This window comes from Lissotriton vulgaris, chromosome 5 (genome assembly GCF_964263255.1).
Source record: "Lissotriton vulgaris chromosome 5, aLisVul1.2, whole genome shotgun sequence".
Lineage (NCBI taxonomy): Eukaryota > Metazoa > Chordata > Amphibia > Caudata > Salamandridae > Lissotriton > Lissotriton vulgaris.
The window spans coordinates 1,992,732,342-1,992,876,520 of record NC_141693.1 but is presented as its reverse complement, the minus strand read 5'-3'; the positions used below and the strand labels follow the sequence as shown (position 1 = coordinate 1,992,876,520).

Below are 144,179 nucleotides of genomic sequence, written 5' to 3'. Positions count from 1 at the left end.
CCTGCAACCTCTGCTCATCCTCGCCTCCCTGCAAACAGAGCGCAGAGCCCCACTTACCCAGAAAGCTCCCCAGTGCCTCAGGTGCTGCTGCTGGCCCCCACTGCAAAACTGGACCTCTGGCATGATTGTGTGAGGTAAGCCTCCGGAGGACAATGTCAGGGCAGGCGGAGGTCGGGGCAGCCGGGGGACGGGGCGGACGGGGGCCCGGGCTGATGGCCAATGTCGGGGCAGGCGGGGGTCGGGGAAGCCTGATTGCTCCCGGACAAGGTCGGGACGGGCTGCTAGTATATATATAAAATCATACTGTTGGTTCTATGGGGCCACCTCATGGTTTAAGGTAGCAGCAGGTCAGGGTTCAGTGGTCCACCAGCGGATCGTCAGGAGCATCCCAGATTCGTCTGGAAGCAGGGTGCTGAGGTCGTTGGTTTCTTGTGTGCTACCAAGAGGGGGGGCCAGCTCCAAACAGGCTGTAAAAGGTGATTAACAAGTATGTCCAGGGGACCCTAAATGAGGGATCAGGTCACAAGAGCCTCAGGACTACTGAAGTACAGCGGGTTCGTTATTACCCAGGCTGAACGGGCTGGGTACAGAGCAAATAGGTCACCTGGGCTCTGTGCGTCAAGATGGTCTTGGTGGTCAGGGGCAGGCAGGTTGCAGGGACGATTTCGAGACAGCTGGCCAACTCACAGAGTAGGTCTCAGGGGTCCCGATGTCCCTCAACGAGTGCTTGCTTCCTGGGTAGTTGGAGCCCGGATTGGACTCTTTATCTCAGTGTTGGTTGCAGGTGGTCTGGTACCTCAGGTACTTCTACAGCATGGCTCTGTTATGTCCTGGTATCCTCTCACTTAGTGGGGGCACAGACCTGACTCTTGGGAGCTGGTGTACCACTTCTGGTTCAGTTGATTCTTTGGCATCTCTAGGAACTGGCAAGTAGGTAAGTCAGACTCTGCAAGTTCGGCGCCTCTGTCTGCACGGGAATAGTTCCTCTACTCCAAGGGAGTTCCCTGGTGATTGTTGAAGGGCTGGAGCTGCTCCAGGATTTCGGAGGCCTCACAGCAGCAGGACGAGTCAGCACGCCACGATCATCGAGTCCTGTGAAGCAGCAGGCAGCGTTTTGTGCCAAAAATCTTCCGCACGTACTCCATTCTCAGGTCAGCAGTTCTTCTTTGTCCATTTTCCTTTTAGGTCCATCGAATCTAAAGTTCAGGGTCCAGGGATGATACCTAAATACAAAATGTAGGGGGTCTACAGGGAGTATCATGTAGTAGCTAATGGGCTACCTACCTTTAGTGTGTCTACACCCTCTATGTGACCCCTTTCTTTGGTGAGTGGGTACAACCCTCCCCTGATTGGCTAATTCCCTCTCCAACAAGATGGAGGAACTGAATAATGGGGTCCATATCACCTGCCCCACCTGAGGGGTGAATCTGGCTGAATGTGGGCCCACCTCCTAATCTAACTAACTTTCCATCTGTCCTCCCACTTAATGTGGAGCAGGACAGGGGGTTGGCATCCTCCAATATCTGGAGATGCGTGGGTTGCATTTCCACTGTGGTATCACCTTTGAAGCGTCCTGCCTTGGCATGCCATTCCAGCCTGGAGGAGGTGTGAAGAACCTGCCCCCGAGCAGGCATTGTTCCTGGCCACTGAGAATGAAGGCTTTCACCCAACGAGGTCAGAAACATGTCTTGCGGTGTCAGGCTGGCTAAGACTAGACCAGTGCTTGGTAGGTTTGCAGGGGATCCTCTAAGACATGGGTACTCACAAACATTTGTCATGGGGCCACAAAGTACGGTTTGTGGTGTGCCCAAGGGTGGCGGAAGGGGGTCTGGGTGGGTCATGGATTGTGTAAGGTGGTTAAAAACATGTTAAATAAACAGGCAATCATTTATTTGCAGGTTAATAAATGCTTCTCCATTTATTTAACATATTTTTCTAAATATAATTGCCAGCAGATAAACAGAAGCTGGTGCTGCTGTTTACCAAGGGGGCCGCATTTAAAGGTCAAGAGGGCTGCAAGCGGCCCCCGGCCCGTACTTTGTGTATCACTGCTCTAAGGTGTCCCCTGTGAGTGTTTATTATTAAATCCAACACTGCCGTCAGTGAGGATTTATTGATGAGAGGCTTTTTACCAAACACCCCTGAGTATAGTGAAGCCATCATGGTGCCGGGTCACCTGTAAGGACGGGTGTCTAGCCCATGTACTCTATACGGCTTCCCTGCTCACTTACATGACCGAAGAATGGACTTAGATATTGTAGGGTCATATCTGCTTAGACAGATATGGCCACGCAGGTGGTATAGTGCACCCTGCCTTAGGGCAATAAGGCCTGCAGTAGGGGGTGACTTACATATTCCTCAAGCATTGTCTGGGGGCACGGTAAACGGGGCTGCGCTAAAGTCAAATTGGAGCCTAATCAGGTTCCAGTATAGGATGCAAAGCTAAGTGAGAAATTCGATAACATAAATTGCAACAGTTTTTTTCATACTTAGTCCATTTTATTGTTTCAGTTTTCATTCCATAACCCATTCTTGGCCAAGCGAGTTCAGTGTTCAAACCATATTCAACGAATGCCTATCCAGACTTCTCAACACAACACGAGGGGATTCCCCCTTCCTCATTGCGTGACAGTGATTCCTTTAAAAACCTAATGCCTTTCAGGCATTGATTGCCCTTCCTTAGGTGTAGCTGCAATAAAACAAATAGCATATAATTGACCAGTGTCCACCCCACTCTGGATTGTGCTGTTATTACACGATGCACGTCTACAGAGATGTGTGCCATGTTGACTCTTCAGTTTTCTCTGCACCAAGACACAGTCTGCAATGACAGTTTGCATGGTCTTGGTGAGGGGTTCCTAGGGTGGCACAATTTGTGCTACATCCCTAGTGGACCCTCTTTAGCCCTAATGCCCTAGGTACCAGGGGGACCATTTACTAAAGACTTACAGGGGTGACTGAATCATGGTGAAGTTTTAGGGCAGAACACTGGCAGTGGGAACGTGGTTCGAGGGACCCAATGCACTTTCATTCATAGTCACATCATGGTCCACGCAAAAAGTGGGGACTGACCATGTCAACTCCGCGGAGTCCCTGCGTAGTTTTCACACATAGTAATCCCCTGATGATGGGCTCCGCCCGAAATGCATTGGGATGTGTGAGAATGAATATATCCTAATTCACTGAACTTTACGTGGATTACATTCACCGCTTCATGTTGTTAACAGAGATACACCTTCAACATGTGTAAATAAATATCGAAATCTGGATATTTCCAACCGGAGTATGAACTATTGATTACTTGATGCTCATTGAATCAGACCATCTGGTCCCCTCCAGGTTGTGCTCAGGGGTGTTCTCTCCCTAGGCGGGGAAGCTATTTCCCAGTTACTCACTTCACACTGCCTGGCCAGACAGTGTTTTCCCCGAGTAGCACACCACAACCCATTACAGTCCTTCAACTTGGATCATATCTGCTGTGCGAGCTCCTTACCCCTTTTTGACATGTCAAAAGAGGCCTTTCCTACAGGGAGGTAGGCCCTTTAATTTTTTTAAGAAGCCACAGTTCTTCTTTTAAAGTGTTACAAGAACATCCCACCCATTCTGCTGGGATCTTCGCCTAAGGAATCTATCCACATGTGGGGCTGACGTACATTCTGTCTGGATCAGCCCAATCTGGTCCAAGCGGTGCTACAGTTGAACCAATCTCCTGCAAGCCATGCTCATCAGAGGTCATGCCCACTGGGATTGGAGGAGCCCACCAAGATTCCATGGTTGCAGATATTCCCATTGGTCAGGATAGAACATAAGTCCTGGCCTCTTTAACCAGTCCTGCTATCCATGATTTGTCATTATCTGAAGAGGACAAGCTACACACCAAGGAAGCTGACAAAGACTGCAGACCAGGGGCCGTATTATGGGATGAGCCCCAGGGGCAGAACGGGCATGTGAGCCATTTGTGTAACAGGGCCCCTAAGCATTTATGATCCTGGTTGCTCGAGCCCGTCTGGACGAGGACTAGGCCTGGGCCTAAGATACAGAAGAGCCGATGGAGTTCTGACCTATAAGGAGGGGACTCACCTGTGTGTCATCAAAAGCCTAGGGGTGTGGCTGGACAAGAACCTCACTTTTAACACCCAGGCCACAAAGCTCTCCGCCACCTGCTTTGGACTCCTTCGGACATTGAAGAAGGTCCTACCCCTGCTCCCAATGGAGGCCAAACAAACAGCTATTCAGGGCATAATACAATCACGCCTGGACTCAAACAACGTCCTTTACCTGGGAGCCCCAGAGTACTCATTAAATAGGTTGCAACTGGTGCAGAACTGTGCGGCCCGCACCCTACTGCAAATTCCACGAAGAACCTCAGTCAGAGAGGCATTGACCAGCCTTCATTGGCTGCCAGTACGAAAAAGAGTGACCTTTAAGGCAATGTGCATTGCCCATCAGGCCTTCTGGGACTCGGGCCCAAAACTCTTGCGCAGCCTAGTCAGCCAATACCACCCTGGCCGTGAACTACGTTCCAGCCAGGCCTTCATGGCAACAATCCCCAGAATCAAAAGATCTAGAGCAGGTGGAAGAATGTTCACCCTCAACGCCTCAAAAACCTGGAACACCCTTCCCCCTCACCTGAGATCTAACCCGAATCTTGCCTCCTTCCGCAAGCAACTAAAAACCCATCTATTCAAATCCCCGTAATCATCTCAGCCCCCCATCTTCCTCCTAGTCTCTGACAGTCTCATTACACCCTTCTTCTGGTTCCCTAGCGCTTGGACGCCTCAGGGCAGCAATCGCGCTGTACAAATGTATTTCATTCATTCATTCATGCTGGACCTCATATTGGAGGAGGAGAACCCACCTGCCAGAGCGCAGCTGCGCAGCTGACTGAGAGGACCTGGCCTAGGACGGTGTCGGCTCCAGGACATGAGGTGGTCAAAGGGCAGGCCCTGGTGTCTGGCAAGACTTCATGGCAGGCGCATTGAAGCCCTGTGAGGACCTGGAACCACTCTTGAACTAAGTCTGCTCCATAAAATGACGTCACCAAAGGGGGAGGGGGTGAAATGACAGGCCCTGGTGCCTGGCATGACTTCATGGCAGGCGCATTGAAACCCTGTGAGGGCCTATAGGAGATGTCCTTAGACTAGGTGTGCTCCAGGAGGTGACGTCCTAATGGAAGAAGGTCCAAGGGCAGACCCTAGTCCATGGGTGTTAGAGGTATAGAGGTCTGAAACTGCATGGATAGGAGAGGTCTGACACTGCATGGATAGGAGAGGTCTGACACTGCATGGATGGAGGGGTCTGACACTGCATGGATGGAGAGGTCTGACACTGCATGGATAGGAAAGGTCTGACACTGCATGGATGGAGACGTCTGACACTGCATGGATGGAGAGGTCTGACACTGCATGGATGGAGAGGTCTGAAACTGCATGGATAGTACAGGTCTGACACTGCATGGATGGAGAGGTCTGACACTGCATGGATGGAGAGGTCTGACACTGCATGGATAGGAGAGGTCTGACACTGCATGGATGGAGAGGTCTGACACTGCATGGATGGAGAGGTCTGACACTGCATGGATGGAGAGGTCTGAAACTGCATGGATAGGAGAGGTCTGACACTGCATTGATGGAGAGGTCTGAAACTGCATGGATGGGACAGGACTGACACTGCATGGATGGAGATGTCTGACACTGCATGGATGGAGAGGTCTGAAACTGCATGGATAGGAGAGGTCTGACACTGCATGGATGGAGAGGTCTGACACTGCATGGATAGGGCAGGACTGGCACTGCATGGATGGAGAGGTCTGACACTGCATGGATGGAGAGGTCTGACACTGCATGGATAGGAGAGGTCTAACACTGCATGGATAGGAAAGGTCTGACACTGCATGGATAGTACAGGTCTGACACTGCATGGATGGAGAGGTCTGACACTGCATGGATGGAGAGGTCTGAAACTGCATGGATAGGAGAGGTCTGACACTGCATGGATGGAGAGGTCTGACACTGCATGGATAGGGCAGGACTGGCACTGCATGGATGGAGAGGTCTGACACTGCATGGATAGGAGAGGTCTGAAACTGCATGGATAGGAGAGGTCTGACACTGCATGGATGGAGAGGTCTGACACTGCATGGATGGAGAGGTCTGACACTGCATGGATAGGAGAGGTCTGACACTGCATGGATAGGAGAGGTCTGACACTGCATGGATAGAAAAGGTCTGGCACTGCATGGATAGGAAAGGTCTGACACTGCATGGATGGAGAAGTCTGACACTGCATGGATGGAGAGGTCTGACACTGCATGGATGGAGAGGTCTGACACTGCATGGATGGAGAGGTCTGAAACTGCATGGATAGGAGAGGTCTGACACTGCATTGATGGAGAGGTCTGAAACTGCATGGATGGGACAGGACTGACACTGCATGGATGGAGATGTCTGACACTGCATGGATGGAGAGGTCTGAAACTGCATGGATAGGAGAGGTCTGACACTGCATGGATGGAGAGGTCTGACACTGCATGGATAGGGCAGGACTGGCACTGCATGGATGGAGAGGTCTGACACTGCATGGATGGAGAGGTCTGACACTGCATGGATAGGAGAGGTCTGACACTGCATGGATAGGAAAGGTCTGACACTGCATGGATAGTACAGGTCTGACACTGCATGGATGGAGAGGTCTGACACTGCATGGATGGAGAGGTCTGACACTGCATGGATAGGAAAGGTCTGACACTGCATGGATGGAGACGTCTGACACTGCATGGATGGAGAGGTCAGACACTGCATGGATAGAGAGGTCTGAAACTGCATGGATAGGAGAGGTCTGACACTGCATTGATGGAGAGGTCTGAAACTGCATGGATGGGACAGGACTGACACTGCATGGATAGTACAGGTCTGACACTGCATGGATGGAGAGGTCTGACACTGCATGGATGGAGAGGTCTGACACTGCATGGATGGAGAGGTCTGACACTGCATGGATAGAGAGGTCTGAAACTGCATGGATAGGAGAGGACCCTCATTCAGTCCGGTTGCTCCCCCACGCTACAGCTGACCCACACGCTGGTATCGCTCTGTTTTTCCTGCATTTCAGCTCCTAACGCTGCATTGTCCTTCATTTATTTAATTGCTAGCGCTGCACTGTCGCTCCATAGCGCTGAAGTGTCGATTTTATTTGTACTGTCTGAATTGCGCTGCACTGTCGCTTTAATTATTTAAATGTGCCGCACTGTCGCCTTATTTATTTAATTAGCAGCGCGACGTCTCTGAGGCAGGAACTCAGACTTTTCAGCTGATTTGTGCGTGTAAGGCTCTTTCCACGCTGTGCATTTGCTGCCCCTGGCTGTGCTCGCCTTTGACCCTCCATATTGTGTTTTTGTTTTTCCCCTGGTCCGCCCCTCCTCCCGCCACCGCCTCCTCCCAGCTGCTGCCCCTCCCACGCTCCGCCCCCTCCACCAACCATTTATGACCAATGCCCTAACGCGCAGCGGTCAAGCGCAGCGGTCGCGCCCAGTTCGCGCCGAAGGTGCGCCAAAGGTAAGCCCGTCTACGCCCGTCCGCGCCTGGACCGCGCCCAGCGCCAGACCCCCTGGTCCTCGTAAAGTCCACCCCTCCCGCATTACTTACGATGCCACCACCCTCCTAGCCCTCAACCCCGGCCGCTCCCTCAACTGCGTCCAAGCTGCTCCTGGACACACCCATGGACCCTTTTCCTGCTACTCCTGCAAGTTCGACGGCACCAAGAACAACTCCACATCTACGAACTCACAACAGATATCCGATCCCAACCACCTACAATGCATCCTGCTCAACACCCGCTCGGTCCACAGACACGCCATTGACCTCTGGAATCTACTCAACACCATCTCTCCGGACGTCGCATTCCAAACAGAAACATGGATGAATGCCTCCTCAGCCCCAGACATACCCATTGCCATCCCGGAAGGCTATAAGATCATTCGCAAGGACCGTACCGGCCACACAGGAGGAGGCATCGCTATCGTCCATAAGAAATCCATCCGCATCTCAACCAGCTCAGACGTCAATCTCGCCAACTCTGAACACCTTCACTTCCAGATCCACATCGACCCCAAGACCACACTCAGAGGCACCCTCCTTTACAGGCCACCAGGACCCCGCGCACAGTTTAGTGAAGACATCACGGACTTCATCACTCCACACGCACTCCCCTCCGAGGACTACATCCTTTTGGGAGACCTCAACTTTCACCTTGAAAAGAACAACGACCGCAACACCACCACCCTTTTGGACAACCTCCCAAACCTCGGACTTAAACAACTTGTCACTACCCCCACCCACATCGCAGGTCACACACTCGACCCTATCTTCACCTCCAGCAAACATGTTTCCTTCAGCCACACCACAGCTCTCCTTTGGACTGACCACAGCTGCGTTCACTTCACCTACAACAAGCCCACATCCAACAACCACCCCCAACCCACTCTGCAAAGAAACTGGAACAAAATCACCATCGACCAGATCTCCTCATCGCTTCTTCAAAACCCCCCAGCCCACTCTTTAAATCCAGACCAAGCAGCCACCAACCTCACCCAATGGTTGTCCAACAGCGCCGACATCCTAGCACCACTGAAAAAACGACAAACCAAACTAGGCAGCAAGAAGGCCTCCTGGTTCAACGATGACCTTAAGAAATCCAAGAAACTCTGTCGCTCCCTCGAGAAGGCCTGGAAAAAAGACCCAACCACCAGCACCAAGGACGCCTTCAAAAACGCCACCCGCATACACCACCAACTAATCCGAAATGCCAAGAAAGCAGCCTTCAAGGACCGTCTAGATAACAACGCCCACAACAGCAAGGAATTATTCAACATCGTCAAGGAATTTACCAACCCCTCAGCCAACTCCAACGACATCACCCCCTCTCAAGCCCTCTGCGACTCCCTAGCCTCATTCTTCCACAACAAAATTGCAGACATCCACAACAGCTTCGACAACCAACCCGGAGACCAAACCACCCAATCCCCTGCAGGACCCCCACCCCCCCTGAACATCCTCAATGACTGGAAGCCAATCTCCACTGAGGACACCATCCGTCTGATGAACTCTATCCACTCAGGATCCCCCACTGACCCTTGCCCTCACCACATCTTTAACAAAGCAGACTCCATTATTGCACCGCACCTCCGAGACGTCATCAACTGCTCCCTCAACTCCGCAACCTTCCCGGAAAGCTGGAAACATGCCGAACTCAGCGCCCTCCTGAAGAAACCCACAGCTGACCCCACCGAACTCAAAAACTACCGCCCTATCTCGCTCCTTCCATTCCCGGCCAAAGTCATCGAGAAAGCTGTCAACAACCAGCTCGCCGCATTCCTCGAAACAAACAAATCCCTCGACTCCTCACAGTCCGGCTTCCGAGCCAAGCACAGCACAGAAACCGCCCTCATCGCAGCAACAGACGACATTCGAACTCTACTGGACAATGGAGACACAGTCGCCCTCATCCTCCTCGACCTCTCCGCAGCCTTCGACACAGTCTGCCATAGCACCCTTCTACAGCGCCTCGAAAACATTGGAATCCAAGGAAAAGCACTGGAATGGATCACCTCGTACCTCTCCGGAAGAACCCAGAGAGTCCGCCTTCCGCCATTCAAGTCAGAGGCTACTGAAGTCATCTGCGGCGTACCTCAAGGGTCCTCACTCAGTCCCACCCTCTTCAACGTTTACATGAGCCCCCTCGCGGCCATCGCACGCCAACATAACCTCAACATCATCTCCTACGCCGACGACACTCAACTGATCCTATCACTCACCAGAGACCCTAACACGGCCAAAACCAACCTACACGAAGGAATGAAAGAAGTAGCCGAATGGATGAAGCACAGCCGTCTGAAACTGAACTCAGACAAAACAGAAGTCCTCATCTTAGGTACCTCCCCCTCCGCCTGGGACTACTCTTGGTGGCCAGAGGCCCTTGGAAAAGCACCCATCCCGACGGACCACGCACGGAACCTGGGCGTCATCCTGGATTCCTCACTCTCGATGAACAGACAAGTCAACGCCGTTTCTTCATCTTGCTTCAACATTCTTGGCATGCTCAAAAAAACATTTCGCTGGATCCCTACCGAAACTAGAAAAACAGTCACCCACGCTCTGGTCACGAGCCGACTGGACTACGGAAACACCCTCTACGCCGGCACCACCGCAAAACTCCAGAAAAAACTACAACGCATCCAGAACGCCTCAGCCAGGCTCATATTAGACATCCCGCGTAAAGAACACATCTCTGATCACCTGAAAAACCTCCACTGGCTCCCCGTCAATAAGAGGATCACTTTCCGGCTCCTTACCCACGCACACAAAGCACTCTACGAAATCGGACCCGAATGCCTCAACACACGACTATCCTTCTACACCCCCTCCCGCCAGCTACGATCCTCCAACCAAGCCCTTGCCACTGTACCTCGCATCAACAAAACCACCATGGGAGGTAGATCCTTCTCCTACCTAGCAGCTAAAACTTGGAACTCACTTCCCACTCACCTTCGCCTTACTCAGAACCACCTTGCATTCAGAAAGCAACTCAAAACATGGATATTCGACAAGTAACTCCCCACCCTTCTTCAAGCGCCTTGAGACCCTCTGGGTATGTAGCGCGCTATACAAATCTTTTGACTTGACTTGACTTGACACTGCATTGATGGAGAGGTCTGAAACTGCATGGGTGGGACAGGACTGACACTGCATGGATGGAGAGGTCTGACACTGCATGGATGGAGAGGTCTGAAACTGCATGGATAGGAGAGGTCTGACACTGCATGGATGGAGAGGTCTGACACTGCATGGATAGGGCAGGACTGGCACTGCATGGATGGAGAGGTCTGACACTGCATGGATAGGAGAGGTCTGAAACTGCATGGATAGGAGAGGTCTGACACTGCATTGATGGAGAGGTCTGACACTGCATTGATGGAGAGGTCTGAAACTGCATGGATGGGACAGGACTGACACTGCATGGATGGAGAGGTCTGACACTGCATGGATGGAGAGGTCTTAAACTGCATGGATGGGACAGGACTGACACTGCATGGATGGAGAGGTCTGACACTGCATGGATGGAGAGGTCTGACACTGCATGGATGGAGAGGTCTGAAACTGCATGGATAGGACAGGACTGACACTGCATGGATGGGGAGGTCTGACACTGCATGGGTGGAGAGGACTGACGCTGCATGGATAGGAGAGGTCTGAAACTGCATGGATAGGACAGGACTGACACTGCATGGATAGGAGAGGTCTGACACTTCATGGATAGGAAAGGTCTGACACTGCATGGATGGAGAGGGCTGACACTGCATGGATGGAGAGGTCTGAAACTGCATGGATAGGACAGGACTGACACTGCATGGATAGGAGAGGTCTGACACTGCATGGATAGGAAAGGTCTGACACTGCATGGATGGAGAGGGCTGACACTGCATGGATGGAGAGGTCTGAAATTGCATGGATAGGACAGGACTGACACTGCATGGATGGGAGAGGTATGACACTGCATGGATAGGAGAGGTATGACACTGCATGGATAGAGAGGTCTGACACTACGTGGATGGAGAGGTCTGAAACTGCATGGATAGGACAGGACTGACACTGCATGGATAGGAGAGGTCTGACACTGCATGGATAGGACAGGTCTGACACTGCATGAATAAGAGAGGTCTGACACTGCATGGATAGTCAAGTCAAGTGATTTATATAGCGCACTACATACCCAGAGGGTCTCAAGGCGCTAGAGTAAGGGTGGAGAATTACTTGTCGAATATCCAGGTTTTAAGCTGTTTTCTGAAGGCTAGGTGGTTTTGAGTAAGGCGGAGGTGAATGGGAATGGAGTTCCAGGTTTTAGCCGCTAAGTAGGAGAAGGATCTTCCCCCCATGGTGGTTTTGTTGATGCGTGGAACAGCAGCGAGGGCTTGGTTGGAAGAGCGTAGCTGGCGGGAGGGGGTGTAGAAGGATAGTCGCGTGTTGAGGCATTCGGGTCCAAGTTCGTATAGGGCTTTGTGTGCGTGGGTGAGGAGGCGGAACGTTATCCTCTTATTGACGGGGAGCCAGTGGAGGTCTTTCAGGTGACCGGAAATGTGGTCTTTGCGCGGAATGTCTAGTATGAGTCTGGCTGAGGCGTTTTGGATGCGTTTGAGTTTTTTCTCAAGTTTTGCGGTGGTACCGGCGTACAGGGTGTTTCCGTAGTCCAGGCGGCTTGTAACCATTGCGTGGGTGACCGTTTTTCTAGTTTCGGTGGGGATCCAGCAAAATGTTTTTTTGAGCATGCGAAGAATGTTGAAGCATGATGATGAAACGGCGTTGACTTGTCTGGTCATCGAGAGTGAGGAGTCCAGGATGGTGCCCAGGTTCCGTGCGTGGTCCGCTGGGATGGGTGCTTTTCCTAGGGCCGCTGGCCACCAAGAGTCGTCCCAGGCGGAAGGGGAAGTACCTAAGATGAGGACTTCTGTCTTGTCCGAGTTCAGTTTTAGACGGCTGTGCTTCATCCATTCGGCTACTTCTTGCATCCCTTCATGTAGGTTGGTTTTGGCGGTGGTAGGGTCTTTGGTGAGTGAGAGGATCAGTTGAGTGTCATCAGCGTAGGAGATGATGTTGAGGTTGTGTTGGCGTGCGATGGCCGCGAGGGGGCTCATGTATACATTGAAGAGGGTAGGACTGAGTGATGATCCTTGTGGCATGCCGCAGATGACTTTGGTGGCCTCTGACTTAAACGGTGGGAGGCGGACTCTCTGAGTTCTTCCGGCAAGGAACGAGGTGATTCAGTCCAGTGGTTTTCCTTGGATTCCGATGTTGTTGAGGCGTTGTATAAGGGTGCTATGACAGACTGTGTCGAAGGCTTAGGAGAGGTCAAGGAGGATGAGGGCGACTGTGTCTCCGTTGTCAAGTAGTGTTCGAATGTCGTCTGTTGCTGCGATGAGGGCGGTTTCGGTGCTGTGTTTGGCTCGGAAGCCGGACTGTGAGGAGTCGAGGGATTTGTTGGTTTCGAGGAAGGTGGCGAGCTGGTTGTTGACGGCTTTCTCATTGACTTTGGCCGGGAATGGTAGGAGCGAGATGGGGCGGTAGTTTTTGAGTTCGGTGGGGTCTGCTGTGGGTTTTTTCAGAAGGGCGCTGAGTTCGGCGTGTTTCCAGCTTTCCGGGAAGGTGGTGGAGTTGAGGGAGCAGTTGATGACGTCTCGGAGGTGGGGTGCGATGATGGAGTCTGCTTTGTTGAAGATGTGGTGGGGACATGGGTCTGTGTGGGATCCTGAGTGGATGGAGTTCATCAGGCGAATGGTGTCCTCAGTGGAGATTGGGTTCCAGTCATAAAGGATGTTCAAGGGGGGTTTAGGTTCGGAGGTAGGTTGGGTGGGTTGGTCTCCGGGTTGGTTGTCGAAGCTGTTATGGATGTCGGCGATTTTGTCGTGGAAGAATGAAGCTAGGGAGTCGCAAAGGATTTGAGAGGTAGTGATGTCGTTGGAGTTGGCAATGGGGTTGGTAAACTCTTTGACGATGTTGAATAGTTCCTTGCTGTTGTGGGCGTTGTTGTCTAGTCGGTCTTTGAATGCGGATTTCTTGGCTGACCGGATCAGTTGGTGGTGTTTACGGGTGGCGTTTTTGAAGGCGTCTCTGGTGCTAGTGTTTGGGTCTTTTTTCCAGGCTTTCTCAAGGGAACGGCAGAGTTTCTTGGATTTCTTAAGGTCATCGTTGAACCAGGGGGCGTTTTTGCTGCCTAGCTTGATTTGACGTTTTTTCAAGGGTGCTAGGTTGTCGGCACTGTGGGTTAGCCATTGTGTGAGGTTGATGGCTGCTTGGTTAGGGTTCGACGAATAGGCAGGGGGGTTTTGAAGAAGCGATGTGGAGATCTGGTCAATGGTGATTTTGTTCCAGTTTCTTCGCAGAGTTGGTTGGGGGTGGTTGTGGATTGTGGTCTTTTTGTAGTTAAAGTGAACGCAGCTGTGGTCCGTCCAATGGAGAGCTGTGGTGTGATTGAAGGAGATGTGCTTGCTGGAGGTGAAGATAGGGTCGAGTGTGTGTCCTGCGTAGTGGGTGGGGGTGTTCACAAGTTGTTTGAGTCCGAGGTTGGCGAGATTGTCCATAAGGGTGGTGGTGTTGCTGTCGTTGCTCTTTTCCAGGTGGAAATTGAGGTCTCCCAGTAGAATGTAGTCCTCGGAGGGGAGGGCGTGTGGGGTGATGAAGTCAGTGATGTCTTCACTGAATTGTGTACGGGGTCCTGGTGGCCTGTAGAGGAGGGTGCCTCTGAGTGTGGTCTTGGGGTCGGTGTGGATCTGGAAGTGAAGATGTTCGGCGATAGCGAGGTTGTCGTCTGAGCTGGTTGAGACGCGGATGGAGTTCTTATGGACGATGGCGATGCCTCCTCCTGTTTGGTTGGTGCGGTCTTTTCGGATGATCTTGTAGCCGTCCGGGATGGCTATGGGAGTGGTCTGACACTGCATGGTTGGAGAGGTCTGACACTGCATGGATAGGAGAGGTCTGACACTGCATGGATAGGAGAGGTCTGACACTGCATGGATAGGAGAGATATGACAATGCATGGATAGAGAGGTCTGACACTACATGGATGGAGAGGTCTGAAACTGCATGGAGAGGACAGGACTGACACTGCATGGATAGGAGAGGTATGACACTGCATGGATGGAGAGGTCTTACACTGCATGGATGGAGAGGTCTGAAACTGCATGGATAGGACAGGACTGACACTGCATGGATAGAAGAGGTCTGACACTGCATGGATAGGAGAGGTCTGACACTGCATGGATAGGAGAGGTCTGACTGCGTGGATGGAGAGGTCTTGCACTGCATGGATGGAGAGGTCTGAAAATGCATGGATAGGACAGGACTGACATTGCATGGATAGGAGAGGTCTGACACTGCATGGATTGGAAATGTCTGACACTGCATGGATGGAGAGGTCTGACACTACATAGATAGGAGAGGTCTGACACTTCATGGATAGGCGAGGTCTGACTGCTTGGATGGAGAGGTCTGACACTGCATGGATGGAGAGGTCTGAAACTGCATGGATAGGAGAGGTCTGACATTGCATGGATAGGAGCGGTCTGACACTGCATGGATAGGAGAGGTCTGACACTGCATGGATGGAGAGGTCTGACACTGCATGGATGGAGAGGTCTGAAACTGCATGGATAGGACAGGACTGACACTGCATGGATAGGACAGAACTGACACTGCATGGATGGAGAGGTCTGACACTGCATGGATGGAGAGGTCTGACACTGCATGGATGGAGAGGTCTGAAACTGCATGGATAGGACAGGACACCCAACTGGTGCTGTCGATATACAACGATGGAATCTCGGTGGCAGCCAATTTCCAAACGGGAATGAAGGCAATAAGCTCCTGGATGTCATCCAACTGTCTTAAACTCAATTCTGATAAGACAGAAGTGATTACATTGGGGAGGCTACAACCCACCTGGTCCCCACAATGGTGGCCCCACCAGATGGGACAACCCCCAGAACCTGTGACGAAGGTACGCAACCTGGGTGTTATCTTCGATAACAAGCTGTCATTCCAGCAACATGCCAATGCCGTGGTTTCCTCTTCCTTCCACATACTAAAAAGGATAAAAAAATTAATTCCATACCTTCCTCCACATGCAGGCAAAACACTGGTCGGTACATTAGTATTCTCCAAAACTGACTACTGCAACGCATTGCTACTCAAAGCACAACAAAAGGTCCTCAATAAACTGCAAACAGTGCAGAATGCAGCAGCCAGGACACTGCTATCCATCCCTAAATTTGCATCGGTCTCCCCCTACATCCGACAGCTACATTGGCTACCGGTGAGGAGCCGTATCAAATTCAAAGCTTTATGCATAGCATATAAGGCTATTCACGATCACGGACCTCTATTCCTAAGAAAAGCCTTTCGACCGCTTGAGCACACAAGAGCCCTACGGTCATCCTCAGCGCATTTACTCACGGTCCCCCGTACAAGAAGGGCCAACTGGGGTGACAAACGCTTCTCCGTGGCCACAGCCAAACTGTGGAACACACTTCCTCTATACATCAAGTGTGCTCCGACCCTTCTCAACTTTAGAAAGAAACTAAAGACATGGCTGTTCCCTGCCTAAACCTCCCTGCCTCCTGAGAGTTCTGCAACTACAGCGCCGAGACACCCTAGGGTATTTGCGCGCTCTAAAAATCGCCAAATAAAATAAAAATAAAATAGGACTGACACTGCATGGATAGGAAAGGTCTGACACTGCATGGATAGGAGAGGTCTGACTGCATGGACGGAGAGGTCTGACACTGCATGGATGGAGAGGTTTGAAAATGCATGGATGGGACAGGACTGACATTGCATGGATAGGAGAGGTCTGACACTGCATGGATAGGAAAGGTCTGACACTGCATGGATGGAGAGGTCTGACACTACATGGATAGGAGAGGTTTGACACTTCATGGATAGGCCAGGTCTGACTGCTTGGATGTAGAGGTCTAACACTGCATGGATGGAGAGGTCTGAAACTGCATCGATGGAAGAGGACTGACACTGCATGGATAGGGGAAGTCTGACACTTCATGGATAGGAGAGGTCTGACACTGCATGGATGGAGAGGTCTGACACTGCATGGATGGAGAGGTGTGAAACTGCATGGATGGAACAGGACTGACACTGCATGGATAGGAGAGGTCTGACACTGCATGGATGGAGAGGTCTGACACTACATGGGTAGGAGAGGTTTGACACTGCATGGATGGAGAGGTCTGACACTGCATGGATGGAGAGGTCTGAAACTGCATGGATAGGACAGGACTGACACTGCATGGATAGGACAGGACTGACACTGCATGGATAGGAGAGGTCTGACACTGCATGGATGGAGAGGTCTGAAATTGCATGGATAGGACAGGACTGACACTGCATGGATAGCAGAGGATTGACACTGCATGGATAGGAGAGGTCTGACACTGCGTGAATGGAGAGGTCTGACACTGCATGGATGAAGAGGTCTGACACTGCATGGATGGAGAGGTCTGAAACTGCATCGATAGGACAGGACTGACACTGCATGGATAGGAGAGGTATGACACTGCATGGATGGAGAGGTCTGACACTGCATGGATGGAGAGGTCTGAAACTGCATGGATAGGACAGGACTGACACTGCATGGATAGGAGAGGTATGACACTGCATGGACGGAGAAGTCTGACACTGCATGGATGGAGAGGTCTGAAACTGCATGGATAGGACAGGACTGACGCTACATGGTTAGGAGAGGTCTGACACTGCATGGATAGGAGAGGTCTGACTGCGTGGATTGAGAGGTCTGACACTGCATGGATGGAGAGGTCTGACACTGCATGGATGGAGAGGTCTGAAACTGCATGGATAGGACAGGACTGACACTGCATGGATAGGAGAGGTCTGACACTGCATGGATAGGAGAGGTCTGACTGCGTGAATTGAGAGGTCTGACACTGCATGGATGGAGAGGTCTGAAACTGCATGGATAGGACAGGACTGACACTGCATTGTTAGGAGAGGTCTGACACTGCATGGATGGAGAGGTCTGAAACTGCATGGATAGGACAGGACTGACACTGCATAGATAGGAGAGGTCTGACACTGCATGGATAGGAGAGGTCTGACACTGCATGGATAGGAAAGGTATGACACTGCATGGATGGTGAGGTCTGACCCTGCGTGGATAGGAGAGGACTGACACTGAATGGATAGGAGAGGTCCAACACAACAGGTATGGGAGAGGTCTGACTCTACCTGGAAGAATAGGTATGACACTGCGTGTATAAGGGAGGTCTGACACTACATATGTAGGAGACGTCTGACACTGCATGGATTGGAGAGGTCTGACACTGCATGGATGGGAGAGGTCTGACACTGCATAGGTAGGAGAGGTCTGACACTGCTTGGATAGGAGAGGTCTGACACTGCATGGATAGGAGAGGTCTGATACTACATAGGTAGGAGAGGTCTGACACTGTTTGGATAGGAGAGGTCTGACACTGCATGGATGGAGGGGTCTGACTCTGCATGAGCTTGGATAGGTCTGAGTCTACCTGGTAGAAGAGGTATGAGACACTGCATGTATTATAAAGGTCTGACACTACATGAGCAGGAGGGGTCTGACTGTCTCTGGTAGGAGAGGTCTGGCACAACATGGATTGGAGAGGTCTGGACGTAAGATGTGTAGGGGATGTATGATGTGCAGTGGATGTCTGATGTGTAGCGGATGTCTGGTGTGTACGGGATGTATGATGTGCAGTGGCTGTCTGGTGTGTACGGGATGTATGATGTGCAGTGGATGTCTGGTGTGTACGGGATGTATGATGTGCAGTGGATGTCTGATGTGTAGCGGATGTCTGGTGTGTTCGGGATGTATGATGTGCAGTGGATGTCTGGTGTGTACGGGATGTATGATGTGCAGTGGATGTCTGGTGTGTACGGGATGTATGATGTGCAGTGGATGCCTGGTGTGTACGGGATGTATGATGTGCAGTGGATGTCTGATGTGCAGTGGATGTCTGATGTGCAGTGGACGTAAGATGTGTAGGGGATGTATGATGTGCAGTGGATGCCTGGTGTGTACAGGAAGAATGATGTGCAGTGGATGTCTGATGTGCAGGGGATGTCTGGTGTGTACGGGATGTATGATGTGCAGTGGATGCCTGGTGTGTACGGGGTGAATGATGTGCAGTGGATGTCTGATGTGTAGCGGATGTCTGGTGTGTACGGGATGTATGATGTGCAGTGGATGTCTGGTGTGTACGGGATGTATGATGTGCAGTGGATGTCTGGTGTGTACGGGATGAATGATGTGCAGTGGATGATGTGCAGTGGCCGTAAAATGTGTAAGGGATGTATGATGTGCAGTGGATGCCTGGTGTGTACGGGATGAATGATGTGCAGTGGATGTCTGATGTGCAGTGGATGTCTGGTGTGTACGGGATGAATGATGTGTAGTGGAAGTCTGGTGTGTACGGGATGAATGATGTGCAGTGGATGTCTGATGTGCAGTGGATGCCTGGTGTGTACGGGATGAATGATGTGTAGTGGAAGTCTGGTGTGTACGGGATGAATGATGTGTAGTGGAAGTCTGGTGTGCAGGAGATGTCTGATGTGCAGTGGATTTCTGAAGTGTAGGGGATGTATGATGTGCAGTGGATGTCTGATGTGCAGTGGAAGTCTGGTGTGCAGGGGATGTCTGATGTGCAGTGGATTTCTGAAGTGTAGGGGATGTGGGGTGCGAGAGGTCTCGTGCTGCGTGGTAGGAGGCGCCTGACACTGCTGAGGTCGCGGAAGTCCGACTTCTGCCTCTTTTCAACATGGAAAATAACTGATTATTTATTAGCGACATATAATTTGCCTCTAGCAGGTCTGTCTGTTCTTGAATTTAAAAGTAAACCATCAGAACCCAATAATATCGATACTTTCTCCATTATAGCCTTCAGGGTTGATGTCTGAGTCCAGAAGTTTGAGGCCCACTGTATGTACAAATTTGTTTTTCCAAAGATCCTCATTGATGCTTATATAAAGGGATTCAGAATGTGCGTAGATTTTTTTTAAAAACACCCCACCAATGGTCATCAATGATTGTGGTGTAATGTTCCGAACAAACTGACTACTCAGACTGGCTACTTTTTACTAACTGTGGGCGGAGAACTCCGCTCCGCTCGCGGAGTGTGCGGACTTTTGCCTACTCTGCGTTCCGTGGAGAACATGGAGTAGGCAAAACCCTGTACACACCGCAGCGGAGCGGAGTTGGTATGCCCCCTCCTCCCACCTGCCCTATTATTAACAATTGCTAAAGTTTTAAAAAATAACTTTAAAGCACTTTACCTTATCTGCGGCGTCCCCGGCGGCCTCCTCCTCTCTTCATCTCGTTCAGGGTGAAAACTGTGCATGCGCGGGTGCCTGCGCATGTGCATTTCTTACGAGAAATGCGCATGCGGGCGTGCCGGCGCATGCACAGGTTTTACCGCAAATGCGATGAAGAGAGTAGGAGGCAAGTTCTGTAAAAACTATAGACCCATTTCGTTGGTCGACATTGATTATAAAATCTTTTCAAAAGCATTAGCTATCAGACTGGACTCCTGACTACCAAATTTATTGGGAAAAGAACAATCTGGCTTCGTTAAAGGTCATTTCATTACAGACAATACCAGACTCCTCTTCAATATACTGTCCAAGTCTTCCCGCCTGCAACATTCCATGGCTGCAATCGCATTAGATGCGGAGAAAGCATTTGATAGAGTTGAATGGATCTAACTTTTTTATACTCTCAAATGGTTTGGCTTTGGTCCTATATTCATTTCTTTAATTTCTCTCCTCTATTCCAATCCCCGGGCTGCAGTTTGCACAAATGGTTTGATCTCCTCCTTTTTTTTGATTTAGGCAGAGGAGTCTGGCAAGGATGCCCCCTTTCCCCCTTCCTGTTCAATTTGGCCTTAGAACCTTTCCCCTCCAAACTAAGCCTGAACCCCAACATACATGGCTTCAAGATGGCTAACTCTCATATCAAACTATCGGCTTACGCTGATGATATCTTACTTTTCGTCTCCGATCCGAATGAATCGATTCCTGCCTTTCGAGCTGAAGTTCAAGCGTACTCTCTTATCTCTGGTTACAAGTTAAACAATGATAAGTGTGAAATCTTACCCGTAACTAAATATACTTTTAAATTAGACTTCAGTGCCTCTCATTTTACATGGAGTTCAAATCATATTAAATACTTAGGACTTCACATTACTTCTAATATTTCTGATACTGTGGCATTATGTATGACTAAATGTATTCAAAATTTAATGGACTTGACCACTAAATGGAATCCTCTTTACCTATCCTGGTGGGACGCTTAGACACCGTTAAATGATGTTGATGCCCATAGTTTTATATACTATATCTAACATACCACTTCCGATTCCTGTTAAATTCTTTAATAAAATCAATTGAATTCTATTCTCCTTTCTATGGAACAACAAAAATTCAGAATGTCTCTGAAAAGACTAAAACGTTCTAAAGAAGAAGGTGGAGTCAACTTTCCAGACTTTCGAATTTATCAGAAAGCATTCCTTTTACGAGCCCACGGATGATGGACCTTTGTGGACTACAGTTGAAAATGTTTTCTTATCCTCCTTCTCATTTCAAGAGTATCTCTCCTTTTCATATAAACCACAGTCCCTTTCCACCCTCTTAATCAAATTGACCTCTAATCTCCTCCAGTTATCATCTCCTCCCTCACAACACACTACACACTCCTTTCTTAACTCCCCCATCTGGCATAATAAAAGTCTGCTTATCCGCAATAAAACTTTTTATTGGAAGACTTGGAGGCATAGAGGACTAATCTGGTTTAATCAACTGTTTTCTCAATCAACCTTTTTATCTTTCTCTTCACTTAGCCAACTGTTTAATTTGCCCACTTCATTTAACACCAAATATATTCTCTTAAAAGATGCTGTGATGGCTACTTACACTCAGCTATTAACTGCACCAGTCATATCAAATGACTCTTCCTCCCTCTCACAACTGAATGCCATCTTAAAACGCTCACCTAGAGCCTCCATTTTGTATAAAATTTTGCAAGGCACAGACATTACAAGACAAAAATCCACAATTGAGGAGGCATGGGAACGGGATTTCCAAACCTCTTGGCCAATCCCTTTATGGAAGAACTTATGGATAAAATTACGCAAATCTTCTAGGGCAGCAAATATAACGCAAACGCTGTTTTTTGCATATAATGGACTTTTATTATCACCACATGTTTTAAGCAAAAGTTTTTCAAATGTTTCAGATGTATGTTGGACATGTCTATCTCCAAACGCCGATTTATTTCACGTGTTGTTTTCTTGTCATTATGTTTGTAAATTCTGGAACCAAGTATGGAATCAAATCAACTCAATTTTTGGTACTAATTTTACTTTTTCCTTCATCAATGTCTTCCTAGGGACCCTCTCACCTGTATGGGAAAATATGACGTTTAATTTTAAAATTATAGATTTGTTATTAGCTGTCGCTTTTCAGCAAATCACTATAAACTGGAAAGTCTTTACAAAAATTTGCTATAGAGCCTGATGGTACAATGTTTGCCATAACCACAGATTAGATACTGCTTTTGTTTACCCTCTAAATTTAGCAACAAAACGTTTGGATTTGTGGTCACCTGTTACAATTTCTTTTGATGTGAGTGCTCAAAGGTCCTCTCAACCACAACCATTACAGCAAGAAGTTCCTAAACCTTCCTGATCCCCTAAATGTTCCCATTTTCTTCTCTACTTCATTAATGCTCAGATTTTAGTTATTACTTATATTTTACTGTACTGTTATTTATGAGTCTGATTCGTAAACTTCAAAATTTGTTTATGCTAGATTTTTCATTATGAGGATATTAAGTTATACCCTGTATTGACACCTTTATATTACACAATAAAGATTTCGTGAACTTAAAAAGAAAAAAAAAGTGGAAAAAAAAGAGAGAGGAGGAGGCCGCCGGGGACGCCGCAAATAAGGTAAGATGCTTTAAAGTTCTTTTTTAAAACTTTAACAATTGTTAATAATAGGGCTGGTGGGAGGCAGGTGGCGTAGCGGAGCTACGCGGAGTGCCACGGATATGGTTACCAACTCTGTGGTGCTCTGCGTAGCCCCGCTACGCCCACTACGCCCAGGCTTACTTTTTATTCAGACTGGCTACTTTTTTTTTTTTTCAGGTATGAGGTTGTGAACTGAAACCTCCATGTTTAGGTTTTGCCTGCACAGCGATTGCGCTGTGCTCATGAAATCTATTGTTTTCAATATTAATCTTAAATGGGGCTTACATTCCACCTCCTGCCGTAGTTTGCATGTCATTGGTTCCTGTGTTTGCCACTTACTTTTCCTCCTTTTCTATTGGCTCTAGCATACCACCACAGAAATTACTTTCATATTTCACTATTCTAATTCACTACTAATCCTTTATGGGTTCCGGAGTACCATACTACGTGCCGAGAAAAGCGCTTAAACACCCCATCAAGGGTAGCAAGCGCTATACAAATGCAAACCTTTTTCCCTCTTCTATCCTTCTCAATCCAAATAACTGACTAACATATCCACCACTTAAATTACTTTCATATTTCACTAGACTAATTCACCACTAATCCATTATGGGGTCCAGAGTAGCGTGCTACTGGCTGAAAAAGCGATTTGCCGCCTCGTCAGGGGTAGTAAGCGCTATAATACAATGCAACTACAATACAACGCAATAAAATAGTGCTTCGGATTGACAGTTTAGCCTGCTTCAAAGCACTGCTGGTTGGTGCACAGACACAAATATGACTGTGTCTAGCCTCCGACCTCTCTGTGGGGGCTCGGACCGCACCCGCTGGAGACCCCCCACCTCCTGGGTCAGACTTCCATCTGCCTGCCTAGTGAGCTAGCGCTCGGAATCGGCACTTTACAAAGCACTAGAGTGTGTGAATGTTTATGTAGGCCCATATTTCCAGGCCGCTCTACTGTTAGTGCCGACCTGCATAAGGTTGCGCCCAGAGGCAGAGGGCAGGTCTCGTCTGTGCGGTTACTCGAGTGAGGCGCTCAGTTGCACAGGCCTGGGAAGTTTTGATAAGCAAATACCGCCAACTCCGCGCCTCGCCATTGGTCGCCAGATTTTGACACAAGTAATCAGATTGAAAAATCAACGGTGGGTAGAAAAACAGAAGTGCATGTAGAGGCCCAGGCAGAGCCGGAGGGAGACAAAGATATCCTGTCAGGGGGGAGCAGCAGGTTCACGGCAGGCCCCTGGACGTGTACCACACCCCAAGACTCGGCACTTCGGCCAATGGTCGCTCACTTCACCCCATGACTGTGAACTTTACGACTGCGCACTTTGGCTAAGGGCTGCTCACTTCACCCCAAGACTCGGCACTTCGGCCAAGGGCTGCTCACTTCACCCCAAGATTCGGCACTTCGGCCAAGGGCTGCTCACTTCACCCCAAGACTCGGCACTTCACGACTGCGCACTTTGGCTAAGGGCTGCTCACTTCACCCCAAGATTCGGCACTTCGGCCGAGGGCTGCTCACTTCACCCCAAAGACTCGGCACTTCGGCCAAGGGCTGCTCACTTCACCCCAAGACTCGGCACTTCGGCCAAGGGCTGCTCACTTCACCCCAAGACTCGGCACTTCGGCCAAGGGCTGCTGACTTCACCCCCAAGACTCGGCACTTCAGCCAATGGTTTCTCACTTCAACCCATGACTGTGCACTTCACGACTGCGCACTTTGGCTAAGGGCTGCTCACTTCACCCCAAGACTCGGCACTTTGGTCAAGGCCTGCTCACTTCACCCCAAAGGCTCGGCACTTCGGCCAAGGGCTGCTCACTTCACCCAAAAGACTCGGCACTTCGGCCAAGGGCTGCTCACTTCACCCCAAGACTCGGCACTTCGGCCAAGAGCTGCTCACTTTACCCCAAGACTCGGCACTTCGGCCAAAGGGTGCTCACTTCACCCCAAGACTCGGCACTTCGGCCAAGGGCTGCTCACTTTACCCCATGAGTGCGCACTTCTTGACTGTACACTACGGCCAACAATTGCACACTTCGGGGAAGGACTGTGCACTTCACCCAGCAACTGTGCACTGCGCCGTCACAAGTGGCACTTCAATCCGGGAGTTGCGCTTCGTCTCACTCCAGTCAGGTTGCGCATTTCACCACCCAGCTGCACAGTCCACACAGTGGCCGCATGCTTCACGACTGCTCTCTTCATCCACGCCTGTTTACTTCACCTCACGGCTACACCGGACTTGTTCTTCACTCCGGGATTTAGGACATTAAGCAAGGACTGCGCACTTCATCCCATAACTGCGCACTCCACCCTCTCAGCTGCGCACTTCAGCCCGTGGCTTGTGCCCGATCGCACGCTGGACGAGGATTGTGTCTTCACAGCACAACTGCACACTTAACAACTGCTCACTTTAGCCCACGACTGAAACCTTAGCCCAACAAGTGTTTGTCTCCTAGGAGTGAGCACTTCGTCCACGGGCTCAGCACTTATGTCCACAACTGTGCAGCAAACCTCTACTACTGCGCACTTCTAGACTGCGCCAGCACTTCGCAATTCAGCCCGGGAGATTCGCAGTCCACGCCGGCACGTCGCGCACTTTACTTCAATATTTGTAGCCCGCCTCGGGACTGCACACTTCAGCCACGGACTGACTGCGCACTTCAGCCCAGGACCAACTGCGCACTTCAGTCCAGGACCGACTGCGCACTTCAGTCCAGAACTGTGCACTTCGCCCCAGAACTGGCACTCAACGACAGCATTGCTCACTTCAGCCCAGGCCGTGCACTTTAACAGGACCAATAACTTTGGCTGAGGTCTGGCACTTCACTCCGTGACAGGGCACTTCATTCCACTATTTCGCACTTCACTCCAGGATTGCACACTTCGCCCCTGACCTTGTACCCCATACCAGGACTGACCACTTAGGCCAAGAACTGCGCACGTCGCCCCAAAACTTGCGCATCAAAGTCAGGGACAACGCACTCAAGGGCGAGGGCCCCGGCTGCGCCGTCCAACCAGGTCTGCATACTCCGTTGAAACACAGCGCACTTCGGGCCAGGCCGGCGTGCACTTCGATGTAAAACAGCGCCCGCCATCGAAGGGCACCGGACTGTGCACTTCAACCCAGGCCTGCTCACTCCACTTAAAGACAGCTCACTTCGGCCCCGAAGTTTGCGCTTCATCCCAGGGCTGTACACGCAACCCAAAGCCACGCATTTCATCACAAGGCGGTGCATTTCACAAGAGGGTAGCTCACTTTGTTGTGAAACGACGCATTTTCCCTAAGCCCTGGACACTCTACCTCAGGACTGGACACTCCACCCCAGGGCTACGCATTTCATCATCCGGCTTGCATTTCACACAAGGGTAGCTCACTTTCTTGTGAAACAACACATTTCCCCTCAGCACTGGACACTCTGCCCCATGGCCACGCCTTTCAGCATAGGGCTGTGGACCTACCACAAGAACAGTTCACTACTGTAAAACGACAGTTTTCCTCAGCACTACAGACTCCACCCCAGGACCACGCATTTCAACATAGCACTGTGCAAGGCCGCGGAGTCTGTTCTAAACGTCCTGTTCATTCGGGACTGAACACTTCCCCTCAGGACTGACTGCTCATTGCACCCCAGCCTGCCTGCTCGGCCACACGTGTGAGCAGCACTGCGCCCCTGGGCCGCTGGCCTCCTCGCCCAGCCCTTGAAACACAGAATACTTGACAGGTGAGTGTTACACGCCTTTATACCGTGCCTTATTTCGTCTGTTATACTTTCCTGTTTCATTTTAGTTTCGAGTTTGTGCGAACCTGGCACAAATGCTTTCACAGGTTCGAATAAGGATGGGCTGACTCAGCCTTTCATCCATCATAGGTTGCTAAGACCAAGTAGGTTAATCGCAATGCCTGTGTTTACAGAGGCCGCCCGACAGTGGAAGCAAGTATGTAGCGCTTTCCAGAAAGTAAGTTATAATTGTAAAACTAAGGTGTGTGTGTGCGCGTGTAGAGGGGGGAGGGGTCGGCCTCTGGTTACGAAACTCAGTCCTCTGGTGTAGAAGAAGAAACATAGCGCTTACATGTTTACATTGAGCCCTAGGAGGTCGTTCACAATTACGAACACAGCTCCTGCAGTGACCCTCAGTGCGCGGGGGGCTGTGGGGTGACCTCTGCCCGGGTCACGGGGGTTGTGGGGTGACCTCTGCCCGGGGGTGGCCTCACGCGCTGGGACTAGACCCCATTCGGGTCACAGACTCCAGAGAAGGAGCGGCGGGTGCCTGCTCACCCCTCGTACAACACCTCAGGTCGCCCCAAACCCAACCAATAACTGATGGGCGAGTCGATTCACTCACACACACAGGGGGTGAGTAAGTTGGCCCATCTTCCATCGCTCGGCAGTTCCCTGAGTTTGATGTTATAACTTTGCATAGCGCTTTTAATCATTTTTATGGCATCAGTGCGCCATCTTCATATTGGCGTTTTTTGCGCTTCACACCCAGAGCCAACCTGTAACTGTGGCTGTTTATTGGCGCGTGGTTGTGTGGTTTTATTTGGGAGTGTGTCCCGTGTTTAGAGGTGATTCTTGAGTGTGAGTGTGATGGGTTGTGTAAGCCCACCTGGAAGTAAAATGAGTTCGATTTAAAATGACTCCTGTTCTATAAAATGACAAAACAACACACTCCAAACCCGAGCTTACATTAACTTCACACCAGGCTCAGACATTGGAATTTTGGGACTCTGGAGTCGTGTGTGTGTATATATATATATATATATATATATATATATATATATATATATATATATATATATATATATATATATATATATATATATATATATATATATATATATATATATATATATATATATATATATATATATATATATATATATATATTTTCATATGTAAGGATGTTTGCCCTCCTCTCCATGCTGTCACGAGCGCACAAATCAACTAGATGACCCCGAGGCACTAATACTGCCACAATCGTGTAACACTGACAGCTGATTTCGTGGTGTGCGCCACACGAGCATCTCGGTCAAGCGCTATATTTTATTAAAGCCCCTTCGAGGCGGGCACAGCCAAGACCCTCGAATAGGGCCGGAGATTGTGAGTCCCAGCAGAGGCCTGTGAAATACAACACCACAACTGTTTTCAGCAGGGCACAGCTTGTTTCCAGTGCTTGCGGGAAATATGCAAATGAGCATGCAAATACGGGTGCCCGATCCCAGGACTGCTGCGCGAGAGAGGCGCTCCCTGGCCCGCCTGAGTGTCCAAGTGTGAGCAGAGTCCGTGCAGAGACGCCGGGGTCCTCTCAGAGGTGGGGGCCACCTCTGTTCTGGAGTGCAGCAGCTGTGCCTGCCAGGATGCCGAGGGCGCCTCCCTGGGAGCTGAGGGGGCCTCCCGCGCCCACATGCCAGGGCCCCAGGGCCCAGACTGTTCACCTGATGTCTGTGACTCTGTCACTTCCTCCTGCAGGTAGAGCGGGGCCATTCTGTATTGGATTGTTCTGCTTTAACCAGGGCCACAGACTTATGCGATCGAATGCGCCGCCACATAATTATAGCTCTGCCACCTTTGCCACATAAACCATCATCTGCTGCTCAATCTGAAGATTTTAACAAAAAGAAAACATTTTTCCAGCTCAAACTGTGCAAAAAGTTAATAACGAACGATGCAAAGGTTGACTGGTCACCTTTCTGTTGCTTATTGCTATACATGGGTATCATGCGTGTGGGTGGTCGGGCATGGACTGTGGACGGATGTGGGCTGGTTGGATTGCAGCTGCAGAGGTGCTCTGTCATAGTGTCTTCAGGGGTGTAAGCTGGTTGGATTGCTGCTGATGGGGTGATCTGGCTTGGCGTGTTTGTGGATAGGAGCTGGTTGGGTTGCTGCTGCTGGGGTGTTATGCCATACTGCCTTCAAAGATGTGACCTTGTTGCCTGGGTTGCTGCTGAGTGGGCGGTCTGTCATGGACTCTGAAATGATGTGAGTTGGCTGGATTGCTGGTGATGGGGTGGTGTGTCCTGGTGTCTTCAAGGATGTGAGCTGGTTGGATTCTTAATAATAGGGAGATGGTTCATGGCGTGTTCGTGGATATGAGCTGTCTGGATTGCTGCTGAGTGGGCGGTCTGTCATGGATGGTTCAAGGATCTGAGGCGGTTGTATCGCTGGTGTCTTAGTGGTGTAAGCTGACTGGATCGCTGCTGAGCAGGTGGTTTCCTCAGAATGTACAAGGATGTGAGCTGGCTGCATTGCTGCTGGTGGGGTGGTGTGTCATGGTGCCTTGAAGGATGTGAGCTGCTAAGATTGCTGCTGGTGGGGTGGTGTGTCATGGTGCCTTGAAGGATGTGAGCTGCTAAGATTGCTGCTGGTGGGGTGGTATGTCATGGTGCCTTGAAGGACGTGAGCTGCTAAGATTGCTGCTGGTGGGGTGGTGTGTCATGGTGCCTTGAAGGACGTGAGCTGCTAAGATTGCTGCTGGTGGGGTGGTGTGTCATGGTGCCTTGAAGGACGTGAGCTGCTAAGATTGCTGCTGGTGGGGTGGTGTGTCATGGTGCCTTGAAGGACGTGAGCTGCTAAGATTGCTGCTGGTGGGGTGGTGTGTCATGGTGCCTTGAAGGGTGTGAGCTGCTTGGATTGCTGCTGATCGGGTGGTGTGTCATGATGTCTTCAAGGATGGGAGCTGGCTGTATTGCTGCTGGTGGGTTGGTGTGTCATGGTGTCTTAAAGGATGTAAGATGGCTGTAATGCTGCTGGTGTGGTGTGTCATGGTGCCTTCAAGAATGTGAGGTGCTAGGATTGCTGCTGATCGGGTTGGTGTGTCTTGGTGCCTTCAATAATGTGATCTGATTGGATTGCTTCTGAGCGCATGGTCTATCATGGAACGTGCAAGGATGTGAGTAGGTTGAATTGATGCTGATTGGGTGGTGTGTCATGGAGCCTTAAAGGATGTAAGCTGGCTGGATTGCTGCTGGTAGGGTGGTGTGTCGTGGTGTCTTCAAAAATGTGAGTTGCTTGGATTGCTACTTGTGCGGCGGTGTGTCATGGTGGCCTAAAGGATGTGAGCTGCTTGGATTGCTGCTGGTAGGGTGGTGTGTCTTGGTGTCTTCAATTATGCAACTGGTTGGATTGCTGCTGAGCAGGGGGTTTCTCCGGTATGTACAAGGATCTGAGTTGGCTGAATCAATGCTGGTAGGGTGGTCTGTCATGGAATGTACAAGGATGTGAGCTGCTTGGATTGCTGCTGGTAGGATGGTGTCATGGTGCCTTGAAGGATGTGAGCTGCTTGGATTGCTGCTGATTGGGTGGTGTGTCTTGGTGTCTTCAATGATGTAAGTTTGCTGGATTGCTTCTGAGCAGGGGGTTTCTACGGTATGTTCAAGGATCTGAGTTGGCTGGATTGCTGCTGGTAGGGTGGTGTGTCATGGTGCCTTGAAGGATGTGAGCTGCTTGGATTGCTGCTGGTAGTGTGGTGTGTCATGGTGCCTTGAAGGATGTGAGCTGCTTGGATTGCTGCTGGTAGGGTGGTGTGTCATGGTACCTTGAAGGATGTGAGCTGCTTGGATTGCTGTGATGGGGTGGTGTGTCATGGTGCCTTGAAGGATGTGAGCTGCTTGGATTGCTGCTGGTAGGATGGTGTCATGGTGCCTTGAAGGACGTGAGCTGCTTGGATTGCTGCTGGTAGGGTGGTGTGTCATGGTGTCTTTAATGATGTAAACTGGCTGGATTGCTTCTGAGCAGGGGGCTTCTCCGGTATGTTCAAGGATCTGAGTTGGCTGGATTGCTGCTGATGGGGTTATCTGTCATGTTGTCCTGAAGGATGCAAGTTAGTTAGCTTGCTGTTGCTGGTGGGGTAGTGTGTCATGGTAACTTCAATGATGTGATCTGCTGCTGCAGAGTTGGTCTGTCATGGTGTCTTAAAGGATTTGAGCTGGTAAGATTGCTGCTGGTAGGGTGGTGTGCCATGGTGCCTTCAAGGCCGAGAGCTGCGTGGATTGCTGCTGATGGGGTGATCAGGCTTGCGGCATTTGTGGAGGTGAGCTGACTGGATTGCTGCTGATTGGATGGTCTCTTATCTCATGTGTATAGATGTGAGCTGGTTGGGTTGCTGGCGCTTGGGTGGTGTGTCATGGTGCCGTCAAGGGTGTGACCTGGTTGGATTGTTGTTGAGTGGGTGGTCTGTTATGGACTGTGCAAACATGTGAGTGGGCTGGAATGCTGGCAATGGGGTGGTGTGTCATGGTGCCTTCAAGGCTGTGAGCTGGTTGGATTCTTACTACTAGGGGGATGGGTCATGGCGTGTTCGTGAATGTGAGATGGCTGTTCAAGTATCTGAGTTTGCTGGATTGCTGCTGGTGGGGTGGTGTGTCTTGGTGCCTTCAAGGATGTGAACTGCTTGAATTGCTGTTGGTGAGGTGATCTGTCATGGTGTCTTCAAGGGTGTAAGCTGGTTGGAGTGCTGCTGAGCAGGTGGTCTATCCTGGTATGTGCAAGGATGTAAGATGACACACCCTGCTTAGACCAGAGACACACCCTGCTTAGACCACCAGGACCAGGAAGACACACCCTGCTTAGACCAGAGACACACCCTGCTTAGACCAGAGACACACCCTGCTTAGGCCAGAGACACACCCTGCTTAGGCCAGAGACACACCCTGCTTAGACCAGAGACACACCCTGCTTAGACCAGAGACACACCCTGCTTAGACCAGAGACGCACCCTGCTTAGACCACCAGGACCAGGGAGACACACTCTGCTTAGACCAGAGACACACCCTGCGTAGACCAGAGACACACCCTGCTTAGACCAGAGACACACCCTGCTTAGGCCAGAGACACACCCTGCTTAGGCCAGAGACACACCCTGCTTAGACCAGCGACACACCCTGCTTAGACCACCAGAAACAGGGGGACACATCCATGAGGGTGGGGACCAGGTTCGAGTCTGGAGGGAGGATGAAACACCCTGTGATTCTGGGTCAATCACTTAATCTCCTAGTGCCTGGACATGAATGTGTCCGTCTGTCATGCAACTGGTGCTCATGTAAAGAGCTCTGACACCTTCCGGTCGAGTTCGCGCCATATAAAACTGAAAAAAAAGAAATCCGCAGCCAAAATATCCCCGACACGGTCACCACACCCCTCATGTGTGTTCCTGAGCACCTTACTGGCTCTGCTATCACCCTGTTAGACCCCGCACGCGCGCTTTGAAAGGACAGGGGCCTTTACCTGGCTTCGCGCCATGGCCTGGATTTTTTGAAAAACCCTGATTTTGCAGGCTTGGCTCGGAGTTTGCTCCTCGGATACCTGGCGGGGAGTCCCGGCCGCCACTTCCTGTTCTGGAGGCGGAACTAGAAAGGGGAAAGGACTTGACGGGGAACTTTTGCTTCACTGCAGATTTCATTCTGTAAAAAAAGAGCGCAGGAGGTGTCTGTCCGCGGCTTCATGTGGGTGAAGGATGCACAGGTGAGGATGGGTGGGCGGGGCGGGGCGGAATCTATTGGATATGAAGGGGGTTAGGCTGGACTGGGCGGGGCCAGGCTGGATCAGGTGAGTATGAAGGGGGTTAGGGGGACTGGGCGGGGCCAGGCTGGATCAGGTGAGTATGAATGGGGTTAGGGTAGACTGGGCGGGGCCAGGTGGAATCAAGTGAGTATGAAGGGGGCTAGGGTGGACTGGGCGGGGCCGGGCTGGATCAAGTGAGTATGAAGGGGGTTAGGGTGGATTGGGCGGGGCCAGGCTGGATCAAGTGAGTATGAAGGGGGTTGGGTGGACTGGGCGGGGCCGGGCTGGATCACGTGAGTATGAAGGGGGTTGGGTGGACTGGGCGGGGCCAGGCTGGTTATAGTAGAGGTGAACAGGGTTAGAAGTGAACAGTGGGGAGGGGTGGAGGTGTGTCAGGCTGGATTTGGTGGATGTGAAGAAGGTTAGGATGGACTGGGCGTGGTCAAGCTGGATCTATTAGAGGCGAATGGGGTCAGAGGGGAGTGGGCGGGGCACGGCCACGCTATTTCAAGTGGATGTGAATGGGGTTGGAACAAAACTGAGTAGGGTCAAGCTCGCTCAGGTAGAGGCAAATGGGGTTTGAATGGACTACCTAGGGTCAGGCTACCCCTGATAGAGGCAAATGATGCTAGAATGGACATGGCAGAGTCAGGCTAACTCTCGTAGAGGTGAAAGCAATCGATCAATCCGCTGGGATTTGTGGAGCTAGTCTATTTACCAGCTAGGGTGTCCGGGTGCTAGGCTCCTGTGCTAAGGTGGGATAAGTCGAAAAGCCAGGTCTGGAGTTCCTCTGAATTCCGGCAGAGAGCATGAGGTTCGGAGGGGACGGGTGTAGGTCGTTCCAGGACTTGGCGCCGAGGTAGGAGAAGGAGCGTCCTCCACTGTAGCTTTGGCAGAAGCAGTGGAGAGTGAAGGAGGTGGACAGCTGGTGTCTGGAGGGTTGGTGGAAATTCAGGCGGTGGTTGATGTATGCTGGTCCTGGGTTGTTGGTCCTTGGTCATGAAGCGCCTTGTAGGCGTGTATCAGCATCTTGAATTGGCATCTTTTATGAATGGGGAGCCAGTGGAGGTTCTTGAGGTGGGGGTTGATGTGGGTCCTTTCAAGAAGGTGGAGGATAAGTCTGGAGCTGAGTTCTGTATCATCTTGAGTCTCTTCAGGAGGGGATGGTGATTCCTACATAGAGTGCATTGCCGTAGTCCAGCTGGCTGGTGGCTAGAGCTTGAGTGACAGGTTTCCTGGTGTTGATGGATAGCCATCTGAGGATTTTTTGGAGCATGTGATGGGTGTGGAAGCAAGCGGAAGACACTGCATTGATCTGGCTTTTCCTGGTAAATTTGCTGTCCAGAATGAGGCCATGGTTGCTGACGTGATCACTCCGCTGGGATTTGTGGAGCTAGTCTATTTACCAGCTAGGGTGTCCGGGTGCTAGGCTCCTGTGCTAAGGTGGGATAAGTCGAAAAGCCAGGTCTGGAGTTCCTCTGAATTCCGGCAGAGAGCATGAGGTTCGGAGGGGACGGGTGTAGGTCGTTCCAGGACTTGGCGCCGAGGTAGGAGAAGGAGCGTCCTCCACTGTAGCTTTGGCAGAAGCAGTGGAGAGTGAAGGAGGTGGACAGCTGGTGTCTGGAGGGTTGGTGGAAATTCAGGCGGTGGTTGATGTATGCTGGTCCTGGGTTGTTGGTCCTTGGTCATGAAGGGCCTTGTAGGCGTGTATCAGCATCTTGAATTGGCATCTTTTATGAATGGGGAGCCAGTGGAGGTTCTTGAGGTGGGGGTTGATGTGGGTCCTTTCAAGAAGGTGGAGGATAAGTCTGGAGCTGAGTTCTGTATCATCTTGAGTCTCTTCAGGAGGGGATGGTGATTCCTACATAGAGTGCATTGCCGTAGTCCAGCTGGCTGGTGGCTAGAGCTTGAGTGACAGGTTTCCTGGTGTTGATGGATAGCCATCTGAGGATTTTTTGGAGCATGTGATGGGTGTGGAAGCAAGCGGAAGACACTGCATTGATCTGGCTTTTCCTGGTAAATTTGCTGTCCAGAATGAGGCCATGGTTGCTGACGTGATCAATCCGCTGGGATTTGTGGAGCTAGTCTATTTACCAGCTAGGGTGTCCGGGTGCTAGGCTCCTGTGCTAAGGTGGGATAAGTCGAAAAGCCAGGTCTGGAGTTCCTCTGAATTCCGGCAGAGAGCATGAGGTTCGGAGGGGACGGGTGTAGGTCGTTCCAGGACTTGGCGCCGAGGTAGGAGAAGGAGCGTCCTCCACTGTAGCTTTGGCAGAAGCAGTGGAGAGTGAAGGAGGTGGACAGCTGGTGTCTGGAGGGTTGGTGGAAATTCAGGCGGTGTTTGATGTATGCTGGTCCTGGGTTGTTGGTCCTTGGTCATGAAGGGCCTTGTAGGCGTGTATCAGCATCTTGAATTGGCATCTTTTATGAATGGGGAGCCAGTGGAGGTTCTTGAGGTGGGGGTTGATGTGGGTCCTTTCAAGAAGGTGGAGGATAAGTCTGGAGCTGAGTTCTGTATCATCTTGAGTCTCTTCAGGAGGGGATGGTGATTCCTACATAGAGTGCATTGCCGTAGTCCAGCTGGCTGGTGGCTAGAGCTTGAGTGACAGGTTTCCTGGTGTTGATGGATAGCCATCTGAGGATTTTTTGGAGCATGTGATGGGTGTGGAAGCAAGCGGAAGACACTGCATTGATCTGGCTTTTCCTGGTAAATTTGCTGTCCAGAATGAGGCCATGGTTGCTGACGTGATCTGCTGGTGTGGGTCCGAGTTCGGAGGGCCACCAGGTGTCATTCCATGAGGAAGTGTTGTTCACGAAGATCAGCACTTCCGTCTTTGTTGACTTTCAAGCAGTTGGCCTTAGTCCAGTTGGCAACGCTCGTCATGTTATGTTATGTTAATAACATTTCTAGAGCGCAATTGTTACCCTAATGGGTCCTGGTGCTGAGCACTGCCTAATTGGTTCCCGTGGAGTAAAACAACTAAAATGTAAATAACCATGTTTTCAGCCCTCGCCTGAAGGAGAGGAGCTCAGTTTCATTTCTAAGGTGGAATGGTAGATTGTTGCATGCTTTTGCGGTGGAGGCAGTAAAACTCCTGCCACCCTAGCAAGATTTTTCAATTAAGGGAACAATCACCTGTTTTGCTGCCAGAGAGTGCAAGGTTCTTATGGGGACATACCATTTAAACTGTTGTTTCAAGTAGTCAGGACCTTCTCCGTTTTATGCCGTGAAGACTGTGCAAAGGGATTTAAATTGGGCCCGATGTTTCACTGGGAGCCAATGAAGCTGTCTTAGTTCCCTCTTAACAGAGACAAACCTCGGTGTTCCCGTCAGCAGCCTGGCTGCTGCGTTTTGACTACTCGGAGTTTGTTCATATGTCTCTTTTGTGTATTCAAGTAGAGACTATTACAGTAGTCTAAGCGAGACATAATGAGGGCTGTAACTATTGTCCTCAGGCTGTCACCAGAAAGAAGGAACGTTATTTTCCTCAGAATTCTGAGAAGAAAGAGGCAAGAAGAGACAACACCACTTATCTGATCTCCAAAAGTGTGTTTATTGTCCATAATCACCCCCCAAGTTCTTCACTTTCTCCGCTGGTTCTGGAAGTGTTCCCAGTTCTTTCGGCCACCAGTCCGGTGTCCAGATATTCATGTTATTACCAAAAATAATAACCTTAGTCTTCCCAGAATTAAGTCTCAAGCAGTTGGACGCCATCCTTCCTGAGATGGCTTTTATGTAGTTGTGACATTTTATTCTGGGTTCAGATTCATGGCCACGCTGAAGGGACAATACAATGTGCGTGTCATCCGCTATGATGTCAGTTGGAACGAAAGACCTTATCAGGGCTCCCAACAGGGACACGTATACATTAAAAAGTGTAGGGCTTAGGGAGGACCCCTGAGGCGCCCCACAAAGAAGGGAGAAGGGTTTGGACCTAACCTTGTCCAGGTCCACTGTTTGCAATCTGACAGTGAGAAAGGATTTAAGGAGGTTCCAAGCCGTGCCTTAAACCCATAAACGGTCCATCAGAACCCTGTGATGGACCGTATCGTAGGCCGCCGAGAGATCTAACATGATCAAGATTGCGGCGCCTCCTTGATCCAAGGCCTCTCTAACCTCCTCTGTGGACTTGATCAAAGCCAACTCTGTGCTGTGTTCAGCTCTGAATCCTTATTGGGTTTGATCCAGTATATTATTGGTCTGCAAGAACCACCTGAGTTGTATATTCAAGGCTTTCTCGATCATTTTTACCGGTAGTGGGAGGCGGGAAATAGGCCTATAGTTGTTCGTGTCCTTGGGGTCGAGGTTTTGTTTTTTGAGTAGAGGCAGAATGGATGCTGTCTTCCATTTTTTGGGAAAATGACCCAATTTAAGAATGGAGTTGAACAAGGGAGTGAGAGCTGCCCTAACAGTTTCTGGGATTTGTTTGATCACAGAGGCAGGGCATGCAGTTGTGGAAGTTAGTCCTAGTAGTGGAGGAGACTTCTGAACACAAGAGGATTAGCAGAGTGTCACCTGTGTAGGATGTGATGTTGAGGCCATATGTTCTGACTATGTTGACCAGGGGTGTCACGTGCGTGTTAAACAGGGTGGGGCTGAGGCATAAGCCTTCAAGAACAAAAGAGTGATAGGTGGATTCTCTGTTTTTTTCCTGTGAGGCAGGAGGTAATTTATTTGAAGGTGTCTCACTGGATCCCGATTTGATGACGCCTTTTGATAAGGGTGTGGTGGGATACGGTATCAAATGCTGATGAGAGGTCGGAGAGAATCATGGCCATTGTTTCTCCTCAGTCGAGGAAGGTTGTGATGTGGTCGGTGGCAGCAATCAGTGGTGTGGAAACTGGATTTGGAGGTGTCCAGCAGACTGTAGATCTCCAGGTGTTCGGTGAGTTAGCAGTCGATGACCTTCTTGAGGTCTTCAGCGGGGGAGGGGAGTAAAGAGATAGGATGGTAGTTCTTGAGTTTGCTGGGGTCAGCGGAGGGTTTTTTGAGGAGGGGAGGAGTTTGACCTCTTCATGTTTCCATCAATCAGGGACCTAAGATTGAAGAAGTGGTAGCGTAGGCGTCCAGCAGTGCTCTGGAGTGGATGGAGTTCATGATGGCTGTGGTGCTCTGTGTGGTGAACTGTTCCCATGTGGTGAGTGGGTGATTGTGGGTGGCATTAGTTGGAGTGAGGAGGCTGTAGAGTTTGGTGGGTTGGGATTCAAAGTTTCCGTAGATGGTAGATATCTTGTTGTGGAAGTAGTCTGCCAGGGTGTCGGAGAGTTCCTGGGAAGCGGAGATTGTGTTCCAGGTGGCTGAAGGTCAGGAGAACTGAACACCTGTAAGGGGTTAGAAAGGACTAGGTAGAGTCAGGCTAGTTCTGACAGAGGTTAATGGTGTTAGTAATGACTAGGTAGGGTTAGGCTAGTTATGATAAAAGTAAATGGGGTTAGAATGGAATGGGTAGGGTCAGGCTAGTTTAAGTAGAGGTGAATGAAGTTAGAAAGGCCTAGGTAGAGCCTGGCTAGTTCTGACAGAGGTTAATGTGGTTAGAACGGACTAGCTAGGGTTGGGGTAGTTCTGGTAGAGACCAATGGGGTTAGAATTGACTGGCAAGGATCAGGCTAGTTCTGGTAGAGACGAATGGTTTTACTATGGACTGACTAGGATCAGGCTTGTTCTGGTAAAGGGTAGAGGCAAATGAGGGTAGGACTAGGTTGAGTCAGACTTGTTCTGGGAGGGGGTTAGGGTGAACTAGGTTGGGTCAGGCTACTTCTGGTAGAGAAGAATGGGGTTAGAATGGCCTAGGTTGGGTCAGGCTACTTCTGGTAAATGGTAATGGGGTTAGAAGGGACTACGTTGGGCCAGGCTGGTAAAGATGGATGTGAATGAGCTTATAATGAAATGGGTCGAATGGGATTAGAATGGGGTAGGTAGGGTCAGGGTGGACCTGGTCGAAGTGAATGGGAATGGAAAGCACTGGGTAGAGATGGCTACCTTTGGTCGTTTTGAATGTGGGTTAATTCCATTTGGTCAGGCTCTACTAGTTCCGTTAGATGTTAATGTGCTGGATTGTGTTCTGCTGGTTCTGATGCCGTGAATGGGATTAGAATTGACTAGGTAGGGTCAGGCTAGTACTATTAGATGCAAATTACTTTAGGCAGAACTGGATAGGGTCAGGCTAGTTCTGGTAGAGGCAAATTATGTAAAAAAGAACTAGGTATGGTCAAGCTAGTTCTGGTAAAGGTCTATGAGATTAGAATTGACTGGGCAAGGTCAGGCTAGTTCTAGTAGGGATGCATGACCATTTATCAGGTTAAAAATTATTGCAATACACAAATATTGCAACAAAAATATCAGTAACCAAAATATTGAGTTTTCATTCTACAAAAATATTTTTTTGAAATTGTGGACCTGAATACCATCAAAAAATCTAAATGTGTGTGTATGTATATATTGCCAAGAGTAAAAAGTGCATGTACCAGAATTGTAGCGACAGACAATTTATGGAGACTGCAATCAGACAAACCATCATTTTAGGATTTTTGTGTATTTATACACAATATTATGATGTTTTTTTACTAACAAGCATTTATGCATTCATTGTCAGAGTATTTCTTCCATGTCTGTGGTTCACAACAATGTTTTCATGTGATCAAGGCAGGGATCTGCCAAAAAGGTTTTTGTGATGGCGGCTGGTGTTGTGTCTAAATAAATCAAAAAAAGCACCAAACCTGGGTCTACGCTCGTCTTTTCGTGGTTTGAAGAAACTGCTCTGCGAGGTTTGTGGCATATATATATATGTGATCAAGGGCAACTGCCCGAAAAGCGTTGTCTGCTACGCTGCTGAATTTTCTGGAATAAAGAAACCCTTTTGCCATTACTTGGGATTCGCTGGTCTTTTGTCTTGATCGCCGAGGCACTGGAGATTTCAAGCTGATCTTTGAAGTTGATATATATGTGTGTATATATATATATATATATATATATTCAAAAATACTGGTTCTGCACCTCCAACATCGGCGAACAGAAAACCACGGCGAGTCCCATAGATTTCAGGCAAGATGTTTATTTGTTGTCACAGCACAACGGTCTGACGCGTTTCGGGCAGATGCCCTTGCTGACAGATAGTTTAGCCGGTGTGTGCCATTATTTTTAAATGCATTAGTGGACACCATGTGATAATAGATATAGACAACATACTACTCACAATGTCTAGAGTTCTTAAATTTCGAACAGAAGGGTAATAGATGCAAATATAAGCCCATCAAAACAATCTTAGACTGAATGAATTCAGTGATGTCATTTGTTATTTGACAATTTTCATTTAAAACATGTAGAAATATATATATATATATATATATATATATATATATATATATATACATATATATATATATATATATAATGCAAAATCAGCATTTAAATATAAATAAAACATTACAAATTATCTCTTCCTTTTGATAAATAATCTAATATTTATTTAAAAAATATATATATATAAGTTAACAATCATAACTATAAAATAGTAGGTGTTTGAAGGGGTAACATTTACTATTCCTAGTCTAATCACAGAAACCGTAGGGAAATTGTACAGCTTTAGAAGGGTTATATTAGGCATTCTCATTTCAATCTCAGCAACAGTAGAGAAAGTATTGGACTTTAGAGGGGTTAGATATACTACTCCCTCTCCAATTCCAGCAACAGTTGGATTTTGGAAGGGTTAGATTTACTATTTCCTCTCCAAACTCAGCAACAGTAAGGAACATTTTTGGCTTTTGGAGTGGGTCAAATTTACTATCTCCATTCTATCATAAACTAAAACAGGGAAATTGTTGGATTTTGGAGAGGTTCGATTTACTATTCCCACGCCAATCTGAGTGGTGCAAGTGGTGGACTTTGGAGGTGACCAATTTACTAACTTTTTCAAAAACACATTTAAATATAAAAATATAAAAACATGTAAACATATTTAAAATAAAAATATATTCCTTTAAAATAAATTAGATTAAATTAAATTCTAAAAATGCACATTTAATATTAAGAATGAAATAAAAAATCGAATGAAATTATTTAAAATAAATACACTTCACTCTCTAATATCCAAAATAACTGAACACTTAAAATAACGAACTGAATAATACATTATATAAATGAAACATTAATAATATTAAATTAACTTTTAAATAAACCAATCAATAGTAAAATTAATCGATAAAAAGTAATGTACATAATTATATGAATACATAAATACACTAATCAACCATTTTGCAAGTATTTATCAATTAATACATTAATTTACATAAAAATAATTACAAATTTAAAAAACATTTTAAATAACCTCCTACTGCAATCCCCTACAAACCCAACAACCAACTGCTAAATTGAAAACATCTGATTACATTTAGAAAATTTTAAGTTCACACTAAAATGTCCAAGTATGAGATTACGGCGGTCGCATCGTCTATCTCTAACATTGCGGCGGGTGCTGCTGGACACAGCACCCACAAATGTACGAAATGCACTGTTTGCATTTCCCTGCACCACGTGGCAGGCACCACGCGGTGCCTCTCACCTGGTGCAGGGAAATGTAGGGTGGTACCATAGGTGCCCTCCAGTGCACAGCCAAACCCTCCCAGCGCAAGGGGGGCCCCCAACGGGCCCCCAAAGTACATCCAGCCAGCCTTTCCATGGCTATTTCACCCCCATGGTAAGGCTGGCGGGAATGCAGCTTCATTATATGGACTGGGGTTCGGTCAGGCTAGTTCTGGTAAAGGCGAATGGGGTCAGAGTGGGCTTGGTGAACTCAGGTTAGTTCTGGTAGAGATAACTGGGATTTGGATGCACTGGGCAGGGCTGGCTAGTTCTGGTAGAGGTAAAGGGGATTACAATTGACTGGGTCAGGATAGTTCTGCTAGAGGTCAATGGGTTAGAATGGACTGGCTTGGGTTAGCCTAGCTCTGTCAGGCACAAATGGGGTTAGAATTGACTGGGTTGGGTCAGGCTAGTTCTGTCAGAGACGAATGGGGTTAGAATGGACTGGGTTGGGTCAGGCTATCTCTGGTAGACTCAAATAGGGTTAAAATGGACTGGGTTGGGTCAGGCTAGTTCTGTCAGAGACAAATGGGGTTAGAATGGACTGGGTTGGGTCAGGCTATCTCTGGTAGACTCAAATAGGGTTAAAATGGACTGGGTTGGGTCAGGCTAGTTCTGGTTGAGGCGAATGAGGTTAGAATGGTCTTGGTAACCTCAAACTACTTCTGTTAGAGGTGAATGGGGTTAGAATGGGTTTGCAGAGCCAGGCTGTTTCTATTTGATGTGAATGTATTGAGATCGCATTAGGTCAGCCTGGACCAGTTTTGGCGGATGCTACTAGGGTTAGAGTTGCCCGGGCGGAGCTAGCTGGGTCTGATATGCGTAAATACGATTGGACTATATATGGCAGAGGTTAGAAAGTATAGCATTGAGCAGAACGTGGCCTGATTGCATGTGATAAGGAAGGAAAGAGAGATATGTGTTCTGTTGTCAGAGCTCACGCACAAGGAGCTGATCCGACAGTATTGAAAGAGGTTAAAAACCTACCTTTGGGTTCAAGTATGTATTCAGGTTGGAGGAAAGGGCCTCTCCACAGGACCAAAGGTCTCTATCCTCCAATATACATCCCTCCGAAAGGAAAAGGTTAAGAGAGGCTTGCATCCCTTACAAAACTACATCAAAACAATACCTAGACCTACATCTCATGTTATGCACAGAAGAGTACCTAGCCGGCCTCAGTGGTCACCAGGACATCATTAAATCGCCAGGGATTCTGGGTATGACAGACTGTCAGCTCCTGGTGGGCACTGGCCAAGGTTTACACCTAAGTCAGATACCTGGAACAGGTTATAATGAAAGTCAAGAACGTCTTCAAATCTCTGCTGGTGTCATGGATTTCAAGATCACCCGGAGGCACTCTGAAGCATCCCTGGGTTGAAGCACAGCACTGAAAGGAGATCCCATAGAAGCCCCTTCTACGGCAATGCTTTGATGAACACTTTTAATCTATGCGCCCTACACTGTGAAAAGGATGGTAGGTAAAGGCTCATTCTGGTCATCACCGGAGGCCTCTGTAAGCGCAACCCAGACCAAGCCAGCCCAGCCAGCCCAGGCCAACCCAGCCCAGGCAAGCCCAGCCCAACCCAGCCCAGCCCAAGCCAGGCCAGGCCATCCAGCCCAGCCCAGGCCAGCCCAGCCCAAGCCCAACCCAGCCCAACCCAGGCAAGCCCAGCCCAACCCAGCCCAGCCCAAGCCAGGCTAGCCAGCACAAGCCAGCCCAGCCCAGCCCAGGCCAGGCCAGCCCAGCCCAACCCAGCCCAGGCCAGCCCAGCCCAACCCAGGCCAGGCCAGCACAGGTCAGCCCAGCCCAGCCCAAGCCAGGCTAGCCCAACCCAGGCCAGCCCAGCCCAACCCAGCCCAGCCCAAGCCAGGCTAGCCCAACCCAGGCCAGCCCAGCCCAACCCAGCCCAGCCCAAGCCAGGCTAGCCAGTACAAGCCAGCCCAGCCCAGCCCAGGCCAACCCGGCCCAGGCAAGAACAGCCCAACCCAGCCCAGCCCAAGCCAGGTTAGCCAGCCCAAGCCAGCCCAGCCCAACCCAGGCCAGGCCAGCCCAGCCAGCCCAGGCCAGCCCAGGCCAGGCCAGGCCAGCCAGCCCAGGCCAACCCGGCCCAGGCAAGCCCAGCCCAACCCAGCCCAGCCCAAGCCCAACCCAGCCCAAGCCCAACCCAGCCCAACCCAGGCAAGCCCAGCCCAAGCCAGGCTAGCCAGCACAAGCCAGCCCAGCCCAACCCAGGCCAGGCCAGCCCAGCCCAACCCAGCCCAGGCCAGCCCAGCCCAGGCCAGCCCAGCCCAACCCAGGCCAGGCCAGCACAGGTCAGCCCAGCCCAGCCCAAGCCAGGCTAGCCCAACCCAGGCCAGCCCAGCCCAACCCAGCCCAGCCCAAGCCAGGCTAGCCCAACCCAGGCCAGCCCAGCCCAACCCAGCCCAGCCCAAGCCAGGCTAGCCAGTACAAGCCAGCCCAGCCCAGCCCAGGCCAACCCGGCCCAGGCAAGAACAGCCCAACCCAGCCCATCCCAAGCCAGGTTAGCCAGCCCAAGCCAGCCCAGCCCAACCCAGGCCAGGCCAGCCCAGCCAGCCCAGGCCAACCCAGGCCAGGCCAGGCCAGCCAGCCCAGGCCAATCCGGCCCAGGCAAGCCCAGCCCAACCCAGCCCAGCCCAAGCCCAACCCAGCCCAAGCCCAACCCAGCCCAACCCAGGCAAGCCCAGCCCAAGCCAGGCTAGCCAGCACAAGCCAGCCCAGCCCAACCCAGGCCAGGCCAGCCCAGCCCAACCCAGACCAGGCCAGCCCAGCCCAGCCCAGGCCAGCCCAGGCCAGCCCAGCCCAGGCCAGGCCAGCACAGGTCAGCCCAGCCCAGCCCAAGCCAGGCTAGCCCAACCCAGGCCAGCCCAGCCCAAGCCAGGCTAGCCAGTACAAGCCAGCCCAACCCAGCCCAGGCCAACCCGGCCCAGGCAAGCCCAGCCCAACCCAACCCAGCCCAAGCCAGGTTAGCCAGCCCAAGCCAGCCCAGCCCAACCCAGGCTAGGCCAGCACAGGTCAGCCCAGCCCAACCCAGCCCAGCCCAAGCCAGGCTAGCCAGCCCATGCCAGTCCAGCCCACCCAGCCAGCCCAGCCCAAGCCAGGCCAGCCCAACCCAGGCCAGGCCAGGCCAGCCCAGCACAGGTCAGCCCAGCCCAAGCCAGCCCAGCCCAGGCCAGCCCACCCAGCCAGCCCAGCCCAAGCCAGGCCAGCCCACCCCAGCCAGGGCCAGCCCAGCCCGCCCAGGCCAAGCCAGCCCGGCCCGGCCCAGCCCAGTCCGACCCAGCCCAGGCCAGGCCAACCCAGGCCAGCCCAGCCAGCCCAAACCCGCCTAGACCAGGCCAGCCAAGCCAACCCAGCCCAGCCTAAGACAGCCCAGCCCAAGCCAGCCCAGGCCAGCCCAGGCCAGCCCAATGAGGTGGCATCAAGAAGGGGACTTGGGAAGCAATGGCTTGTCATAGGCTAGGTCTTTCTGTTGAAAGCCATCAGTTGAAAAGTTTACCTTAGTGCTTAATTCTGATAGAAGGCCTGCTCCTAAGCACTTTCAATTTGTTTCACTCAGCAATTTGTTTAAACTAAGACATAACCTTTTTTCCATTGACGACCTGTCTGTAGTCAACTCAGTCTATGAGGGACCAGGCCTCACCAATCGGAGGGCACTCAGCTGGTCAACCCAACTTCCCACCTGTTTGATGACTTCCTAGTGAGCTAGCGCCTTGGAGTCACGGCAGCGTGACAGCACGGTACAGGTCACCAACAATGAAGAAATGGGCTCTAGAGATCCCGGGGCTGACATAGGGTGAGAATATGACCCTGAAACCAACTCTCTTCCCTGCATGGTCTGCTCCACCCTCGCTGAGGCAGGGTCACCTTCCCTCTCTTCCAAGTGATCCTTTCTGACCTCCGCTCCCAACATTTATAACCCACTCTCTTACCACTGGTTTTGTTCCCTTACAGAACTTCCCAATGTATCTTACTTTGCACATTCTCCAGCAGTCCTGGGACTGCCCACCATACTTGCGAATGCTGGTTTAGTGCTGCAACTAATGTGTACATCTGTCGACAGTGCAAAACAGAAGGCGGCTTTGCATAGTACCTGGCAACTATGCCTGGGCAGTGAACTTCGCTCCGTTCGCAGAGTTTGCAGAGTTTTCTGCACTCCATGGTGCTCACGGAGTGCAGAAAGCTCCGATTTGCGATGTGCAGCTGAGTTTTTTCCCCACTCGCGAATGGTAAGTTCGCGAGCGCGACCTGCCGCTCGGGTAGAATTTCTACCCAAACGGCAGAAATACCAGCACAAACTTCAGTCAGCACTGCACTACGCCCCTTGCGGAACTTCGCAGAGTTTTTTGGAACTTCGCAGAGTTCCGCGTAGCAAAAGTCCGCGAACAACACCCAGGCCTGGCTGGCGTGCAAGGCACAGTGGCCGCTTTGAAACCCGCCCTTTATGTATGAGGCCATGTGTGAAGATGTAGAACCTATAATAAAAAACATAGCAAATTCAAAATGGAGAATTTTTTTTTATTTTTTAAACACATTTTTATTGGTTTTTAGCCCACAGCAAGTGGTAAAAGTGAACAGTTCACACACATTTATCGCAGTGCATAAGAAGAACAGACAATTGCTCAAATCAGTGACTCTCAAGCCTTGCACCATAATTGGAGAATGCACCATCCCACTTACCACTCCATTTACAAGTTCAAACAGATTGACACAACCATTTCCGCCACACCCGTCCATGTTTGTGGGGACAGCCTCTTGCCTCATAGACTACCAGTTCCTGCTGCGCTCACCGGTCCACCCTGACGCCAGCTGCCAGGGTGGGCGACATCTATCGAGCAGCGATATCAAGCTTGGCAACTAGGAGGGCCGAACTCAGGAATGATCGCTCAGTCTCGTGCCTCCAGAGCCCTCAAACACACCAAGTAATAACAACAAGGGGGAACGGGGAACTTCCTAACCAAGGATGTCTGATAGATCTCGGGTCACCATGGTCCAGTAGCTTGGGGGCATATTATCAAGCGGCAGGGATAATTATCACTGGCTGCACTTAGCGTGAGATTTTTTATCGCCGGCTAACGCTAGAAATTATCGCCATGTTAGCGCTGTATTAACATCGCATAGCGCAAGGACGATAATTATTCCAGCGATAGCGGTGTTTTCCATGGAGCATCGCTGGTTTTCCAACGATGTTCCATGGAAAACGGTGAAAACCTTGCTGATATGACCCTGTGGTCGTATCAGCATAATCTACCCCCAAACTAAAGTATAGGTAAGTCAGCATTTTGGCTGACGTTAGTTTTTGGCAAAACTTGCGTTTTTTGCCAAAAACTAACGTCTGCTAAAATGCGTGGGCCTCCTTGTAAATATCGCGATGTGCAAATCAGCGATAATTTATAAGCTGTACTGCCCAGTGACGCCCACTGCTAGGCGTCGGGAAAACGGGTGCTAACATGCGCTAATGCATGTTAACACCCACTTGTAAATAGGGCAACAGTTCAATCTCCACTTTTTTTTCGCTTTTAAAGCCAAAAAAGCGGAGATAAGGCTATTGGTGATATGCCCCTTGGAATCACTGAGCAGGACCATAGAAATGGAGAATGCTTAATGATGAATTTTCACTTTTACTTCGATTGATACTAATTTTTAATTTATAATGACGAAAGTATGGCTTCAATCCGAACCATAAACCTAGCTATAACTCCAGCACTAACCATAATGTTTGCTCAAACACTAACCCTTGCTCTAACTCTTACACTGACCCTCATGCCAACCCTCGCACTAACCATTACCCAACCACTAACCCCAAGAAGAAGCCTGTTTACAGCCCTGGACCAACACTCAATTCAACCCTCAGTTGTTTTTTATGAAATGTCACATTGTTATTTTAAAAAACTTCAAAGACATACACTATCTCAATGCTTTTGTCATGATACCTGAAATGTTTGTAATTTTCACATATCTTCCTTCTTTATTCTACAATGTTGTGTTTCTGTTATTATGTTTTCTTTATTTTAACCTCAGGGTGGGGCTCAGATCTAGAGACTTTGTTGGGATTTATTACACGATTACTTCCACAAAAAACCATTTCTTTGGAGTCAATAGAACTGGAGATGGCGTAGAAGGGTTTTTACTGAAAGGTTGTGTGTTCTGTTCCTCAAGGACCACCCCGGCCATTGGGTAGAAAATGCCTCGGTCTTTTCTCGTGAAAAGCAAGAAGACCCACTCGTACCACCAGCACCGCTACGTGGACACCGACTTCCTGCCCCGATGGAATCCAGTGATGAGTCTCAGCACAGGTGAGTGGATCTCTTTATATGGATCCCCCTGAGCACAATCCATCAGCCCCAAGCCGAGGAGCCCAAGAGCTTCCAGGGAATGTCCTTGCTCCGAACTCTGACCAGAGGTTGACCCTTTGGCTTGAAGACCCCCATCCCAGATTCCAGAACCCACAGGTCCTGTTGAGTCAAAAAGGTGCCCACCGTCTCATCGCGAGTAAACGGAAAACCCCCAGTGTTGATGGAGCTCCCTGGCACTCAGGTCTGCACCCTTGGCCTGATATTGAAAGGCTCCAGAAATCCGATTTTTGTGGAGAGGATGTAGTCTTACGGCTAGAGCGGTCGACCTCGAAGCTGGGCTAACCGGGTTCGAGTGTTGGCTCCCTGTGCCTAACAAAAATGAATGTGTCCTTTCTGTAACGAAACTGGTGCTCATGTAAAGCGCTCTGATGCCTAATATCTGCAGATCGAGTTCACGCTTATATAAAACTCAAAAAACAATTGTTCTAAGTTCCACGTAGGATTTTTTCAAGCTGAGAAACTATATATAACTGAAAAATATGATGGTAAAAATGATAACTTGTCTCATGAGATTGTCTAAATTAATATTTTGTTGGAAGACTAGTTTATCGTCCTATGGGCTGCCGTCATGCCACACAGTGCTCGTGTGCTGATGACGGCTCCCGCCCGTCATGACCGTACCCGCGATCGGAATGTGCCGCACAGGCACAGAATGGCGGCCGCACCCAAGGGGTTAATAATAGAATGTAAATTTTAGGGGGCTGTAAAAATATCCATTACAATAACAAGGATTCGGACTACTAATTTACTCCATCATATGACAGGAGGTAGGTGACTTGGATTCAGAATTCTTTTATGGTCAATAGTTTTGTTTCTGGGGCTTTTCTCTATTTTTAAAGTCTATATTTTGGAGTCTCCGATTCCACGCATTTTTTATGCTTACGTTTTCATATGCCACTGCACTTAAAAAGTGTGAGCTATTTAAACTATAAGTCTGTGCTTCACATGAACACAGTTGGTAGGTTAAAATGGTGACCAGGGTGTACTATGCATGTAGATATGGGCACCGCAACAGACCGCAGTGATTGCTCTCCCAAGGTGCATGCTATGTAGCTGAGTTTGCCTAAGACCTGAGGGCTGGGAAGGAATACCAAGGCATAATTCACCCTGCTCCTGCCACAGTTTCACAGTAAAGACAGGGTCAGGATCAGGATGGGATTCTTCCAGCATGATTTTGGTAAAGGCTCTTATGACTCATACTGGAAGCCCCCAAGAGAAGGCCAGGCAAGCAAAGCTCCAATGTGGCCAGCTGGTTCACACCTGCCCTCCACGAGTCCAGATGTACCTGCAGACATCTCGAGAAGAAATGAAGGAGCAACAAAACCCCAGAAACTCATGCTACCTTCAAATCGGCCGTCAACGCACACCACCTCCTCCTGAAAACCACGAAGAAAACAGCCCTCCAAAACAGAATCAACGCCAAAATACACAACAGCAAAGAACTCTTCGCCATCGTCAAGGAGTTCGCCAGGCCCAACAGTAAGACCACAGACGTTCCCCCCTCCCAAGACCTCTGAAACAAACTATGAAACAAATTAGGCACCTTCTTCCAACACAAGATCAGCAAGTATTACAACAGCTTCGACACCCTAGACACGGCTGCCACGCCTACCACCATTGCAGACAATCAAGCCACCACTCAACAGACCATGCTCTACTAGACTCCACTCACTACAGAGGACATGCTCAAGACGAGGAAGAGCATCCACTCAGGGGTCCAGACGGACCCGTGCCCGTACCACATATTGCACAGATCAGCCGCCGCTATCGCCCCCCCAGCTCTGCCGCACCATCAACTGCTCCATCGAAACCACCACCTTCCCCGACAACTGGAAACACGCTGGGATCAACCCCCTGCTGCAGAAGCCATCGGACCTCAAGAACTTCAGATCAATCTCTCTCCCCCTTCCCTGGCAAGGTCATTGAGAAGACCATCAATGCCCAGCTGTCCAAGTTCATCAAAACAAACCACGTCCTGTCTCCTCCCAATCAGGTTTCTGTAGCAACCACAGCACAGAGACTGCCCTACTCACCGCAACAGACGACATCAACTCCATCCATGACTGCTGCGTGACTGCAGCCCTCATGCTACTAGACTTCTCAACCTCCTTCAACACCATCTCCCACCGCACCCTAATTCCCAGACTCCACAATGCCGGCATCTGCAACAACTCTCTGGACTGGAACCACTCTTTCCTCACCGGCCGGAACAAGTGAATCAGACTACCACCATTCCTCTTACAGCCCACGGAGATCAGCTGTGGAGTCCCCCAGGGTTCCTCCCTGAGCCCCACCCTCTCTACAACGCCCCCCTTGCAGCCATCGCCAGAAGCAACGGACTCAACATCATCTCCTAAGCCGACGACACCCAACTGATCCTATCCCTCGCTAATGAAACCTCGACCGCCAGAACCAACTTCCACAATGGAATAAAGACAGTCTCTTCATGGATGAAAGACAGCTGCCTTAAGCTCAACTTGGACAAGACCGAAGTTCTCATCCCGGGACCCACCGCGTCAGCCTGGGATGACTCCTGGTGGCCAAGCGGGCTGGGTACTCCCCACACCCTGATGGACCATGCATGCAAACTTGGCATCATACTGACTCTTTGCTCACAATGAACCACCAAATCAATGCAGCTGGCTTCCACACACTCTGCCTGCTCTGAAAGACATTCAGATGCTTCCCCACAGAATACAGAAGGAAGGTCACCCATGCACTCATCATCACCAGCAGACTCAACTACTGCAACACACTCTATGCTAGCGCCACCCAGAAACAGCTCAAGAAACTCCAGATCGTCCAAAACACCACTGCCAGACTGATCCTCGACATCACCTGCTGCAGCCACATCATGCAACACCTCCACCAACTCAACTGGCTCTCAGTCAGCAAGATAGTCACCTTTAAGGTCTTCACTCACGCCTCTAAGGCCCTACACGACGAAGGACCAGCGTACCTGAACCACTGCCTCACCTTCAAAGTACCCAGCAGACAACTCCGATACTCCCAACTCGACTTGCCTCCATCCCCAGGTTCCATGTAAGGAAGGACGTAAATCCAACATGGCTGACTTCCTCGACTGAGTCCAGGAAACAGAGAGAGCACCAGCATTCCGTGGAAGCGGAGCGGATGAATGGCCACACCCCTTAGAAGGCCAAAGGATGCACGAGGCAAAGTGGGAGTATTCGACATGGGAACTGCCCGTAAGAGAGGTGGAAGACGCGGACATTTGGATCCTGGGAGGAGAGGCAACGTCAGGAAGCGAGGAGGCAGACGACTTTCCTGTTGGATCAACCCGTAGTCTGGATCCATCTGCGGGAGTAGCTGAATGACCCGGCAATGCTGGACCGGAGGACTCGGAAGAGCGGCTGTTGTACTGCGCCGGTGAACGTCCCAGGAACTCGAAGGACGAGATAAACACCTCAGCTCCCAACGCCACGACCCAAGAGATAGGTTGTGGTCCAAGGCAAGTACGGAAAGACACACAGTGCTTCTGGTGGGGCACCACAAAATAAAGGGAACAAAGAGACTCATGTGAGATTTGCATGCGGGTATGTCGGGGTGACTTTAATACCACCGACTTCCCACCACGCATAAACACCCCTGACTGTTGGCGGTAGCATTAAGGTGGACATCCTATAAAGAAGTCTTTGTTTTTTTAATTAATACCCTGTTTTGGATTTTCTTTTTTCCTGCTTTGTTTCTTTTGAAAACCCGGAGAGATGTGACGTTTCCAGAGGAAAGGGACCTATCACCGTCATCTAAAGCCCACCGAGACCAATCCGAACTTGCAGCAACCATTACTCACCATTTTCTGAACTTAATAAAGTCTATACACACCATGGGACCAAAATAGTGTGTGTGTCGACTTCTTAGGCTATTCCAATCCAAAAGATTAGAATCAGAGGAAGATTGTTCTCCTACCTCACCGCCAAGACCTGAAACACCCTGCCCCTACACCTCGGGCGATCAGCATCACTGACCCAAATTCAGGAAGGATCTCTAGACCTGGCTCTTCGAATGATCCACCACCCAGGCTGCCTAGCAGCCCCCTCCCCAGCACCTTGAGACCCTCAGGAGTGAGTAGCCGTGCTCTACAGGCCCCTGGTTGATTGATTGATTGGTGGCTGTTAAGGACTCCCAGGGCATCCTTCCTCCTGCTCCAGCCAATGTTTCACAGTAAAGCCAGGGTCAGACTGGGATTCTCCCAGCATGCCTGGATTCCCAGCATGCCACGGTGAGGGAGTGAGGCAGCTGCAGAACAAAGCTGTTGTTTCTTTAAAGCTACAAAACAGGCAGCAGCAGGTCTGAGGATGAAATCTGCAGCCTAGATTACAGAAAAAACATGAAGATGATGCTTCTAAGCACTTGGAGGACTAACAAGAGGACTGGGCCCCCTTACATGGATCACTGCTCAGAGGGGGTCTGGCAGGACCTCTGGTTGCCCATCAGCACCAGTGGTGGACCAGAGATGGAGTGGTGGGGGGTGGGGTGGGGGCGGAGGACCCCATGTATGACCCGCAGGCGGAAGGGTCCTTGAAACGTGCTGACAAATCCGTCAAGTAACCAGTGGTGTCACGCAAAATGATGCCCCCCCCCCCTCAGAATGTGTGGAGGGCCCCTGAGACCCCCATATGTCACAAATATTCAAAGTCCCAAGGCTGAATGGGGGGCCCCTGAAGGGTTGCCCACCCCCCTACACTGCAGGGGCTGGAGTCACACACTGTGTTATCCCCTGGTGACCCCCTTGTGTGACTAACCTCACAGCCCGGTGTAACTACGTTATAACTTGTGACTCTCCCTTGGGATACACTTTTCAATTGACTACATTTTTTAAGAACTGAAAAGATATTTTACTCTTTAGTGAATAAAATAATGTTTTCTTGATTCCAATGGAGTAAAAACGCGGTCAACTGATAACTGGAAAATTAGGGCTAGGCATCAATTATAATACATAGTTGACTGGAGACAGGATAATGTCGAACAAGCATTGTTAAAGGCAATAGATCTGGCGCTGGCCCATTTTTTGTTTTGTTTGGGGGGCGAATGTTTGTAAAATGTTTTTTTAGATTAAGCTGACAGCACCTTGCACTCAAGGGAATTAATTTGTGGATTGTGGAAGGGCAGAGTGCTGTCACTCGCAGTCAAGTTAGCCAATGGCTGAAGTGGGCTGACCCATTGTCCCTTGTTGTGTACTGTACTGGGTGGAAGGAACATGTGAATGACACAATAACAGACCAATGGATGAAGAGGGCTGGCTGAAAGTCCCTCCAAATAAATTATTCTTACAACTTGAGTAAAATCAAAAGGTCATGGCCAGCGCCAGAGGTATAGACTGCCCAGCATGCTAAGGGGGTAGACTGGTGCAGTCAGTTGTAACTGTATTACAGTGGACTTTGGCTTCACAAAAAACAGGCAAAGCATGGAAAACGAGGCTTCAAGTCCACTGAGGTGAACTAGGCGACCGCCTAGGGTGCCAGGACAAGTGGTGTGTTAAAGTCGAGGAAATAAATTAATTTAAAACAAAATGTAAATTATTTTTTAAATGGTGGGGCCGCTATAAAGTATAGTAAACAAGGAAGGCCATTGCTCATCAAACTAAATGGGAAACCTGCTGTTTTAGATTGTAAAGGTTTTTATTAAGCCTGGGCGGACAACTATGCTATGCTCTCGTAGTTTGCGAAGTTTGCGCTACGTGAATTGCATGTAGCACAGTGCAAACACGCGTAGCGTAGCGGTTATTTTTTGCTTGCTCGCGGTCCTCAACGTCAAGTCGGTGACCGCGAACCAGCAAAATGACATCCAGGCGGGACTTTTGCCTCGTTCGCGATCAGCAACATCAAGTTAGCGATCGCGAGCCTGGAAAATAAACCTCCCGGCAAGATTCTCAATGCGGGGAGGTCAGGTTTCTCATTGTGAGTGGTCACGTATGCTCGTGACCGCTTGCGATGAGAAACTACCAGTCCGCGTTGAGAAAGTAACCGCTCGAGTAAAAATCTACTAGAGTGGAAGAAAACGACAGTTCGCTCTATGCAAGATGCCGTTTTCAATGATTGCACGGTGCGGACAAGCACCCAGCACTGTGCAATCATTGCGAACAGCTCACTACGCAGTCCGCGTAGCTCGCGTAGTGCAAAGTGTACTTTGCGTAGCTACGCTCAGCGCTACTTCGCCAACTACGCCCAGGGTTAGTTTTTATTAACCATAAGCAATATAGTATTATTATTAAATGGTAAACTTGGCTGTGTTCGCTCCAACTCTTGCGGAATCCAGCGCCATGCGCCACTGGCGATTCAGAAAAGGGGGTGGTGATGAACAGAGTGTCTGAATTAAGCAGACCACTCTTACCCAGTCCAAAGATCAGGGCTTGATCCATCACCGTTATTTATCTCACTGCACCATCCCAGCTCAGAACCTGGCTATATGCAAATCAGTCTGTCCCTGGCCCAGTGCATCATGGGAACAGGGCAGACTAAACTACCAAGCCAATTCTTCACCAGTAAGGAGACAAGCTACCGGGGACCGGTTTCTGGCATTTCAGCCGTCTTCGGCCCGGCTTGCTTGAATCCTGATGGTGCAGTGAGAAAGGGACTCATGTCTGAGTATACCCTGCCACACCTATAGTGGCCAAAAACGATTCAGAAAAGGGGGTGGTGATGAACAGAGTGTCTGAATTAAGCAGACCACTCTAACCCAGTCCAAAGATCAGGGCTTGATCCATCACCGTTATTTAACTCACTGCACCATCCCAGCTCAGAACCTGGCTATATGCAAATCAGTCTGTCCCTGGCCCAGTGCATCATGGGAACAGGGCAGACTAAACTACCAAGCCAATTCTACACCAGAAAGGAGACAAGCTACCGGGGACCGGTTTCTGGCATTTCAGCCGTCTTCGGCCCGGCTTGCTTGAATCCTGATGGTGCAGTGAGAAAGGGACTCATGTCTGAGTATACCCTGCCACACCTATAGTGGCCAAAAACGATTCAGAAAAGGGGGTGGTGATGAACAGAGTGTCTGAATTAAGCAGACCACTCTTACCCAGTCCAAAGATCAGGGCTTGATCCATCACCGTTATTTATCTCACTGCACCATCCCAGCTCAGAACCTGGCTATATGCAAATCAGTCTGTCCCTGGCCCAGTGCATCATGGGAACAGGGCAGACTAAACTACCAAGCCAATTCTTCACCAGAAAGGAGACAAGCTACCGGGGACCGGTTTCTGGCATTTCAGCCGTCTTCGGCCCGGCTTGCTTGAATCCTGATGGTGCAGTGAGAAAGGGACTCATGTCTGAGTATACCCTTTTCCGAATCATTTTTGTCCACCATAAGCGTGGAAGGGTATACTCAGATGTGAGTCCCTAGCTCATTGCACCATCAGGATTCAAGCAAGCCGGCCGAAGACGGCTGAAATGCCAGAAACCGGTCCCCGGTAGCTTGTTTCCTTCCCAGTATAAGAATTGGCTTGGTAGTTTGGTCTGCCCTGTTCCCATGATGCACTGGGCCAGGGTCAGACTAATTTGCATATAGCCAAGTTCTGAGCTGGGATGGTGCAGTGAGCTGAAAAACGGTGATGGATCAAGCCCTGATCTTTGGACTGGGTAAGAGTGGTCTGCTTAATTCAGACACTCTGTTCATCACCACCCCCTTTTCGAATCATTGCGCCACTGGCAGCGCTTTGTGCATTGGTGATGAGCGGGTGTGCACACTGGTGTAAAATTAAAAGTGACAGCTTTAGAAGAAGATTGGCCCATGTACTGTTTATTTTCAGCTGTGTTCGGTGAACCCAAGGCGGAGCCGGAACCCTGCATGGCCGCCCCCCTGCTGAGCCCAGCGCCCGAGCGGCCCATCAAAGAAGAGGCGCCCTGCATGGACACAGGGGTCTCTCCCCTCCAGTACCTCAACAGGACGGTACTGCACCGAGGTAAGGGCGAGGGCGTGCACTCTTTCACAGCCACACACCCAGGGGCTGACTGAGCTCCACCGCCAGCAGTCTGAGGTCAAGCGTCAGTCCAGGCCTGAGAGTGAATGTGTGAGTCCTGGCCTGAAAGTGGAGGTGTCAGTCCAGACCTGAGAGTGGTGGTGTCAGTCCAGACCTGAGAGAGGAGGTGTCAGTTCAGACCTGAGAGAGAAGGTGTCAGTCCAGACCTGAGAGTGAAGGTGTGAGTCCAGAACTGAGGGTGGAGATGTCAGTCCTGGCCTGAGAGTGGAGGTGTCAGTCCAGGCCTGAGGGTGGTGGTTTCGGTCCCCGCCTGAGAGTGAAGGTCTCAGTCCAGGCCTGAGAGTGGAGGCACAGGTATGAAATGTCTCCAGAAGGGCAGGTACCAGGGGTCTCTTGAGGCACAGGTACCAGGGTTCTCCACAGCCACGGTACCAGAGGTCCCCAGAGGCACAGGTATCAAAGGACTCCAGAGGCACAGGGACCAGGGGTCTCCAGAGGCACAGGTACCAGGGGTCTCCAGAGGGAGAGGTACCAGGGGTCTCCAGAGGCACATGTACCAGAGGTCTCCATGGGCGCAGGTACAAGGGGTCTCCAGGGGCACAGGTACCAGGGGTCCCCAGAGGCTCAGGTAGCAGAGGTCTTTAGAGGCTCAGGTACCAGGGGTCTCCAGATGCACAGGTACCAGGGGTCCCCAGAGGCTCAGGTACCAGAGGTCTTTAGAGGCTCAGGTACCAGAGGTCTCAAGAGGCGCAGGTACCAGGGGTCTCCAGAGGGAGAGGTACCAGGGGTCTCCAGAGGCACAGGTACCAGAGGTCTCCATAGGCGCAGGTACCAGGGGTCTCCAGAGGCACAGGTACCAGGGGTCCCCAGAGGCTCAGGTACCAGAGGTCTTTAGAGGCTCAGGTACCAGGGGTCTCCAGAGGCACAGGTACCAGGGGTCCCCAGAGGCTCAGGTACCAGAGGTCTCCAGAGGCACAGGTACCAGGGGTCCCCAGAGGCTCAGGTACCAGAGGTCTCCAGAGGCACAGGCACCAGGGGTCTCCAGAGGCACAGGTACCAGAGGTCTTTAGAGGTTCAGGTACCAGGGGTCTCTAGAAGCACAGGTACCAGCGGTCTTTAGAGGCTCAGGTACCAGGGGTCTCCAGAGGCACAGGTACCAGGGGTCTCCAGAGGGAGAGGTACCAGTGGTCTCCAGAGGCACAGGTACCAGAGGCCTCCAGAGGCGCAGGTACCAGAGGTCTCAAGAGGCACAGGTACCAGGGGTCTCCAGAGGGAGAGGTACCAGGGGTCTCCAGAGGCACAGGTACCAGGGTTCCCCAGAGGCTCAGGTACCAGAGGTCTCCAGAGGCACAGGCACCAGGGGTCTCCAGAGGCACAGGTACCAGAGGTCTTTAGAGGCTCAGGTACCAGGGGTCTCTAGAAGCACAGGTACCAGAGGTCTTTAGAGGCTCAGGTACCAGGGGTCTCCAGAGGCACAGGTACCAGGGGTCTTTAGAGGCGCAGGTACCACGGGTCTCCAGAGGCACAGGTACCAGGGGTCTCCAGAGGCGCAGGTACCAGAGGTCTCCAGAGGCACAGGTACCAGAGGTCTCCAGAGGCACAGGTACCAGAGGTCTCCAGAGGCACAGGTACCAGAGGTCTTTAGAGGCTCAGGTACCAGTGGTCTCTAGAAGCACAGGTACCAGAGGTCTTTAGAGGCTCAGGTACCAGGGGTCCCCAGAGGCACAGGTACCAGAGGTCTTTAGAGGCTCAGGTACCAGGGGTCTCTAGAAGCACAGGTACCAGAGGTCTTTAGAGGCTCAGGTACCAGGGGTCTGCAGAGGCACAGGTACCAGGGGTCTTTAGAGGCGCAGGTACCAGGGGTCTCCAGAGGCACAGGTACCAGGGGTCCCCAGAGGCTCAGGTACCAGAGGTCTCCAGAGGCACAGGCACCAGGGGTCTCCAGAGGCACAGGTACCAGAGGTCTTTAGAGGCTCAGGTACCAGGGGTCTCTAGAAGCACAGGTACCAGAGGTCTTTAGAGGCTCAGGTACCAGGGGTCTCCAGAGGCTCAGGTACCAGGGTTCTTTAGAGGCGCAGGTACCAGGGGTCTCCAGAGGCACAGGTACCAGGGGTCTCCAGAGGCGCAGGTACCAGAGGTCTCCAGAGGCACAGGTACCAGAGGTCTCCAGAGGCACAGGTACCAGAGGTCTCCAGAGGCACAGGTACCAGAGGTCTTTAGAGGCTCAGGTACCAGGGGTCTCTAGAAGCACAGGTACCAGAGGTCTTTAGAGGCTCAGGTACCAGGGGTCCCCAGAGGCACAGGTACCAGAGGTCTTTAGAGGCTCAGGTACCAGGGGTCTCTAGAAGCACAGGTACCAGAGGTCTTTAGAGGCTCAGGTACCAGGGGTCTGCAGAGGCACAGGTACCAGGGGTCTTTAGAGGCGCAGGTACCAGGGGTCTCCAGAGGCACAGGTACCAGGGGTCTCCAGAGGCGCAGGTACCAGAGGTCTCCAGAGGCACAGGTACCAGAGGTCTCCAGAGGCACAGGTACCAGAGGTCTCCAGAGGCTCAGGTACCAGAGGTCTCCAGAGGCGCAGGTACCAGAGGTCTCCAGAGGCGCAGGTACCAGGGGTCCCCAGAGGCACAGGTACCAGAGGTCTCCAGAGGCACAGGTACCAGAGGTCTCTAGAGGCACAGGTACCAGGGGTCTCCAGAGGCGCAGGTACCAGAGGTCTCCAGAGGCGCAGGTACCAGAGGTCTCCAGAGGCACAGGTACCAGGGGTCTCCAGAGGCGCAGGTACCAGAGGTCTCCGGAGGCACAGGTACCAGAGGTCTCCAGAGGCACAGGTACCAGGGGTCTCCAGAGGCGCAGGTACCAGAGGTCCCCAGAGGCACAGGTACCAGAGGTCTCCAGAGGCGCAGGTACCAGAGGTCTCCAGAGGCACAGGTACCAGGGGTTTCCAGGGGCACAGGTACCAGAGGTCTCTAGAGAGAGAGGTACCAGGGGTTTCCAGAGGCACATGTACCAGGGGTCTCCAGAGGCGCAGGTACCAGAGTTCTCCAGAGGCACAGGTACCAGAGGTCTCCAGAGGCACAGGTGCCAGAGGTCTCCAGATGGAGAGGTGCCAGGGGTCTCCAGAGGCACAGGTACCAGGGGTCTCTATAAGCACAGGTACAAGGAGTCTACAGAGGGAGAGGTACTGGGGATCTGCAGAGGCACAGGTACCAGGGGTCTCCAGAGGGAGAGGTACCAGGGGTCTCCAGAGGCACAGGTACCAGGGGTCTCCTGAGGCACAGGTACCAGGGGTCTCCAGAGGCACAGGTGCCAGGGGTCTCTAGAGGCACAGGTACCAGGAGTCTCCAGAGGGAGAGGTACCAGGGGTCTGCAGAGTCATAGGCAGCAGAGGTATCCAGAGGCAGAGGTACCAGGGGTCTCCAGAGGGAGAGGTACCAGAGGTCAGCAGAGGGAGAGGTACCAGAGGTCAGCAGAGGGAGAGGTACCAGAGGTCAGCAGAGGGAGAGGGACCAGGGGTCTCTAGAGGCACAGGTACCAGAGGTCAACAGTGGGAGAGATACCAGAGGTCTCTAGAGGCTCAGGTACCAGGGGTTTCCAGGGGCACAGGTATCAGAGGTCTCTAGAGGCACAGGTAGCAGGGGTCTCCAGAGGCACAGGTACCAGGGGTCTCCAGAGGCTCAGGTGCTAGAGCACTCTAGTGGCACGGGTACCAGGGGACCTCAGAGGAACAGGTACCAAGGGTCTCCAGGGGCAGAGGTACCAGGGGTCTCCAGAGGCAGAGGCACCCGGTGTCTGCAGAGGCACAGGTACCAGGGGTCTTCAGAGGAAAAGGTACCAGGGGTCTCCAGAGGCACAGGTACCAGGGGTCTCCAGAGGCATGGGTACCAGGGGTCTCCAGAGGGACAGGTACCACAGGTCTCCAGAGGCAGAGGTACCAGAGGTCTCCAGAGGCATGGGTACCAGGGGTCTCTAGAGGCATGGGTACCAGGGGTCTCCAGAGGGACAGGTACCACAGGTCTCCAGAGGCAGAGGTACCAGAGGTCTCCAGAGGCACAGGCACCCGGGGTCTGCGGAGGCACAGGTACCAGGGGTCTCCAGAGGGAGAGGTACCAGGGGTCTCCAGAGGCACAGGTACTAGGGGTCTCTAGAGGCACAGGTACCAGGAGTCTCCAGAGGGAGAGGTACCAGGGGTCTGCAGAGGCAGAGGTACCAGGGGTCTCCAGAGGGAGAGGTACCAGAGGTCTCTAGAGGCTCAGGTACCCGAGGTTTCCAGAGGGAGGGGCACCAGAGGTCTGCAGAGGCACAGGTACCAGGGGTTTCCAGGGGCACAGGTACCAGGGGTCTCCAGGGGCACAGGTACCAGGGGTCTCCAGAGGCACAGGTACCAGGGATCTCCAGAGGGAGAGGTACAAGGAGTTTCCAGAGGGAGAGGTACCAGGGGTCTCCAGAGGCACGGGTACCAGGGGTCTCCAGGGGCACAGGTACCAGGGGTCTCCAGAGGGAGAGGTACCAGGGGTCTCCAGAGGCACATGGGTTTCTGGTCACTAGAAGCACAGGGTTCAGAGGTCAGTAGCGGGCCATGAGTCAAGTGTCTTTGGAGTGGAGAGGGGTCAGAGTTCATTAGAGGCACAGCCTCAGATGTGTATATAGGGGAGGAGACAGATGCTTCTCGAGGCACATAAGTCAGAGGTCCCTAAGGGTACATAGGGTCACTGGTATGAAGAGGCATACCGTTCAGACATTTCGCGGGCGCAGGGGGTCAAAGGTCACTAGAGGCACACATTCAGAAATCTGTAGAAACTATGGGCCCGTGTACCGCGCCAGTTGCATGAAAGGCCTCAAAGCATTTTCTCTTTAAAGTGGGCATTTAAACAAGTAAATGACGTAGTGGAGTAGACGTTTCTGTACTTTAACGAGAATCCATTTCCTCTCAGATCCACCTGTGGTCCCTCTGCCCATCAAGGCCTACAGCTCGCCCGCCATGGTGCCCTTCTACAAGCCCAGCTTCCCCTGGGACTCCTTCTGCCCGCCCTACCCCTCTTTCAGGCAGATGACCCCCAGCGCACAGTCCGCCCTACTGGAGCGCTCCGTCAACCTCTACGGAAGCCGCCTGGGACCAAGCGCCGACCCCGAGCCGCCCATCGACTACTGCACCCGGTACTCACCCCACATGGAGTCCTACCACTGCGTGAAGTGCAACAAGGTAAGTGGTCTCTGGACTTTGTGTACCCTTTACACAGCGTCTCGGGATAGCCCTTAGGGGCTCACAACCTGTGCTTAATTTCAGCCGGTGGTTTCCTGGGCTCGCCACTGGAACTTAATTGTGAACACTGGAGCTTTTGTAGTCTGCCACAAGGTGGCCCTCTTTGGCTAATTTAGAGGTGAACACAACAACAGTTAATTTATTAATTTACTACACATTAAATATGACTATTACCTGCGTCCCAAGCCATTCTTAATAGATTTGGGGGCCTGAAATAGTCCAAATTGTTACACTTGTAGGCGTGTCATAGTTAGTAGTTGTGTTGTTACTATCATTGGCACCGCTGGCAGGGTCAATGTGTGATGCAAGCTGCAGTGCCCTCCTGATGAGAGCCCCGGCACTTAATATTTTACAAATTAAGCACTGGCACGAACCGAGAACGAATTGTCCATAAAAGATCCTCTCCACGCCCAAGTGAAAGCCATCACCCTCCAGCTCCTGTGCACACTCTCACCAGGATTCCTCCAGAGTGGACCCCCCACCCTTACTCGCCTAGATGTGTAAATCCTGAACAGCCAGAGGTCAAGAGGTCAGTTTGAAGACTGCTGGTGCCCCACCTCCAGCGACAGCCACAGTCAGCACATCAGACACTGCCTTGTCAGCCTGGGAACAGCAAGGCTGTTCCTGTTTCACATTTCACGTTTTACGAACTTGTGCATTTTTTGAGAATATTTCTTTTTTTTCTCCAGGATGGCGTGTTCCTGTCGTTTTTTTCATGGAGCACGCTACTTTAATAATAATAATATGAAATTTTTAAAGCGCCTGGTTACACTAAGGCCAGTGTGTCCCCGCGCTGTGGTACAGCTAGCAATAGTTATGAGGTCCAAGGAATTCTATCCCGAGAGTAGAGTCCACCCCGCTCTACCCTAAGGGAAAGAGGTGTGTTTTCAGTTGCTTATGAAACACCAGTTCTGAGGTCTCCAGCCGAAGGCTCGGTGGGAGTCTGTTCCAGTGTTGAGCTGCCAGAACAGGGAAAGAGCGCCCTCCCATCCTAGCTCTGCTGATCTTTGGAACCTTGACCAGCCCCATACCGCAAGATCTCGGTTGACGTGAAGGAGTATAGGGGCAGGCAAATCGAGGAGAGAGGTGGGTCCTTTCCCCTGAATAATGCGATGACTTATAGATAGAGCTTTAAACAGCACCCGTTCCCTAATCGGTAGCCAGTGCAATGTTTCTAATGCCTTCTTGGACATGCATAGTGTGAAAAAGCCACTTTTTTGAAGCGGTGTGAGTTCGGGTGTGAAGCAGCCACGATTGAGCGCTAAAGAGATCAGGGTGAACGCAGTGCAAATTTCTCATAATACCTGTCAGCGGGTAAGAAAGGGGTTCGGAAAACATGCTCATCCAATCGTTGGCCTCTCTGCAGAGGTCACATAGCAATGCACAGGTGGGCCAATTGTAACTGTGAGTATATGTGAAAGTATGTGAAGGAAGTACTCAGTTGACAATATATTGTCAGGGCAAAAATTAAAGAAAGTGTGGTGCTTACGGGTGAGTGGGTGCGTTGTGTTTGTGGGTGGTGAAGTGAAAGAGACAATGGTAGTACGTGCAGGACAGAGTGACAAGAGGGTGCTGAAGAGGAAAGGGGCGAGGCGTGGGACAGGTAGACTGTGTTTTCCGAAAGATATGAGAAGAAAAAGAGCATACATGTCTCAAAAAGAGACCGCAAAAGACAGTCATGTGAGGAAGAGAACAGGAGTGATTGAGACACTTTGAAGACCGCGCCCCCTCCACTGACCATAGCAATGATAATTCACAGTCTGCTTAAAAAGTTTAAATGTATTTATTTATTTATAAAGTTTTATATAGCGCTAGCTAGACCATATATAAACATATACATAAAACAGACGTGCACAGTCTTGATGATCACTTGTATGTGGCCCCATCAGTTCTATCTGTGGCCACTGGTGTTCCCCTTCCATAAGGATCACATCTGCAGACCGCACTGGACCACATTCACGCTTTCTCACGCGGGGCTTTCTGGCCAGTACGTGGATCTGCAGGGCGGCAACGGAGCCCTTGGTGGTTGGGTGCAAGCAGGCAAGGCGAGTGGCAGATAATAAAAAAAAAAAAAAGTCACGCACCTTGCTTACTGCACGTCGGATGTCATCCTCGCTACGGTGCCTCCTCTTCTGTCAGCTCCGTGGGCTTCAGCCTGCAGTCGATTCCCCTAACCAATCCTGGCACTACTCTCACGCTGGTAACCAGCATGAGAGAAGTGCCAGGATTGGATGGAGAGTGGGCTGGCCGGACAATCCTTCAGGCCTCGTAGGCCTGTGCTTGGCCTCCACACAGCTGTTTAAAACAGCTGGGTGGAGAGCTACAAAGCGCGCATGTCACTTTGGCCGGCGCAAGACTGCCGGTCAAACTGACATGCGCACTTTGGCGTGACCAGCTCCTCCAGTCTTCTATTCTGCCAATCAGGCAGCAGAGGAGGACAGGCCTCCATTTCTCCCGGATGGGCAAGCTGGCAGCTATAGCACACCAAACTTGAAAAATAAAATGGCAATCCAGGGGGGTGGGGGGTGGAGGGCGTTGCTCCCCCGCCCTAACAAATAACCGCTGCTGGGTGTTCTTTGGTGAATTCCCTCTCATATTAAGCTTCAACTTTTAACAGACTCACATTGACGTCAGTTAGGAGCAGCCTGGGGTAGCAGCTGCTATACCTGGCTTACCTCTTGTCTCTGACGTTGCTCTTACTACCCAGGGTCAAAGGGTCAACCTACAGGAACGAACAGTAGATTACCTGTACACTTTATGTCCTTCCCAACCATGCCACCCGTCTCTTATCCCCCCAGTAGCCTAAAGGAGGCCGTTCTGGGCGGGAGGTAGGATATGGCGTCATGTCTGTGACGTCACGGGGGAGGGAAAAGGTGCACGGTGTCACTTCCGGTACCCCTTGCATATTGGTCCATTAACATCCATCAGAGCTCATGAGGCAACCCGTCCATGCCGAGGACTGCACTGTGCAGCTGAAGAGAGATGGTTGCAGAGAGTCCACCGTGACAGGGAAAGACAGACGTTTCATCCTGATACTTGTCATAGAAAAAAAGAAATATTCAAATGTTCAAAATTCCTAACCTGAGTAATCTGAGCCCTAAAACTAATGCTTGCAGTTATACAAACTTTATGGTGCAGAGCTGCGCATCGAAAAAAGGGTTGTTAATAGAGGTGGAAGGAGTACTAATCTGGCTTCCAAAGTTTTGGTGAAGTTCACAGGTTGCAGAGTAAATGTAAAATGTGACTTGTATAGCGCACTACTCACCCGCAAGGGTCTCAAGGCGCTTGTACGAATACCGCTGTGGAACCCATCCTGGCTTTCCCTGTGAGGCGTCCACTCCTGGGCACCCCCAAGGTGGAGGCCAGGCATCCTTAGCGTTGTGGGGGCCGTTGTGGAGATTAAGCAAGCTATTGCCCAGAGTTGCAGAGTGGGACTCCATGATTGGAATAGGCACCGAGGCGAGAATTAATTATCAGGTCTGTGGAAGTTTGAGCCCAAGACCCGCCGAGGCAGGGAGTTGAACCCTGGTCCCGGGCTAGACCTCTGCATCAGAGTCTGCCGCTCTAACCATTGAGCCACACTTATACCAGCCTTGCAAAACTAGGCTTATAGAAGAATTTTTGTAAAATATATTTTGGGAAAATAAGTCTACCTCTGCTGCGCTTTGTTCCAGAAAACCAATAATGTTGATTTTATTGCTAGCAATGTATACTGCTTACTTCTCAACAGAGCCATCTTTAAGGTGGTGCGATCGGTGTAGCCGCACCAGGCACTGACATCACGGTGTCCTGTGTTTAAAAATAACTTATGGGTTTAAATGCAGGTGTTGCTGAGTTCCTTGTGCCTCCAGCCGTTTTCAGGCAACAATAAAAATGTCAAGATAAATCTGGTGATTAATGTTCCTGCTGGAAGAGGTAGGAGTTTTGTCTAGTGGCAGTTTTGACTCCTCCATAAGTAGCGCACAGGGTTAAAGCGCATGTTGCAAAGAATGTGTGTAATGCAGAACACAGAACTGAGTGTGAGTGAACTATGAGTAGCGCTATTAAAAGAAATGTCAGAGAGGGGCCCTGTTGGAGGGAATTCGTGGAGAAGGAGGTCATTGGGAGCGCCAAAAAGCTCATTGCACCGGCCGCCACCAGCGCTAAAGCCGGCCCTGCTTCACAACCCTTGCAAAGATTGGTAAGCTTCAGCAGATGATTGTGGAGGAAAAAGTTTGGGACTTTCCAGAGCCCTGGTCAGAACCAAGGCGCAGCTCTGGTGCGCGTCACCGCAGCACATCTCTGCATTAGGGAACGCAAGGTTAACAAAGCTGAAGAAAAGGTAGCACAAAGACTCACACATCCAGCTTGAGGCCTAAATCAGAGGCGCTGTAACAGAAAAGCATCCGATTTGGGGAGGAGGCGCTAAATGCAGAGTGGAGTCCATCAGGCCTGTGTGGGAGGGACTGGTGCCCCCTGCTGGTATGAGAGGGGGATGGTTTCAAGGTGCTATATTGTGGGGCTTATATATGGCGTTTTGGCGTAGGGCAGCTCAGCAGGGCATCTTACTGCGCGGCCCTACGCCAAAGTGAGCGGGCAGGAATGCACCGTAATCAAGCAATACAGCGCATTCCCATCCGTTCTCCATGTGCTGGCGCCGTTTCGGCAGCCGTGCGCCAACGTCGGCCTCTTCCACCGTGGTGCAAAGGTGCCTCTGTTGCATGCAGGATTGTGGGCACCTTCCTGCACAAAAGCAATCCTCCGTGGTGTTTTCCTCTTTTTATCTGCGCTGCAGAATGAAGATAGTGGAATGAACAAGGTGAAATAGACATATTTCTCCTCGTTGCGCCTCACCTCGGGATGCTTACAGATTTGGCCCTTCCCCAAGTTTACTTGATTTTGTAAAGGTTTGATGCGTGGGAAGCCCACCGCGACACCCATGGAACGCCTCCTGGGCGCAGAGTAAGACGACACAGTATTTTGCGCGGCATCACCTTACTCGTGGTTTATGAGGCCACTCAAAGCCACGCAGGGTTTCTTTGCGCAGCTTCATAAATCCAAATGAGACTCTGCCTCACAAACACCCAAACTTTAAATAGAAATGTATGTGTCCTGTAAAGCACACTGCTGCCCTGAGGCGTCGTGGCACTGTGGACCGCTGGGGAACCCGTCCTGGCTATCCCTGTGAGATGGTCCCTACTGGGTATCTCCAAGGTGAAACCAGGCATCCCCGGCGAATGTGGGGGGCCGTTGTAGAGATGAGGCAAGCTAATGCCCAGAGTTGCCGAGTGTGATCCCTGGTTAGAGTGGGCACCGAGGCAAGAATTATCGAGTCCACTGACCATGGTCCACGACCCTGCCGCGTCGGGAATTGAACCCTGGTCCCGGGCTGTCCTCTGCTTCCGGGTCTGCCGCCTCTAAGCAGTGAGCCACGCCACTCCACTGTAGGTGCAAAAGTGACGCAGGTTCTCATGAATAAGCCCCTGAGTGTCTACCAGAGGTCACAAAACATGATTGTTACATTCTAGTAACGCATGGAGTAAGGAGATCAGGCGCTGTCCAAGAGCAGGCAAGAGGCTTCGAGGCACTATTTAAGAGCCCAGGAGCACCAAGGCACGTGCTCAAGCCCCTGGACCAGGCAAGGGACAAACCCCCCTTAGTCTGTTGCATGTGCGTTTAATTGGCAGAGTCGTAAGCAGATCTGCTTAATCATTTGCAGTAAGGCCTCTTGTACTTTTCATATATGTAGCATGAACATGTAAATGCTTCGACTCCTACTGTACTTGTGAGGGTTGTTCGGTTAAGTTTGGGGACTGCAGCAGTTTGCTCTGAATGTGTGCTAGGGTTCACATGTTTGTATATCACTGTCCTGTCTCTGTTTACTGCTCTTTTCATATTTTCTGTACTGTGCCTTGAAGCATGATGCATCCGTCATTCTGTGCGCTACACAAATGGGACAAACATGTAATGACAGTGCCTGCTAGGAAGGTGCAACGTGACTAAAGCTGTCACAGTAAGTGGGAAACCCAAAAGCCCCTCATTATGAGAGGCCAGGGTGAGTTTGTGCTCATTTTTGCATCAGGTTAAATCCGACAGCATTTGGTTCTGGATTCCCCCGGTGCAGTGAGCACCTCTAGTTCTGAGTTTCCCTCTGGAAAGGGGGAATGACATGCCCAGTTCATCCTTTTCGCACCAAATTTCACAAGTCTCTGAGTTAAAAAGGACATTTTCCACAGATACATTTTGAAATGCTTGACCTGCTGACATACATGGAAAAGTGCAGCAATTAAAACAATACGTATTATTATTTTTATTATTATTGACATTTGTTGAGCGCACGGCTACCCCCAACCGGGGTGTCCCGGCGCTGAGGATTGCGAGCAGATGGGGCGAATATTAGCAGCCAGAGAATAAAAAGGACTTTAATTGGCCCCTGAATTGAGATTCGGTGTCAATGAGACGAAGGCTGATGGGTAGAGAGTTCCACAGTTTAGATTATATACGTATAATTTTGATCTCTGTGCAAACTGGTGTTTATGCCGAAATTTCAATTTAACGCACCATGCGCAATGCGGGATGGACCGCTTGTGATATGGTCATGTCTAATGCTCACTTCGAAAACAGCCAAAGAGCGGCTTGTAAAAGATCGCGGGGCATATTATCAAGGGCGGGCGATAACATTATGGCCGCTTTAACATCCGTTGTCGGGTAAAAAGCGGCAATAATATTATTGCTTTATAAACAAGAACATGCTAGTGCGTGTTTCCTTGTCTTAGCGCCCCTTGTCAGCACGCCTTGCATCGCATCGTTAATGAGATGCAAAGGAGGCGTGCCTGACAATACCCCATGGGAAAATATCGCTGACCCAGCTTCGTGAAATTATCAACGAGGGGTAGTGATATTTGAAATCGCGTTAACTATGCCTTAATGCTGGAATTTAACATCTGTAAATTCCAGACTGAGGCATACCTAACATGGGGGGAGGATTGTGTGGCTGAGATCACAGGCCCTATCATCAGGATATCGCAGTTTTCCATGGAACATCGCTGGAAAACCAGCGTTGTTCCATGGAAAACGGCGATATCCCCACTATTGCTGGAATTCTTATCGCCTCGGTGATACGTGTTTGATAATAACGCGCTAACAAGGCGATAAATTCCAGCGATAGACGGCGATAAATAAAAAAGGGCTAAGCGCGCTTTGCGATATTTATCGCCATCTATTGTTGATATGCCCCACAACTCTAAAAAAAGAAACTAAAACAAAGGAAAAGAAGAGAAAACCAAACACCACCATCTAACTCAAAGATAGGGCAGCATATAGTGGACCTTAGCAAATGCCCTGCACCCCCTTACCAGCAGCCCCTCAAGCTGCCCCTCACGGCATCACCTTCCTGAACAGCGCACGGTGCAAACAGTGAACACAGGCTGAGAAACAAGGAGAGAACTTCAGAATGCTGGGATAAGAAACCTGTAAAAGGCAACATAGGAAAATACTTTAATATAAAAAGAGTTTCCAGATTCCCCTGATGTTGAAGGTCATCTCAGTGTCAGGACAACGGCTGCAGCAGCCTCTCAAGAGTCCTTCCTGATCACACCCAAGGAAGGGTCGCTCCTTCCACTTGCCATGGTAACACCCGCACTTGATAAACTTATAAAGGATGCTGAGGGGGGAACCTAAGAGGGTCTCAGTGAGGAGGGTAAAACACCAGGGCAAAAACCTGCTGGGCAATCTTGGCGATTCTTGACTGCGGACGATGTCAGTGAGCAGCACCTAAACCCTCCAACATAGCTTGTTACTGTAAGCAGGGCTGGAATTAGAGGTATCAGCTAAAACCTAAAGCATAACCTGCAAATCTAAGCACGACCTGGAACTAGAGGCATCACCTAGAACCCTACGCATAACCTGCAAGTCTAAGCAAGACCTGGAACTAGAGGCATCAGCTAAAACCCAAAGCATTACCTGCACGTATTAGCACGACCTGGAACTAGAGGCATTACCTAAAACCCAAAGCACAACCTGCACGTCTAAGTACGACCTGGAACTTGAGCCATCACCTAGAACCCTAAGCATAACCTGCAAGTCTAAGCATGACCTGGAACTAGAGGCATCAGCTAAAACCCTAAGCATAACCTGCACATCTAAGCACGACCTGGAACTAGAGGCATCGGCTAAAACACTAAGCATAACCTGCACGTCTAAGCACCACCTGGAACTAGAGGCATCAGCTAAAAACCTAAGCATAACTTGCAAGTCTAAGCACGACCTGGAACTAGAGGCATCAGCTAAAACCCTAAGCATAACCTGCACATCTAAGCACGACCTGGAACTAGAGGCATCAGCTAAAACCCTAAGCATAACCTGCACATCTAAGCACGACCTGGAACTAGAGGCATCAGCTAAAACCCTAAGCATAACTTGCAAGTCTAAGCACCACCTGGAACTAGAGGCATCAGCTAAAACCCTAAGCATGACCTGCACATCTAAGCACGACCTGGAACTAGAGGCATCAGCTAAAACCCTAAGCATAACCTGCACATCTAAGCACGACCTGGAACTAGAGGCATCGGCGAAAACACTAAGCATAACCTGCACGTCTAAGCACCACCTGGAACTAGAGGCATCAGCTAAAACCCTAAGCATAACCTGCACATCTAAGCACGACCTGGAACTAGAGGCATCGGCTAAAACACTAAGCATAACCTGCACGTCTAAGCACCACCTGGAACTAGAGGCATCAGCTAAAACCCTAAGCATAACTTGCAAGTCTAAGCACCACCTGGAACTAGAGGCATCAGCTAAAACCCTAAGCATAACTTGCAAGTCTAAGCACAACCTGGAACTAGAGGCATCGGCTAAAACACTAAGCATAACCTGCACGTCTAAGCACCACCTGGAACTAGAGGCATCAGCTAAAACCCTAAGCATAACTTGCAAGTCTAAGCACGGCCTGGAACTAGAGGCATCGGCTAAAACCCTAAGCATGGCCTACAAGTCTAAGCACCACCTGGAACTAGAGGCATCAGCTAAAACCCTAAGCATAACCTGCACATCTAAGCACGACCTGGAACTATAGGCATCAGCTAAAACCCTTAGCATAACCTGCAAGTCTTAGCACAACCTGGAACTAGAGGCATCGGCTAAAACACTAAGCATAACCTGCACGTCTAAGCACCACCTGGAACTAGAGGCATCAGCTAAAACCCTAAGCATAACCTGCAAGTCTAAGCACAACCTGGAACTAGAGGCATCGGCTAAAACACTAAGCATAACCTGCACGTCTAAGCACCACCTGGTAGTTTTGGTGGTGTACCGCCCTCCGTGGGGTAAGTCGGAGTTCCCAGATCTATTCGTGAACCTTGTGCAGGATCTATGTTCAAGATACGACAACATGGTCATACTAGGGGGACTTTAATTATCACTGGGAACTCAGCTCCAAGGAAGGGCAGGCAAGCCAAATTGATGAAGCTTTACTAACGCTAGGACTAGACCAACAAGTAAGAAGCCCTACACATGCGAAAGGACACATGTTGGACTTGGTGTGGACGACATTGCCGGCACAGGGGTCGCCGAGTGCAACGCCTTGTGTCTGGTCGGACCACTACATTGTGAAAGGAGAACTCCTGATCACACAAAAAAGGAAACCCGAAGAGGGGCAGAGGGTGGTGAGAAAATGGAAAAATGTCAATGGAGATAGATTGGTGACATATCTCCTAGCGAACCCACCCTTGAACCCGGGTGATAAGAATCCGGATGCTCTCCTCAACGATCTGGACGGTAGACTTCGGAAGGCGGCTAACCATGTAGCGCCAGCACGAAGGGTCAACCTAGTGAATAGAGGCTCTGGATCTCCCTGGTATAACGATTCTCTTAGGGAGAAGAAGAGGGTTTTGCGCAGGAGGGAAAGAGCTTGGCGCACAGCCTATGATATCAAGGCGAGAAGTCTCTATTTAATGGAACTTGCGACTTACAAGCGCGCTATAATAGCCAGGAAGGCCGAGTTTTATGAAGAAAGAATCAACGCAGCCATAGATCCATAGAAAGAAATCTTTAGGGTACTAAATGAGCTCAGGAAAACGAAAGAACAGAGGCCGGAGTTTACCTGGGAGGACTGCCAGAGATTCCAGGATTTCTTTACCAGTAAAATAACTGTTCTACTCTCTGAGATTGCTGGCGCTCCCTTACACGACTGCCCCCCACAGATTATTCCGGCTAAGAAGTGGGTGGACAGCCCTTTAGACATCTTACCCTTGATTACGAAGGAGGGACTGTCACAGTTTATGGGACGAGTTAAATCAGGATCCCAGACTGACCCTTGTCCTCCGGAAATATTTAAACTGGCGTTGCCAGGAATGGAGGAGGAGGTTTTAACACTCTTGAATTCATCCTTAGCATCAGGAAAGGTTCCGCTAGCCTTTAAGGAAGCTCGCTTAGTTCCTCTGCCAAAAAAACCAGGGGCAGATGTGAAATGCATGAAAAAGTTTAGACCTATATCGCAGATTCCCTTCCTTGCCAAAGTGTTGGAGCAGCAGGTACTTCCCTGCCTTTCGGACCATCTGGAAAGGAACAGCCTGCTGGAACATAATCAATCGGGATTCCGTGCGAATCACAGCACGGAATTGGTTATGCTAGCCATTCTAGATGAGCTCAGGAGTAGGGCGGACAGGAAGATGCCTGGTGCTCTGGTGTTGCTAGACCTCTCCGCGGCGTTTAATACCGTGTGTCATAAACAACTATTGTCGCGGTTGAGAGATTTTGGCATCCAGGGCACAGCTCTTACCTGGTTTGCATCCTTCCTGTCAGGAAGGACCCAAAGAGTGCAGCTGGGTGAATTAGTCTCCACAGCAATGGCAACATCATGTGGAGTGCCGCAGGGGTCAGCCCTGTCGCCGCTGCAATTCAATATATACTTACAACCATTGATTGCCCTCCTCAATCAAATGGACTGTCAGGTATACAACTATGCTGATGACACCCAAATCCTCATCCAAATGGATGAGGTCCCTGGGGTGTCCACAAGGATGCAAAACATCCTTAAGCATATAACTAACTGGATGTCACTAAATTCTTTAAAAATTAACCCTGACAAGACTGAGGTTCTACCTATCACCTAGGCGGGCAGTCCCTGGCATGATGGGTTCTGGCCCTTAGAACTCGGTCCACCCCCAGTACCTGCAGTGACGGTTAAGAGTCTAGGCATCCATGTGGATGACAAGCTATCCATGCGGAAGCAAGTTAGCATGGTGGTCGGAACTTGTGTTGGACTATTACGTCAACTCAGGAAAATCGCACCACTATTGTCATTCTCAACCTTGAGACAAGCGGTTTCCGCAATGATACTCTCAAGGTTGGACTATGGCAACTCACTCTATATAGGATTGCCCCAAAAACTTCTCAACAAATTCCAAGTAGTGATGAACAATGCTCATTAAGACCCGTCTAACTCCATATATACCGGGCAGGGCATTAAGATCTACTGATGCCTCTCGCCTCACCCAACCGCGCGCTAGATTAGCTACGGTGGGTGGTCGTGCGATTTCAAATACTCTCCCTGTAATATGGAACAACCTGCCGATCGATTTGCGTAGGGAGTTCAATTTGATGGCCTTCCGCAAGAAGTTGAAAACTGTCCTATGGCAGGAAGCTTGGGTAGGGTTATAAGGCTGGCTGTACCAATTTAGAAATCTGTTTGTTTGTGCTCACTTCGGAATTTAGCGGTGCTACCTGGACAAGCGCGTAGAGACCCCAGGGTATAACGCGCTATATAAATTGAATAACATAAATAAATAAATAAATAAATAAACTAGAGGCATCAGCTAAAACCCTAAGTATGGCCTACAAGTCTAAGCACGACCTGGAACTAGAGGCATCGGCTAAAACCCTAAACATAACCTGCACGTCTAAGCACGACCTGGAACTCGAGGCATCAGCTAAAACCCTAAGCATAACCTGCAAGTCTTAGCACAACCCGGAACTAGAGGCATCGGCTAAAACACTAAGCATAACCTGCGCGTCTAAACATGACTTGAAACTGTAGGCTTCACCTACAATTCTAAGCGTGGCTTTGAACAAGAAGGCGTGGACCCCAAGCTTCCTGTTAAACCCTAAGTCTAGGCATGACTCTAAGCTCAAAGGACACAAATAGCTCCAGCATAGCATTAAATTGTCTGTCTAATCTAAGAACTAAATATTTTTCGTAGTAATTTTCCATAGACATATTTTACCTGGTAAAAACTAACTACACAGTCTGAGCGATTTAACAAAACGTCGACGCTTTTCATTGGTCAAGAAACCTCCGGGAACAGGCGCAATAATCATCTGTGTCCTTGGAGTATTTACTCAGAACTCTGACCTCCTAAACTACAGTTTTGCCCCCCCCAACTACCATGTACAATACTGTATAAATTTGTAAATAATTGTCACTGAATTTGTTTCACTATTCACTTTGTTCACCAACAGTCACTATTCACATGTTTTTAACAGTTATTGAGTTTAATAAGGAATGAAGAAATTCCAGTGTATTACAATGGTGACTTTTTCTTACATAAAAATCTTGAACTAAATCTGTTCTCAGAGAGGTGTATTTGAATGTAATTAACCATCATTCTTCTGCATAATTTATGAGCTAATATTGCCTTAACTTAAAGTAATTTGTTCAACCACCCGACAGAACCATTTCTTGTTTAACTACACAGTCTGAGCAGCTGAAAATACAACTCTATTTTAACGACTTCTCTGGACAGGACTGTTTTCTTTCCTCTCTAGGCTCATTCCCTTCCCTTGAGAACATTCCTTTCATACTTCGAACATCCCCATGTTCCTAATATATCTTCCCCTATTGGAAGCTTCTACCTGTGCCTTTGTCAGCAGTGCTGTTGGGATGGAAAAGTCCTCTGCATGGTAACAAATGTACACCCCTGAGTGCTCAACAGTACAGTTGTCTGGATCCCTAATGCTGATTTTTGTTGTCATATGCAAACACGGATCATGTGTGTGAACCATGACATAGGCCTGTCTCATGGATTGCGGTCTTGTTGGACAGGGAGTGGCACCCAAAGGCCCACCCTCATAGGGGTGAAAGGCTACCGCCTTCACCAGGAGACAAACAGCACAAGTGTGGAGGTGGCAGCATACCGTCGCGTGATCAGTCGGAGTGAACAGGTCCTTTTTAACCTATGTCACAGGAATGAGGCCTACAGGCTCACTTGCATTTAAAGTTCCTTTGCTGTATGCTTAACTCACCCTTGGCCTACATGACTTATATGTGAAGTGCTGCTCAAAGCCGGAGTGGCGGCTCTGCTCTGGTTGTACGTGTTCCTGGGAAGGGTACAATACACGTATTGAGTAGTGCTGTGTGTGCATTGTAAGGGTGGGCAGCGAGCTCTGCTCCACTCACGGAGTGTGCAGAGTGTTGCCTACTCCGCTCTTCAACTATAGGCAGAGTAGGCAGCACCCCACACACTCCGCGGCCGAGCGGAGTTGACACCATCCCCCACCTGCCACCCGCCCTATTAACAATAGTTATAGAAGCTTCAAAACCAATATAAAGTATTAAAAAAAGACTTACCTGAGCTGCAGCGTCCCCGGGCTGCCCTCTTCCTCCATCGCGACTTCTTGCTGACAACTGAACATGCACGAGTGCTCGCGCATGCGCATTTCTAGTGAGGTTTAATATATCTGGCTCTCTGGTCCTTGTATCCACACTTCTTCCGCGAGAGAGGCTTTGACTGCTCTTCAACGGCTACCACTGAGAGTCAAGTGCAGAAGGGTTTCTTGGCCCCGTTGCTCAGGATCCATAGTAGGTCAGGCCCTGGGACATCAGGAGTAAAAGAGCTCAACCCCCACGGTTGAATATAGTAATCCCTGCGTGCCCGTGGCCCACTGAAAAGGGTTCTGAAAAAGTGCAGTCTTTTTTACGCCACATATGTCTCTCCTCATGTACTTAATGATATGTACAGAATTTTACTCAATAAGAACATCTTTCTACACTGCCATCTTCTGGTCGCACCCTGGAGCTTAACTCTTTTAGAACATAACAGAGCCTAGGATATGTATGAGCTATCCATGCAACTGGATGGATGGGTAGGTGGGTGGGTGGGTGGGAGGATGGAAGGGTGGGTGGATGGGTAGGTGGGTGGGTGTATGGATGGGTAGGTGAGTGGGTGGATGGGTGGGTGGATGGATGGATGGATGGGTGGGTGGGAGGATAGATTGACTGATGGATGGATGGGTCGGTGTGTGGGTAGATGGGTGGAAGATAGATTGACTCATCGATGGATGGGTGGGTGGGTGGATGGATGGGTGGGTGGATGGATGGGTGAATGGATGGATGGATGAATGGGTGGATGGATGGATGGGTGGGTGGGTGGATGGATGGGTGAATGGATGGATGGATGAATGGGTGAATGGATGGATGCATGGATGGATGCATGAATGGGTGGATGGGTGGATGGATAGGTAGGTGGGTGGGTTAATGGATGGGTGGGTGGATGGGTGGATGGATAGATTGACTGATGGATGGATGGATTGGTGGGTCGGTGAATGGGTGGATGATAGATTGACTGATAGATGGATGGATGGGTGTGTGGGTGGTTGGGTGGATGGATGGATGGGTTGGATAGGTGGAGGGATGGATGGATGGAAGGATGGGGATGGATGGATATAAGGAGGGATGTTGCATTGATGAGGGATGTAGGACGGGATGAATGGATGTTTATTGACCAAGATCTTGCTGAAATCCCACTCTCTGTACTGTCACCCCCTTCTACCCCACAAGTGTGAGTTGACTGGCTGCCATTTACTTTTTCCCAGGTGTTCTCCACGCCACATGGGCTCGAAGTCCACGTGCGCAGGTCCCACAGCGGCACCCGGCCCTTCGCGTGCGACATCTGTGGTAAAACATTTGGCCACTCAGTGAGCCGGGAACAGCACATGAACATCCACTCTCAGGTACGTCTCTGGCGAGCACCCATGGTCACCTCCTGCTTTGATTTCGCCACTTTCCCCCAAATCGCCTTGGCTGTCTCGCAAGCCCCACCAGGGCCTCTGTTGTCACCCTCTTCTAAAATGCTTGGTATGTCTTTGCTCCTAAGTCAGAACCACCTGAACAAATTAGCTGAATGAGTTATTATTAGTATTATATAGAACAATATACCATGAAATTGGAAACCGTGTAGATGTGCTGTAACCCTGGGTTGAATAGGGGGCATACATACAAGACCGGCCTTTTTGTGCAGAAACCTAACCGAAGAGGAGATTATAGTGCTCATTTAGAGGTGGGTGTGAGGGGCGGGGGGGCAGCATATGCTCTTGCACGGGGCTGCTGGAACCGGTTTCAGAGTGGGGTGCTGCCATCCATGTTTACGTCATTGAAGTCATAGGGATTTGGACAAAGCCAAGCACTCAGCAGGGGAGTGGTAAAGGTGCAGTGCGTAGTTCATTTTGGGGCACACTGTCGGAAACACACTATGAAAGCATGGGGTGGCAGTGCACTGTTGTTTACATACAGCACATCTCCATTGAAATGGCCACTAAATATGCCCAGACGTAGAGTTTTACTGATAAAACTATAAAGCATACAAGCAATAATGTTTGGAAATCAGGTTTTAGCAAATATTTAATTTGTGCATCACCAAGTGCATTGATTTGCTGTGATCCAATTATGATCTTTATTTCATTACACTTCAGGATTACAACGAATGTGCTTCATTGGGCTTTCCCATCTGCTGATATATTCTGAAATATTAAAATGTTGTGTGTGACAAAAAAATGACATCCTACAGCCTTTCATTTTACACTCCCAGAACCTCTGCAAGATTGTCACTGTACAAAATCCTCTTACTTGCAATCAAAGAAAGAAAAGTAAATACCATTCTCCATGTTGAAAGAATAAGAAGCATTTTGCCATAAGACAAAGCCTGACACTCTGTTTTTGAAGCACAGCAAAAGTGACATGATAAAAAAACAAAAAATGTAAAGGCATCTTTATTGCTCATTCAGCTTCTTATCTCCAGCATGGTTATGTTATGTTATGTTATGTTATGTTATGGTTATATCGGAGGTGCTGCAGCGACCCCTTCACCCCTGCTTCCGGCACCTATGCCCTTGTGTGGTCCTCTCTTGCTGGAATTATGCCATAATGCGGCTGCAGTGCATGCGGCATGATTATAGATTTGCTGCATTTGTCACCTAATCCATCGTCTGCCGCATAATCTGCAGATTTTAACGAAAACAAAATATTTCTTGCTCAAATAGTTCAAGAGTTACTAAAAATGCAGCAACGTGTCTTGCGGGCAGAAGAAGGTCCTTTCCAAAGGTTGCCTGGTCACCTTCCTGTTGTTGATACCTATTTTGGGATGTTAAACTGGTACTAAAGAGGTGCACTCAATGCCCAAACATTGCAAAAGTGAAAGTAATACTATAGCAAAATGTGTCACATTACGCCACATAATTTGTCGTTTCTTGCCACATAATAAACTTAAGCCTGCTGCATAATTTGGTCCTCCTCTGCCACATAATTCCACTGTCCCTGGTTGTAGGGTGTCGTTTAAGCAGATTAATGCAAACGCTTTATGGCGCTGTCGGCCATGTAATCATGGCTTTTCTGTCCCAGCCCCTGGCGGTGACTCAGAGATCCCTCCCCGGTCCCATCCGGTTGGTTTCTGGCTGCAACTCAACCTACAGCCTGGTCTGAGCACAGAAGATCGCCTGAGACCTGCCCGGCGGCGGCACAGCTGTGTGCGTGGATCTGTCTAGACCAGAGCCCACCTGCATTGTGGGTCTTTGCATCACATGGATCCTGTCCACATTCTGGGCCATCCCTGCGCCCCTTGCCTGGTTCCACCTCGGCCGGCCTTGCAATCTCACAAGCCCTGCCCTGCAGAGAGCCAGCCTGGACTCGAGTCTGAGAAGAAGGGCGGACACCGATGCTCTCCAACCTTGGACCCACCCCAAGAGCCAGCAGTCTGCCCATGCCTGGACATCAGGAAAGCTCTGCTGCGCCAGGACATCTGACCAGGAGCAGATGCTGGGAGTGGTTTTGTCCTGTGTCTGGGAAGAAGGTCAGGGGTGTGGTTGAAACACTGCCCGGGGGGCCTTAGTGGAAGCAGCTGAGGTTGTGCTGCCCAGCGAGAGGGCAAGGGCTGGCCGCTACCCAAGAGGACAGGCCACAGGGCCCAGTTGCCAGAGCCCTGGATGAAGGGGGCAGCTGGCAGTAACTGGTGGCGGTGAATGCCAGTCATGTGGGCGCTCCATGTACCTCAATCAGGGGATTATAAGCACGCTACTCACCCGTGAGGGTCTCAAGGTGCTGGGGGAGGGGGGTCCGCAGGTCTGTTTAGCCGAAGAGCCAGGTCTTGAGAGTCTACCTGAATGTTTAATGTGACCGTCTGTTCACAACATCAGTTTGGGGAAATGTTGTGGTTCCAGCCCATTTGAGGCAGGAACCGAGCTCTGCTGACCTGTTCCCGGTGCCCACCATTGTCACCAAGTGCCAGAGCCGAGAATCACTATTGCCTGGACACTGGAACGTTCACCTTTCACCAGTCTAGTGATACCCTGAGCCCATGATGTGCCTGTGGTGGGAACCAGAGATCCCTTTAGGTGGTGAACTCTTGGGTGTTTAAAACATGTTTGTGCTGTGTGACATGTTTAGCAGCGTAACTGCAACCGACGACCCCCCAAAGACAGCCGGAAATACCCCTCATCTTTCTTAAAGAAGATAACTTTAGCTGTTGTCCCCAATGTGATCTCGAATGTAGCGCCTTAACCTCTTAAGCACTATAAAACTGTCAACCCTCTCGGTTGTGCTTGGCCCTCTTGTTTTTTTTCGAGTTGCTGACTATGATAGTTTAACTGCTGTATAGCTCCCATATATCAATACAATCTACTGTTTTTATAGGTCTGGGATTGAGTTTATTGTATATGATTACTGTAACTAAACATACATCCTGCTGCTGGAGTAAATGCTATGGGGCGTATTTACAAGCCCCCTTTGCCGGCGGTGCGTCACTTTTTCCCATATTAAAAGTGAGGTACGAGGTACGGGTGGCGCAATCGGCTTCTGATTAAGCCCCCGATCACCCAACTCAGACCTCCTGCATAGTGAAGTGAATGCGCTCCATGGCTCATCCAACTGGGTCTCATTGGTCCCCCCAGCCCCCTTGGGTAATGACTGGACCCACTCAAGGTACTGGTGAGTAGCTGTTGATGGACCGAGGCCCCACAGACAAGGCCTTACCGGCACAGACTCCAGTGGACGGGCACTGCAGGGGACAGCAAGGTCCGTTCCTAGTTACTTCCAATATTAACACATATCAGAGGCATAGGGGGCAGAGTACTTCGTTGAGGCTCATACAGATTAGTCATGTGGCAAATTTGGTAATGAAATCCGTGCATTAACCTGATCTGGGGAAGGCCAATCCAGCTATAAAGACAACGCTTCTCTACGAATTCAACATCCTAACGCCGCGACACTTCGCAAGAAGTAGCTATGCGCTTTACAAGATGCATTATTATTATTAAGGCCCCACGCGTAAAGTGTACTCACAGCTCGCGACTTCAGCGGTGTCTACGGATCTTCTGATGGATTTGAGCTCAGCCGTGTGGGCCACAATAGTGTTCCTCGGCCACATGGGGAGGTGGGAGACGGTTTGAGGTGTATCTTGCTGTGACAAGTCGAAATATAAGCTATGTTCAATTCTTCTTTATAGCTCTGTTTATCGGTATTAGTTACCTTGTCTAATTTAATGCCAACAACATTGTATGGCACGATAACAAGGGCAAAATCGCGACATACAAAGCTATCCTAGCCTAGCTATTGATTCCAAGAATATCGTGAAAGTACATCGGTAAGTATGGATTCACTTTTATTAACTGCACATCTAGATACCTTGAAGATATATGTGTCATCAAAGTACATGTATGCACCTTCACAATATGTTAGCATTCGATATTCAGGCCACAATTTATTTGTAAATCCATATTTCGCCCATTGTATTCCAGTAGTATACTCTCGCAAGGTGTCGTGCAAGCCTCAAGCCACTTTGTTGAAAACTTGTGTGAATTAGGTTTCCAAAAGTTGATAAAAAGGTAAACCTGTGCATTGGGGTCTTATCCCCCTCCAGGAGCGAAGCTTCGAGTGCAAGATGTGCGGTAAGACCTTCAAGCGGTCGTCCACGCTGTCCACCCACCTCCTGATCCATTCGGACACCCGGCCCTATCCGTGCCAGTTCTGTGGCAAGCGCTTCCACCAGAAGTCCGACATGAAGAAACACACCTACATCCACACAGGTAAAGACCTGCCCAGTGGGTACTGGAGTCTGGGGTCCAGAATGGGATTTAAAGGAGGGTCTGTGTGCTGTTCTTCAGGTGACCTATTCTTATTTGAAGGAGGTTCTGTGTGTGTTGGACTTCAGGTGACCTGTTTGAATTTGAAGAAGAGTCTGTGTGTGTTGGACTTTGGGTGACCTGTTTGTGTTTGAAGGAAGGTCTGTGTGTTAGACTTTTGGTGACCTGTTTGTGTTTGAAGGCGGGTCTGTGTGTTGGACTTCAGGTGGCCTGTTCATATATGAAGGCGGTTCTGTGTGTTGGACTTCAGGTGACTGTTCGTATTTGAAGACGGGTCTGTGTGTTGGACTTTGGGTGACCTGTTCCTATTTGAAGGAGGGTCTGTGTGTTAGACTTCAGGTGTCCTGTTTGTATTTGAAGAAGGGTCTGTGTGTGTTGGACTTCAGGTGACCTGTTTGTATTTGAAAGAGGGTCTGTGTGTTACACTTCAGGTGACCTGTTCTTATTTAAAGGAGGGTCTGTGGTGACCTGTTCGTATTTGAAGGAGGGTCTGTTTGTTGGACTTCAGATGACCTGTTTGTATTTGAAGGCGGGTCTGTGTGTTGGACTTCAGGTGGCCTGTTCATATATGAAGGCGGTTCTGTGTGTTGGACTTCAGGTGACTGTTCGTATTTGAAGGAGGGTCTGTGTGTTGGACTTCAGGTGACCTGTTCCTATTTGAAGGAGGGTCTGTGTGTTAGACTTCAGGTGTCCTGTTTGTATTTGAAGAAGGGTCTGTGTGTGTTGGACTTCAGGTGACCTGTTCGTATTTGAAAGAGGGTCTGTGTGTTAGACTTCAGGTGACCTGTTCTTATTTAAAGGAGGGTCTGTGGTGACCTGTTCGTATTTGAAGGAGGGTCTGTTTGTTGGACTTGAGATGACCTGTTTGAATTTGAAGAAGAGTCTGTGTGTGTTGGACTTTGGGTGACCTGTTTGTGTTTGAAGGAAGGTCTGTGTGTTAGACTTTTGGTGACCTGTTTGTGTTTGAAGGCGGGTCTGTGTGTTGGACTTCAGGTGGCCTGTTCATATATGAAGGCGGTTCTGTGTGTTGGACTTCAGGTGACTGTTCGTATTTGAAGACGGGTCTGTGTGTTGGACTTTGGGTGACCTGTTCCTATTTGAAGGAGGGTCTGTGTGTTAGACTTCAGGTGTCCTGTTTGTATTTGAAGAAGGGTCTGTGTGTGTTGGACTTCAGGTGACCTGTTTGTATTTGAAAGAGGGTCTGTGTGTTAGACTTCAGGTGACCTGTTCTTATTTAAAGGAGGGTCTGTGGTGACCTGTTCGTATTTGAAGGAGGGTCTGTTTGTTGGACTTCAGATGACCTGTTTGTATTTGAAGGCGGGTCTGTGTGTTGGACTTCAGGTGGCCTGTTCATATATGAAGGCGGTTCTGTGTGTTGGACTTCAGGTGACTGTTCGTATTTGAAGGAGGGTCTGTGTGTTGGACTTCAGGTGACCTGTTCCTATTTGAAGGAGGGTCTGTGTGTTAGACTTCAGGTGTCCTGTTTGTATTTGAAGAAGGGTCTGTGTGTGTTGGACTTCAGGTGACCTGTTCGTATTTGAAAGAGGGTCTGTGTGTTAGACTTCAGGTGACCTGTTCTTATTTAAAGGAGGGTCTGTGGTGACCTGTTCGTATTTGAAGGAGGGTCTGTTTGTTGGACTTCAGATGACCTGTTTGTATTTGAAGAAGGGTCTATGTGTGTTGGACTTCAGGTGACCTTTTCGTATTTGAAGGACGGTCTGTGTATTGGACTGTAGGTGACCTGTTCGTATTTGAAAGAGGGTCTGTGTGTTGGAGTTCAGGTGACCTGTTTGTATTTGAAGGAGGGTCTGTGTGTTGGACTGCAGCCGACCTGTTTGAATTTGAAGGTGGGTCTGTGTGTTGGCCTTTGGGTGGCCTGTTTGTATTTGGAGGAAGGTCTGTGTGTTAGACTTTGGATGACCTGTTTGTATTTGAAGAAGGTTCTGTATGTGTTGGACTTCAGGTGGCCTGTTTGAATTTGAAGGTGGGTCTGTGTGTGTTGGATGTCAGGATGTGTTTTTTTTTAATTTTCGTATAAGCGTCTGCTTGGTGACGGATCAGTTGACTTATGTTAGTTAAAGCTGACCTACGAATTGGAATGTAGTAGAAGTTTGATATTTGAAACGGGTGTTGGTGTTGGAGCACAGGTTTACGTTGGGCATCTAGAAGACCTGGGTACTGGAGCTTAGGTTAGCTTTGTTTTTTGAAGGTGCTGTGTTGCAGAGCTGTTTATTTTTGGTACTGGATAGGGGTCCTTGAGGGGAGCTCTGGGCTGATTTTTAGTCTGTTATAAAGGTTTGGCTGTTGGGTGTCAGCTTATTCTGTCCTTGCTGTATTGGGAGACTCTTTTGATGGCAGTGTGTGATTGGTTGGACTTTGGTGGTGGTTCCTGTTTGAACCCGGGGTCAGTGAAGATGTCTAATTATGGAAGCCATAAGTACTCTCCTCTTGGTCAGGAAAGGACGGTGGAAAAGTGGTCTGGGTTATTTTGGCAATGAATGACCTCTCCTTCGGTCGCCTAGCCTGCTTCCTGTAAAGGTCCATTTCTGCTCCAACCACAGCATGGGTTTTTTTAGGTGGGTGTGGCGTGGAGTATTTTAGTAGGTGAGTTCTCAAGTTGTCAGGCTCTTGTTCCTTGTTTTAGAGCCCATCACCCTGAACTGATCTCTTTCCTTCCTTGTGTTTCAGGGGAGAAGCCTCACAAATGCCAAGTCTGTGGCAAAGCCTTCAGCCAGAGCTCCAACCTCATCACACATAGCCGGAAGCACACCGGGTTCAAGCCCTTTACCTGTGACCTGTGCGGGAAGGGATTCCAGCGGAAGGTGGACCTCCGGCGCCACCGCGAGAGCCAGCATGGCTGAAGTAGTGCCTGTTGGTCTACTGGAGAAGAACCACCATGGCTTAAGGTGCAACTGGCAACCGTCGCAGAGCCAGCACTGGTGAATGTGGGACCAGGGCAGATGAACGCTTGACTTGTGGAACTGGGAAGGCCAACACAAAGGAACTTGTAAGAGCCACCTCATTGAATGTTTCGGTGTGGATACATGTGCATTAGGCGGTGCTAGGAGAGTTGTACTAGTGGACACTTGCCCGGCAGCAAGACCAACCGCTCTTTGCACTGACGGGCTCCTGGCGACCACATGAAGATGGGATAGTGGTCGAGGTTGTGATGCGGAGACGGGAGTAGGGGTAGATACTTGAGGGGTATACCGCCCAAGACATGTACACGCATGTGCACGGGAGTAGGGGCAGAGACTTGAGGGGTATACCACCCGAGACATGTACACGCATGTGCACATGCACACACACACACACACACACACACACATACACTCTCTCTGTTTCACAAGTCATTGTGAGTTTGGTTAAAGAGTGGCCATCAGGTTTGGATCTGACTATAGTCCGAACCCCCAGATACTCACCCAGTTCATCCAAGGCCCATTGAGGAACTGGAAAACCAGAGTTCAATCTTTTTCTAGATGCTACACAGGGTCCTGCTGCAGACATTTCTGTGCTTAGTGGTTTCACTTTCACGATTAACACTAGTGACTTGGGCTACTTTAAGTGCCAGGTGTGAGTATAATAGGGATGGGTTCTGCTGGGACATGCACACACAAACAGCAGGGGTCTTTAGTGACACTGCCACTCTACCACAACAGACTGCAAGCGTCCATCACAGTTCACTTCAGAGACAAAAACAGTCTTACGACAAACAGTAGGAAAAGGCTGTTGCCATCCCAAAGCAAGGGAGTGAAAACACAGAATATTTGAACATATGTGCTAACAAGTGACTTGTTCTATTTTCGGATGTAAACGGAACTCTGCATACATTTCCCATGCATGCCTTTACTCCGCAGTCACTATCCCAACTGCGAAGTTCCACGCATTCCTTTACCACGCAAGTCATTACCACAACTTGCCTTAGGGGGGCGCTGGACTTTGGAATAGTATAAATTACTATTGTAAGTCCAGTAAGTGTGTCAGTTGGGAAGGTGTTGGACTTAAAATCCAACACCAGTCCAGCGACTAAAGCAAGTCATTGTAACGACTTGCGTGGTAAAGCAACGCATGGTAACGTCGCAGTTGGGGTAGTGACTGCGGAGTAAAGCAAGTCGTGGTTCTACCTGCGGTGTAAAGGATGCTTCCCTTTGTTTTTTCCTTCTGTGAGGCCTAAGTTTCAGCGCTAAATGAAAAATAAATGAAAAGTGCCCAAAAACTGCAACTGATTTTCCAAAGGTGCTTTCACTGGAGTGATCTGCATTTGATTAGGGCTCCGGATAGTTACTGAGGCGAGCTTTATACCTACAGGGGGAACAAAGCTTGCGTTGTTGATGCTGCTGTGAAGTGCTGTCCACTTAGTGTCTTTCAGGTGCTCCCTGAAGGGAACATGAATTTGTTCACAGACAATCTATACACAAGTCTGAATGTGCTTAAAGTGTTTTTCTCTTCAGAGGCAGTTTTGACTATTTATTAATGTAGATGTGGATGACTTATAATGTAGATGAATGCCAGGCTTTGGGAAATTCGATGCAAACAGCATTGTTAAGTGTGTACTTTAAGGTGACTCATGAAGAACCTCATGTAAGAACAGTGCTCAGAAACTGTGTTCATCTCATAAAGCAGGACTTCCAAACATTTTTGAACGACAACTCACTTTTTGAACGACAAGCCTTCACGATCCACATGAAGCAGGTGATTTTTTTTAATGTAAATGTAATAAAGCATTGTGTGGCAGAACACTGTCATTACAGACAGCGCATTTTTATTGTCGTAACCACCTAATTGTGCCCAGACATGCAGCTTTACTGATAAAACTATACAACACACAAATGAGAATGTGCGTGGATCGGGTTTCAGTGAATATTTATTATTTGTGCATCACCAAGTAAAGTGTCTTGATTTATTTTGATCCAATTAAACTCTTTGCTTCATCAGATTTTACAAATACAAAACAATTGTTTCATTTTGCTTTCCTAATTGCTGAATGTGTACAGTTCATTTAAAGGTATTTACATTTTGTTATGTGTTACAAAACATTACATCCTACAGCCCTGTCTTTCACACTCCCTGTACTTTAGCAGGATTGTCACATAATACACTTTACTTTTCTTTCTCTCACTGCAAAGTGAGAGGAGTTTGTAAGCACCAATCCCCATGTTAAAACAAGCATTTGCAATGCAATAGGTCTCGCATTAGGAAAGTTTGAGCTATTGGTATTGTAAATTACACAGTTTTTATTTATGTGTTAGTTTTGAAAATAGAGAACTTAATAGCTTTGTCATTTACAATGCTAATAGTTTTAACTTTCGCAAATGTGACACCTATAGCATTTGTAATGCAATATGTGTTGTATTTACGTGATTTAGATGTGTTGATATTACAAATAACAATGGCTTTTACATTTTTTATATTTAATACTTAAATAAAAGATATTGCCATTTATAATGGCAATAGCTTAAACTTTTGTAAATAATTTTTGGGAAGATTATGTTAATTGTATTTTATTGTGACGAAAATCCAAGAACAGAAGTGAAATATTAACATCTTTTTGTGACATTTGTAATAAAGCTTGAAACGTTGAGAGAACATATTTGAACCAGTTGTAGAATCGTTGCACAGATTGATGCTGTGGTGGTGCTGAGTGATGTTGTGGTGGCGATGAGTGATGCTGTGGCGTTCAGTGATGCTATGGTAGCGCCTAGTGATGTTGTATTTCCCATGAGTGATGTTGTGGTGGTTCTGAGTGAGGCTGTGGCGAAGCGATAGATAGATAGAGGCAGGGCTATAGAGGGAGGGCGATAGATAGATGAAGGGAGGGCGATAGATAGATAGAGGGAGGGCAAAAGATAGATAGACAGAGTGATGGCGATATATAGAGTGAGTGAGTGCGATAGATGGAGTGTATTTATGTTGCATTGAGTAGTGTAAGTATGAGGTGTGTAATTATATGGCACTGAGTGGTATTATGTGTAGTGTATTTACGTTGCATTGAGAATAGTAATTATATGGCGTGTAATTATGTGGCATTGAGTGGTAATATGGGGAGTGTATGTTGTATTCAGTAGAGTAATTATGTGGCACTGAGTGGTATTTGGAGTGAATGTTGCATTGAGTGCAATGTAATTATGTGGTGTGTATTGTGTGGCACTCAGTGGTATTTGGAGTGTATGGTGCACGGAGTGCAGTGTAAATATGTGGTGTGTAATTATATGGCACTGAGTGGTATTTGGAGTGTATGTTGCATTCAGTGTAGTGTAATTATGTGCTGTGTAATTATGTGGCACTGAGTGGTATTTGGAGTGTATGTCGGATTGAGTGCAGTGTAATTATGCAGCGTGTAAATATGTGCCACTGAGTGGTATTTGGAGTGTATGTTGCATTGAGCGCAGTGTAATTATGTAGCAGGGCTCGACAAATCCGAAAAATGGTACTAGTCCTGCTGGTCTAGTACCATGGAAAATCCCCTCGACCTGACTGCAACCCACTTGACCTCCGTCTCTGAAAACGGAGCAAAAGTGACAAGTTAACAAGATTTAAAGGCATCTTTATTGCTCATTCCCTTAATGAGCAATAAAAATGCCTTTAAATCATGTTATCTTGTCACTTTTGCTCTGTTTTCAAAGACAGAGGACAAAAGTTAGTTTGACTTCCTACTCGCCAGAAAGGGCGAGTAGGACCTAAAAATAGCTCGTCCTCATCCATTCTCCCTCGCAAATGCGAGCGGGCGAGTGGATTTGTCGAGCCCTGGGTAGCATGTATTTATGTGGCACTGAGTGGTATTGTGTGGAGTGTATGTTGTATTCAGTAGAGTGTAATTGTGTGGCATGTAATTTTGTGGCACTGAGTGGTATTGTTTGGGTTGTATGTTGCATTGAGTGCCTGTGTAATTATGTAGCATATAATTATGTGGCACTGAGTGGTATTGTGTGGAGTGTGTGTTGCATTCAGTAGAGTGTAATTATGTGGTGTGTAATTATGCGGCACTGAGCTGTATTTGTAGTGTATGTTGCATTGAGTGCAGTGTAATTATGTGGCAGTGCAGTGTGTGTGAGGCAGCGCAGTGTGTGTGTGAGGCAGCGCAGTGTGAGTGTGAGGCAGCGCAGTGTGTGTTTGTGTGTGTGTGTGTGTGTGTGTGTATGTGTGTGTGTAAGGCAAATGCTAAATTGTGTAGTAAACCTCGAATCGCCACGGAATCAATTCCACTGGTCCGCCCAATGTTTACACAGTATTTATGAAAGGTAATCGAAATAAATCATAATTTCACGCAACGCAGGCTTGTGAATATGTCAAAATTCAATTTTTAAGAGCACGTCACTTTGGAAATGTTCTTTCTAGGAGGTAATGGTAGCGGTCCCAACATAAAGAAACGAGCAACATGGTTGGCCAGAGTGTTGTAAAAGTGATATGGTGGTGGGGTCAGCGTTCAGCTGGATGGAAAGCAATATACAGGGCAGTGGGGGAGGAGAAGGTACAGAGGGGGAGGAGAAGGTACAGACAACGGAAAGAGGGTGTAGGTCGGAGGAAGTAACACGGAGTACAGGGTGGAGGGCAGCAGCAAAGAGCTAGAGAGCAATGTATAGGCAGAGGGGGAGAAGCACGTTTTCCTCAAAGCGGGTTAATTAACACCCAGTGTCACTTTTGTACTTCTTTCAACATGTATACAGTGCTTTGATACAAATAAAAAAAAAGCATGGAAATACAAAATAATTTTAAAATGTGGGTTCAGCTAACATGCTTCACATATTATTAATTTCAAATAGGGCCCCTCTCTCGGTGACACAGTGCCGATTTTGTTGTAGTAGATGGACAAATGTACGGTAAATGGGAACAAAGAATATTGTAACGGGGCCCCTAAATACCATAACCTTTCTGCGTACAAGTAACACTCTACCACACCCTTGCCCCAATACAAAGTTCCCTCACTTATATGCGCTAAGCTTATCCCAGGCGTGGAAGAAGATATACGGGGCCGGTTAAACATACTGCAGCGGGGCTCTTCACATGACAAATACCTTCCCGGGAATGATGAATAGACCGGAAGTCAGGCAGCCCTCCTCGAGACAGAGGCGAGGCCTGACCAGAAGCAGGAAGTCGAGCGCGACCGGAGCTTCCCAGGAGGCAGGCTGCAATGGCTGGCGCAAGGCTCCGGTGCAGAGAGAGGAGAGCCCTGCGTGCAGCCGGCGTCCGCCCGGGAAGCCAAGGAGCGGAGTGCCGGTGTCCCTGTGCCCGTTGACGCCGGAGGGAGCAGCCCCGGAGCGGGACCTGACTGGGCACGTTGTCTCCCCGGAAGAGTCCTGCGGAGTAGAAGTCCCGGTGAGTGGGGCTCCGTGCTTGCATTATGTTATGTTATGTTATATTTATTCTTTTATAGCGCACGGCTACTCAAAAAGAGTGTCCCGGCGCTTTTTGCTAGTGAAATCTACAGCGGAGTAACACAACACAGTGATAAAAACATAATGAGGAGCAGAACAGAGAAAGAAAAGAAAAAAGCCTAGAGGGCAAACAGCCAGGTTTTAAGGCCCTTCCTGAATGCAAGCAAACTAGTAGCTCCACGGAGTGTCAGCGGCAGAGTGTTCCACAGCTGTGGCGCCAGCAGTCCAAAGGAGCGGCCTCCAATGCGAGCTCTCTTTACGCGCGGGACAGCCGCCAGAAACAGAGATTCTGATCTGAGAGAGCGGGCCGGGTGGTAAAAGGCGAGTCTCCTTTGGAGATACTTAGCGCCCACCGCATGCAGAGCTTTGTAGGCCAGAGTTAATGCCTTAAAAGCAATCCGTTTGCGGATAGGCAGCCAATGTAGGGTCTGCAGAAGGCCAACAGCACTGGCTCGCCTGTTTAGTCCATAAATGGCCCTTGCGGCCGCATTCTGCACAACTTGGAGCCGCTGCAACAGGTACTCTGGCAGGCCCAGGTAGAGAACGTTGGAATAATCCAATCTTGAGCCGATCAGAGCCTGCACAGTCAGCTTCCTGTGTTCCTCAGACAGAAGAGGCAGAAACCTCCGCAACATCTTTAGGAGGCCTTTCTGGGGACAGGAGGTACTCGGAGCATGTTGAGGGCTGCGGGGGCCATGGTATTTGGAGTCCCCAATGTGGGACTCCAACGATAGTGCCGGCATCTCTCCAGAGCCAGAGGGCCGCGGCGGCGTGTGTATGCGTGCATGTCTGTGTGTGTGCAGGGGTGTGGGGGGCGGCAGCGTGTGTATGTGTGCGCGCGCCTGTGTGTGTGTGTGCGTGCATGCAGAGGGGTGGGGGCTGGCTGTATCTGTGTGTGTGCGCCGTTAATGCATGCGAGGGAAGTGAAAGCAGGGGCTGTGAGTTAGTCTGCGCAAGCGCGGCTCAGAAGCGCGCTCCCGCGGTCAAAACTGAGACTGCAAAAGCGCGCGTCTGACTCGTGTCTTCATTCTTAGAAACGGCTGACAATAGGTCTGAAGCAGACAGCAATCAATGCTTACGCATTGAATGCAGGTCTGCTCGACCTAAAAAAGAAGCAGCCATTTGTCAGAATACATGGCCTGACATTTGACCTCTGTCTATGAAGAGCAGCAAATGTGACAAGAATAATACAGACTTTAAAGGTATGTTTATTTATTGCCAGAAGTAGCCGAAGTGACCTCACATACCCTTTGACCTTAACAACATCATAGGAAGTGATATCATATGACATCTGGCTCTGTTTTTTTTAACTGGGAGTTGTAATAACTCAAGGCACAAGAGTAAATTGAAGTTAATGTTTATTCCAAGCTTCCGCTAGCACGACATACATCTGAGGCATACATGAGAATATGGCCGTTAACTCAGCCACCAACTGTCAAGCAAGCACTACGTCAGCGGGCAGCACGAGACCAGTGCCTCGCGCTCACTGTGTACACAGCGCGAGGCAAGCTGGCTCACTACATATCTCCTTTCCTTAAACAGACAGAGAGGAAGAAAAAGAAGAGGAGAAGAAAACAAAAGGTAAGCTCAGAGAGAGATGAGAAAATCAACGACGGAACCTAATAGGAACTCTGATGGTTCTGGTGCTTCTTCTCACCAAAGAGGATTGAGGAGAGGAAGACTGAACACTTAAGTCACATGAGGAATTGTCACTTGAAACATTTTTTGCATCATTTGAGTTCAACAGATTGTTCTCGGCATTTTTAACTTTTACCACCTTGTTGACGTTCCACCAGTGCTGTCCATTGACACGAACAGCACTACCACAGACTTTGTCAACCACAACGATATCACCAAACTTGGTTTCACCTTTTTTTACAAATCCTTGTTTCTTTATCCTTACACAGTCCCCCACAACAAATGCTCTGCTTTTAACATGTTTTCTTTCATCAAAATATTCTTTCTGTTTAGATTGAACTTTTTCATTCCTCTTTCTGACCTGTTCATCAATATCTTGAGGAGAAGAATGAGATTTGAACCATTTGGACATCCATGCTGGTCTAAATTCAGTGCAAGGTTTCCTCCCCCTAAGAAGTTCAAAGGGAGACACTCCCGTAGATGAATGCGGGGTGGTCCTGTAGAACCATAGCATAGCCCTCACACTCTGGGGAACAGCTTTGTGGTGTACAATAGCCCACTTAACGCAATCACCAATGACTCTGTTGAGTCTTTCCACCAGCCCATTAGTTTGGGGATGGTAAAGGGAACTTCTATAGTGTGTGATGGCAGATTCTTTAAGGAATTCTTCCACCTCAGTGGACACAAACTGCACCCCATTGTCGGATATGATGGAAAGGGGAAACCCTTCTCTCATGAAAGTTTCTTTCATGAAGTCAATGATCTCTTTGGAGTCAACTTTGGACACAAACTTTGCTTCTGGCCACTTGGTATAGTAGTCCATCATAACGATGGCAAATTTGCATTGATGGGGTAAGCTATGGAAGGGTCCTAGCACATCTATACCAAGTTTCTCCCACGGGGCACCTGGAAGAGGTATGGGCGTGAGTGGTGGACTGGATGTACGAAAGCTTTTGTCACAGGATGAACAAACTGTGCATTCTTGCACCATCGCATCAATATCTTTATCCATCTGGGGCCACCAGAAGTACTCTCTTACTCTACGTTTAGTGAGTGTGGCTCCTAGGTGTCCTTCATGGGCCTTGACTAACAGCGTGGTTCTAATTTTCTCGGGGGGTACCAGTTTCTCAATTCTGAAAACTAAACCATCTTCGATGGTGAGTTCATCATTCACCTTCACATAGGGTTGTAAGTCCACACCCACGTTCCTTTCTCTCGGCCACCCTTGGATAATGTTCAGGCTGAATCGAAGAGAAAGGAGGATCAGCGCCGATCGTCAGCAGAGCCAATCTAACATGCAGGGTGACAGCGCTGTGAAACGCGTTCAACTTTCTTCATCTTCGCCTCTCATTTCTTGCCTTCGTGCCGGGTAAACCATTTTCTTTTCTTCAAACTTCGCGGGTTCGTTGCGGGAGCTTGAGCACCTCGTCGCCAATCAAGAGTTGTAATAACTCAAGGCACAAGAGTAAATTGAAGTTAATGTTTATTCCAAGCTTCCGCTAGCACGACATACATCTGAGGCATACATGAGAATATGGCCGTTAACTCAGCCACCAACTGTCAAGCAAGCACTACGTCAGCGGGCAGCACGAGACCAGTGCCTCGCGCTCACTGTGTACACAGCGCGAGGCAAGCTGGCTCACTACAGAAGGTTTCTCACAAGACCCTAAAATCGCAACCATTGTCATCGCTGAAGTTCTGCGATAACTGCATGATTAGTATAACAGCATAAAACAAACAAATATTTAGATTAGATTCCACGTACATTATGGCGCGCACTTGATCTTTGAAAGTTGTAGGTCACAATATTTGCCCTGAATTTTAATGAGTGAACAAAGTGAGTAAGTCGGTCCTTTTTTGGAGTTCTCCTCCCAAGAAAAAGTTTAAAAGAATGGGGTAAAATAGTTACTTTTTAAATCACAATTTTCACATGCATTTGCTAAAATGCCATAGGCGCTGAAAGGGCAATTATTAAATATTCAAATAATTTCATGGTGGCGCCAAGCCAATGAACCCTGACGTACCCCAGGAGTTGACCTTTTTTCCCCAAATGTGCTATGTATGCCCCCTTTTTTCAAAAATGATATCCACTATGCTAGGCCCATTATTTTGCCATGCGCATCCCTGTATTCCAAGGGCGCCCCCTTATTTATATAAAAACACAAATCATTTCAGTGTCACCATTTTGGAATGTATACCATAGATATGAAATAGGGGACCCGTATGCCAAAAATTACCCCAGTATGCCAGGGCCAGCCTTTTGCCATGGCTGCCGGCCTCCCATGTGCCTCGTTGTTCACCTTTATGCCAAGAATGACCTCAGTTGTACCAGTGCCAGCATTCTGCCACTGCTGTCCACGTGCCATGAATGTTCTCAAGTGTGCCAGTATTTGTCCATGGGTGCCCTTCATGCCATGAATTACCTCGAGTATGCCAGTAGCATTATTTTTCCATTGGTGGCCCAGTATTCCAAGGACTACCCTAGTGTGCCAGTGCCAACATTTTGCCACGGGTGTCTGTTTTACTAAGAATTGTCGAAAATCGCGTACGAAAAGCGCCGAAAAACACCAGCTTGGGAGCCCGGGAATCAAGGCTGCGTGGAAGGAGGGAGTTCTGACCGGCTGTCTCCCTTGCTGACTCCCCCGCTGATCTGACTCTCGCTGCCTCTCCCGCCGAACCGGGGGTCCTGCTGCCAGAGCACAGAGAGTGGTGTTCTGGCCACGAGTCGTACGAGGTGGCTGAGGGGTTGAGGGTCCACTTTCGGGTGCTGCCTCTCCCCAATTAGTCCGATTTCGCCCCAGCCAACTCAGCCCGATTTAGCAGCACTGGTAAGTTCAACCATAAGCACAATTATTAGGTATTATTAGCGTCCAGAACAACAGGTGGTCAACTACGGACGACATAAGTTGAGGGGACTGTTAAAAACTACACACGATCACGACAATTAAATCGGGCAAACCCTGCACACAAAACTAAGGAACATACCACCCCTAAACACCAGATTCACATCACACCAGACTTTCAATCTCAAACGTGAACAAAAAAACCAATAACAACGGGCAAGTTAGCCAAGCTTATCAGCTTCCTCCCCGAGTAAAACTTAATAAAATGTGACCCAAAAAAGATGGCCAGACAACATACGACCACTGAGGACCCCTCCAATAGGGGCCTGCCTAATAAAAGGATCACCAGGAGCAAATCACTCACGGAAAATCTAAATAAACTGCCTCAAGATGCAGAACCAATGGAGTCGATTAGAAACTTCTTTAGGACAAAGGGCACTGCCAATACCGATCAGGGTAGGCGGGAGCAGGTAACCGAGAACATACCAGGAGAAGGGGGCGATGCGAGCACCATGCAAGAAAGTAGCACTAAACAACCTCCAATCAATCAATCAATCAATCAATCAATCAATCAATCAATCAATCAATCAATCCATCACGGCATTTGTTAAGCACTCTACTCACCCGGGAGGGTCTCAAGGCGCTGGGGGAGGGGTGAGTTACTGCTCGAACAGCCAGGTCTTGAGCTGCTTCCTGAAGGAGAGATGGTCTTGGGTTCGCCGAAGGTGGGTGGGGAGGGAGTTCCAAGTCTTGGCTGCCAGGTAGGAGAAGGATCTTCCTCTGGCGGTGGCTCTGCGGATGCGTGGAACGGTGGCAAGTGCGTGGCTGGTCGATCGTAGCTGGCGGGTGGGCGTGTAGAAGGTATGTATGTATGTATATGTATGTATAAACCATTTTATAGCACGCTCCTTTACTTGAGAGTATTCTGGCGCGGGTACGGGAGAGGCAGACAGCAAAACAAGGAGAAGGCATTTTAGCTAACACTCTTGAACAAATGTGTTTTCAGGTGTTTTTTGAATGCAGCCACTGTTGGCATAGAGCGCAGATGGAGAGGGAGAGCGTTCCAGGCCCGAGCCACGATCACGGAGATCGATTGGCCACCGAGTCTAGCTCGTTTGAAACGGGGAAGGTACAATTTGAACAGAGTGGAAGATCTGAGGGTGCGTGCAGGGACATAGCAGGTAAATCTCTTTCTCAGATACAGGGGGCCTTAATCGTGAGTTGCTCGAAACGCAAGCACCAGAGATTTAAACAAAATGCGCTGTGCAACAGGAAGCCAATGGAGCGTGCGCATCTCAGCGCGGACGCTCTTCCATCTAGGGATGTTAAATAATAGACGGACAGCCGCCTTCTGGATAATTTGCAGGCGTTTCACCAGATAGGCCGGAATGCCACTGAACAGTGCATTTGCGTAATCCAGCCTTGCCAGTATAAGCGCCCGAGCAACCGTCTCCTTAGCATCCCTAGGGAGCAAGGGGAAAAATTTGCGGAGCATTCTCAGAGTGGCAAAACAGGTGCCTGTAAGTTTTTTAATATGGTCCTCGAATCTGAGATCCTCTGTAAACCAGATGCCAAGGTTTTTGGCAGGTCTCCCCATCTCTTTCGGGCTGGGAATGTTTGGAGGCCACAGTGTGTTCTTGAACGAGGGGGGGAAGGAACCATAGAAAAGCACCTCAGATTTGTCCTCGTTGCATTTCAACTGGGCCTGCGTTAGCCAGCGAAATACAGAGGACAAACACAGATGGACTGCCGACGTATCCAGATTATCGTCTGGCCAGGTGAACAACAGTTGGGTATCATCTGCATACCCTATGATCTTAGCCCCAAACTGTTCCGCCAGATAAACCAGAGGGGTAATGTAGACATTGAACAGTAAGGGGCTAAGAGTGGACCCCTGCGGGACCCCTGTAAGCAGTGGTTTAGGCTCAGATGCGTGGGGAGGCATCCAGACCTGCTGGGTCCTGTCAGATAGAAAAGAGGACAGCCAGTCTAGAACAACCCCCCCAATACCAATGGCCGACAGCCGGCCGAGGAGAAGCTCATAAGGGATGGTATCGAACGCGGCAGAGAGGTCCAATAAAATTAGGACCGCTCTGCCACCTCCGTCTAGGCAGTCCCGAATTGCCTCGGTCATCTCCAGCAGCGCCGTCTCAGTGCTGTATGCAGCCCTGAAGCCTGATTGAGCAGGGTGGAGGGCATTGGAGGTTTCAACAAAGCTCTCCAGTTGTTGAAGAACCACCTTCTCACAGATTTTCGTGAGTGCCGGTAGAAGGGAAATGGGACGGTAGTTCCCGGGAACCGTCGCATCCAGTCCCGGTTTTTTCAGAAGCGGCAGCAGTTTGGCCTGTTTCCAAACTAGAGGCACCTCGCCAGCGGCCAGGGAGAGATTAACTATCTGCGTGATCTCAGCGCAGACTGTTTCCGCCACCTCCGAAAGCCCTCGGGCTGGGCACGGATCGGCTGGAGAGCCGGATTTCAGGGACTGGAGGAGAGGGAGAACAGCACACTCCGCAATTTGCGCGAAGTTCGTAAGCTGCTGTCCAGGACATGGACATAATAAAGGACACAAGTCAGCTGCTGAGCAGTCAGCGGGAAGAGCTGATAGAAGGTCCTGCTGAATCCTCGCTATTTTAGTAATAAAAAAGGTGGACAACTCCTCGCACCATTGCGCAGAGGACGGGAGGGAAACAGCATCTGCAACAGGTGACACAAAGCTTTTAACAATAGCAAAGATCTCTCTGCTATTGTTGTCAGCCTTAGCGATGCGCCCTGCATAGTAGTTCCCCTTAGCTACCTTGATGGCTGCATAATAGTCTTTCTGGGCGAGCTGTAGAGCGGATTTAGCCTCAGAGCTATATCCACATCTCCGCGCTCGTTCTAGTTTTTTGCACCCCAGTTTCATCTCTCTCAGTTCAGGGGAGAACCAGGGTTGAGAGGGAGAGCGTCTGGCTCTAGTCAGCGTGGTTTGCTTAGTGGAGGCAGTAGCCGCCTGCCGTACCCACTCATTGAACTCGCAAACCACATAGTCCAGAAGCGTCTTAGATTTTGGTTGGGTTCTGGACAAGGCCTGTCTAAACGCGGGCAAGTTAATCTTTTGAGGATGACGAATGGGAGGTGGGAGGCGGGGTTCTGCCATTTCCCACGTAAACCTGACCAGATCATGGTCGGACCAGGTTGTTTTTTCAACAATCACAGACTGAATGGGGAAGTTGGAGCAAACCAGATCAAGCAAATGACCACCCGCATGCGTCGGGGCAGTCACCCATTGTTTGAGCTGAGCAAGCTCGAGAATTTCGCCAAGTCTGCGGGCTTCAGGGGTGTCAGGAACATCCATATGAATATTTAGGTCGCCGACCAACAGAAACTTGGGGAAACCTAAGGCCCGCGGCACTATATATTCTTCTAGGGAGTCCAGAAAGTGATTAGCCTGGCCCGGGGGCCTGTAGATCAGAGATCCACCTAAGGTGAAATGGGGGGAAGTTTTTATAGAAAAGTGAAGAACCTCACCCCCTACACCCGCAATCGGAGGCTCAGAGGCGAAGCTCCACCCATCCCTAAAAACAACTGCTAATCCACCCCCTCTGCCCAGGGGTCGATCAACCCTAGCTATCTTAAAACCCCTGGGGACAGCAAGTTCCACACTGGGAGCGGAAGTACTGGTCATCCACGTCTCCGTGAGGAACAATACCTCCAACTGGCCGTCCACCAGTAGTTCATAAACATCAGCGGCATGTCTCACCGCAGATCTAGCATTGATCAGTCCCGCCCTAATGTTGGTGACAGTGGCGTTATTGACTAAACGTGGGGGAAGGGAGGGTTGGGGGTGAAAACCACAGTTGGGGCATTTGACCAGGACACAGTCTGGAACCGCACGTGGGCAAGGCAAACCCTTGACGGGGGGAGCAAGTCTCAAAAGATCGTGGCGCGAGTACTTGCGTTTCTCTAGGATGGCCATCCCCAAAGGTCGCCGAGCAGAGTGGCTGGCCCTGGACCCGTCCGGGGCACGGACGGGCACAGACGGGCCCTCCTTTGGCGCTCCTTCGGCGCGCAGACGGCGCGCCCGCTGCGCGCGACCGCTGCGCGCCCTGTGGGAGACCATTATTTAACGCCCAAGCCCCTCCCCGAGCTGGACCGCTACCTCCCTACCAGCCAGGGACCGTGCCTCACTCAAGATGGCGCCGCCCGACCTGGCCCTCCACTACAATCGGCACAGAGCAGCCGTGGTGGGACAGGGCACAGGGGAACCGGGAAAACAGTACAGGAGTTAAAAACGGGTGCAATTAATTAAAATACATACATCACAATTCGTAAATTCAATTGAGTGTAAAAGAACGGATTAAATTTTAAAATTGCGCTACAGCTACAGTGCAGAAAAGCGAGTGGGCAGAAGAGTAAATCTCGCAGTCTGCCCGTCTTTCTCCAGCAGCGTTTCAAAGTGCTGCTACCACAATGATCAGCCACTCAATTGATGGGCAACTCAAACCAAGTTCACATTCTGTTAACTTCTCATCCATCAGTTCCTGATTAGTTTCCGACCACATGTAGCTTCCAGTGTGGTGTCTGGTGCAGCTTCACATGTTTTTTCATTACATTTTTAGCAGTGTCATTCTTCAGGTGATTTAACACAGGCGTCAATGTATCAGGTTCTGCTGAAGCTTTAATACCAGCTTTGGACCTCCAGAACCCTGTTCTTCGATCTTATTCTTCAAGTGTTCGTTTTCTCATGTCCAGTCTTGTAACCCGTCTGCAGGGGCTTGAGGCTTGAGGAGGTGTCAGGGCCGAGGGGTTGGGCGGGAGGGGGGCAAGGTTCACAATTCATTCAAACACCTCCTTCCGCTCCAGCCAGAAGGTCATGCAGTCATTGAGGTACTTGGGGCCCAGGTTGTGGAGAGCCTTGTGTGCGTGAGTGAGGAGTCTGAACGTCATTCTCTTGCTGATGGGCAGCCAGTGCAGGTCTCTCAGGTGTCCAGAGATGTGGCTGTGTCGGGGGATGTCGAGGATGAGTCGTGCGGAGGTGTTCTGGATGCGTTGGAGTCTTTTTTGAAGTTTGGCTGTGGTTCCGGCGTAGAGGGTGTTCCCGTAGTCTAGTCGGCTGGTGACGAGTGCCTGGGTGATGGTCTTCCTGGTTTCCGTGGGGATCCATCTGAAGATCTTGCGGAGCATGCGCAGGGTGTTGAAGCACGAGGCTGAGACTGCGTTGACTTGTCTGGTCATTGACAGGGAGGAGTCCAGGATGAAGCCCAGGTTTTGTGCGTGGTCCGTTGGTTTGGGAGCGGTGCCCAGGGCCGCGGGCCACCAGGAGTTGTCCCAGGCAGAGGGTGATGATCCCAGGATGAAGACTTCTGTATTGTCTGAGTTCAGTTTAAGGCGGCTGTTTCTCATCCAGTCGGCGAAGTCTTTCATACCTTCGTGTAGGGTGGCTCTGGCGGTGGTGGGGTCGTTGGTGAGGGAGAGGATGAGCTGGGTGTCGTCGGCGTAGGAGATGATGTTGAGGTTGTGCTGGCGTGCGATGGCAGCGAGGGGGCCCATGTAGACGTTGAAGAGGGTGGGGCTGAGTGATGGTCCTTGTGGTACGCCGCAGATGACTTTGGTGGCCTCGGATCTGAACGGAGGGAGGCGGACTCTCTGGGTTCTTCCGGTGAGGAACGAGATGATCCACTCCAGTGCTTTCTCTCGGATTCCGACGTTGCTGAGGCGCTTCACTAGGGTGCGGTGGCAAATGGTGTCGAATGCTGCAGAGAGGTCCAGGAGGATGAGGGCCGCTGTTTCCCTGTTGTCGATCAGGGTTCTGATGTCGTCGGTGGCTGCGATTAGGGCGGTCTCGGTGCTGTGGTTGGCCCGAAACCCGGACTGCGAGGGGTCGAGGGATCCGTTCATCTCGAGGAAGGCGGCAAGCTGTCTGTTGATGGTCTTCTCGATGACTTTGGCCGGAAAAGAAAGGAGTGAGATGGGACGGTAGTTCTTGAGGTCGGTGGGGTCCGCCGTCGGTTTCTTCAGGAGGGCGGTCAGCTCGGCGTGCTTCCAGCTCTCCGGGAAGGTGGCGGTGAGGAAGAAGGAGTTGATGGTGTCTCGGAGATGGGGTGCGATGGTGGCGTCGGCTTTGTTGAAGACGTGGTGTGGGCACGGGTCGGTTGGTGATCCGGAGTGGATGGAGTTCATCGTGCGGGTGGTGTCTTCGGTGCTGATCGGGGTCCAGTTGCAGAGGGTGGTGGTGGCGGGCGCTGGTTCGGTGGTGGGGTGCATGGTCTGTGCGTCGAAGCTGTTGTGTATTTCGGCGATCTTGCGGTGGAAGAATGAGGCGAGTGAGTTGCAGAGGTCCTGCGAGGGAGTGATGTCATTGTTTCCGGCGCTGGGGTTGGAGAACTCTTTGACGATGCTGAAGAGTTCCTTGCTGTCGTGGGTGTTGTTGTCCAGTCGTTCTTTGAGTGCCGTCTTCTTGGTGGCGCGGATCAGCTGATGGTGTTTGCAGATGGCGGCCCTGTTGTCTGTGGTGTGGTCGAGTCGCCAGGCTTTCTCGAGAGTGCGCCAGTTCTTCTTGGATTCCTTGAGTTCGTCGGTGAACCAGGGGTTTTTCTTGCTACCGGGTCTGCTGGGAGGGTTCTTTAGTAGTGCGAGGTCATCGGCGCAGGCAGTCAGCCACTTGTTGAGGTTGCCTGCTGCTTCGTTGGGGTCCGTTGTGCTGGTCGGAGTGTTCTGGCTGAGGGAGGCGGTGAGCTGCTCGGAGGTGATCTTGCTCCAGCTTCGGCGGGGGACCTGTTGCGGGTGGTGGTGAGTCGTAGTTCTTTTGAAGCTGAATTGGACGCAGCTGTGGTCGGTCCATTGAAGTCCGGTGGCGTGGCTGAAGGAGATGTGCTTGCTGGATGAGAAGACGGGGTCAAGCGTGTGGCCGGCGTAGTGGGTGGGGGTGTTCACCAGTTGCTTGAGTCCGAGGTTGGCGAGGTTGTCCAGCAGGGCGGTGGTGTTTCTGTTGTTGTTGTTCTCCAGGTGGAAGTTGACGTCCCCTAGGAGGATGTAGTCGGCGGAGGGAAGGGCGTGCGGGCTGATGAAGTCTGCGATGTCTTCGCTGAATTGTGTGCGTGTTCCAGGTGGTCTGTAGATGAGGGTGCCGCGGAGGGTGGTCTTTAGGTCAGTGTGTATCTGGAAGTGCAGGTGTTCGGCGGCGGTGAAGGTTTCGTCGGAGTTAGTCGAGATGCGGATGGTGTTCTTGTGTACGATGGCGATGCCTCCTCCCGTCTGGTTGACGCGGTCCTTCCGGGTGATCTTGTATCCGTCCGGGATGGCTATGGCGATGTCGGGCGCTGAGGAGGCGTTCATCCAGGTTTCGGTGAGGAAGGCAACGTCGGGTGCTGTCGTGTCGAGCAGGTCCCAGAGTTCCACGGTGTGCCTGTGGACGGAGCGGGTGTTGAGTAGGATGCACTTCAGGTTGTTGCTGCTGGTGCTTGACTTGGCGGGGGTGGTGCAGGTCCGGGAGCAGTGAATCTGCAGGCTTGGCAGGCGAAGGGTCCGTGGGTGCGTTTCGGGGTTGCTCGGTAGCAGGCAGGGTTCCGGCCGGCATTGAGTGCGTAGAGGGTGGCGGCGTCATAGGTCCGTCGGGTAGTCTTGCATCGGCGGGGGCCAGGGGTCCTGGCACTGGGCGCGGTCCAGGCGCGGACGGGCGCAGACGGGCTTGCCTTTGGCGCGCCTTCGGCGCACAATCGGCGCGCCCGCTGCGCGTGTCCGCTGCGCGTGCAGGGGGCGTCATAAATGAGGAGCCGGGAGGGAGGGTCAGCTGGGTGGCGGGAGCGGGGCGGCGAATGGGCAGGAGGGGGGCGGGGCCGCAGGGAGGCTGCGGCGGGAAAAGTGTTTGGTCGGGCGGCTCAGCGGCAGCTGGGTCGTCCGGCAGTGCAGGCAGGAGGCAAACAGCAAAACAGGAAGCAGCAAAATCAGGCAAGGAGCAGCGGTGCGTGGGGGCGACCTCGCCTGGCGTGCAGGCTCAGCGGTCGCTCCCAGCACCTGGAGCGGTCCCCTTAAATGAGGAACCGGGAGGGAGGGTCAGCTGGGTGGCGGGAGCGGAGCGGCGAATGGGCAGGAGGGGGGCGGGGCCGCAGGGAGGCAGCGGCGGGAAAAGTGGTTGGTCGGGCAACTCAGCGGCGGCTGGGTCGTCCGGCAGTGCAGGCAGGAGGCAAACAGCAAAACAGGAAGCAACAAAATCAGGCAAGGAGCTGCTGTGCGTGGGGGCGACCTCGCCTGGAGTGCAGGCTCAGCGGTCGCTCCCAGCACCTGGCGCGGTCCCCTTAAATGAGGAGCCGGGAGGGAGGGTCAGCTGGGTGACAGGAGCAGGGCGGCAAATGGGAAGGAGGGGGGCGGGGCCGCAGGGAGGCAGCGGCGGGAAAAGTGGTTGGTCGGGCCGCTCAGCGGTGGCTGGGCCGTTTGGCAGTGCAGGCAGGAGGCAAACAGCAAAACAGGAAGTAACAAAATCAGGCAAGTAGCAGCGGTGCGTGGGGGCGACCTCGCCTGGAGTGCAGGCTCAGCGGTCGCACACTGCCATACCCAGAGGAGGCTCACCTCCTCACCTGGAATCTAGCAATAAACAGGAACTGGGTAAACTAGAGTGCAAACAACTTAAAGGTATACAATCAAACAAAATACCTAGCGTACAAAATAAATTCTCGTACACCTATAGATTAAGCCATCAACGTCACTAATGACTTGGACCACGCAACTACACCAAGAGGAGCTGCGGACGTTGCAGTGATAAGGGCGCAAATCCACTGGTCAAAAGATCACGGTCACAGCTCGGCTAGTAAGAGCATGGAGAGCATAGTACTAGCTCCACCCCCCACAAGCAGCATCAGCAATTAATTGCTCAACACTTAGATTCACCAGTGGTAGGGGAGCTTACATCTTCGTTTCTTCAAAATTTAGGAGATAAAATCGAGAGAACACTAGGACTGACCCCAAATTTGCTGGGGTGGGGGCAAACTCAACAGATAGGATCTACCCGGGCTACCAATGCAAAAGTAGATCACTGCACGTTTTATGACAGCCCAGAAGCAGACTTCCGGCAAACACTGAGGCCGGAATTAAACAGGGACACCAATAAAGCTCTACTGTGGCAGTCAACCAAAATGGAGGTCCAAATCGATCTTTTGCAATCGATCGCTGGCCGCCTAGTTGACATAAGATCTAGAGTGGAGGAGTTGGAAAAGAGGATCGACCAGCACTTGCGATCTAACGGAGGTGAATGCTCCTGTTCCTGCTCAACTCTCATGGATAAATGGGCGCTACTTCCTGAGATCCTGGCCGACATAGTAAAGAAAGTTCAAGGAAACAAAGAATCACGGCTGCCAAGCAACACAGACGATAGGATCTCAGGAAGCGGCTACCCTTTAGGAGTGAGACAAATGGAAGCAATCGATCTCGGCTTAAGGTTACCAGCAGGATCGGAGCAAAAAGAAGCACAAAGGAGTGAAGCCTCTGCGCACAATGCCAAAATGGAACAAGGAATACAAAGCCCAAAAAGCAGGGCAACAGAGAGCAATGAAGTTCCTGATGATAGGGAATCGGACTTAAAAGAACTTACTCCCTGCAAAATCGCCGTCCCTGAACGCCCGCTGTCAAAAAGAGAAAAAAAAAGATTAAGAAACAACAGAAAAAAACAAGCTAAGAGGAAGACAATTGCAGCTAAGGAAGATTGACGACAAACCGTCACAAGGGGCCCCCAAAGTGGGCCAGCTTTATCCATTTTTCACAAATAAGAACTGGGGCACAAAGGCTTTTGACACAGTTTTGCCTCCAGCAGAACAGCAAAAACAGCTAATCGCCACAAGTAATCCACCTGCGAAAGGTCAAAAACCGCAGTTAAGAACAGAACACTCCCCAGGGAGCCAAAAGACAGAGGATACAAGCCATGCACCAGCTGTAAAAATGATACCGCAATCGTGGTCAAAATCATTGCCACTGCCGGATGATAAAAAAACACTATACTATATGTCAGAGGACATAAGTCATGCACCAGCTGAGAAAATTATACAGCAATCGTGGTCAATATCACTGCCACTGCGGGACTACATAAAACCACTACAGCAAAGCCCCGGACACCAGCCCAGCACCAGGTACACCAACGGCCGGAGCTCGAAAGCCAAAGTAGGACCTGCCACAAGCAAACAAGGAAGCCCAACCATCGGACTAATCCAGGTGGCAAAAAATGTAGGGAGGAACAAAACGAGTCATTCGCCAGGAACAGTAACTACCATCCATGAGATATTCCTCACCCCGAGATTTTATAACAAGGGTCAGCATGACATTTTCAACAGGTGCACTATTCTTTGCCTTTTTAAGCACCTTGCCGTGCTAGACAAGCTACAGACAGGGGACATAGAGGGGGTGAGATTCTGGAGCATGAAGGGCGACACACACGGCAACTCAACAATATTAGGCTTGAAGAAAAAGGAAACTGCACAAGCCATTTTGAACAACTCCATACAACTTGCCGAGTGGGGCATCGATGCTCAGAATCTTCCCAACCCAAAATACCCATACGTTCTTGCTCCAGACAAGGGGGACACGGGCCCCTGGTCAGTCCTGCAGGGGACAAATAAATCAGGACTCCCGAGAATACAGGGAAGAGACATAAGGACTACACAGGACTCAAGATCGCATGTCAAAACAACCAAAGGGTTATTAGTGCCATCCCTTCCCTCTTGGATCAATCCGGAAACTGGGGAAGAACACAGAAACATTCCTTACAACAGCATGTCCAGGTCCGGCAGGAATGAGACCGAGGGAGTACCTCTCTCTAAGAAGAACTTAACATTATTTCATGGAACATCGCAGGGAGCAGCAATATCGCAGAGAACAACAACCTGAGGTGATTCCTGGAAACAGGAGACATACTCTGCCTCCAAGAGACATGGGCATTACTTAGCACACCATTGGCAGGGTTCTATGAACATCATGTGCCAACAATAAATAAGAACCTTTTGGTTGCCCCTCCGGCGGTCTATCAGTTTATATAAAACACGCAAGCCCCCTCATAGTGACTGGAATAAACTTAAATGTACCTGGGCTGCAAGCCCTACAAATAGAAGGTCTGAAACACACACTACAGCCAAGACGCCTCCTAATAATAAACTGCTACGTCAATCCAGCACAAACCACCATGAAAGATCAGTTGGAGGCATTGACAAGGGAAATCGACAGCCTCCTAAACAAATACAAAAATCATCAAGTAATCTTAGTCGTGGACTTTAACCTGAAGGACCTCGACAATACCGCTTCCCCATATCGAGGGACGGGAAGGGCCGCACCCTTTCATGACTTTCATAAGCTATCTTCAATGTACGCTGTGAAAGCAAGATACTCGAATGGCGGGCGACTAAGCCGACCTTCCGGGACATTTCGAGCATCGACCATATCATGGTCAGCGAAGTAATGCGGCCAGTCTGGAAGATTTTAGTCAAGATCAGGTCAGAAAGCGATCACAGGCCACTTATAGCAGTGTTCAAGCTAGAAGTACCAGCGGCCCTTAACTTCAAAGCCATCGGAGAGTCCAAAGGGGACAAAAATTACAGCCTCCTAAGGAGAATCAGATGGACAGACGAGACAGGAGCAAAACTTCAAAACTGGCTGGGCCTAAAACAGGAGGAGATCCCAGCAATTCCGTCTTCACCGATAAAAATATGGGAGACCATAGTTGATGAGATACAAACAAGCTTGGGACATCCCGAGCCACAATGCTCCAGGCCCAAGAAGAAATTAACAGCTGGAATCATCCGTCCAACCAAGGACATACGCGAGACCAAACGTCTCTTGCATAAGGAACTAGTAATAAAGAAAAGAGGGGGCAGACAAACAGATGGGACATCGATTGCATCATTGAGGGCAGCCCTAAGAAAGAAATGATGGGAAAACAAAAATGCCCACATGGGGAAGGAATGGATCAAAGTTTTCTCCCTGCTCAAACAGAAGAATTCGGCAGGATTATGGAGACACATAAACCGGCTGAGCAGCAGAGGTGCTCAAAGAGAAAACGGGGTGGTAGAGCAAGATTGGCTGGTCTACGTAAAGCAGCTATATTAAATTACCCATGTAAACACATTCAGTACTGAAGATTCTAACTGTGGGACGGACTGTCTCCACCTACCAAGGGCAAAGATCTAAGAAAAAACCTCTAGCCCCCCCAAATCCTTCTGAGGGTCTGCGAGACCAGGCAGAGATGCGCCGTACCTTGTCAGCCCAGATAAACCCTCAAATGGTTATTAAGATATTTAAGAACATGAAGAACGTTGGGGCCCCTGGACCAAATGGGATACCCGCCCAGCTTTTTAAAAAGGCCCCCGACTTTTGGGCACCCGTCCTCACTAATCTTTACAACCATTCCTTAACGACAGCAATAACCCCGACTCATGGAGGGGCTCCATATTAGTCCCAATTTTTAAAAAGGGAGATTGTTTAAAGCCATCGAATTATAGGCTCATCGCTCTTCTTGACATAGAAGCCAAGGCCTACGCCCGCCTCATACTGAAGGACCCGGAGACATGGGCCGAAGGAAAAATCATCATACCCTGCTATCAGTCTGGCTTCAGACCACAAGCCTCGACAATGCATAATATCCTGGCGTTAACGAACCTAGCAACCGAAGCAATAAAGAAGAAAAACCCTCTTCTCTTTTGTTGCTTCATTGATTAAAGCATTCGATAAAGTGGCACGAAACAGGCTATGGCAGAAACTAGAAAATTGGGGCGTTCCGCCAAACCTACTGAAGTCAATCAGATCACTTTACGATGGCACCTGGGTGCGGGTTAAAACCAGCGCTGGTTCAGTGTCCCCCAAAGTAACAACAAACAACGGGCTGCAACAAGGGTGCGTGCTGGCGCCCATCCTTTTTAACCTGTATACGGCGGATTTGGGGGACGCCTTGAAAGGCGCCAGCCTAGTAGCACCGAGATTAGGCAGCATGAGGCTGCCGGTCCTACAACATGCCGACGACACAGCGGTAATGGACCACACGAGGGTGGGCCTACAGAGAGCCCTATATGCGTTGAATCAATTTAACAAAGATACCAACCTTCTAGTAAACCAAGGGAAAACTAAGGTCGTCATTTTTGGGAGCTATCATCTGAAAAAGAAAGTACAGTGGCGAATGGGAGATCTGCAGATCAGTACAGTGGCAAAGTATAATTACCTAGGGGTTTGGTTTACGGAACGGGCCAAGGCAAATGTCCATCTGAAACAGCAGTCGTCCAAGGCCAATAAGGTGATATTCCTGTTGAAGCAACTGGGCTTACATCTGATAAGCCCTACGGCCAGACCAATATATATATATATTTTTTTAATCTGTTTATTGCACAAATAAGCAATCCACTCTTACATACAGAAGAATCAAGAGAATTATGGTGGAGAAGTGTGGCTCAATGGTTAGAGTGGCAGACCTTGATGCAGAGATCTAGCCCGGGACCAGGGTTCAATTCCCCGCCTCGGCGGGTCTTGGGCTCAAAATTCCACGGACCTGATAATTCTTGCCTTGGTGCCTATTCTAATCATGGAGTCCCACTCTGCAACTCTGGGCAATAGCTTGCTTAATCTCCACAACGCAAAAGGATGCCTGGCCTTCACCCTGGGGGTGCCCAGGAGTGGACGCCTCACAGGGAAAGCCAGGATGGGTTCCACAGCGGTATTCGTACAAGCGCCTTGAGACCCTTGTGGGTAAGTAGTGCGCTATACAAGTATCAATTTACATTTACAATTTACATTATCAAGAAGCATCAGGTGAAACATTAACCAATAATAAGATATTCTCATAGAGGGATTGCAGACTTCTAGAATGACACATTGCAATAGTACAATTTTGTTTTTGATGAAACCATAAATACAAAAATCATATAGGAACTGAAAAAAAGAATAAACAACATACAGAGAGCAAGTCATATCAGTAAGTTTGCGAGAACAGTAGAGCAGATCAATCAGCACAATAACAGTCTCAGTCTTAGTATGCGTATCGAGAAATGTAAACATCAAGACATTCAGATATCGGCCAATTTTTCGTTTAACACCCTTTGAGTAGGAGTGGAGTTTTACAGTGACACAGGTACAACTTAAGTCAGCCCATGGAGCTCCCTCTCTAACTACCGGTACACCCAACAGCAGTATTCTGCTGCGTTGATCTCGCGTGACCCGCACAGAAATAGTGGTGGAAGCAGTCACAGCGCTGCAGTGGAGCCCCTCCTAGCCCACCCCCACAGGTACAATGGAATTAATCGATTGGGATTGTGTCTCCTGAGCGAGCTTCGCAACATATTTCCGATATGGCCCCCAAATGTCAATTGGTCGGGAAGCAGTCGGAATCTGTTCTGAATATTCAACACTGTTAACATTACAGTAGGCCATACTACGGAGCCAAGCGCAGACGGTTGGAGCGCGCCTAGCACACCAGAGTAGCGCTATCTCCCTCTTTGCCAAAAGAAAGCCAAATTTACGACGAGGGCGTGGGAAGTTGGCAACATAGCCAAGCAACGCAATTTCAGGGGTGGGTTGCAGCTCCATGCCCAATATGTCCCCCAGAACCCGGTGCATCTTCAACCAGTATTCATGCAAACGCGGGCATGTCCAGGAAAGATGGGCGAAATCTGCCTGCGGGGCTCTGCATTTAGGGCAGTAGTGTGGCCTGCTAGAGTCAATTTTATGAGCAAGTGCGGGAGTGTGATACGTCCTCCTCAGGAACTTAAAGTGTATAAGTTTATGTCTGCTGTTAATGGACACATCTCTAGTGTTAGCACAACACGCCGCCCATTGGTCATCTGTAATCTGGATGCCCAGGTCGCCCTCCCAAGTGGTGCGCACCGCTGCGTCTGAGGAAGAAATTGAGGCCAGATATTTCTTGTATAGCTTAAAGACAACATGCAACCCAGTCTGGTTCTGTACTATAAATGTGAGTGCGGGGGCATCCTCAGGAGGAAGCGGAAATGTGGGGAATTCAGCACGGAGCATGGAGCGAAGTCTAGTCAGTGTGAAAGAGTCCATAAATGTTCGGTCAGTAAAGCGGTGATCTTCCGTCAGGGAGCACCACATCAATGGCTCGAAACAGAAGGGACCAGGAGAACGATCCACAGACTGCTGTAGGAGAAAACCGCCAAGGCCTACGAAGCTGTCTAAGAAACTTGGTGCAAGGACTTATGATAAAGACCCGGTGCTGGCGGTCCGAGTGGGTGCAGCGGAGAGTGGATATAATACTTGAACAAAAAACTTTTTAACCCGCAGTCTTTATAGTTTTAATGTGATCATTTTTTACTCACCAGTTTTATTCTTTCTTACTGTAATGATTTTAATTAATTGAACAGTTAATACATTCAAATACTAAGAATTGTGCAAGCATGCCAGCACGAGTATTTTGCCATAGGGATTTCCATGAGACAAAAATTACCTGCAGCATGCTAGGGACAATGACAAAGTTGCTCACACTCACATTCACTCACTCATACTCATGTTCTTACTCACCCTCACTCATTAATTCTCACTCACACTCTCTTACACTCCCATAGACTCATTCTTATTCAATCTCGCTCACTTGCATTCACTCTCACTCACTCATACTTACTGAAACTCGGTTCCAGGTTTACTCACTCTACGCCGGGTTTGCATCAATTTTGTGATGCAAACCAGGTGCAAAATGTTCAAGTGGGATTTAATGTCCAATGCAAATCAGGGCTTGCGTTGGATAGTATCCCAGAGTAAAGCAAAGTTGCTCTACACGCTGCTTTACGTTATTTTGTGTGACGAGGGCATTCCAAGGGTGGCTCAGGGGTGTTTCCTTGCAACCCCCCATGGAATTTGATAGAAATCCCTAACTGCAAACATTGGTAGACAGGAATTAGCTCCAAAATCTTACACCTCATTAAGGCAGGCATAATGAGGAGAAGTGCTTCCTTTTGACTTTGTTTTTCCAACTTTGCATGTGTGCTGCCCTGTACAACACACATACAAAGTGGGAAGAGATATAGAGCATAGTTTTTGTACTGGAAGGGACGCCTTGCGATCCCAAACCTATGCTTCGGTGAATGAATACATCCTTGCCCCATGGCACAAGGGGGTTTGCTTTGGCGCATGGCTGCAAATGTGCGCCAGCGCACACAGAGAGAAAAATGCACCAGATCTTAGTAGATTTGGCAATTTTTTTCTCTCTCCCTTTGACGCAAGGCAGTGCAGCAACTTTGGGGATGCGTTACATTTCATCAGAAAATAGAAAATGTGGGCCTCAATCTCACACAGTCTCACTCACTGCCTGTCACTGACTCTACCTCAGTTTCACTCACACACACTTCCTCAAGCATACACACTGTCTCTCCCACTTAAACACTCTCACCGAAAGCACACGCACAACATACATTTACAATAATTGTAACTTATCATAACCGTCACCAAAGGTCTGGTTCCAGCTAAATGTGCTCAGCTTTTGATTACATTAACAGTGAATAAAAGAACGGTATTCACTTTTAGTATAATGAGAAGGGGCAGAAAGTAAGGAATAAGAGCAGCCCCTGTGTTCCTGGCACTGTTTTGTCACCTCTGAGACCAGGGGATACAAAGGCAGTGCCAGTGGTTGCAAAAGGCAAGCCAGGGGTTGCAAGGGGAAAGCCAGGGGTTGCAAGGGGCAAGCCATGGGTTGCAAGGGGCATGCCAGAGGTTGCAGGTGTGAACCCTGGCCGCCACTAAATGATGGGGCTCAATAAAAGCGCCGGGACACTCTTTTTGAGTAGCCGTGCGCTATACAAAACAAGATATAACATAACATAACATAACATGGTCATAATGCCTCCTTGGTAGTGTAAGCAGACTGTCTTTGCAGCATCTAACACCCCATTTAACTCTAAACTGTTTATGAAGAAAAGAGCAATTTCTCATGTTATGAATGTGATGGGAAGGAGAAAGCCGCTCCCCCTCAATCCCCCTCCGGTGTGGAGTGCCTCAGGGCTCCTCACTGAGCCCCACGCTTTTCAACGTGTATATGGCCCCACTGGAGGAGCTGGTCGCCCCATTCGGAGTCACGATCGTCAGCTACGCTGACGACACCCAGCTGGTGGTGACCCTCTCACACCCCAAGCTAAAGCCCTCCAACCTGCGTGACTGTCTCTCCACCGTCCACCAATGGATGAGCGACTCTGACCTAAAGCTCAACGGGTCAAAAACAGAGATCCTGCTCCTCGGCCACAAAACCTCGAGTCTCCCACCTGACATCTGGCCCGCCTGTATGGGTGACCCCCCCTCCCCCAAAACAGAGGTCAAGAGTCTAGGAGTGTGGCTGGAGACAGATCTCACCTTTAGGACTCAGGCTAGGAAAACAGCCGGCATCTGCTATGGGCTTCTTAGATCATGCAGAAAGGTACTTCCCCTACTACCATTCCAGTCTCGTCTCCTGCTAATTCAAGGTCTAGTGCTAGCAAGGCTAGACTACAGCAACGCTATTTACCTCGGAGCACCGGAAGCCACCTACCAGATCTTACAAAAAACCCAAAATGCCGCAGCTCGCCTGCTCACAAACACCCCATCAAGAACATCGGCCAAACCGGCGTTGAGAAAACTTCATTGGCTCCCCATGAGGGAAAGAGTCGCATTCAAGGCCCTCTGCCTGGCCCACAAGACCCTGCACAACGCTGGTCCCCCCATTCTGAGCACGTGGATCACCCCATACAGACCACAGAGAGCGCTCCGGTCTGAACAGGGAAACCTTATCGTTGTCCCTAGGGTGAAGAAAACCCGCTTTGGCGGTCGCAGATTCTCGGTAAACACGGCCAGAAAATGGAACGCTCTTCCCCCGAACCTCAGAGCGGAACCAAACCTCCTAAAATTTAGGAAGTCCCTCAAAACCCTCCTCTTCCCTTGATCTACTTGAAGTTTCCCTTGCCCCCCCCTTAGGAGTACGAGGTTTCAGCGCTGGGATACTCGAGGGTGACTACGCGCTCTATAAAAACCTAAAATAAATAAATAATAAATAAAAATGATGCATGCCAGGAAGCAGGCTGCACACTGCCATCTAGTGGAAGTAAGGAACACTTATGAACAACATGACAGTTCAATACAAATAAATTACAAGGCATGCAAATGTATGTAAAGGGATCCAACAGGAGCAGTATTTTACATACTTGTATTTGCCTTTGTGAATTGACACCAAAATATCTCATTTGGGAGTACAAAAGATGCATTCAGGAAATGTTCGTATATATTTAGTACAAATAGAAAGGAATGAGCCCTCTTTGCAACTTTTACTGCTAGGGAGTTGGACGCTTAGAAGCCAATTCTCAAAAGCCTGCAAGAGTACGTACCAGAACGATCCTTTGCTAGTGATTTCCATACCCATGAATACCTTTTTGAAGAATCCCTGTATGGTAAGCTTCACCGTATTAAGGAAAACTGTGGCCTCCATCCTGGCGAGGCTGGTAAACCGAGCACCAACCCTGCGCGGGTGTCTGATTTCTACATTAGAAGCAATATGGGCCCATCCCTGCCACAGAGAGAAAACACGTCATAGTGGATGTTGGCCCTCGTTACCAGTGACCTTAAAAGTCTGATGGACCTGGCAATGGAAGTTTGCCCTGAGTCTCCTCCAGATGTTTTTATAACGGGGCACGATGAAGAGATCTAGAGCTGCGAATGAAGGCTGTGCATGCTCCTCACAGTACCTGTCAACGGACCAGAAAGATGTTCAGGATTCATGATCATCCAATTCTTGGCCTCTCTGCAGAGCACAAAAGGCAACATGCTTGTATTCCAGGTGCAATTGTGATTCTGTGCAAATGTATGTGAAGGAGGTACAAAGTTGCCAAAACATTGACATGGTAAAGAAAAAAGAAAATGCAGCACGTACAGGGGAGTGGGTGCGTTGTGTGTTGGGGGGGGGGGTGTAGTGAAGGAGAAGCGATGGAGTGCATTCAGGAGAGAGTGAAAAGAGACTGCTGAAGAGGAAAGAGATGAGGTGTGAGATGTGCAGATGGAGGAATGTGGAAAGGAAAAGGTTGTGCATGAATAATATTGAGTGAACATAAAAGGAGGGATTGACACTTTGAAGACCACTACCCCTTCAATAGGCCTCACTGATGTTTAATTCAGTCGTACGATTTCAGAATTGAAACTTTTCAATATTATTTACAACAATTTAGTGTTGTTATTTACCCTAAAAAGCGACATTGAGCTGCTTGGTGGTCTACTCACAGCGTCAAGAATTGTACATCAAAGTCTCCTCGGCTTCAGGCATCCACCGCCTCCAACACTGCCTGTACATCATCAAAAGCTAGACATCTAACTCCAACCTGAAGCTCAACCCCACTGAGACTGAATTCTTGTAATTTGACAAGAGCAACAAACAAGAATTTGTACAAACCTGGCTCAGTGGCATGAACCATGACGGCTTCAAACCCCAACTCTCACTGAATGCCAAGTCACTTATATTCACCCTTTACACAAACCTCACACATAAGGAACACATTGTCAAAAACAATGACAGTCAGGTATCACCTCACTCTTCTAAGAAAAATGAACCTATTTCTTCCAGAAAGCGATTTCACAACTGTTGTTCAAGCCCTCCTCCTCATCCACATCCGGGTGGTGGTAATGTCCAATTCCCTGGCCTATTCAAAAAAAGGGGGGAGGTAGAGGAAAAACAATAGCTAGGTTCGCCCTCCACAGCACTTACAGGAAAGATCTGAGACGTTCAGATCCAGAGAACCTAGCTAGCTATTGGGACAGTACACCATTGGGTCTGTCTTAGAAAGACAAAAAAGCACATTTAAGACAGGGAAAGAAAAGTATTTCTTTTTAGTCCCCTCACTCACCAGAGTTTCCTCACGGTGACATGCTTCATCATAGGGGCTTCCCAACCCGCTGCGGGTTGAGGCGTGCTACAACTATCGCGATTGCGAAGGAGCACTTTTTTGTGAAGACTATGTGTGGTGTGATGTGAAAAAAGGGGGCAAGGGGAGTGAAGTGGAGTGATAAGGGTTAAAAATATCCTACTAGTGGGCTAAACTAACTTTATTCAGGCTCCTAGCGGATACATTAAAAATGGGGTGGTTACCGGGTACGCTGGTTCTATTATGAAACACAGTGCCCTAGTAAGAAGTCAACTAGTTTCGAGCTGTACCCCTCAGCTCTTCTTCAGGACTGCACAGGGTCCCGCCCTGTGAGTACCACTCCAAAAACAAAAAGAATTGTAAAAGTATGCCTACATTAGTTGTTGGATATACATACTAATTTTCTGCAAATCGTTGGCATATCTGTGAAAAGAAAGCATATTACCAAAGTTACGCGTTCGACAAATAAAACAATTATTGGATTCTCAGTGATTTATCTTATTGTGGCAAGGTAGTGTCTAAACATTTACCCAAAATTTACTTGACCCTTCACCCAATTTTGTACACACACTCCAAAGACGAGTGATCCCAAAGTGAAGGAACACCCTCTGTGATTTCTCTATGACAAGATATGTACATTTACTTTAGTAAACATAAATACGGCGCTGTACTAGGTTCAACACAGGACATCACGGACATACAACTGAACGGAGATGAAGAAAAAAGAAAAAAAGAAAAAACATACTTTTTCTGAGGCTTAACTGAGCCTCAAGGTCAATCGCGGGAAGATTATGCCCCCATAAACATCTAAATGGTAAAATAATCAGAGTTTGGGACAGATCGTAAATGCCTTGGTATCGATACACTACGTGCTTCGTAAACGGGTGGACCTTACCGCTGTTAAAAGAGATCTTACTTGTTACGGGGTTCTTTTGTAGCAGAAAACCTAATCGGCTTCCCTTGAGACCGGCGGACCTTGTCTCACTCACGCTGGATGCAAAATAAACTATCCTAATCCTGGTCTCGCTTCCGGGTTGGTAGCTAGACCGCGTATGTTATGAAAAAATGGCTAATAGTGTTGGAACTAAACGGGAGCCATCTTTGAATTCTCGGGAAATTTTAAACACACAATTACAGATGTAAACAAACAAGTAGCGGGACTTACAATTTTCTCGAGGTGTTCATTATGCAACCTTTTAAGTAGAGATCCACTGGCCATAATCATTCACAGATTTCTGATAATGATGGACACGGGTTCTGTATATTGTTTATCATTGTTTTGCCAAAAGGCCCCAGGGAATAGAATCATTTAATCCTTGAGTGTCAGTTTTTAATTTATACACCTACCGTTGTTCTTTTTCTAGGAGGCGATGTTCCAGATTGTCTTGCCCATATAGTCTCTCAAGGACTACCCACTTCATGTCATTTGGTGTGTGATTGTATTCAATGAAATGGGATATCATGTTTGTCGTGATCTTTTTCCGTCTGATGTTACCTCTATGTTCAACAATTCTGGTGCTGGCTTTTCTTGTTGTCATCCCAATGTAGTGTAAATTACAATTGCAGGTAATCATATACACTACACCAGAAGTATTGCAGTTGGTGAAATCTTTTATTTCCCAGGTCATGTTATTGTTAAATGTTACTTTTTTAGTAACACTTGTCAAATGACAGACACTACAGTCCCCGCATGGATGGTGTCCTGTAGGTAGTGTGCTGATAGTTCTTTGTTTTTGGCTCTTGTTTTCTACTTGTGGGCGAGTGTGGACAAGATAGTCTTTTAGGTTTTTTCCTCTTTTATGGCTGAACATAGGTTTTGGTATATCCAGATTTCCACAATTAAGGGTGCTCCAATGTTTTCTGATGATATTGGTCACCTTGTTAGAGGCAATGTTGTAGGTAGTTATACATATTGGTCTTTTTTCAGAGGTTTCTTTGGTGATCTTAGGTTCCAATAATGCCTCTCTGTTATTATTTGCTGCTCGTTTTTTGCTCTTGACACCAAGTTTGCTGGATATTGTCTGTCCAGTAGTTTTTTCACAAGGTCATTGGCTTGTTGATTGTAGGCCTCCTTGGTACTACAGTTCCTCCTTAATCTTAAAAACTGACCAAAAGGTAAGCTTTCTTTTAGGTGTCTCGGATGGAAGCTATCAAAAACCAACAGGCAATTTCTTGCAGTAGGTTTAAAATGAGTAGTTGTGCTCAGCAAGTTTCCATCAACCATGATGTTTAGATCCAGGAACACCAGTTGTGACCTACTCATGGTGTGCGTGAACTTGAGGAAAGGATCCTGTTGGTTTAGCCCAGAGTCCACCGTGGCACACCTTCAGGGCATCCTTGGCATCGCAGCTCGTATCATTCAAGGCCTGAAGTAATATGGTCACATCTCCCCATTTTGAGGGAGAACTACAGCTGTAGTGAAGTGAGCGTCCAACTCTACTGTATCAAGTCTTCAAGGCCTTCAGATATTTTTGATCAGGAACTAGGTACCTGCTCTCTAGCTGAAATCTAGAGGTTCAGATAACATCACATGTCCTATCCACCACTTGCTGCATTGCAGAAAATGTAGTATGGAATTTAAGTGAATTTAGGGTTATATTTTCTAGCAACTCAGACTGTGAAGCACTTGTCCATTGCTTTAAAAATGTGCACTTAAAGTACTTTGCTAGTGTCGGGAACCCCTTTCAGAGGGCCACTGGGCATGCAGGACTACTAGGCCCAACTGTGGTGCTTGAGGACTTTTACTCTTGATGTCCCAGGGCCTGACCTACTATGGATCCCGATCAACTGGAGCCAGTACCTCTCCTGCACTTGACTCCCAGTGGTAGCTGTGGTCGAGCAGTCAAGGCTCCCTCAGAGGGAGGGGGAGGTGTAGATTCAGGTCAATGAACACGACTCATAGCTCAAAGTGCAGACAGTATGAACAATACGCCCATGTCCAGCAAAATACTTGCATTTATAATAAAATGTAGTATTTTATTTCTAACTCTACACATGCAAAGGAATACGACATTTCAAAGCAACAGCATGATCTCCCTTGAGGTCGGAGTTCTAGTAGTTGTCAGACATATATCTTTCCCACCCTCCTTAGTGTAACAAGCCCAGGGTTATTCTCCATTCACTGGTGGATGCATCAGGGAAGGCAACTGTTAGGCCATACTCAAGAGTTCCCTTTTGACTCTTCAGGCTTTCAGTCAAAAGTGTCTATGGTGCCACAACACCTCCAGCAGTGAATCCCCTAGGGCCACAAAGTCCTGGTGCCAGTCTGACCCACTCTGGTGGTGCAACAGTATTCAGCAGTGCAGTGAGTACCCTCTACTCAGGCACTCCCAAGTCTGCATCCTGTACAACGAAGTCAAACCGCTCATGAAGGATGTATCAGCGCCTGACGGCACAGGCTTTTCCTGTCGAGCAGCGTTGCCAGTCTGTTTCCAGCATTCAGAGCTGCTTCCGCTCAACAGATACAATAGGTAAGTTGTGCTTCATCCCAGCAAAAGGGGGGGGGGGGCATTTGACTCCTGACTGGAGCTCTGGCGAGGATGCGACGTCCTGAAAGGTATCCAGTGATCCTTGGGGTAACAGTCATGCACAGTCAGATGGATAGACCCGCAGCTCATGGCAGTAATCTTTTTGGCTGGGCCATGGGCCACATTGATATAGGGAGCCTCTTCTGGCATTTGGAGTTGATGCATGACTTGCTATTGGGCGCAGACTCTTTGCGGCAACCCCCTAAAAAAAGACTCATGCTTCAGCCAATTAAATTCACCGGTGGCCCCTTCTGGCATATGGGGTCGCTGCAGTGTGGTGGTGCAGGGCTGGTGCTTCACGCATGGCACAGTTCACACGGCTGAGATCATGGTGGCACTCTCCTGGCATGCGGGGGTCACTGGACTGTTCCTGCACATGGGCAATGACCCAATCGATGCACAGCCGCTCTCCTCACACCTTGCTCAGGGTTTCCTCTCAGCAGGGATCCCCACTGGACTTCTCTCCCTCCAACGCTCTCCTCTTCCTAACAGGGCACACTGGTCTTGGTAACCTGGAGCTGGTGCTCCAGGCTCTGGGGTAGGTGGTCTTGGTGTCCCTGGGTGATGTCCCCTCACCCAGCAGGGAGACTAGCAGGCCTTGACTCCCAGTCCAGGTCACAGGCAGAAGTTTTGCAGGGCTTCCCCTCTTCCCAACCGGCTTGGCAGATGACAAATGTTTGGGGACTCAACCTCCCCTTCATATAGTCCTTTTCCAGACTCCAAATGTGGTTTAGGGTCTGGGTCTTTGAAGTATTATGTTGGAGTTCTGCTTCTTTTGAAGTGGGCACTTTCCCTTTTCATCTTCCTTTGCAAAAGAGGTCTGCCACGGCAATCACGGTACTGAAGTTGATTGTCAACTACATAATTCATGGGAGTGGCCAGAGTTTACACCTGGATGTCAGCCACATGGATATGTGCATCAAAGGGTTAATTCCAGAACCCCAGTCGCACTCTTTATGTTTCTCTTATCAGCCCCATCTCCTTTCCTGAGATGTGTCAGGGCCCTTCCTTGTGATCTATCACTGAATCAAAGATGTAAACGCAATCTCATCCTTTCCGCCAGTGTGTCCTCACCCAGCTCACAGGAACGCAGCACTTCTGTCTGGGGAGATTCCTCTCCTCCTCATGTCTTCACCTGACAGGTCTCGGCTTCCCAAAATGGAAACCAGGGTTCTCCATACAATGTACCATTTCAGGGACACTCACTCAGTGTATGTACACAGCACATTTTCTGTTCAGCACCAATCCCTCTCTGCATTGTACCCTCCCACATACACAAGCCTTTCCACACACTCATTCCGCATGCACGGTTCAGCACTGAAGCTTTTCTGTCTTTAACCGGGGTGTGTTATTTCAAAGCACATGCTCCGCCAGCACAAACGGCCACTATGTTCACTCTGCACAAATCCTCACCCTTCCTATAACGCACTTCACACAAGCACACATACACCCAGCACATAAGGTCCCGAGCACGCACTGCACAGCACTACATCTCTCATGTAATGTGTTCCTCTTAGGCATACATACACTCATACATGTTTTATACACACATGAACTGCGCCGTACTGCTCTATCCCTGAACGCCATCCTTCCTTGGCACACATACATCCAGTACAGACACTACCCCGCAATATGCAGTGTGGGAAGTTGGCCTGATATGCAGTGCTCACTATTCTAGTGATCACTATGTATCAGTCCAAACAACCCTTATTGATGATTGGTTGTAAGTCAACCTTATAGACCAGCTATCCTAGTAGCGTGGATATGAGCAGTCTTCGGGCTAAACTCTAGAGGGCATGTTAAGCCAGCTGTTATACCATCACATATACCCCTTGAACACCAAGTGAAAGGACACCACACAAGTTGTTATGAAAATAAACAGTTATTTATTTAGAACACAACAACCCTGGACTCTTTATGAGGACAGGGTGCTAAGCACAATACAAAGCTCTTATGAAAATACTTAAGTTCGCACAATTTACACAAATGCCCGAGGGGCACGAAAAACCATATACTACAAAAGTGGAATGCGAAATACTAGCAGGTAAGTAACTAATCTCAGAGACTTTAGGATCGCTAGGACTACTCTACTGAACCTTCAGATTACAAGCAGGAGGCCTAGGGGGATCGGGTGCAGAGTGTGCACTCTCACGCGGGATGCGGGACAAAGTCTATGGATGCTAGTAAATGCAAAGTTAGTGTTCTCGGGCGAACCCGACTAGGTAGGTCAAAAACGAAAGTGGATCTAGACACTTAGAGAGTTGTTCTACGCTGGAGCACCGTGGTACTCGGTTTACCTAGCCCAGGGGCTGCGGCTGCATAGGGTTCAAGTGTCGTCGGAAACCCTCGTTGACGAACCAGGAGCCTGAAAGAAGAAGTTGCTGGCAGGCGACCAGTGAAGATGTTCCGGGCTGATCCAACGACGGATCAGTGAAGAAGAGTACCTGTAAGCAGAGGGGACCAAGTTCTGAATCACTAGCCAGTGATTAGGTGGGCACCAGGTTGGCACCGGACGAGGTCACTCAGCCAGGTGAAGAGGTGACACTGGATTCTGCTGCTGCACGGACCAGGGGCGCTGATGTCGACCAGGCTGGAGGTCTGCGAGCTGTCCCACGTCGGATGTCGGCTGCTGGCGATGCTGGATCCGGTGAAGGAGGCAACAAGCCTTGGCTACGGCAAGCCCACGTGGCGACACAAAATGGCATCTTGGGTGGACCAGGAGGGTCCGAGGAAGGTCCCCTTCAGGAGGAGACTAGGGCCAGTCTAGAGGAGCTAGACCAGCGGTGAAACAAACGTAGGACGTCGTCTGGAGGGCCACTAGCCAACGGGCAAGTGACCGGACAACGTGGCAAGCGACACAGAAGCAAAAGGGCCCCACGCAGATCTGGTGGATGCTGGGGGGCTGGTCTTCGGTGCTCGTGCTGCTTGGGGTTGGGGCTTCTCTTACCCCAGTGCACCCACTCGAGGGTCCCTCGGCGGTCGTGCTGGGTCAGTGTCGTGCTGGTTCTGATGGTCGCCGGGTCCTCTGTTCTCGTCGCTCCCACGGTTCTCAGCTTAGCTGTAGAGGCAGGTAGAGGTCAGAGAGGGCAGGGAGTCTGGGTCTCGTCGTGCTGGTCGGTCTGGATCCGGAGGAGAGACGTGCAGCAAACCGCAAGATACTTAGTTGGTGCCTGCTGATGCAGGGTGACTACTCCTTAGTCACAAGGGAGAAATCTTGAGAAGAAGTCTTGAGTTCCTTTCGTGGAAAGTAGTTTCAGGATTCAAAGATGATCTAATTTGGAAGGGTCCCCGCTCCTACCTTTATTCTAAAGAAGGGGGCTGGTACGCGACTAGGTCCTGCCTATGGGTGGGACCAGGAGGGGGGTGGTTACACCCCTCTCCCCTGTCCGGACTTTCCCCAGCTCAGGGGCTGGTGTGCCCCTGGAACTGGTTCAAGCCGGCAGATGCACAGTGAGCACCGGGGTGCCACTTGCAGTCACCTTCCTGTAAAGCCCTGCCTACCTGGGATACACAAAACCCTGTCTGGGATGGTGCTAGCACCGCCCCTGGCAGGAAACCCTTTGTCCAAGCCTCCCTCGCTGGAAGGACTCCCAGCAGCAGGAGGTCAGACTTGTGTCTGTGGTGGCAGCATCCATTTTGTGGAGCTGAGGCTTCAGTTAACTTTAACCGGGGTTCACAGTTACATACATGTCGTGTCCCTCTAGAAGGGTGGAATGCTAACCCCGTCGCCAGAATTGGCGAGGGGTTAGTATTCCAATTCGTATGACACCTTACTTGACATGTTTTGATAAAGCGATACCAAAGATAGCAAATAACCGCGAAGATTATAATGCACTTAAGAGTATATGGTACGCGTTATCATGGAAAAGCTATTAGGACTTGGTTCCGCAAGCTGCAGACTGGCTCAGCTCATGCCAGAGCACCATCTCACATAATTCCAAGCACTCTTCCTTCAGGATTGTTAAGGCCAGCCATAGGAGTGACTGATAGGAATACATGTGTCCATTTTAGGTTTAGATATAGGGATACTATATCTAAAGCAAAGGGTGATTACACCACCTTGCCCCAGCTGTCGTGCAGCCAGTTGTGTCAGATCTGGATGGCCAGCCAGGGGTGGCATAATACATGCTGCAGCCCCTGGTAGGCCCTGGGTACACCTATGCCCTGGGTACCTAAGGTACACTGTACAGGGACTGATAAGGTGACTCAGTATCCAATTAGATATGTACCTAAGGTACATGGAATCCATTTTACAGAGAGAGCAGTGGGCCTGGGGTCCTGAATAGCAGGGCCCCAGGTCAACTAAGTCGAAAAACCAGCAAAACACCAGGCAAAAAGTTGGGGGTAACCATAGTCAGGTATCCACCTTCCTACATGCAGTACCGCACATCTACCTGATGAGGGCCATGAGTGAATCAAGCAGCAGAGCTTTCAAAAAGGTGAGTGAGCCTGTAGGCTTCACCTCAGTGACACATGGTAAAGAGGTCTGTTCACTACTTCTGATATTACTACACTGTATGCAGCCACCACTGCACTTGTGCTGCTTAACTGGTGGTGAAGGCGGCAGACGGATCGCTGTAGGAACTATCCTCAATATACAGTTCACGCGCACATCAATCACCCACTGTGATTTGCAAGGGAAATCAAAGCACACAAAGGAATATGATACAAAGAATAGTCTGAGCAAAGCAAATGCAGTAGGCAAAAACATGGAGCAAATATGCAAACTAAACAAGGCAGACCACAAGGCAAAGAGATGCAAGAGCTACAGTCATACCTAACTGTCCCATCAACGTCAATAAACAGTAGATAGCTCCCTGTCATGTACCTGGGGACTCTCACCTGCCCATACCATCAACACCCCTCCCTCAAAGGAATGGACAAGCAGCAACCATACACTGGGTGATGAAAGAACCTGCAAGAACACCCACGCCTTGGATGGCCTGTTTTCAGTCACTAGTCGATATGAATTCCCATGGCCTTTTTAATTCAAATGCGTAAAAACAATGGTTGTTAGTATTGAATTTGTGCTGTAAAAAATTGCAAGGGTGGTACTTTGCAATCAATCAATCTGGGAATTATAAGCGCCCTACTCACCCGTGAGGGTCTTAAGGCGCTGGGGGATGGGGGGTTACGCCGCTCTGCGTTCAGCCAAAGAGCCAGGTCTTGAAGGTCTTCCTGAAGGTGTTCAGGGGGGGGGCGCGTCTGATGTCTGCCGGTAGTTCGTTCCAGGTCTTGGCTGCAATGTGAGAGAAGGATCTTCCGCCCGCTCTGGCTCTGTGGATGCGCGGGGATTCTGTGATAACGGAGATTTCCCTTTTCATCACTGTTTGATTATGTATCAACATTGCATAATGTATATGTGTGTAGATTTACACACACACACATGCACACAATGCATATCAGATTCTCCAAGGCCGAGCGCCCTAAGTCATACTGGTAAATTGAAATTTAAAACCCGTGAATTTGTCCAGAGTTGTTGGAAAGGTAAAGCTTGGAAGTTCCATTGTGTTCGGAGGTGACCAGGTCATGGGAACCGCCTCCCCATTCTGAGAGCTACAGGAGTCCTGGGGCTGCCCAGCAGATGGACTCACCCCCAACCCACTGTGCATCACTGCAATGTGGGGTCCCTTGGCAGACAGGCGCCCCCTCTCATGGCAGTGTTGAATGTGAAAGAGATCCGTGCAAGGAGAAGCGAGGAAGGGAACCTTCCTACTCGGAGCTCTAGGGAAGGGAAGAAGAATCATGTAGGAACAGAAGGATGTCACAGAACCGTGACGTCACAGGGCTACAGGCTCTCAGTCCCTTAGTGAGCACCTAACCAGGTCACTCAGACTAATCCTGGGTCTGTTGTCAAAGTATGAGAGCAGCGTCTGGATTGGGTGGGGAGTGTGGCAGCGTGTGCTGGCCCTTGGACGTCCTCCACGAAGAGAGGAGCCACATGGCGGCTGGCTGGGAGAGCGGCAGGTAAGTGCTTTTTTTGTTATGATTATGTGCCCCTTCTACCCCACCACTTTATTTTGAGAGTAGCCACCAATGTCCATTCTCTCTCTCTCTCACTCTCAATCACTCACTCTCTCTCCTTTTTTCTCTCTCTTTCCCTCCTTTCTTTCACTAGCTCTCTCTTTCTCTCTCTTTCTCCTTCTCTCTCTCTCTCTCTCTCTCTCTCTCCTTCCCCCCTCTCTCTCTCTTTATCCTTCTCTTTCTCTCTCTCTCTCTCTTTATCCTTCTCTGTATCTCTCTATCCTCCTCCTCTCTCTCTCTCTCTCTCTCTCTAATGGAGGTTTCCTACTCTTTGTTTCTGTACTCAGTTCGGGTGATTCTCCCTGACATTCTTCAGTTAAAACATGCATGTATGCAAGTCTGAATATTTCTAAAGCGCAAACCTAGCTGGCTAGCTATAGGTTGTAGTACAGGGAAAAAGCGCTGTACGCATGTGCGTACGGACACATTTCGATATAGTCCCTGGTCTCTTGTTTCTGCAGGGAGCTATAGATCATGTATGTAACTATGGTAATGTTTATGTTCTGTGTCTGTATGTCTGTGCCTCTGCATATCTCGTTGTCTGTACATTTGTACATCTGTGGTTGGCTGCTTGCATTGTGTGTGAAGCTGTGAGTGAATGTTGTGCACAACCGTGTATGAGATTCAATGTCTGCATGCACAAGTGGGTAACTGCATTGTAGTTTGTGTGCTGAGTTGTGTCTTCTGGGTGTCTAGTTTATGTGTGGGATTGTGTTTGCAGTTGTGTGGGCGTTTGGTGTGTAACTGGTTCTGTATGTACTCATCAGTATGTTTGGTTGTGAGTGGATGTCTGTGTCTCTGTGTGTACTTGAGTGTGATTTGTGTGTGTGCATCAGTTTCTATGGCAGCTGCATCTCTCAGGGGTGTGGCCTGGATCCACCTACCCTGACTCTGATGATGTTCCTTCTCCAATGAAAGTCTCACTCCTGGGGGCGTGGCTTGGACGGCAATGTGGACGGTCGTCTGAGTCCGTCAGCTCCGTGCCCCTGAGGCCAACTACGGCGAAAACAACCAGCCAAACTGATCCGATCCGGCATCGGAAGCAAGAATTGTGCGTGGAAAGATCTAAGCTACAAGAAGAGCCGCACAGCGAGTGGAATTAGAGGCGCACTCACGAAGTTTTGCTGAACATCACGCACGTCAGCAGCAGAAGCAAGTTGAAGACAAGATGGCGCCCAACGGGAGGTAAGGGGACCCCAAACCCCGGAGCCCACAACCCGAGCGAACCCGGCAAAGGCGGCGAGGAAAGCAGACAAAACTCGAGGCCACCCCCCCCTCTCACCTGCGCGCCCTGCAGTGGGGGGAACACTAAAGCAACGCGAGCACCCGAGAAGAGCAGCCGAGAAGGGCGGAGGAGTACAAAGGAGGGGGAGACACAGCTAACACCCACCGACGAAGAAGCGAGTGTAAGGGGGGGCCCAGAAACTGCGAATAACGACTGCTGCCGGTAGGGACAACGAAAGCGAAACCAACTGCAAGGGCGCCGCCATTACCGGAAGCCACAGAACGGAAAACAAAGAGCAGGAAGCGGAAACGAACCCATCGGAGTTTGCGAGCACAAAAGGTAGCTGTAAAAAAAAAACGCCATACCTAGACCAAACCCAGCAAGGCGAGCACACCCGATACAGCGCAACAGCAAATAAGGAAGGCAAAGAGCGACAGAGCAACAAACAACGAAGGATGTGTGGCGAGAACCAAGCAGCGGCAGCCGGGGGTCAAACAGCTTGAACCCGCAAGGCTGGCGGACCCATCCAACTAGTAGTGCCAGTGCCAGGGAGCTCGAGCCATAACCGCCCATAGCCAGCGGAGGTGACCGCGCAGCAAAAGGAAAAATCCGAGGCCGCGAACTGCATGCAGGCAACGAGCAGCCTTGCCTGGCTGCGAACGAGACGAAGCAAGCGCTGGCAGGGGCAAAAGCCAAGACAAGGACCAGACACATCAGAGAGCCGAGCAGGTATAGAACAAACTTAAGCGCGCCGGCCTCAAAAACGCTGACATCCACGCAGAAGGAAGGGCGACTGGGCAGTGCCCTAACAAGACGAGGCATTGGTAAAATGGCAGGCAACGATGGCAAGCCAGCAGCAGACTCAAAAAAACTAAGGAAAGACATCACAGAGTCTCCAATAAAGCCAAGAAATGAGACAGTCACCTTAGAGACCATCCTCATGAAAATCAACGAGGGCAACGCAGTAGCGAAAGAAACGAAAAGCAAGATAGACAATATGCAGCTGGAACTGGCGGCAATAAGAGCTGACCTGCACAGCACCAACATCCGAATTGAAGCCACAGAGGGGCGAATAAGTAACGTGGAGGACGCAACGGAGCAGAATACCAAAGCAATATCAGAGTACCAAAAAGCCACTAAAGCCATACAAAGGCAACTTGCGGAACAGGACGACCGGACCAGAAGAGGAAACATAAGGATTTTAGGCGTCCCAGAAGGAACAGAGGATAAGGCGGCCTCCTGCGCGGCCATGCTTGAAGATATGATTCCAAAGCTTACCGGCCTTAAATTTGACAGGCAGTGTGAAGTGCAAAAAGCATATTGTGTGCCGGCAGGGAAGCCAACGACAGGGAAAGGTCCCAGACCATTAATCTGCAATCCGTTGAGAGCGAGCCACACCGAGGCCATTTTCGCCTTCGCCAGGAAGAATCAGAACCTCACATGGGCAAGCAGCAAAATTGTGCTGACACAGGACTACTCCAAAACAACGGTAGAAACAAGGAAGGGCTTCTTAGCCCTAAGAGACACGCTACGAAGAAGAAACATCAGCTTCAGTTTTGCCGGCCCAGCACGCTTTAAGGTCACTGACAAATGGAAAACAATGGTGTTCGAGGACCCGGAAGTTCTGAGACGCTATATACAAGGACCGCCGATGGAGGAGATGGAAACAAAAAGCCCCGGGCGGCCAAAAGAAGCACATCACCGGACAATACTGAAGCATCTGAATGAGAGCACAAGCACAGTCATAGGGAAAAAACACTACCTCAAGAAAATCTACCTCAACCTAACGCCCGGGAATCTCACTCAGGAACTGCTGAAAAAAACAGGAATCTTGGCCGCTGGACAAAACAGACACACAAGAAACATCCTACCTCCCTGTTGACCATAACCACGAAAGGAAAAGAGACAGAGAACGAGATAGCCAGGTTGTTTGACTCAACCCATGAACACTACTTCAGGGACTATGCGGAGCAAAGGAACTTTGTCGTTGCACACCCCCGCAGCAAGTAAGGGGGGAAGGGGGAGGGAGGGGGGCACAGGGGAGGGAGGAGGGCACGGGGAGCACATACATGGGGTACCTCTATTTCTTTTCTTCTATCTCTCTATCTATCACTCTTCCACACCTTTTCCTAGGAGCTGCCAGCACAGGAATAAGTACAGCCACTCACATGTAAGCGAAGAACATGGGGGAGGTGTGACGGGGTGTTAGGAGAACCCCGAAACGACCCGGAGTGGTGGTCCGCCACTCCTCTCTCACCTTGCCCATTGTCCCCACAGCTGCCAGAGAACGAGTGGAGAGAGAAACAGGACGGCTGCTGGATACCACCTGAATCGGGACCTGGTTCCTTTCAGTGGAACGACGAGGATGGCGCAGCCCGCCCCCTTTCTACGGAGCGACGTCAAAAGGCGGAAGTGTCTCATCATCGACGGACGGAGTTTCCCTGGAGGTAGACGGTGCGGAGAGGAGAAGGAGCAACGCGAGCGTGTATCCGGAGGAGGACGGAGCGCAGACGAGCCCAGCTGATACCATCAAGCCTGGAGGCCAACGTTTCGGTGCATCGCCCCGTCACGGTCCCGAGGGAGGAACGTGGCTTAACAAGGTGCGGGGCAGAGTTGCGGGGTGGGTGGGACGGAGTAGTCTCCCTACCGAGTGAAAGCCGCTGCCGAGTGTAAATAGCGTCCCATGTGCCCCTCCCTTCACGAGCACTGAGAGCACTACGTGACGTTAGTAAAGTTCACTGTCACTTGGTTTCCTTCACTTCCCCTACCCCTCCACTGATTATACTGGACGTCCCAGTAACCGTTATTTTCTCCATTTTGCTTTCTGGGTTTTACGGTCCCGACGAGGAAGACCAAATACGGGCGGATTGCCAAGACCGGAAACCTTCCTCAGAGTCAGCCGAAACCACGGATCAGACCAATGAAAGTACTCTGAATTCCCCGTTACCAGAACTTTGTTATTGTTCCCTTGCAAAGAGACTGAAAACCCCCCTCCCTGAACATTCTGTTTGTTATGCAGAGGAAGACATATATCCCAATAAAACCCTCGTTAAAATCACTAATTAAGGATCCAACCTTTGTGTTCACACCGAGTTTGGTAGTATCTGAAGGGCAGTTACCAGCTGAGCAACCCCCCCTGGGACAACTGGTGTCAGAAGTGGGATTAGAAACACCAACCATCTGCCAAAACGAGATGGAAGCCCTCATTGACCACATCATTAAAGGCCAGGAGAAGTTGGAATGGGCAGTACAGCAACAGATACAGTCCGCCCAAGCAGATAGGGATCTGATTAAATGCACCGTTACAGCCCAACTCGAAGGCCTTAAGAATGTGCCGCCTCCCACACAAGTCATCGCGGGAGAAGTACGCCAAATCTCCCCTCATCACGCAGGTGTGGCCCTACAAAAGTACATAACCGGAGAGGGTCCCGATGCCTTCCTCCTCAATTTTGAGAGGGCAGCCCGGGCTATGGGATGGCCCGAAGAAAAATTGCCATTTTTCTTGGCTCCTCTCCTCACTGGTGAGGCCCAGTCGGCCTATCAAGCCGCGAACCCCCTAGGGAACACCGCCTATAAGACAATTATAGAAGTCATCCTTGACCATTTAGGCCTAGATCAGGAGGCCTATCGAGTGAAATTCAGAAAAGAGCGGGGAACCCCGGGAGAGAACCCGAAGACCCTCTTCTTCAGACTAAGGATGGCCGCCAACAAGTGGTTAAGACCGGATGTGTGCACCAAGGAGGAAATACTAAACAAGGTATACTTGGAGCAGTTTATGGAGGCCCTGCCTTACGCGACCCAGCGTTGGTTACGTCAACACGCCAGTCTGGACGTTAACCAAGCCATTGAGATGGCGTCTCATTTCTCCAGAGCCCAGCCCCGAACGATAGTATGGGATACCGACAAATCAGAAAAGTCACAGAAACAGACTGTCCCGGGGAAGCCGGAGAAGAAACCCAAGATAGGGACTGAAGTTATGCGGTCCCGTCCAACCGGGATGACCTCCCCCATGACCAGGGGCCGACAATGTTTTGAATGCGGGGAGTGGGGCCACATAGCCAGGTTGTGCCCTCGGAAAAAAAACCCCGAAGAGCCCATGGAAGTCGGCTACCTCCCAAGGACCGTGATGTATTCGGCGGAACTGGGTAGCACATTTTATGTGAGTATGAAGCTTAATGGACTCATGGTAAAAGCTCTACTAGATTCAGGGTGCCGACAGTCGGTGGTCCAGGAACGCTTCGTTAAACCTGAACAGCTCTCTACCCCTGCCACAGTTTACATCCGCTGCGTACATGGCGATGTAAAACCATATCCGGTAGCAGAACTAACACTGTACCTGCCCCAGAGAGACCCTTGCCAGGTCAGGGTGGGGGTGGTGGACTCCTTACCAGAGGACATGATTCTGGAGATAGATAACCCTGAATTCCTCTCATTTTTTAGGGAAACCCTGACCCCATCTCCCTCTGACAAAGCCAACATTCCATCCACCTACCTCTCCCCCGAACCGTGGGTTATAGACAAGAGTTTCCGCTTTGCGCAGGCTGAAGACAGAACCTTATATAACGCCTGGGAAAGCGCCCACGCTAACGAAGTAACCAGCACCCCGACATATCCCAGGTTCTTGATCAAGAAGGACTTGCTGTACCGCCAAGCGCAGTGTGATGGGGATCTTCAGTTGTTGGTGCCAAAGTCCTTTAGAGAACAGGTCTTATTCTTTGCCCATGCACATCTAACGGCCGGGCATGCAGGCAAAGAGAAAACCACGGATGTCATTCTCCGACATTTCTTTTGGCCTGGGATATACAAGGATGTTCAGGATTATTGTGCCAAATGCGAGATATGCCAAAAGAGAAACTCACAAAGACCAAGTGCCGACCCTCTACAGCGGATGCCGATCATAGGAACGCCATTTGAAAGGGTCGGCATGGACCTCATAGGACCTCTACCGAAGACTCCCCGAGGACACTTGTACGCATTGGTCGTCGTCGATTACGCCACCAGGTTTGTGGAAGCATTCCCCTTACGTACCACCACGACTTCAGCCATTTCAGAGAAGTTTGTTGAGTTGTTCTCTAGGGTAGGTTTTCCGAAAGAAGTCCTCACCGACCAGGGAACCCCTTTCACCTCCAAGTTAATGAAGGAAGTATGCAAACTCCTAAACATCAAACATCTGAAGACCTCCGTGTACCACCCTCAGACGGATGGACTCGTCGAAAGGTACAATCAAACCCTAAAGCTGACCTTGAAAAAGATGTTGAGTGCACAAGGACCCTCCTGGGACAGGTTGCTACCCCTGGCCCTTTTTGTAATCCGTTCCCCAAAGCAGAGCAGCCTAGGCTGTTCTTCATTTGAATTATTGTATGGCCGCCTTCCCAGGTCACTGTTAGAAATGACCAAAGAAATGTGGGAAACAGAGGAAGAACAAGACAAGAAAAGAATGCTGGAATATACGGCCCAGCTGAGAAATAGGCTGGGGAAACTCAGGGAGTTGGCTCACTCCTCATTGGACCGTCAACAAGAGAGGAACAAAAAGAACTACGACAAGGGGAAGAGGCTACGCAGGATCGCTGTAGGAAAGTGGGCTCTCGTTCTTCTACCCTCCATCAGCAACAGTTCAAAGAGTGAATGGCAAGGCCCCTATCAAGTAATTGAAGCCATAGGGCAAACCACCTACCGGTTACGGATAACTGCAAAGAAAACACAAACCTACTACATCAACCTTCTAAAGGAGTGGTTGGGACCCCCTCCTAAAGACAGCCACCTGGTCGTACCGTCAGCGTCTTCACAGTCATCCTTACAGCAACTTGTGGTGAATGATGAGGTAACCAACGAGCAGAAACAAGAGTTGCAGGACATACTGGCCCCCTTCTCTGATGTGTTTTCTGATACTCCTGGGAGGACCACTTTGGTAGAACACCGGATTGAAACTTTACCAGGAAAGATAGTGAAACAACGGCCCTACAGAATTCCGGCAGCCCGCCGTGAAGCTGTAAGGAAAGAAGTCTCCGAGATGCTCCAATTGGGGGTGATACGTCCGTCCCAGAGTCCATGGTCCTCCCTGATCGTTATGATCCCCAAACCAGATGGATCGAAGAGATTCTGCATGGATTTCAGAGCGCTAAATGCAGTGTCCCACTTCGATACCTATCCAATTCCACGGGTAGACGAGCTGGTGGAGAAGATAGGAGACGCCCGTTATATCACCACCATTGACCTCACGAAGGGGTATTGGCAGGTGCCTCTTCGTGAGGAAGACAAGAAGAAGACCGCTTTTGTTACAGATGAAGGCTCGTATGAATTCACTGTCCTCCCATTTGGCCTTCATGGGGCTCCAGCGACTTTTCAGCGTCTCATGAACCAGGTACTGCGACCATACACCACCTTCAGCTCAGCTTACCTGGATGACATTGTTATCTACAGCAACAGTTGGAATGAACACATGAGACACTTGCAGACCATCCTCTCAGCCTTGCGAAAAGCTGGTCTACATATTAATGCGAAAAAGTCGAGAGCAGCCTTCACTAAAGTCAACTACCTGGGATATGTTTTGGGCGACGGGGCCATTGCTCGCCAAAACGAAAAGATCAGAGCAATAGAGAAGGTGCCCTTCCCCGCCACTAAAAGAGACATGAGGGCATTTATAGGGCTAGTAGGTTACTACCGCAGGTTCATTCCTAGGTTTGCTGAGACAGCTGCCCCCTAACAGATCTCCTACGAAAAGATGTCCCGCTCAAACGGTTCACGAGTCCATCCCCTGAGTCTGTAGAAGCCTTCCAGTCTTTAAAGATGTCTCTGACCAAAGCCCCGGTACTGCTATCTCCTGACTACACAAAATCCTTTATACTGGCTACAGACGCCTCTAATGTGGGGATAGGGGCAGTATTATCCCAGACTGGGGAGGACGGGACTGAACACCCGGTGCTGTATATAAGCAGGAAATTGTTTCCACGTGAGTGCAACTACTCCACTATCGAGAAAGAGGCCCTGGCCATCAAGTGGGCCATCGATAAGTTAAAGCACTATTTAGAAGGCACTCAATTTATCCTCCATACGGACCATGCCCCTTTGCGATGGATCCACCAGAACAGCAGCCAGAACCCTAGAGTACTTCGGCGGTTCCTTTCACTGCATTCTTACTCATTCATTGTGCAGCATCGCAAAGGCAAAGACAATGGGAACGCGGACTTTCTGTCCCGAGTCTTTCCTCTCCCCGATCGGGAGAAGCCAGGGGGGGAGGTATGTGACGGGGTGTTAGGAGAACCCCGAAATGACCCGGAGTGGTGGTCCGCCGCTCCTCTCTCACCTTGCCCATTGTCCCGACAGCTGCCAGAGAACGAGTGGAGAGAGAAACAGGACGACTGCTGGATACCACCTGAATCGGGACCTGGTTCCTTTCAGTGGAACGACGAGGATGGCGCAGCCCCACCCCCTTTCTACGGAGCGACGTCAAAAGGCGGAAGTGTCTGATCATCGACGGACGGCGTTTCCCTGGAGGGAGACGGTGCGGAGAGGAGAAGGAGCAACGCGAGCGTGTATCCGGAGGAGGACGGAGCGCAGACGAGCCCAGCTGATACCATCGAGCCTGGAGGCCAACGTTTCGGTGCATCGCCCCGCCACGGTCCCGAGGGAGGAACGTGGCTTAACAAGGTACGGGGCAGAGTTGCGGGGTGGGTGGGACGGAGTAGTCTCCCTACCGAGTGAAAGCCGCTGCCGAGTGTAAATAGCGTCCCATGTGCCCCTCCCTTCACGAGCACTGAGAGCACTACGTGACGTTAGTAAAGTTCACTGTCACTTGGTTTCCTTCACTTCCCCTACCCCTCCACTGATTATACTGGACGTCCCAGTAACCGTTATTTTCTCCATTTTGCTTTCTGGGTTTTACGGTCCCGACGAGGAAGACCAGATACGGGCGGATTGCCAAGACCGGAAACCTTCCTCAGAGTCAGCCGGAATCACAGATCAGACCAACGAAAGTACTCTGAATTCCCCGTTACCAGAACTTTGTTATTGTGCCCTTGCAAAGAGACTGAAAACCCCCCTCCCTGAACATTCTGTTTGTTATGCAGAGGAAGACATATATCCCAATAAAACCCTCGTTAAAATCACTAATTAAGGATCCAACCTTTGTGTTCACACCGAGTTCGGTAGTATCTGAAGGGCAGTTAGAAGCTGAGCAACCCCCCCTGGGACAGGAGGCAAGCACAGTGAGGCACAGAGAATGAGGCCAGACAGACCGCCAGATGCACAACACTGCAAATGACACACAACAACCAAACCAACCTCGCAACGGATATCAAGATAGTATCCCTGAACGTTAAAGGTCTTAATAGCCCGGTGAAGAGAAGGGAAGTCCTAGATTACCTGAGGAAGCTCAAAAGAGACATTTATGCACTGCAAGAAACCAGGCTAGAAGCTGAAGACATAGGGCGCCTCAAGGCTAGCAGGCAAGGTAATGGGATTACCCGCACAGAACAAAAAGAACGGGGTGGTAACACTAACTAGCAAGAAATCCAAGCTAACACTGGGGAATATGCAGGCGGACACTGAGGGCAGAACGCTAATGACCAGCCTAAAGAGAGGCGAAGAAGCAATCCATGTGGCCAACATCTATGGCCCTAACACTGACGACAGGCCCTTCTGGGACAAGGTAGGAGCACAACTACACACATTACCACTAGGTGAGCTTCTAGTAGTTGCAGGAGACATGAACCAGCTCCTGGACCCAGCCATTGATAGACACCCGCACAGACCTAGCCAAACATCACAAAAGGGCAATATCCTGAAGAACCTGTGCTCCAAACTTAATCTTAAAGATCTGTGGCGACTCCAAAACCCGGACGCCAGAGAATACTCATTTTACTCAAACCCACACAACTCCTACAGCAGAATAGACCACATCCTCATATCAGACACACACACCCACCTCATAGACCACACTGAGATTGGCCCACGGAGCATTTCAGACCACTCACACATCAGCCTAGTCCTATCAGGGAAACACAATGAGAAGCAAACTCGTAGATGGCGCTTCGACAATAACCTGCTTACCAACACGACAGCGAAGGCAGAGATTGAGACAGCAATAAGAGAATACCTGGCAATTAATGACACCCCCGAGACAGACAGGAACTTGCTTTGGGACGCCCTAAAAGCCACTATTAGGGGGACAATACTTGCCATCAAGGGAAGGCTGAATAAAGAAAGAAACAAAAAGATTGCAGAACTAGAAAAAGAAATCAAAAACTTAAAGACAGGACACATAGCAAACTTAGAAGATAGGAACACCCTCACTACCCTAACTAAACGAAAATATGAACTGAATAAAATCCTGGGTGAAAGGGCGGGAACCTGGATAAACTAGTACAAAGCCATCAACCTGTGTACCGCAAACAAAGCAGGGAAAAATCTGGCATCCTACCTTAAGGGGAAACAGAAACAGCACTCGATAGAGGCCATAAAAGACAGAAATAATAAATCCCAGACTGCAAACAAAGAGATACTTGTGGTCTTCAAAGACTTCTACGAACAACTCTATATGAGGGATGCCACCTTACGAGAGGTTGGAGGCAAGGAACTCCTAGGACGCATATCCACACCAACACTAACAGACAAAGAGCGGGACATGCTTGACCTAAACATCACAGAGGACGAGAGAGGGAGAGCCACAGCCAGTCTCAAAGATAACAAGGCACCGGGGCCAGATGGTTTTACGGCCGGTTTCTACAAACAGTACCTCCACATACTTAAGCCCACAATGACGGAAGTATTCACGAACTGCGTCCAGAATGGACGTATGACACCGTCAATGGCGGAGGCCAACATAATAGTAATCCCAAAAGAGGGCAAGGACACACACCAGGCAAAAAACTAAAGACCAATCTCACTTATAAACGTAGATTGTAAAATCTATGCCAAAGTCCTTGCATCCCGGCTCAACGCACACCTACCCAAGCTCATACATTGTTCACAAGTAGGCTATCTTAAAAACCGCATGTCCCACGATAACACAAGGCTGCTCTGCCACATAATAAACCACTCCTCCAAGAGCAGCAACGCAGCTGTGATGATAGCCTTAGATGCTGAGAAGGCGTTCGACAGAGTGTCCTGGCCATTCCTAGACCGGTGCATGCAGAAATTCGGGCTCGGTCCCAACTACAGGAAGATGGTTTTAGCCCTTTACAACGATCCCAAAATGCGAGTGGTAGTCAATGGGGGGACATCAGACCTACTCCACCTTGAGCGTGGGACCCGGCAAGGGTGCCCACTCTCCCCAGCCCTGTTCCTTCTAGCGATAGAACCACTACTAAACATGATTAGAACCAACACAGACATAGCGGGGATACCGGTGGAGGGGGAAACTTTCAAACTAGCGGCCTATGCAGACGATGTCCTAATAATCACAGAAAACCCAGAGAAATCAATCAAGGCCCTGATGGAAACGATAGAACAATACGCCCAGGTCTCGGTATACAAATTAAACAGGGAATCAGAGTGCAAACCCCTAAACGTCCACACCACAAAGACAGTACTAGGCTGGGAAACAGCCATTACAACGCAACTTTTACAACGCACTACCATTACAACGCAACTTTTACAACGCAGGATCCATTACAACGAATGCCTTTACAACGCATGACATTACATAGCAGATGCTATTACAACGCATGCCATTACAACGTAAGTATAGGTAAGTATATAACTTTATTTTAACTTTATTTAATTCATAACATTATTTAATTAATTTAATTAATATTAAAAAATAAATAAATATATTAATTTATGTATTTTTATCAAATAAATTAAATATATGAATTTAAGTAATTTTAAAAAGTAAGTATGAGTATAGGAGTATATGTTTTGGGGTATTGAGGTATATGTTTTGGGGTGTTTGGGTATTTTTAGGGTTCAAGGCTAGGTTTGGGTTATGGGGTACAGGGGTATTTTTAGGGTTCAGTGCTAGGTTTGGGTTATGGGATACAGGGGTATTTTTAGGGTTCAGGGCAAGGTTTGGATTATGGGGTACAGGGGTATTTTTAGGGTTCAGGGCTAGGTTTGGGTTATGGGATACAGGGGTATTTTTAGGGTTCAGGGCTAGGTATAGGGTTATGGGGTACAGGGGTATTTTTAGGGTTCAGGGATAGGTTTGGGTTATGGGGTACAGGGGTATTTTTAGGGTTCAGGGCTAGGTTTGGGTTTTGGGGTACAGGGGTATTTTTAGGGTTCAGGGCTAGGTTTGGGTTATGGGGTACAGGGGTATTTTTAGGGTTCAGGGCTAGGTTTGGGTTATGGGGTACATGGGTATTTTTAGGGTTCAGGGCTAGGTTTGGGTTATGGGATACAGGGGTATTTTTAGGGTTCAGGGCTAGGTTTGGGTTATGGTGTACAGGGGTATTTTTAGGGTTCAGGGCTAGGTTTGGGTTTTGGGGTACATGGGTATTTTTAGGGTTCAGGGCTAGGTTTGGGTTATGGGGTACAGGGGTATTTTTAGGGTTCAGGGCTAGGTTTGGGTTATGGGATACAGGGGTATTTTTAGGGTTCAGGGCTAGGTTTGGGTTATGGGATACAGGGGTATTTTTAGGGTTCAGGGCTAGGTTTGGGTTATGGGGTACAGGGGTATTTTTAGGGTTCAGGGCTAGGTTTGGGTTATGGGATACAGGGGTATTTTTAGGGTTCAGGGCTAGGTTTGGGTTATGGGGTACAGGGGTATTTTTAGGGTTCAGGGCTAGGGTTGGGTTATGGGATACAGGGGTATTTTTAGGGTTTAGGGCTAGGTTTGGGTTTTGGGGTACAGGGGTATTTTTAGGGTTTAGGGCTAGGTTTGGGTTTTGGTGTACAGGGGTATTTTAAGGGTATAGTTTTAAAAATAGTACTTTAAATAAATTAAATACATTAATTTAAGTAATTTTAATATTAATTAAGTAAATATATATATATTGATTACATTTTTTTTAAAATAATATACTTACCTATACTTACGTTGTAATGGCTTGCGTTGTAATAGCATCTGCTATGTAATGTCATGCGGTGTAAAGGCATTCGTTGTAATGTATCCTGCGTTGTAAAAGTTGCGATGTAATGGTATGCGTTGTGAAAGTATGAGTTGTAATGTCATACATCCACTAGGCTCATCCGGCCTGACATGGCAAAAGAAACCAATCAAATACCTGGGCCTCCTTTTTGAGAGGGACCTTAGATCCACACTAGAACAGAACGAACAAGCCATACTACGCAAAATAAAGGAAAGAGTAGAGGGATGGTTTCCCAAATTCACCACGTGGTGGGGGAGGGTGGAGGCGATAAAAATGCTGCTCACGCCGATGGTGAAATACATGCTTAACACGCTGCCACTGGTAAACACAGAAGACTTCCACAAAAAATTGGATAACATGCTTAACACCTTTCTGTGGAGAGGGAAGAAGCCTAGAATCAGCCTACAGAAACTTAGACTGACGAAAGACCTAGGAGGCCTAAACATAAAAACATTTCAAAGAGTATGCATAGCAAGACAGGGACTGTATTGGCTCACACCTAAGCAAGACTATACCCCTGCCTGGCTCACACTAGAAAGAGGACTACTGAGAGGGATGAACCCCATCGCCCTGCTTACCGCCACCCGACACCCAGCAATCAAAAACAACCCCATCCTAAGGAACACCAAGACAGCACTCTTAAGTGTAGATAAACTACTGGGGACTAGCATAAAGAAAACACAGTTTGAGTCCATATGGCACAACCCCAGAATAAAATACAGGGACAAGACTTTGGACATGCAGTCATGGTACAAGCACAGCATTTCCACAGCAAGCCATCTACAAAAGCAGGGCGCATACATCACTTTCGACTCACTCAAAGAAGAACACAAACTAGACAGCATAGAACTGTACAACTTCCTGAAGATTAAAGTAGCAATAAGGAAAGCTGACCTGAACGGACTAACACCATCAATCCTGCAATACGCCACTAACCTTAACAAACTAGGGCACCAAGTAGCGCACCTCTACAAAGCCCTGTGCCCCAAATCCACCAAACTCAACAACAAAGTCACGACCTTTTGGGAAACACTAGGGGGAAGGGTGCTAAGCGAGGAGGAGAAGGCTGATCTATGGAGATCCACATCAAGGAAAAAGGTTACGGCGACTTTAAACCAGACCAAATTCTGGCTGATACACAAGGCATACTGGAACCCCGCCCGCCTAGCCTCCGTGGGAATCCGCAACAGCGATTCCTGCTGGAACTGCAACGAACAAAGGGGGGATCTAGCACACCTGCTCTTACACTGCACCAAGGTTAGGAAGTTCTGGAACATAATCGAGACACTGATAAACGACATCACAGGGGCCGCCATACAACTGGATTTTCACAGCCTAGCACTGGGGTTCACGTCTCCTTCAATCACAACCAAAGAAGACAGAGACCTCATCTACTTGCTGCTGACAGCAGCGGTCAAAACGGTTATGAACAACTGGAAGGACACAGGGAAAGCCACGTCTAGAACATGGCTCAACTGGGTCACATTCCTGAGAGGGGCGGACACCATGACAGCGAAACACTCACCAAAGACACACAGACAGTCAAACATGTGGGAGTCCCTAGACAACTACCTATCCTCGCACAAACCCCCGTAGACAACGCAGCCAGGTACACAACCCGACAGGTGCCAACAGTATCCAGCCGACTGGATAGTGCAAACCCCAAAAAGCCTGCGCTGCTCCTTCTCTCTCTCTCTTTCCTATCCACGGTCGGGGCGAGGGATCAAGAGTGACAATCGATGCAAGACAAGGGAACGGAGGACCCAAATGACAAGGTCGAGCTCGAACGACTGGCGGACGGACTAACGCCAATAAGACTGAAAAGCTGAAAGTGAAGCAGATCCCCCCTCCCCCCCCCTCCCCCCCCCGGCGTTTCTTTTTTCTCCTTTCTTTCCCCCTCTTTTTCTCTTCTTCCTCGCATGTATATGTTATGCTCCATGTAAATATATCTTTTTACAATAAAAAATTACGGAAATCAAAAAAAAAAGAAAGTCTCACTCCTCTAAACAGCTAAAATGCTCCCTGCTTAAATAGAGATTTTGCTTAAACCAGGCCGGACTGGCCGTAGCGGGCACCGTGTGTTTCCCCGGTGGGCCGCCAGGGTGGGGTCTAGTTTTGTGTCCCTGGGGTCCATTTTTGTTACCTGGGGCCGGCAATATTGGCTGCCTTTAACAAAATCGGCCGAAGCCGGCCCTAGCAAACAGCTCGGTCGCACCTCCCCAGCTCCCCAGGGGGCCACCCGAGCAGTTTGCCATGGCTGGTTTCGGTTCTCAGTCCGGCCTGGCTTAAACTACATTACATGGTCATCCTCAGGAAGAACAGGACCTATCTTTGGGTGAGGAACGTTCCAGTCCATTAGATGAAATAATCAGCCTTCAGAAATTCAATAATCGTGAAACACCTTTAGCCTCAATCTTGGGGTTCCTTCTGGCATCCACGCTCCTGGTGGTACCCAAGATGTTTGATTGGGGTTGTATTATCGTGGTCTGGTTTCAGCAAGGAGACATGAAACACCCCTGCACTGCACCTTCGGACGACTCTCTCTGACCTATTATTCTTTGTCTAGAATAGTCAGGGCTTCCCTGGTCAACAAAATATCCATCCACACTCCCGGCAGGGATGTCCACTCCACAAAGACCTTAGGCCCTAATTACGAGTTTAGGAGTTAATTATCGCACCTGATAAATAACGATACCACGGGGGCGTTATTTATCAAGAGTGATACATAAGACCTCTTACAGGTTGGTGGGGAAAAACATGCGGATTTTGGTGTTTAATGCTCCAAAATCCTCATAATACTGTAAATAACATATGCTTTTCCCCCACAAATATCGGCAGGTCAAACTTGCCGAAATATACCTTAGGTTGAGGTATTTAAACATCCAATTGTTAACAGATGTGTTAAATACCTACAAACTCGTCCTTTCAATCACTGCATAAACAGGGGGTTACACACAGTTCGGAATATACCAATCAACTTGTAATCAGGACCTACCTGTTCTTCATCCCAAATTCCAAATGTCTGAATTGTACAGCTCGACACTGTGCTGCCCAGACCCTAAGTCCATGCAATACCTGCTTTTTGGCATCAAGGGCACCACTTCTCAGTGTCTTTCATGACAGCCTGAATCACACTGTTTCAGGGAATCGCTGCCTGGCATGGTCGCTGGGAACCTGAGTCCCACATCTAAAGACAATTACATTTCCATCTGCACATTACAAGCTTCATCAATCGATGTGCAAACATATTGTAGTTTTTATATGGAGGACCAAAGAGTCATGAAAGTAAGTATATAGAGGTAAGTATAGATTGTCTATGCGTAACTCCAATAAATGTATCATGACGGTGTGTATAGATTCAAGTTATGTTAATATGGAGTAAAGAAGAGTTAATCTAAACTCCTCTATATTTACATTTATCTTCACAATATTTTGCTCCTTGAGATTTAAGATACAATATTTTCGCACATCAATATTTCCCGGATGTATGACGATACATTGCGATCATTTAGATCGCAGTACATTACATTGCGGTTTTTACAACGCAAGTCCTTACACCGACTTGCGCTGTAGGGCGCTGGACTTAAGAATAGTATGATTTACTATTCCAACTTCAGCCTACGTAACAGTAGGGAAGGTGCTGGAATAGTAAATCACATTATTCCTTAGTCTAGAGCGCCATCCAGAGAAATTCGTTGTAACGACTTGCGTTGTAATGACTGCGAAGTAAATGTATTGCAGTGTTTTGACCACGTTGTAAAATTGGTTTTCCATATTTCCAGCATGATATCCTGACATACAACCGATCTGGTGGAGCTAATTCTAGACACTTGGTTTATGGTTTCCTCACCATAAAAGGACCAAAAAATAAGGCTATTGTATCTTAAGATAACATTGAATAAACTATTACTTGTACCGAACCACACCGCATTGTCTACATAATGTGAACAAGTTGTCTAGCCATATCTCCATAATTCTGTTTCTCTTTCTTGCAAGTAGGTATTGCCAAAGGTTATGATTTTGATGTATCTGTTGACCTTCTTTGCACCTTGAATTCAACCTTTTGGGATTTGAGTCACTGAACCTTTCAAATAAATAAATGTTAGTTCTCTCTGTTTGGCCAGTCAACTGCGGATGAAGGACATAAGAAAAATGCAATTCGATATTTTTCCATTCAGAAGAGACTTACCAAAAGCAAGAAGTGAAAACACTGAATTGCTTAGATCAGTGAAAACCTATTCCTTGTTTTTAAGACAGTTAACATTGTCAAGATAAATACATGTATATAAGACCCCGTTAAAGCATTTTTATCTCATCAAACAAACTGGTGACAAACAAGTGCCAACATTTTCAACCAGCCTTAAACTTTCTGTATCTGTACTAGCATTCAGACCTATCAAGGCAACATCAATTGATGTAATTGCCAAAATAATCTGGTTGTAGCTCGTGAGTCAGTTACGAGGGGTGTGGAGTTGTGTACTTGTGTTGGTTGCATCCATTTGGGTCTGACATTAATAATGATGCTATCGTGGAATCAACCAGTCTCAATCATTCCATAGAGGCAAAGGTTTTAGAAAAGAAGGCAGTCAGGCAGAGGAGAATGACCATGTCTTCCACAACTGACAGTGTAGCTTCATTCCAGCCAGAGGCATTGTGTCACTGCTCGGACGTGAGAACCCCTTGAGGGCCCTCGACAAAACTGGACCAGCAGCAGCCCTTATACTGCCAGACTCACAGAGGCCTGTGACACTTTGAATCATCCTTCCTACTTCAACGTCACCACCAGGGCAGCCTGAGCATTGATCAATGGGTTCTAGTATGGATCAGCTTTCTGCTGCAGGGTTATGATCAATTTGCTAAAGATGGGCCAGTCCAGCTCAGCACTGCTTGAAGTTTAAAGTGGGGTGCCCCAAGGTTGGTGTCCATGCCTTTGGCGCGCCACAGCACGCTAAGGTCAGCTGTGCATTGTTATCGACCAATACAAGACCCCCTTTCATACCAATGCAGACCTGATGCACATCAGATCTATTTAGGAGGAGAGCGAGGAAACATCTGGTCTAGGACTTGTCTCACCCAGTTTGGTGAAAACAGCGACAAACAGTGCACACCTTAATCTTCACGTGTTTTTGCACAGTCACCTCGGTGCTTAGCTATCATTACCAAGAGAACTTGTTCCACATTCTAAGTCTATCCTTCACAGACCACTGTAACAGCATGTGATGCTAGTCATTATTTCTAAAGCGCTTGCCCGCCTCAGGGGTACCTCGGCGCTGTACAAAGGGATTCTGAAACAAGTGCTACAGCAACTTCAACTTGGGCAAAGCCGAGTTACAAGTGTTATCATGGGCATGGGGAGGGGGCGGAGCACCCCACATCTGCCCCAACACATTACAAGAGGTACCCACTGTAGGAGAGTAGGGTCTGCAATCCTATGATCACCCAGATTTTTCGCTTTTGTTTCACTGGTTTACGACTTTCTCTGGCTGTGGGCCTGCTAATCAGACCCACAGCCTGGCTGTTCTCTTTCTAAATTACGATATGTACCCTAGGTGCATTTACCAATTGGTACTGGGCCACCTTATCAGACCCTGTAACTCAGGGCATAGGTGTACCCAGGGCCGCCAGGGGCTGCAGCATGTATTATGCCACCCCTGGCTGGCCTCCTAAATTTGACACAACTGGCTGCATGACAGCTGGGGCGAAGTCGTGTAATCACACTTTGCTTTAGATATGGTAGCCCTATATCTAACCATACAATGGACACTCGAGTTCCTATCAGTCACTCCTATGGCAGGCCTTGACAATCCTGAAGGCAGAGTGCATGGGCTCGTGTGAACTAGGCTCTGGCCCGAGCCGAGCCCGGTTGCAGCTTGCGGAATCAAGACCCAATGGCTGTTCCATGATAACGCGTACCACATCGGTAACTTCGGTGTCGCGTTATCAAGACATGTCGAGTAAGGTGTCATACGAATCGGGATGCTGCCCTCTCACCAACTCTGGCGACGAGGTTAGCATTCCGCCCTTCTAGAGGGACACGACATGTACGTAACTGTGAACCCCGGTTAAAGTTAACGAAAGCCTCAGCTCCACAAAATGGATGCTGCCACCACAGACACGAGTCTGACCTCCTGCTGCTGGGAGTCCTTCCAGCGAGGAGAGCTTGGACAAAGGGTTTCCTGTCGAGGGCGGTGTTCGCACCGTCCCAGACAGGGTTTGTGTATTCTGGGTAGGTAGGGCTTTTGCGAGAAGGTGACTGCGGAGTGGCACCCCGGTGCTCACCACGCATCTGCCGGTCAGAACCAGTTCCAGGGGCACCAACCCTGGCCTGGGGAAAGTCCGGCAGGGGAGAGGGGTGTAACTACCTCCCTTCCTGGTCCCACCCTTAGGGCAGGACCTAGTCATGTACCCACCCCTTTCTTTAGAATAAAGGCCGGAGCGGGGACCCTTCCAAATTAGATCATCTTTGAATCAAGAACTACTTTCTACGAAAGGACACTCAAGACTCTTCTCAAGATTTCTCCCTTGTGACTAAGGAGTAGTCACCCTGCATCAGCGGGCACCACCTAAGAACTCTGCGGTTTGCTGCAAGTCCTTCCTCAAGGATCCGACGGCCCAGCTCGACGAGAACCGGCTTCCCTGGCACCTCTGACCTCTACCCACGTCATCAGCTCAGCTGTGATCTGTGGGTGCGACGAGACCTCGAGGGACCGGCCATCATCAGAACCTGCACGCTCTTAACCAGCACGACCATTGAAGCGATTCCCTGGTGAGTGCTCTGGGGTCCGAGAAGCCCCGACCCTGAGCCGCTCCAGCACCGAAGTGCAGTCTCCCAGCATCTCCACGATCTGCGTGGGGCCCTTCTGCTCGCTGCTCAGCACGTTGTCTGGTCACTAGCCGCTGGCTTGTGCCCTTCTGTGACGACATCCGACAATCAACACTGCTGGTCTGGTTGCTCCAGACTGGCCCTTGCTTCCATCTTTGCGAGAAGCACCCCGGACCCTCCTGGTCCACTCAAGACGCCATCTTAGGCCCACCACGTGGCCCCGAGATCTGCCAAGGCTTGTTGCCCCATCCTGGGCCCAGCGACGCCGACAGCATCATCCTTCGTGGGACAGCTCGCACCTCCACCGTGGTCGCCGACAACGCCTCCTGGTCCGTGAGACTGCAGAGCCTAGCGTCGCCCACTCACCTGGTCGAGGTGACGGCCAACCGGTGCCATCCTGGTACCCTCTGACTACTGGCTAGTAGTACGAACTTGGTCCCCTCTGCTTTCAGGTATCAACAATCTCTGATCCAGGCTTGGATCTCTACGAACTATTCATCACTGGTCGCCGGCCAGCAACTCCTTTTCTTCCGGCTCCTGGCTCGTCAGCGAAGACCCCGACGCCTGTAAGACTTGCGCAGCCGCAGCCCTCGTGGCTAGGTAACTCGGCATTTTGGTGCCTGCATAGTTTCTTTACTCTAGGGTCCCGAGTCCCTCGCTTCCGACTTGCCTTATCGGGTCCGCCCGAGACCTTAAACTTTCCGTGTCCTCGGACACTTGTTTTAATTGTGCACTTGAAGTATTTTTCTAAGAGATTTGGTTTGTGCTTAGTACCCTGTCCTCATAAAGAGTCCAGGGCTGTTGTGAATCTTAATAAATATCCTGTTTATTTTCATAACACTTGTGTGGTGTCCTTTCACTGGGTGTTCAAGGGGTACATGTGTGGTAAACAGCTGGCTTAACGCGCCCTCTCGAGTCTTTAGCCTTAGACTGCTCGTATCCACGCTACTAGGATAGCTGGTCTATAGGTTGACTTACAACCAAACACCATAAGGGTCGTTGGAACGATACATAGCGGTCGCTAGAATAGCGAACGTTGCATATCGGGCCAACTTCTCACATTGGTGAGCAGCGGTTGGGATTTGAGCTTGCTGTTGTTTTACCACACGTATCCTAAGAATATCTTGTTGAAAGATCACATAAGTACTGTTAGTACATATAACTAAAGCTTAGAATACTCTGAGTTCTACTGAACCAGCTGTTGCAGCTCCTCAAGGCTTAGCACACCTTGGCTGCAACTCTTAGCAAGGGAACAGTAGGTAAACACGTAGTGTAGGTAGGTGCATCACTTACACCACACTAGAAACAGTATGTCGGACAAAGGAGGAAACTCTGAGTCTCCCCTTGTGTCAGTTGACCCTCCACAGGTCATCCCTTCAAGATATACTGTGCTGAGCTTCAAGGAGTTAAGACAGGTGTGTCACTCCCGGAAGATCAAGCAGGGGTCTAACCCCACCACGTCCTTTCTGATTGGTCTCTTGGAGACTTATGATGCCAGAAAAGCTGAGACCCGTCTTAGCTCTTCTAATCCAGAAGGAGACATGCCTCCCCTCGAGGGAACCAGAGACGATCCTGACCTCATCCACCTCGCAACTGAGAACGAAGATGTGGAGGATGATGAGGATGAGGATCCCTCTGGGGATGAGGCAGATAAGGGACAGGTAGAAGTCGTTAGACTAAGCAGGTCCAACTTAAGCAAACATGATAGTGGTACTGGGGGACCCCCAGCGCTACTGTCAGGTCCGCTTAACATTGGGAATGGACGAGCCCGATCTCTGTCGAGAGACTCTGGCAGATCCCTTCAAACCAATGGCTCTCACAACTCTTCTCAAAGAGGGATGACGTCCCCTCAGAGGAGAGTGTACGAAGCTAAGGAAAGGGCAGCTAATCTGAGGATCGAAAGGGAAGAACTTGCCCATGCCAAAGAAAGGCTTGCCTTTGCGAGAGAGCAACAGTTAAGTGGGGTAGTCCCCACTGGTGGCAGCAATGTACCTAGCAATAGGGAAAAGAGTTTCGATACGAAACACCTTGGTAAGATAGTGCCCCCCTTTAAACAAGGGGACAACATCCACAAATGGATTACTGCTTTGGAGAGGGCCTGCACGGTGCAAGGTGTTCCCCAGAGCCAGTGAGCAGCTATCTTGTGGCTCTCCTTTGAAGGTAAAGGTAGAGACAAGCTCCTCACCACAAGGGTGGAGGATGCGAACGATTACCAAGTCTTGAAAAATACACTCGTTGAAGGGTTCGGCCTAACCACTGAGCAGTACAGGGTGCTGTTCAGGGATACCCAGAAAACGCAGTCTCAAGATTGGTCTGACTTTGTCGA

At 49.5% G+C, this 144,179-nt stretch overlaps 1 protein-coding gene across 2 annotated transcripts; it reads left to right on the top strand.

The window, feature by feature from the left end:
• The first annotated feature begins 26,162 nt into the window (after positions 1-26,162).
• Positions 26,163-85,133, top strand: GFI1B (growth factor independent 1B transcriptional repressor). Of its 2 annotated transcripts, none has more exons than XM_086924750.1 (7): positions 26,163-26,296; positions 46,828-46,964; positions 54,796-54,954; positions 59,898-60,166; positions 75,017-75,154; positions 79,330-79,495; positions 82,241-85,133. In XM_086924750.1, exons 2-7 carry the CDS (start codon positions 46,853-46,855, stop codon positions 82,411-82,413), a joined length of 1,017 nt encoding a protein of 338 aa, XP_086780876.1. In that variant the 5' UTR covers positions 26,163-26,296; positions 46,828-46,852; the 3' UTR covers positions 82,414-85,133. The 2 variants fall into 2 exon arrangements, with proteins under 2 accessions (XP_086780876.1, XP_086780877.1); XM_086924751.1 differs by having other exon boundaries at positions 54,796-54,948; positions 82,241-82,559.
• The last annotated feature ends 59,046 nt before the right edge of the window (positions 85,134-144,179 follow it).

What these genes read in the sequence shown, in the direction of transcription:
- GFI1B (XM_086924750.1), top strand. Translation starts at nt 46,853, where the DNA reads ATGCCTCGGTCTTTTCTCGTGAAAAGCAAGAAGACCCACTCGTACCAC. An exon ending in AGTGATGAGTCTCAGCACAG is followed by an intron (nt 46,965 to 54,795) that starts GTGAGTGGATCT and finishes GTTTATTTTCAG; the next exon opens with CTGTGTTCGGTGAACCCAAG. An exon ending in GGTACTGCACCGAGGTAAGG is followed by an intron (nt 54,955 to 59,897) that starts GCGAGGGCGTGC and finishes ATTTCCTCTCAG; the next exon opens with ATCCACCTGTGGTCCCTCTG.